Source organism: Oncorhynchus keta, chromosome 22 (assembly GCF_023373465.1).
Source record: "Oncorhynchus keta strain PuntledgeMale-10-30-2019 chromosome 22, Oket_V2, whole genome shotgun sequence".
NCBI lineage: Eukaryota > Metazoa > Chordata > Actinopteri > Salmoniformes > Salmonidae > Oncorhynchus > Oncorhynchus keta.
Window position 1 is genome coordinate 40,556,214 of NC_068442.1, and position 118,932 is coordinate 40,675,145.

At 43.3% G+C, this 118,932-nt stretch overlaps 4 protein-coding genes across 7 annotated transcripts; 2 read left to right on the plus strand and 2 right to left on the minus strand.

Annotated features, from left to right (window-relative positions):
• Nucleotides 1-14,056: 14,056 nt before the first annotated feature.
• Nucleotides 14,057-39,223, minus strand: LOC118400791 (GTP-binding protein Di-Ras1). Of its 2 annotated transcripts, none has more exons than XM_035797791.2 (2): nucleotides 38,707-39,218; nucleotides 14,057-14,908 (listed from the first exon to the last, which is right to left on the minus strand). In XM_035797791.2, the coding sequence occupies exon 2, from the start codon at nucleotides 14,825-14,827 to the stop codon at nucleotides 14,231-14,233; it is 597 nt and encodes a 198-aa protein (XP_035653684.1). In that variant the 5' UTR covers nucleotides 14,828-14,908; nucleotides 38,707-39,218; the 3' UTR covers nucleotides 14,057-14,230. The 2 variants fall into 2 exon arrangements, with proteins under 2 accessions (XP_035653684.1, XP_035653685.1); XM_035797792.2 differs by lacking the exon at nucleotides 14,057-14,908 and adding an exon at nucleotides 26,879-27,641 and having other exon boundaries at nucleotides 38,707-39,223.
• A 5,759-nt stretch (nucleotides 39,224-44,982) lies between these two features.
• On the plus strand, nucleotides 44,983-88,114 carry LOC118401485 (adenomatous polyposis coli protein 2-like). Its single transcript, XM_035799033.2, has 15 exons — nucleotides 44,983-45,146; nucleotides 65,120-65,281; nucleotides 67,034-67,124; nucleotides 67,292-67,583; nucleotides 67,789-67,897; nucleotides 68,783-68,896; nucleotides 69,164-69,250; nucleotides 72,647-72,733; nucleotides 74,749-75,136; nucleotides 76,933-77,031; nucleotides 77,155-77,294; nucleotides 79,446-79,523; nucleotides 79,684-79,800; nucleotides 79,936-80,150; nucleotides 80,271-88,114. Exons 2-15 carry the CDS (start codon nucleotides 65,141-65,143, stop codon nucleotides 85,822-85,824), a joined length of 7,512 nt encoding a protein of 2,503 aa, XP_035654926.1. The 5' UTR covers nucleotides 44,983-45,146; nucleotides 65,120-65,140; the 3' UTR covers nucleotides 85,825-88,114.
• Nucleotides 88,115-90,674: 2,560 nt separating this feature from the next.
• On the minus strand, nucleotides 90,675-104,221 carry LOC118400792 (receptor expression-enhancing protein 6-like). 2 transcript variants are annotated; one of them, XM_035797793.2, is made up of 7 exons: nucleotides 103,923-104,221; nucleotides 101,671-101,764; nucleotides 100,982-101,120; nucleotides 99,818-99,986; nucleotides 93,397-93,476; nucleotides 92,021-92,064; nucleotides 90,675-91,558 (listed from the first exon to the last, which is right to left on the minus strand). In XM_035797793.2, exons 1-6 carry the CDS (start codon nucleotides 104,053-104,055, stop codon nucleotides 92,023-92,025), a joined length of 657 nt encoding a protein of 218 aa, XP_035653686.1. In that variant the 5' UTR covers nucleotides 104,056-104,221; the 3' UTR covers nucleotides 90,675-91,558; nucleotides 92,021-92,022. The 2 variants fall into 2 exon arrangements, with proteins under 2 accessions (XP_035653686.1, XP_035653687.1); XM_035797794.2 differs by lacking the exon at nucleotides 92,021-92,064.
• Nucleotides 104,222-105,284: 1,063 nt separating this feature from the next.
• Nucleotides 105,285-110,670, plus strand: zgc:113223 (uncharacterized protein LOC541424 homolog). 2 transcript variants are annotated; one of them, XM_035799034.2, is made up of 8 exons: nucleotides 105,285-105,459; nucleotides 105,804-105,861; nucleotides 106,098-106,222; nucleotides 106,445-106,519; nucleotides 106,693-106,788; nucleotides 107,386-107,514; nucleotides 108,023-108,184; nucleotides 110,334-110,670. In XM_035799034.2, exons 1-8 carry the CDS (start codon nucleotides 105,391-105,393, stop codon nucleotides 110,487-110,489), a joined length of 870 nt encoding a protein of 289 aa, XP_035654927.1. In that variant the 5' UTR covers nucleotides 105,285-105,390; the 3' UTR covers nucleotides 110,490-110,670. The 2 variants fall into 2 exon arrangements, with proteins under 2 accessions (XP_035654927.1, XP_052331206.1); XM_052475246.1 differs by lacking the exon at nucleotides 110,334-110,670 and adding an exon at nucleotides 108,926-110,327.
• The last annotated feature ends 8,262 nt before the right edge of the window (nucleotides 110,671-118,932 follow it).

The following is a 118,932-nucleotide window of genomic DNA, read 5'->3' on the forward strand; positions in this document are numbered from 1 at the left end:
GTATCAAATACAAACCTAAGAAGTTGGACCATAGAAAAATGCTGCCGTAAAGTAAGTTGCTGTTAGTGTTGAGGAATTGAACCTGCATTGATAGAGCTAACAAGCAGCCAATCTGGCATGTCATTAGAACATATCAGCCTATTTTACCGTATTAGGGTCCTGCATACAACACTAAGATAGTCTAGCTTAGCTCCCATGCATTTAACATGGCCCACAAGTAGCTAGAAAAGATGCAGATGTAATTCCAGCTACTCTGTCTTAAGCAAAGTGATTGATACTAACAATTAGTGCTCCGAGCAAGTCTATCATCAATTACTACTACAAAGGGTCCAGGTAGAATTTAGGAGAGAAACAGTGACCTCATCAACAAGCCTGATGGAAAAACAAAGCTGAACAGAAAAGTATGCCCTGTCGATTCTTTGAAGCCAGAGAGATTCATAGATCAAACTACAGTAGTCCCTTGCCAGTTGTCTATCCCCTCATAAAAATGCACACACTTAAGCAGGACTCGGTTAGTAGCAGGAGCACATCTGGAACTTTGCTATTTTTTTCTGTGATTTCCGCCCAATGGCTATAAATGCAAGAAATCCAACCTTACAAGGAAGAGTTCCTCTGTCCAGTGTCTGTGTTCTTTTGTCCATCTTAGTATTTTATTTTTATTGGCCAGTCTGAGATATGGCTTTTTCTTTGCAACTCTGCCTAGAAGGCCAGCATCCCAGAGTCGCCTCTTCACTGTTGACGTTGAAACTGGTGTTTTGCGGATACTATTTTATGAAGCTGCCAGTTGAAGACTTGTGAGGCATCTGGCATCAAACTAGACATGAATGTACTTGTCCTATTGCTCAGTTGTGCACCAGGGCCTCCCACTCCTCTTTCTATTCTGGTTAGAGACTCTGTTTTTCTCTGTTCTGTGAAGGGAGTAGTACACAGCGTTGTATGAGATCTTCAGTTTCTTGGCAATTTCTTGCATGGAATAGCCTTCATTTCTCAGAACAAGAATAGACTGACGAGTTTCAGAAGAAAGTTCAATATTTCTGGCCATTTTGAGCCTGTAATCGAACCCACAAATGCTGATGCTCCAGATACTCAATTAGTCTAAAGAAGGCCAGTTTTATTACTTCTTTCATCAGAACAACAGTTTTCAGCTGTGCTAACATAATTACAAAAGTGTTTTCTAGTGATCAATTAGCCTTTTAAAATGATTAACTTGGATTAGCTAACACAACGTGCCATTGGAACACAGGAGTGGTGGTTGCTGATAATGGGCCTCTGTACGCCTATGTAGATACTCCATTAAAAATCAGCTACAATAGACATTTATAAAATTAACAATGTCTACACTGTATTTCTGATCAATTTGATGTTAATTTAATGGACAAAAAATGTGATTTTCTTTCAGAAACAAGGACATTTCGAAGTGACCCCAAACTTTTGAACGGTAGTGTATATTATTTTTTTTAAATAAAGATTTCAAGGGCAAACCACACTTGTTGGCGCAGGTAGGCCCACTACATCCCGGACTGGCTTCATCTTCCAAAGCCCCCACCATGTCTCCTTTACCCAAATCCAGTTAGCTGATGTTCTGAAAGAGCTGCAAAATCTGGACCCCTACAAATCAGCCGGGCTAGACAATCTGGACCCTCTCTTTCTAAAATAATCTGCCGAAATTGTTGCAACCTCTATTACTAGCCTGTTCAACCTCTATTTCATATCGTCTGAGATTCCCAAAGATTGGATAGCTGCCGCGGTCATCCCCCTCTTCAAAGGGGGTGACCCTCTAGACCCAAACTGCTACAGACCTATATCTTTCCTACCCTGTCTTTCTAAGGTCTTTGAAAGCCAAGTTAACAAACAGATTACTGACCATTTCGAATCCCACCATACCTTTTCCACTATGCAAACTGGTTTCAGAGCTGGTCATGGGTGCACCTCAGCCAAGCTCAAGGTTCTAAACGACATCATAACCGCCATCGATAAGAGACGTTACTGTGCAGCCGTATTCATCGACCCGGCCAAGGTTTTCGACTCTGTCAATCACCACATTCTTATTGACAGACTCGATAGCCTTGGTCTCTCAAATGATTGCCTCGCCTGGTTTACGTCCGGTCCACTGGCGGTCTCTATGGGTGTGCCACAGGGTTCAATTCTCGGGCCGACCTTCTTTTCTGTATACATCAATGATGTTGCTCTTGCTGCTGGTGATTCTCTGATCCACCTCTACGCAGACGACACCATTCTGTATACTTCTGGCCCCTCCTTGGACACTGTGTTAACTAACCTCCAGACGTGCTTCAATGCCATACAACTCTCCTTCCGTGGCCTCCAACTGCTCTTAAACGCAAGTAAAACTAAATACATGCTATTTAATAGATCACTGCCCGCACCTGCCCGCCTGTCCAGCATCACTGTTCTGGACGGCTCTGACTTGGACAGAATACGTGGACAACTACAAATACCTGGGTGTCTGGTTAGACTGTAAACTATCCTTCTAGACTCACATTAAGCATCTCCAATCCAAAATTAAATCTAGAATCGGCTTCCTATATCGCAACAAAGCATCCTTCACTCATGCTGCCAAACATACCCTCGTAAAACTGACCATCCTACCGATCCACACCTTCGGTGATGTCATCTATAAAATAGCCTCCAACACTCTACTTAACAAACTGGATGCAATCTATCACAGTGCCATCCGTTTTGTCACCAAAGCCCCATACACTACCTACCATTGCGACCTGTACGCTCTCGTTGGTTGGAGCTCGCTTCATACTCGTCGCCACATCCACTGGCTACTGGTTATCTACAAGTCTCTGCTAGGTAATGCCCCGCCTTATCTCAGCTCTCTGGTCACCATAGCAGCACCCACTCGTAGGACGCGCTCCAGCAGGTAAATCTCACTGGTCACCCCCAAAGCCAATTCCCCCTTTGGTCGTCTTTCCTTCCAGTTCTCTGCTGCCCATGACTGGAACAAATTGCAAAAATCTCTGAAGCTGGAGACTTACATCTCCCTCACTAGGTTTAAGCATCAGCTGTCAGAGCAGCTTTTGTCAACAAACCTGAGCAACCATAGCAATGATATATAATCCATTATTTGACGGAGTGTGTGAGCGCGTTCCAGTGGATCACTTTTGTCGAGTCAGTGACCGTTGATCAATGCATTTATAAGTTTGTCACATTTCAAAGAATTGCAGGACTTGCACCTACGTACAGTACCAGTCAAACGTTTGGACATACCTACTCATTCAAAGGTTTTTCTTTTTCTTTTTACTATTTTCTACATTGTACATTATGTTCTACATTGTAGAATAATAGTGAAGATATCAACTATTAAATAACACATATGGAATCATGTAGTAAACAAAAAAGTGTTAAACAAATCAAAATATATTTTATATTTGAGTTTTCATCAAAGTAGCCACCCTTTGCCTTGATAACTGCTTTGCACACTCTTGGCATTCTCTCAACCAGCTTCAGGATGTAATCACCTGGAATGCATGTCAATTTGTTAATGTGTGTGCCTTGTTAAAAGTTTATTTGTGGAATTACTTTCTTTCTTAATTAATGTGTTTGAGCCAATCAGTTGTGTTGTGACAAGGTAGGGGTGGTATACAGAAGATAGCCCTATTTGGTAAAAGACCAAGTCCATATTATGGCAAGAACAGCTCAAATGAGCAAAGAGAAACAACAGTCCATCATTACTTTAAGACATGGAGGTCAAAGGTTTCTTCAAGTGCAGTCACAAAAACCAGCAAGTGCTATGATGAAACTGGCTCTCATGAGGACCGCCACAGGAAAGGAATACCCAGAGTTATCTCTGCTGCAGAGGATAAATTCATTAGAGTTAACTGCACCTCAGATTGCAGCCCCAAAAAATGCTTCACAGAGTTCAAGTAACAGACACATCTCAACATCAACTGTTCAGAGGAGACTGTGTGAATCAGGCCTTCATGGTCAAATTGCTGCAAAGAAAACACTACGATGGAAATAAGAAGAAGAGACTTGTTTGGGCCAAGTAACATGAGCAATGGACATTAGACTGGTGGAAATCTGTCCTTTGGTCTGATGAGTCCAAATTTGAGATTTTTCGTCCCAACCACCGTCTCTTTGTGAGACACAGGGTAGGTGAACGGATGATCTCCGCATGTGTGGTTCCCACCGTGAAGCATGGAGGAGGTGTGATAGTGTAGGGGTGATATGCTGGTAAAATTGTCAATGATTTATTTAGAATTCAAGGCACACTTAAAACTCATAAGGATCCACCCCTTTTTAAAAACATTTTGCCCAAAATGACGTACCCAAATCTGAGCCTGTAGCTCAGGACCTGAAGCAAGGATATGCATATTCTTGATACCATTGGAAAGGAAACACTTTGGAGTTTGTGGAAATGTGAAAGTAGGAGAATATAACACATTAGATCTGGTAAAAGATAGAAAAAGATAATACAAAGATAAATCATCTTTGAAATGCAAGAGAAAGGCCATAATGTATTATTCCAGCTCAGGCGCAATTTAGATTTCGGCCACTAGATGGCAGCAGTGTATGTGCAAAGTTTTAGAATGATCCAATAAACCATTGCATTTCTGTTCAAAATGTTGTATCAAGACTGCCCTAATGTGCCTAATTGGTTTATTAATAACTTTTCAAGTTCAAAACTGTGCACTCTCCTCAAACAATAGCATGGTATTATTTCACTGTAATAGCTACTGTAAATTGGACAGTACAGTTAGATTAACAAGAATTTCTACCAATATCAGATATGTCTATGTCCTGGGAAATGTTCTTGTTACTTACAACCTCTTGCTAATCGCATTAGCCTATGTTAGCTCAACCGTCCCGTGGACAGGACACCGATCCTGAAGATGTTTTTAAGATGAAGGAGGACAATTAATATTTTAATGGGGATGGCCTTAATTTTATTACAGCATATTAGACGACTGTCATTCATTTTCCATTCACCAAGTTCAATGTAACACTAATAGGTTTAGGCTTACATGATAGGTTTAGTTAATACTCACATTTTCTCTACGCCCATCATGAGGTTGCTACAACCTAGCCTATGAATGGAAGTTTACAAAGTAGGTGCAACACAGGTTGAGAGAAAATGTTTAGGTGACAGACAGTGACACATTCAATATCACCTTGGACACTTGCCTGCATCAATCTGATCTAGAGTGGAATCATGTGTCCAACAGTTGCAAACAAGAGTTTCTATTGGACACATTCAGGTATGTTTGCTTCCGTTCTATTTGCTTCAGTTTAAGAAACGTTTTCCAACAGATTCAGCAGAATAAATACACCCCTGATCACATGTAAACACAGTTCACTTTCATAGCAGCATCACTACTCTGGATGGTTTTGACTTAGAATATGTGGACAACTACAAATACCTAGGTGTCTGGTTAGACTGTAAACTCTGCTTCCAGACTCAATCTCCAATCCAAAATTAAATCCAGAATCGGCTTCCTATTTTGCAGCAAAGCCTCCTTCACTCATGCTGCCAAACTTACCTTCGTAAAACTGACTATCCTACCGATCCCTGACTTCGGCGATGTCATTTACAAAATAGCCTCCAACACTATACTCAGCAAACTAGATGTAGTCTATCACAGTGCCTTCCATTTTGTCACCAAGGCTCCATATACTACCCACCACTGCGACCTGTGTGCTCTCGTTGGCTGGCCCTCGCTACATATTTGTTGCCAGACCCACTGGCTCCAGGTCATCTCTAAGTCTTTGCTAGGTAAAGCCCCGCCTTATCTCAGCTCGCTGGTCACCATAGCAACACCCACTCGTAGCATGCGCTCCAGCAGGTATATTTCACTGGTCATCCCCAAAGCCAACACTTCCTTTGGCCGCCTTTCCTTCCAGTTCTCTGCTGCCAATGACTGGAACCAATTGCAAAAATCACTGAAACTGGAGACTTATCTCCCTCTCTAACTTTAAGCATCAGCTGTCAGAGCAGCTTACCGATCACTGTACCTGTACACAGCCAATCTGTAAATAGCACACCCAACTACCTCATCCCCATATTATTATTTATCTTCTTGCTCTTTTGCACCCCAGTATCTCTACTTGCACATCATCATCTGCTCATCTATCCCTCCATTGTTAATGCTATATTGTAATTATTTTGCCTCTATGGCCTATTTATTGCCTTACCTCCCTAATCTTCTACATTTGCACACACTGTATATAGATTTTTCTATTGTGTTATTTACTGTACGTTTGTTTATGTGTAACTCGGTGTTGTTGTTTTTGTCGCACTGCTTTGCTTTATCTTGGCTAGGTTGCAGTTGTAAATGAGAACTTCTCAACTGGCCTACCTGGTTAAATAAAGGTGAAATAAAAAAATCTATGCACTCTCCTCCTCTCACCCTTTCCCTTCGCTTATGGACTTCAAAACACAACACATCAGCTGTAAGTGACCAGGCAAAAAAACTTTAGAGCCAAACCATAACAGAACAACTACACACACTCTACATCGTTGTCACCATATTAGCTAAAGGAACATCATCGTCAAGATAGTTTATAGAACGAAGACGTTAGTAAACCCGCTACAATTATGCGGTTACGTTGCCGTGCACAGTCAGTAAGCAGTTTAGCAGTTACACCAGCGGGCAATACATTTGTAAAACCAAAAGCTTACCTTGAATTGGAAGAGTTCCAGTGTTGTGTTGTATACTCATAGCCAGCAAGCTAGCTGCATTTGATAGCTAAGTAAGTGAAATTGGAAAAAAAAGAAATATCTCGCTTTCTCTCTCTCGCTCTCTTGCTTCTCCTTCATTTTTTAAGAAATTAATTTGTTAAAAACTGTTCAACTATTGTCTTTCTCTTTGAGTCAACTACTCATCACACTTTATGCACTACCGTGCTAGCGAGCTGTAGCTTATGCTTTCAGTTCTAGATTAAATCTCTGCTCCTTTGATTGGAGGGGACAACATTTCAGTGCATCATGCAAGAGCTTTGATAGGTTGGATGACGTCCTCTGGAAGTTGTCATAATTACTGTGTAATTACTGTGTAGTTACCTAGCCTCAGAGCTGTGGGCAGCTGGGAAGAGGTGCTCTTGTTCTCCATGGACTTTACAGTGTCTCAAAACATTTTGGAATGAAAGCTACTGGATGCAAATTTCTGTTTGAAAAAGCTAGCCTTTGCTTTCCTGACTTGACTGCGTGTATTGGTTCCTTACTTCCCTGAACAGTTGCATATTGCAGGGACAATTCGATGCTATTGCAGTCCGCCACAGGATGTTTTTGTGCTGGTCAAGGGCAGCCAGGTCTGGAGTGAACCAAGGGCTATATCTGTTCTTAGTTCTATATATTTTTTTTGAAAGGGGCATACTTATTTAAGATGGTGAGGAAATTACTTTTAAAGAATGACCAGGCATCTTCAACTGATGGGATTGAGGTCAATATCCTTCCAGGATACCCAGGCCAGGTTTATTAGAAAGGCTTGCCCTCAGAAATGTTTTAGGGAGTATTTGAGGGTGATGAGGGGTGGTCGTTTGACCGCGGACCCATACCGGATGCAGGCAATGAGGCAGTGATCGCTGGAGGGCAAGTTGGTCTAGCTTAGCTTGTAGGACTGCCGGGGTGTTAAGCATATCCCAGTTTAGGTCATCTAACAGAATGAACTCTGAAGATAAATGAGGGTCAATCAATTTGCTTAAACCACACCAGGGGATTACTTTTGAGGCCTGGGGATCTTTTGTTTCAAGAAACTTGTTGTCCTTTATTTCAGTAAACATGCCCTGCAGTGTTGTTTGGTTAGAAGTTTTTATGTAGGTCACATGTAAAGGCATGTGATGAGTTTGAAAATCAAAGGCCCACTTGTGATGTCACTGGACAGCTAAAAAATAACAAGTTAACTTTTATTTATTGTAATTTAAATTAGCTTGTAGTAGTTAAGCGTTGAGTTAGATTGCATAGATACCTCAACAGTTATTTCAAATAATTTCAGTGACTTCACAACAATTGCTACCTAGCTAGCTAATGAAATGTAGCAAGCTAGCAGGATCAGCTAAATCCCTTGAGATACAGCCACATCTCATAGCCATGTCATGAGATGTGTATATAAAAGAGGAATACAAAAATAAGAATGGAGGTTCCCATCTCCCCTTTGGAGTATTTCTGGCCCAGCAAAGACATGCCCTTATGCAGACGGTGTGACAAAGGCATTTCCTTACATACCTGCTAACTTGATTTGTTGTTACTTTATGCAGTACCTCCAGCAGGCAGAGGCAAGAACCATTCATCCACCAGCTCAGGAACAAGCTATACTGTTCACACTGTTCATTGTACACAGCCCTGTGTAATAATGTTCAATGTATTTACATTGCTGGACTTTTTTAAACTTAATGTATGTGTATTGTTTAAAAAATGTGAGGAAATGTATGGCTTAAACATGTCTTTAATGTTTATTTGTTTTAACTGTTAGTGATAATTCCCTAAGTATTAATACATTTGTGTTTACATCATTAAGCCTTTAAGTATGTGTTATGGATGACCAAGGATGTGGTAAGTACAGCATCATATGATGCAAGGCATTTATGTACTGTATGTGTTATAAATTACTAAAGGGGCCTGACTTTAAAGTAAGGACATTACATAAAGTGTCAATAAATAGGTTATTAACGTTCTTGTAACATGTGCGCTGAGAGCCGGGAAGCAAGTTCAGGGAGTGATTCAGTTAATAAACAAATGAGAACATAATACAAAACACAAGCAACCCACAGAACTGAAACAGAAACAATGACGCCTGGGCAGGGCAGGTAATCAAGAAGGTGATGGAGTCCAGGTGAGTGTCAAAATGTGCTAATGCGCATAACGATGGTGACAGGTGTGCACCATAACGAGCAGCCTGGTGACCTAGAGGCCGGAGAGGGAGCACACGTGACAGATCTGCTGACATATGAAGGTTCTCTCATGAGCCGAAGGTTACTGTAGAGTGAGAGCTACTTAAATTGGTTGATGGACCTGCAAAGTGTGTGTGTGTGTGTGTGTGTGTGTGTGTGTGTGTGTGTGTGTGTGTGTGTGTGTGTGTGTGTGTGTGTGTGTGTGTGTGTGTGTGTGTGTGCGTGCGTGCGTGCGTGCGTGCGTGCGTGTGTGTGTGCGTGTGACAGTGTGGTGCGGACTGGACACTGTGCCTGTTTTGGCCACCGGCGCAGAGGAAGGCTCCTGCCCTGGAGCTGGACTGGGCGCCTTGCCTGTTTTGGCCACCGGCGCAGAGGCAGGCTTCTGCCCTGGAGCTGGACTGGGTGCCTTGCCTGGACTGGCCACCGGCGCAGAGGAAGGCTCCTGCCCTGGAGCTGGACTGGGCACCTTGCCTGGAAGCTGGAGTTGACCGTCGCTGGAGGTTCCGGACCGTGGACCGTCGCCGGAGATTCCGGACCTTGGACCGTCGCCGGAGGCTCCGGATCGGGGACCGTCGCCGGAAACTCCGGACTGTGAACCGTCGCCGGAAGCTCTGGACTGTGAACCGTTGCCGTAAGCTCTGGACTGTGAATGAGCACTGGAGGCCTAGTGCGTGACTTGCACCGGACTGGTGACATGCACTTCAGGGACAGTGCTGGAAGCGGGCACAGGATGTACCGGACTGGGGAGGTGCACTGGAGGCCTGATGCGTGGATCCGGCACAGGTGGCACTGGACTGGTGACACGCACTTCAGGGAGAGTGCGGGGAGCGGGCAGAAGATGTACCAGACAGGGAAGGCACACTGGAGGCTAGATGTGTGAAACCAGTGCAGATGGCACCGGACTTGTGTCACGCTCTTCAGCACGCCTGTACGGCAGCATTCTCATCGCTACCACCTCTCTCCGGAATCTTTCATCAAATTCCTCCTCCAACTCCCAAACATGCTCTGGCACTCTCCGCTGCTCGACCGCCAGTTCCATGTGCCCCCTCCCCGAAAACATCTTGGGGTTTCTGTGGCCGTGGTCCCCAGTGTCGTCGCTGTCCTTCCATGCTCCTTGGTGACTCCCGCCAAGGAAGGGTCTCGTGTCCTCTCATGTCCTTCCAAGTCCAAAACTTCCTTACCTCATTTTCACGCTGCTTGGTCCTTTGTTGGTGGGATATTCTGTCACGTTCGTGTGGAGACACGGACCAAGGCGCAGCATGATTGGAGTTCCACATCTTTATTCCAAAGTGAAACTTAAGCAAAACAACACATGTGGAACTCCAATCACGCTACACCTGCCCATTACATATCAGTCTATGTAATGGGCAGGTGTTCGACATGTTTTTTACACTCAGTGTATATCAGTAGAAGTCACTGTTCAGGCAGGAATCGTTGGATGGTGGCTTCTAATTTGATTTATTATACCTCTTTATTTAGGTTGATGGCATGACGTCGAAACAATGACGTTGTTTCAAAGATGCCATTTTACTATCAACATTGAAACAAGATCAATTAAAATGTCTAATCAAATATAAAATCCTGTGTAGTGCAGTGACCTGGGTGTGGTTTCATTCTCACCCAGTAAAACAGGTTTAGGGTAATTGAAGTTGACCCTTGACCCTTGACCCTCAAATCAAAACAAATACAGAGTTGTCTACATTTAGGTGTTGTTCATAATTAGATGATATGGAGGTAACATATCTCTGTGTTAATATAAAGTGAAACTTTAAACTGTCATGGGGAACAATTCTTCTGACCCAGTCAGTCAGAGCACATTGGGGTCAGTCATGTGTTGCTAATTATGATATATAACAGCCTTGATTCTGTATCTGTCAGTCAAACAGTGACACTCTGTAACCCTGTATTCTGTAGTGTACATTGGTGCCCTGGCTAGGCTACTACTATGGCCCAGTGACCCTGTGTAATCCCCATATGGCAGTCGGTTGTCCCACTGCAAACAAGTGTACCTCTATCTCTCTCTCCCTGTCCCTCCCTTCTGCCTTCTACTTATTAAGCATCCCGATGGCAGCTCGCGCTCGTTCTAAGCGGTTATCAAACACTGTCGGCCTGCGGCCTGTCCAATCCCACTGAGAAAATCCTGCCATTGATTTTAGCCTGCTCCTTCCAGCCCCCCACGAATTGAATATGAATTCATATAATACTTCCTTCTCATGTATAAACACACCTGAGAACAGGTATTTTTTCTATACATGTATAATACATCTGATTACAATTATCATGCAGCCTACTGCAGCCTACTGCAGCCTACTGCAGCCTACTCCCGCAGGTTCATGCTCACTCAAAATACATTTTGCCACTAAAGACATCGACTCATACTTTAGAAATATGTGAATTAACCAAATAATTATATGCACATTTAGTTGTCTTTATTTAGCAGTTCCTTCACATGATTCAAGTGAAAGTGTTCACGTATAAGATAGGAGAATGTGTGAGGCAACCAGGGAGCATCAAAGGGTTTACCAGAAGATCAAATGTCACTGTGCTCCAAATCCTCAAAGTGCTGTCATGTCGTATTGCTAAAGTAGCAGTATGTGATTTGGGGATTTGAAAAAATATTCAAATGGGGGGCATTGAGAGCATTTGGAGCGTATAAATATATTATTTACAGAGCATACAATATATAAATAACCTTGGATTGTAAAAAATAAAATTAAAAATCCATCAAAGATTTTTATCGAAGGTAAAATCAAGGTTGATATAGACACCTAAATTGATGGTATGAGGGTCCAGACATTTGTGCTAATAGATATTAAATGAATGTATTCAAAAACATTTACATTTCAAACGTGCTTTGTCTGCTTGTTGCTTTTGTTCTGGTTGTGCTTTGTTCAGCTAAAGCTCACATTGATTATGAAATTATGCAAAATGTCAAGTCAACTGGTAGGAAAGGCATTTCAAATGTACAGCAAAATGCAGAGACCACTTGCAGCTATCTTTTGCATATTTTTATTATCTACACTCACAGTCACATGCTACTGTTAATTAGCAATAATTGGCAACCTTTGATAGGCCTAATCTGTACCTGTAATATACTGTATAATGTATTCATAACTTTCAATGAACAACTTTATTGAATGCAATATCTAGTTCTCAAATCCCATCCATTCACCAGGTTACGGGTAGACACGGAGATACTGAAGGCGAAAGCCCAACTTGTGCTTATGGACGTGATGAAAGTCGTGTTTCCATTACTCTAACATTAAACATGATACCTCTCTCATTCTCCGGCAAACCCACCCTATTGCCTATCCAATCATAGGAGTCAAGTGGCTGCCCAGCAAACAGGGGACATCCTGAGGACATTCAGTAACGTTCCTTTAGGTCCCTTAAGGGTTTCAGCTTGACGTTATCCTTGTGACGTTCTGAGAACTTTCTAAGAGCATTGCGTGATGGTCTCAAGGGAACATTCTCTGGGGGACCTTTGTCTAGGTCCCTGTAAATTCCCAGGACGTCACTGAGTTAATCTGAGTATTGTCTCATTTATTTCAATGACCTATTTCAGCAATTTGAGTTTGGATTTTCAGAATAGTTGTCTAATTTTGGTGGGGCATATTTTTTCTGTTTTAATGTTATTCCTGAATCACTATGATAAATATAATCCTTTTCATGAGTGTACACTACCGTTCAAAAGGTTGGGGTCACTTTGAAATGTCCTTGTTTTTGAAAGAAAAGCAAATGTTTTGTCCATTTAAAAAAATATCAAATTGATCAGAAATACAGTGTAGATATTGTTAATGTTGTAAATGTCTATTGTAACTGGAAACGGCTGATTTTGATTGGAATATCTACATAGGAGTACAGAGGCCCATTATCAGCCACCATCACTCCTGTGTTCCAATGGCACGTTGTGTTAGCTAATCCAAGTTAATCATTTTAAAAGACTAATTGATCATTAGAAAACCCCTTTGCAATTATGTTAGCACAGCTGAAAACTGTAGTTCTGTTTAAAGAAGCAATTAAACTGGCCTTCTTTAGACTAGTCAAGTATCTGGAGCATCAGCAATTGTGGGTTCGATTAAAGGCTCAAAATGGCCAGAAACAAATAACTTTCTTCTGAAACTGGTCAGTCTATTCTTGTTCTGAGAAATGAAGGCTATTCAATGCATGAAATTGCCAAGAAACTGAAGATCTGGTACAGAGCTGTGTACTACTCCCTTCACAGAACAGTGCAAACTGTCTCGAACCAGTATAGAAAGAGTAGTGGGAGGCCCTGGTGCACAACTGAGCAAGAGGACAAGTACATTAGAGTGTCTAGTTTGAGAAACAGACACCTCACAAGTCCTCAACTGGCAGCTTCATTAAATGGTACCTGCAAAACACTGTCTCAACATCAACAGTGAAGAGGCAACTCTGGGATGCTGGCCTTCTAGGCAGAGTTCCTCTGTCCAGTGTCTGTGTTCTTTTGTCCATCTTAATCTTTTCTTTTTATTGGCCAGTCTGAGATATGGCTTTTTCTTTGCAACTCTGCCTAGAGGGCCAGGATCCCGGAGTAGCCTCTTCACTGTTGACGTTGAGACTGGTGTTTTGCGTGTACTTAATGAAGCTGTAGATATTCCATAAAAAAATCTGCCGTTTCCAGCTACAATAGTCATTTACAACATTAACAATGTCTACACTGTATTTCTGATCAATTTGATGTTATTTTAATGGACAAAGAATGTGCTTTTATTTCTATGGACATTTCTATGTGACCCTAAACTTTTGAACGGTAGTGTATGTTTCACAGTGCTGAGATTTAATTTTAAGTGCAAAGTCTCCATGGGACTATGGCACAACGTCCCAAGAACATCCTAAAAACATCCTCGGAACAAACCGGGAACAAGACAAAACCTCCGGGGACATTGACACAACATCCTGACGACTTTAGGCAACCATTTTGTGATGTCCTGGGGACGTCTTAACAACTCATTATTGTTTGCAGGGTGTCTCATATTAGCAGGAGAGAGACAGCTATAGGAGAAGAGGGCGAACGTGGGGTGAATAATATTGAAATGGGTTCTGAGTTTGTAATAATGCCCTGAACTTCAGAGGATATCAATTGTCAGGGCTCCATATTCTTTCATTTTTCTCATCAAAGTAGAATTGCATCAAGGCTTGAACTTCTCTTCTCTTTGAACTTGAATAGCCTCTTTGTGGGGGGGGGTCACCTCTGTTGGGATAAAATAACCCCTCTCAGACGAGCCCTGTCCCACCCCTACCTTCCCTCCATTCCTCGAAGTGTCTCTCTTCAAGAACATCTACACTTTGCACCACCACCACCACCCTCCCCAACTCCAGTCTTTCGTTCTAAGGGTCAGGCATCAACTCTCCCTCCCTACATGATGCTGCACTTGCCCTTGAGCTTGTCGGCACGCTTCTGCTTGCCGGAGCGCTTGCCATCGATGCTCAGACTCATGTTCCTCTTCTTCTCCAGGGTGAGCAGCTCCTGGAAGAGCTCTTTGACGTTGTAGTTCATCTTTGCAGAGGTTTCCATGAAGGCACACTTCCATGCTGCAGCCTGCGCCTCACCCTCCGTGGTCTCCACCTCACGCTGGGTTTCGTCACTCTTGTTGCCTACCAGCATGACAGGGATGGCGTCCACGCTGCCCTTGATGGCAAGCACCTGCTGGTAGATGGGCTTGAGCTCCTCCAGGGACTGGCGGCTGGTGACAGAGTAGACCAGGATGAAGGCGTGGCCCTTGGATATGGACAAGCGCTGCATGGCGGGAAACTGGTGGCTGCCCGTGGTGTCGGTGATCTGGAGGGTGCACACGCTCTTGTCACAGCTGATCACCTGACGATAGGTGTCCTCCACAGTGGGGATGTAGGTGTCCCGGAAGGTGCCCTTGACGAAGCGGAGGACCAGGGAGCTCTTGCCCACGCCGCCGGCCCCAAACACCACCACACGGTAGTCGTTGCTCTGCTCCGGCATGATGGGCCTCTTGGGGGGGGGGTTCCTAAAATCTAAGGTTTAGCTAAGACCTAAGTTTTCCTAAGACCTGTTTCCTAAGACCTAAGGAAGAGAGAAGAAAGAGAAGATCAGGTAATCAATGGAGGGGATCAGAAGCAGTAGAAAAACATGAATGCCATTCTTTGTTGATTCAAATCAAATCTAATTTTATTGGTGACGTATACATATTTAGCAGATGATGTTGCGGGTGTAGCGAAATGCTTGTAGGAGGGATTGCGATTTTTCTTGTTGAAGCTACTCCAGTGGTTGAAATGATGTGAAATGATGTCATTTCAACCAGTTTGGCCAGTTGGGACACGGCTACAAAACAACAACAACATAACAATCACGTCTGGGCAGGCTTTATTTAGCCTTTTGGTTGTAGGGCCCCCCACCTTTCGGCAAAACCTTTTAGTAGCCCCCCTCTTGACGGTGGAGAGAACCATTTAAGCTTGAAAGTTAATTTCCTGCAATTCTATTATTTGACCATGGGACGTAGAGAAAATGTTGCTGTTTTAAAACAAGTTTTCTGCAATTACACAACTTTTACCATGGTGCAGAAAGAAAAGATTGCAATTTAATAACACATTTCATGCAAGTCTACAAATTTTGCCATAATTTTTTCGCCATTTTAAAGCAAATTTCCTGAAATTCTACCCACTTTGTCATGGGGTGGAGAGAAATGTTTGCAGGTTTAAAGCAAATGCTATGCCATTCTACACATTTTGTAATGACATGCCATATTAATACCATATCTGAGTGAGAATTCAAATCAATGGGAGCGCCCTGGAGGTTACCTGGATAGACAAAGTACCAACATGAAAATGTTTAGCTGACAATGCTAATTGAGAGAGAAACTGCTGATGCATAACCACATTTCCAAAATTGCACCGGGTGTATTCTAATATAATAAAAATAATATATGCCATTTAGCAGACGCTTTTATCCAAAGCGACTTACAGTCATGTGTGCATACATTCTACGTATGGGTGGTCCCGGGAATCGAACCCAGTAAGTTGAGACCCCAGTTGAGTTGTATATACACAGTACCAGTCAAAAGTTTGGACACACCTACTCATTCAAAGGTTTTTCATTATTTTGACTATTTTCTACATTGTAGAATAATAGTGAAGACATCAAAACTATGAAATAACACATATGGAATCACTTAGTAACCAAAGAAGTGTGAAACAAATAAAAATATATTTTAGATTCTTCAAAGTAGCCACCCTTTGTCTTGATGACAGCTATGTACACTCTCAGCATTCTATCAACCAGCTTCATGAGGAATGCTTTTCCAACAGTCTTGAAGGAGTTCCAACATATGCTGTGAACTTGTTGGATGCTTTTTCTTCAATCTGCAGTCTAACTCATCCCAAACCATCTAAAATGGGTTTGAGGTCAGGTGATTGTGGAGGCCAGGTCATCTGATGCAGCACTCCACTGTCCTTGATCAAATAGCCCTCCACAGCCTGGAGGTGTGTTTTGGGTCATTGTCCTGATAGTCCCACTAAGCCCAAACCAGATGGGATGGCATATTGCTGCAGAATGCTGTGGTAGCCATGCTGGTTCAGTGTACCTTGAATTCTAAATAAATCACAGACAGTGTCATCAACAAAGCACCATCACACCTCCTCCATGCTTCACGGTGGGAACCACACATGCAGAGATCATCCGTTCACCTACTCAGGCCTGTTCTGTAAAGGGAGTAGTACACAACGTTGTACGAGATCTTCAGTTTCTTGGCAATTTCTTGCATGGAATAGCCTTCATTTCTTAGAACAAGAATAGACGGATGAGTTTCAGAAGAAAGTCTTTGTTTCTGGCCATTTTGAGCCTGTAATCGAACGCACAAATTCTGATGCTCCAGATACTCAATTAGTCTAAAGAAGGCCAGTTGTATTGCTTCTTTAATCAGAACTACAGTTTTCAGCTGTGCTAACATAATTGCAAAAGGGTTTCCTAGTGATCAATTAGCCTTTTCAAATGAAAAACTTGGATTAGCTAACACAACGTGCCATTGGAACACAGGAGTGATGGTTGCTGATAATGGGCCTCTGTACGCCTATGTAGATATTCCATTCAAAATCAGTCGTTTCCAGCTACAATAGTCATTTACAACATTAACAATGTCTACACTGTATTTCTGATCAATTTTATGTTATTTTAATTACAAAAAAATAGCTTTTCTTTCAAAAACAATAACATTTCTAAGTGACCCCAAACTTTTGAACGGTAGGTAGTATATATATAAAAACTGGTCCTGGAGACCATACCCAACACAATATCTTAATCATGGCATAAAACTAGTTTTTATCTAAATAGCATCCTCAATTACACAGATCTTGTTGTGCACTTGAACAATATATAAGCGACGCTAAACTGAGATAAACAGTGTGATTGTCACATCCTGACCATAGAGAGTCCTTATTTTCTATGGTGGAGTAGGTCAGGGCGTGACTGGGGGTTAGTCTAGTTTATTATTTCTATGTGGAGTTCTAGTTTTGTTTTCTATGTTGGTGATTTTGTATGATTCCCAATTAGAGGCAGCTGGTAATCGTTGTCTCTAATTGGGGATCATATTTAGGTAGCTTTTTTCCACCTGTTTTGTGGGATATTGTTTATGGGTAGTTAGTTGTATGTCAGCAATCCATTGTCACTGTTGTTATTAGTTAATTTTTTATGCTAAGTTTCACGATTAATAAATTATGTGGAACTCAACATGGTCCGTTTCTACAAACGATTTTGACAGTGATACTTGTTTTTCCCTTTAAAGCCAAGCTTGCCGTCATAGATTATGCAAATCAATGAGTTCTCAGATCTATCCACAGCACAGGGGGCAGAAGACGCCAAGCACATTGTCGTCAAACGTGTGTTTGATCCAAGATCTGTTTGTGCTGTCTTGCCACCTCCTATGGAGATTGCTTGGAATTGTCACGCAAACAGTTTTTGGAATGACAATTACCATAGGAATTGGCAAGACTGCAAAACATATCTCGGACTAGGCAAGTGCTTGTGCGATCCAATGTTACATGGGGGCTGCATTGCAATAATGCCAAAGAATAGAAAGGTATGGAAAACATCAACACAAAATAGTGATAGTACTATTTTTCAAATAGTAATTCAAAAATAATTATATGTACTGTATCATTAATCTTAATGTACATTAGTTGGTAATGGATAAAAAATGTATGTTAAATGCGAAACTGTAGCTCCGTAGTTGGAGTGTCATGTAGGCCTATTGCATTTTCAGGCGCGAGCTCATGTGCATGACAATGAGTGTAAAGGAGGTGGTTCAGTAAGCTATGCTTGCGTTTTAAATAACCTTGCCCAGGCTTTAGCTCAGTGGGCTAACACAATCCTGAGGTGACAGACAACCCAGGTTCAATACCAATCAGTCACACGAGCACAGGTTCAGACATACAAATAAGTACACACGTGGGAGTGTTAAGGTATGTGTCTGTGCGCAGGCATGTGTGTAAAAGATTGTGTGTTTGCTGCCATCAGCACTATAGTCAGGGTGTATTAGGAAGTCATTAATCTTGCTGTGGCTGAGCAGTGGGGTATCAGTCTTTGGGTGTGTAGGTGGAGAAACAAGGTGGAATGGAAGGGGGCCAAGCCTGGGGAGGGCTGACAGATTGCCACTCTGAGTGGGAAGATGACTGAGTGAGAGACTAAGAGGAAGAACAGTCCGGATCTAGTGTCAGAATGTGTCACGCCTTGATCTGTTTCACCTGTCTTTGTTATTGTCTCCACCCCCCTCCAGGTGTCGCCCATCTTCCCCATTAGCCACTGTGTATTTATACATGTGTTCTCTATTTGTCTGTTGCCAGATTGTCTTGTTTGTCACGCTTACCAGTGTTTGTCCTGTCAGCGCTTGGTTTTTTTTTTCTATCCCTCCTGGTTTTTGACCCTTGCCTTCCCTGTCCTGACCCTGAACCCACCCGCCTGACCACTCTGCCTGACCGTAAGCCTGCCTGCCGTCCTTTGCCCCTTTCTGGATTTCAGACCTCTGCCTGACCTGACCCTGAGCCTTCCTGTCGTCCTGTACCTTTGCCTCTGTTGCTGTAATAAACACTGTTACTTCAACACGGTCTGGGTCTTACCTTATCCTGATAAGAATGACTAATTCAAGGTTTTGGTTGGGGGGTTTGCTCAAGCATAGGGACATGGTCAAAAGAGCGTTTTGCCAGCTTTCTGTCTGTTAATCAAGTGATCACTATCAGTTCTATCTATGCACTCCAAGTGACATTAAAAACACTCAAAATATCACTTCAACTATATTACTGCAGTTTGAGTGTCAACCCAGACAATTCCAGGCAATCAAAAGCCATAACCAAGGCCATCCAGGTGACCATCAAAATGGAATATCAAGGTACATAGGACAAGACAACACTCATCTACAAGACCAGGACTTGATTCATGGGTCTCTGAAGGTTGCTGGAGCATTTTTTAAACCGAATGGTATGCCCTTAAACTCAGAGACCATAGGGGAGACAAAACGTAATATTGGATCTGCTATCAGCGAACATCTCTACCTGCTAGTTGTTGACTTTCAAAAAACACAAGATTCCAAGAATTCCTCTAAGATCAAGAATGGAGTTCCTTCAGTAAGTAGAGCAGTAGTGGAAATACCCCAGCCATTAATGTCTACTGCAGGAGAGTGCTTGACTACAGAGACACTGACATGATTGGGATTCGGATAATGGAGGGTCTAGGTATCACAAATCAACAGCTACAAGTCAATCACTGTGAATAGAGATTTAAAGGGCTACATAATAGGTAGCATACTCCACCTCTATGCCTTGCTTGTCTGGTGAGTATTTATCATTACAGCTGAGCAGGTAGAAGCAATATCATCACACCCATGATCGTTTACGTTAAAGGGATAGTCCACTCTAGCTTCACAAGGTGTGGGACATAGACTCATCTCAACATGACACCACATCTGATGTCTGAAAACATCTGAGGAACTTGAATTTTTCAAGCAAACTATCATTCGAATGTACTCTACTAGAAGACTACACCATGTTGCTCCTACCTATTCAGTGCTTTCAGCTCAGCGAACAGTAGGAGACATATTTCCCTGTGTGGGTATCTGAGCCTTGTATGTTACAGCCAAATGATTCCCATGGACCAGACAGATGCTAGATGGACCTCCGCTGTTCGTCTGTGCATGAAGGCTCCTGTGCGGCACCATGCATAGTCTGCATAATCTGTTTGTAGTACTGTTTGTAGTACATCCCACCCATTACAATGAGCCTGTTGTCCTATAGCACCTCCCACCAGTCTCCTCTGGGGTAATTTACATATTTTAGCTGGACTTTGATTAATGCATACAAGGTTGTCCTTATGCTAGTAAACAGTGAAAATAACTGGTTGTTGCTTACAGCACAATGTTAATGTTGTTGCTTATAGCATAGCTGGGTTGGTAATGAAGGTTCTGTGGACCAGTGGAGAGATAGGGTCCCCCGCCAGAGACGTTTCCATACTACCACCCCCATCTATCTGCCTATGATAGCAATGCGTAATGACAGCCTGGACACTGGTGCTCTGGGCTCCCCCTGGCCTGTATGTCTGGTGGCCAGACCATATAGCCCAAGAGGCCATTTCCAGGGAAATTCTCTCCCGGCTACGGTTACATTGTCATTTGTTCCATGATTTACAGTGCCTTCACTGTAAAGGCACTGTTCGTTCACTCCTTGACTTTCTCCTCATTTTGTTGTGTTACAAGTTGGAATTCAAATGGATTTAATTTACATTTTTTGGTCAACGATCTACACAAAATATGTCATTGTAAGAAAAATTCTAACATTTGAAAGAACTAAAATGAAAAAATAAAACACTAATATATCTTGATTACTTACAGTACCAGTCAAAAGTTTGGACACACCTGCTCACTCAAGGGTTTTTCTTAATTTTTTTAAAACTTTATTTTTTTAAAACTATTTTCTACATTGTAGAATAATAGTGAAGACATCAAAACTATGAAATAACACACAAAACTATGAAATAACACATATGGAATCGTGAAGTAACCAAAAAAGTGTTAAACAAATCAAAATATATTTTATTTTATTTTTTATTTTATTTTATTTATTTTTTATTTTTTATATATATTTTTTTATATATATATTTTTTATATTTTCACACTCTTGGCATTCTCTCAACCAGCTTCACCTGGAATGATTTTACAACAGTAAAATGGGGCGGCAGCCTAGTGGTTAGAGCATTGGACTAGGTTGCAAGTTCAAATCCCCGAGCTGACAAGGTACAAAATATGTCGTTCTGCCCTTGAACAGGCAGTTAACCCACTGTTACTAGGCCGTCATTGAAAATAAGAATTTGTTCTTAACTGACTTGCCTAGTAAAATAAAGGTATAAAAAAAGGGAAAAAAAGACAAGTCTTGAAGGAGTTCCCACATATGCTGAGCACTTGTTGGCTGATTTTGCTTCACTCTGTGGTCCAACTCATCCCAAACCCTCTCAATTGGGTTGAGGTCGGGTGATTGTAGAGGCCAGGTCATCTGATGCAGCACTCCATCACTCTCCTTCTTGGTCAAATAGCCCTTACACAGCCTGGAGGTGTGTTGGGTTTATTGTCCTTTTGAAAAACAAATTATAGTCCCACTAAGCGTGGTTTCTTTGCAGCAATTCGACCATGGAGGCCTGATTCACGCAGTCTCCTCTGAACACTTGATGTTGAGATGTATCTGTTACTTGAACTCTGTGAAGTTTGTATTTGGTCTACAATTTCTGAGGCTGGTAACTCTATGAACTTATCCTCTGTAGCAGAGGTAACTCTGGGTCTTCCTTTCATGTGGCAGTCCTCCTGAGAGACAGTTTCATCATAGCGCTTGAGGGTTTTTGTGACTGCACTTGAAGAACCTTTCAAAGTTCTTGACATTTTCCAGATTGACTGACCTTTATGTCTTAAAGTAATGATGGACTGTCGTTTCTCTTTGCTTACTTGAACTCAAATGCAGAAGGAAAGAAGGAAAGAAATTCCACAAATGAACTTTTAACAAGGCACACCTGCTAATTGAAATGCATTCCAGGTGACAACCTCATGAAGCTGGTTGAGAGAATGTCAAGAGTGTGCAAAGCTGTCATCAAGGCAAACAGTGGCTACTTTGAAGAATCTCAAATATATAATATATTTTTATTTGTTTTTGGTTACTACATGATTCCATATGTGTAATTTCAGCATTTTGATGTCTTCACTACTTTATGCAATGTAGAAAATAGTAAAAAATAAAGAAAAACCCTTACATGACAAGGTGTGTCCAAACTTGAGTAATTACATGTTAGAATCACCGTTGGAAATTATTACAGCTGTGAATCTTTCTGAGTAAGCCTCTAAGATTTGCACACCTGGATTGTACAATATTTGAACATTATTATTTTAAAATTCTTCAAGCTCTATCAAGTTGGTTGTGGATCACTGCTAGACAGACATTTCCAAGTCTTGCCATAGATTTTCAAGACGATTTAAGTCAAAACTGTAACTAGGCCACTCGGTAACATTCATTGTCGTCTTGGTAAGCAACTCCAGTGTATATTTGGCCTTGTGTTTTAGGTTATTGCCCTACTGAAAGGTGAATTTGTCTCCCAGTACCTGATGGAAAGCAGACTGAACCAGATTTTCCTCTAGGATTTTTCCTGTGCAGAACTCTATTCCATCTCTTTTTATCCCAAAAAACTCCCTAATCCTTGCAGATGACAAGCATACCCATAACATGATGCAACCACCACCATGCTTAAAACTATGTAGAGTGGTACTCTGTGATGTGTTGTGTTGGATTTGCCCCAAACATAGCGTGTTGTATTCAGGACATAAAGTTAATTTCTTTGCCACATGTTTTGCTGTTTTACTTTAGTGCGTTATTGCAAACAACATGCATGTTTTGGAATATTTGTATTCTGTACAATCTTCCTTCTTTTCACTCTGTCATTTAGGTTAGTATTGTGGAGTGATTACAATGTTGTTGATCTATTCTCAGTTATCCTATCACAAACATTAAACTCTGTAATTGATTTTAAGTCACTACTGGCCTCATGGTGAAATCCCTTAGTAGTTTCCTTCCTCTCCGGCAACTGAGTTAGGAATGACACCTGTATCTTTGTAGTGAATGGGTGTATTGATACACCATCCAAAGTGTAATTAATAAATTCACCATGCTCAAAGGGATATTCAATACCTGTTTGTTTTTTACCCATCCCTGGTCTTTGTGGTTGAATCTCCGTTTGAAATCTCCTCTCAACTGAGGGATCTTACAGATAATTGTATGTGTGGGATATAGAGTTGAGGTAGTCATTCAAAAATCATATTAAACACTACTATTGCACACAGAGAGTCCATGCAACTTATGTGACTTGTTAAGCAAATATTTACGCCTGAACTTTTTAAGATTGCCATAACAAAGGGGTTGAATACTTATTGACTTAAGACATTTCAGCTTTTCATTTTCTATTCATTTGTAAACATTTCTAAAAACACAATTCCACTTTGACATTATGGGGTATTGTGTGTAAGCCAGTGACACAAAATATAAATGTAATCAATTTTACATTCAGGCTGTGACACAACAAAATGTGGAATAGACACCTAATATTGTTTCATCACATGTGCGTCATGTTTTTTAAATAAAATAACTTACAAATAGATCAGTTCAATCTCTCTATATAGTTAATGTTAATGTTATAGTTAATGTTATAGTTAATGTTATATTTTTACTATATGAACAGAGCTTAAAGATGAAAAGATAATAAGTAATTTCACACAAAGTGTCACCTCCAGAAGAAGCTTTTTTTAGTCGCTCATGTTTAACGTCAGCCCTCTACCCACAGTGAGAGACAGATTTAGAAGAATGACTTGAAGGTCTGGTAATCAATCTACTCCCAAGATCTGGTTCATGTATGCTCGCCCTGTGCGTGTGTGTGTGTGTCTGTGCGCGTGTGTGTGTGTGTGTGTGTGTGTGTGTGTGTGTGTGTGTGTGTGTGTGTGTGTGTGTGTGTGTGTGTGTGTGTGTGTGTGTGTGTGTGTGTGTGTGTGTGTGTGTGTGTGTGTGTGTGTGTGTGTGTGTGTGTGTGTGTGTGTGTGTGTGTGTGTGTGTGTGTGTGTGTGTGTGTGTGTGTGTGTGTGTGTGTGTGTGTGTGTTCCCTCCCCCTGCATCTCTGGTATTTCTCTGTTGTGTGTATTGTTTTCTACAGATCTGGGAGATCTCTGGTTACTGTGGTAACAAGGCCCAGAGGAAAATCTATGACAGAGGAAGAGAGGGTGTGTGTGTGTGTGTGTGTGTGTGTGTGTGTGTGTGTGTGTGTGTGTGTGTGCGTGCGTGCGTGCGTGCGTGCGTGCGTGTGTGTGTGTGTGCGTGTGTGTTAAAGGAGATAGACAAAGACAGCAGAGGGGTGATGACTTGTACATTTTGGGACAGGTTAGAAACATGTCATCGCCCCTGTCATCACTCAGTTGCCATGGTTACCTGCCCACACACTTTTATGTCATATCTTTTTTCAGAGAGGTCAACAACACAACAAGAGAATGTCAGAGATTGACGTCAAATTTTCTCAGACTCTCTTTCTGAAATTGACAGTATGGCAATTCTTATCATTGTCAAATGTTTGGACCATTACTGAGAATTGACAACTTGCTAGCCATATAGAGTACCACGGTTTGAACCATAATACCCATAAAACCTAGAGGTCAAATAGGGAAATGGTTCCAATCGTTTTTCTACCATTCATTTTTTCCATGGGGGATTTTAGACACACTTAAAATAAGGGCTGTATCTTGTGTAGGCTTACCCTGGTGTTAGTCAGAGCCTAGAGTCTAGGTCTTTTTTCTATGTTTTTGTCTTTCTTTGTTTTTGGCCGGGTATGGTTCTCAATCAGGGACAGCTGTCTGTCGTTGTCTCTGTGGCTCTCATGTGTCTCTTGCCCACATGGGTTTTGTGGGTAGTTATTCTCTAGCCCTTATTTTCTAGCCCTAGCCCTCGGTTGTTCCTTGTGTTACTTTGTATTTAGTGTTCAGTGCTATTTAATAAAATGACGAACACGTACCACGCTGCACCTTGGTCCTCACCTTCTTCCGCCAACGACCGTTACACATATCCTATCTGTGTAGCGCCTAGCCATCTGCATAGATGCCTACCTACTGTAGTAACCATATTCACACCAGCATATCATATTACAGTAATAACTATCTAAAAACACAAACCACCACATTGTAAGAATGCCAAAGCTACATATCTCATCGCTCCACCACCAACATCAACAACAACAGCCAAGCTGGAGAACTCATCCAGAGAATCGTCCAGTGAACAACATGGCTTCCTCACACACACCTAATGAATGGCATTGTCTGTGGCAGGCATGTAACAGCCCAGATAAAGGGAGTAGTTCTGCCATCTCTCTTAGGCCCAGCTTAGTGCCTCTCTTCCCTGCCTGCCTCCCCCAGTGTAGTCTTGGGCTTTGTGTGGACGACACCCTGGAGAATGCAGCACGCTGTCCTGAGAATGTGTGTTTGAGCGAAACGTGCTGATGCTAACAACAGTCCAAGGTGCCACACGTGATTAAGTATATAGCCTATCCTGGGGATGAGCTATCTACGAACACACACACAAACCACACACACACAGAGAGAGAGCAATCTATAATAGACATTAAGTGCCGTCCAGACCAGTATTGCCAGAATGGTGTGGGGGAGGTAGTTGACAGACCACAACAGTATGTCAAGAGAGAGGGATTTTGATGTTATGACAATTGGGAAATAATGTCAGCCTCCAATATCTTGATTCCTGTGCATTTTGGCGAGGAAAACCATGGCAAACACAACTGCAAAACAATGGCAACACAAACACGTTCGCAGGCACGCACATCCATTTTTCAATGGTTGAAACCTTGGCTGCGATTCCCTTACTACACGTTTATAGTGGCACCCACTATCCACCACCCACCACCCACCACCCACCACCCACCACTAACCACCCACCACTAACCACCCACCACCCACCACCCACCACCCACCACCCACCACTCACCACTCACCACCCACCACCCACCACACACTACTCACCACCCACCACCCAGCACCCACCACTAACCACCCGCCACCCGCCACCCGCCACCCGCCACCCGCCACCCGCCACCCGCCACCCGCCACACACCACCCACCACCCACCACCCACCACCCGCCACACACCACTCACCATTCACCACTAACCACCCACCAATCACCACCCACCACCCACCACACACCACTCACCACTAACCACCCACCAATCACCAATCACCACAAACCACCCACCACTCACCCACTGTGCCACAACCCCATGACACTAATAGACCCATCCACAAACATGAACAACCCCTTGTTCCTCCATACCCCTGAATGTTGAGATTTGAAACGATTGAATATGTTGGAAAATTTCACACATCAACCAAAATGATTGCAGAAAAAAGTCATTGTAATATAGCGTAGGCTAGATTGGAAAATTGTCAATGGTTAAAACGTTAATATATTCTTAACATCTGATACAGGGGTCATTGATGTAGAGTTGGTTCCGGTTCGATTGGTGGTGGTAAAATGATTAATGATTCCCTATAGTGATCAAGATGTGATGATTGCCCCACTACTTTCCTAACACATGCTAAGGTTAGCGGTTATAGAGTCAGGGGTGGCAGGTAGCCTGGCGTTTAGGAGCGTTGGGCCAGTAACAATATAAAAATCTGTTTTGCCCTTAAGCATGGCAATTAACCCTAATTGCTCCAGGGTAGCCGTCAATAATGGCTGATCCCTTGGCTGGGACCCCACTCTCCGAGGGTGTCTCAGGGGGAGTGAGATATTCAAAAAACACATTTCCATTTCACACCTGTAGTGATTACCCACTTGTACATACAGAGAAACAGGACTATATAAGCACCCCCTAATTTTGATGATTATTATTATTATTATCAGGGTCTCACCTCTACAATGCATCTTTCATACATCTGTAAGGACAGACGCTGGGAGACGAGAAGCAAGTACAGCGAGTGAATATTTAATGAATAAACAGACAGGAAACAAAACACGAACAGCGTCTGGACAAGGGACACATTACGACATTAATGCTGACTCGGGAAAGAAGCTGAGGAGGTGACAGATATAAGGGAGGTAATTAATAACGTGATGAGTCCAGGTGAGTCCGATGAAGCACTGATGCGCGTAACGATGGTGACAGGTGTGCGTAATGATAAGCAGCCTGGTGACCATGAGCGTTAGCGAGGGGGAGCGGGAGCGGGAGCAGACGAGACAGTACCCCCCCCTCTAGGGGCGTCACCTGGCGTCCCACCTGGGGAAGCCCGACGGGCCGGTGAGGCATGGGAGCCCGACGAGCCGGCCGAGGTGTGGGAGCCCGACGAGCCGGCCCGAGGCATGGGAGCCCGTGGAGCCGGCTGAGGCATGGCGTGGGAGCCTGACGAGCCAACCGAGGCTTGTGAGCCTCTGGAGCCAGCTGAAGCATGTGAGCCTCTGGATCCAGCTGAGGCATGTGAGCCTCTGGAGCCAGCTGAGGCATGGGAGCCTGACGAGCCAACCGAGGCTTGTGAGCCTCTGGAGCCAGCTGAGGCATGTGAGCCTCTGAAGCCAGCTGAGGCACGGGAGCCTGACGAGCCAGCTGAGGCATGGGTGCCTGACGAGCCAGCTGAGGCATCCCCGGTTGCTTCGACAGCGGCACCCGGACCCAAAGCCACCAACAAAAACAAAAAACTCCATGATGCTTTTAATTGAGGAGTCATCATTCTGCAGGGACAGATGCTGGGAGACGAGAAGGAAATGTTCAAGGAGTGAATATTTCATGAATAAACAGACAGGAAACAAAACACGAACAGTGTCTGGACAAGGGACACATTACGACATTAATGCTGACTCAGAAAATAAACTGAGGAAGTGACAAAGAACCCATTTAGAACCTTGTCTTCTGAATGTTCTCAAATGAAAAAAGGTTCCCAGCTGAACCCTTGAAGATCTCAAGATGTTTTTGTTTGTTCTAAGAGTGTACCTTGTCAACGCTGCAATAACAAGACCTTGTCAACGCTGCAATAACAAGACCTTGTCAACGCTGCAATAACAAGACCTTGTCAGCGCTGCAATAACAAGACCTTGTCAACGCTGCAATAACAAGACCTTGTCAACGCTGCAATAACAAGACCTTGTCAACGCTGCAATAACAAGACCTTGTCAGCGCTGCAATAACAAGACCTTGTCAGCGCTGCAATAACAAGACCTTGTCAACGCTGCAATAACAAGACCTTGCCAGCGCTGCAATAACAAGACCTTGTCAGCGCTGAAATAACAAGACCTTGTCAGCGCTGCAATAACAAGACCTTGTCAACGCTGCAATAACAAGACCGTGTCAACGCTGCAATAACAAGACCTTGTCAGCGCTGCAATAACAAGACCTTGTCAACGCTGCAATAACAAGACCTTGTCAGCGCTGCAATAACAAGACCTTGTCAGCGCTGCAATAACAAGACCTTGTCAACGCTGCAATAACAAGACCTTGTCAACGCTGCAATAACAAGACCTTGTCAGCGCTGCAATAACAAGACCTTGTCAACGCTGCAATAACAAGACCTTGTCAACGCTGCAATAACAAGACCTTGTCAGCGCTGCAATAACAAGACCTTGTCAGCGCTGCAATAACAAGACCTTGTCAACGCTTCAATACTATTAATAAGCAAAGAAAATGACCTACAGTACCTGGGTTAATTACCTACAGTACCTGGGTTAATGACCTACAGTACCTGGGTTAATGACCTACAGTACCTGGGTTAATGACCTACAGTACCTGAGTTAATGACCTACAGTACCTGGGTTAATGACCTACAGTACCTGGGTTAATGACATACAGTACCTGGGTTAATGACCTACATTACCTGGGTTAATTACCTACAGTACCTGGGTTAATTACCTACAGTACCTGGGTTAATGACCTACAGTACCTGGGTTAATGACCTACAGTACCTGGGTTAATTACCTACAGTACCTGGGTTAATTCTTTGAATTAGAACATCCCATTGGGGGACCCTCCTGATGTCCAAGTGGGGGACCCTCCTGTCTGAGGTGTTCAGTGTCCCGTCGTAAAAGACACCTCACGCTCTGCCCTACTATGGCCTCAGTCTATAGCCCCCTCGCCTGTCATCGCAGCAGGGGACCAGCTGAGCTCTCCTGCTGCGGCCTAGCATCACAACCCGGGGCCTTTGTCTGGTCACGCTACTTTGCTCTGGTCTCCTGATGCGAGGCCTTTGCCTGGTTCCTCAGCCTGGGTCTGGCCTGTCCGGTGGCCACCGCCTGTTGCTGCTCCGTGAGGCCAGCCACCCAAGTATCCAGTCTCAGACTCCTTGTTGAGCTCTGTCGCTGCGACCTTGAGGTCTCCAGTCCGACTGTCCTCAGCTGACCCCATGATGTGGGTCAAGATGACTCCTGTTCCTCCGCTGGGGGTCTCACCTGCCCTCACTGCCGAGGTCCTTCTGTTGCCTGTTTCTTGGCAGAGGTTGGCGCTCCTCTTCCACAACTGCTGCACAGCCTGCACTGGTATCGGCCTCATCAAACAGCCAGGTTCGGTGATCTCAAACACCTACTTGCTGGGGCGGCCAGATGCACCAAAAAAACAGTTCCTGCTTGACCAGATGCCTATGCTCTATGATGTTTCTGACGGGGTGGCCAGACACACTCAAGGACTGGACTTTCCCTTGTCTGACTCCTTCACAGCTCTGCCTTCCTGTCCAAGTGAATGAACACACACAAGTGACCTTATGATAGAGCCTTTTGTTTAGAGTTCACATTTACACAGTACATGTGGGGGTGGCTGATAAAAAGGACATTTCTGATTTAGCAGTTTCAGCACCACTTAACTATTAGTTAGTTGCACTTGCCCGACACCCCTTATTTTCTTATTAGTCGTACCTGCAAGTCACCCCACTTGTATTGGCCAATCACATTTCGCCTTTCCCCGTGCACCTCACTCAACCCCACTCCCGCCGTCAGAGTGAGATTCCGGTCAGAAGAGAATGGACTCGTTGGACTGTTTCCTCAAGTGTTTTTGTAATCGCCTGTGTGTTTGATTTTGTCCCTTACGTTATATATCATGTCATAGCAGTATAGAGATTGTATATACTATGTCATGATGTGTATTCTAGATAGCAGCATGTATACTGTCCTTCCACCGGCTACATTATGGGCCTGTATACACTGAGTGTACAAAACATTATGCTCTTTCCATGACATAAACTGACCAGGTGAATCCATGAGAAAGCTAGGGTCCCTTATTTAGGTCACTTGTTAAATCCATTTCAATCAGTGTAGATGAAGGGGAGGAGACAGGTTAAATGTTTAAGCCTTGAGACAATTGAAACATAGGTTGTGTACACTACCGGTCAAAAGTTTTAGAACACCTACTCATTCAAGGCTTATTCTTTATTTTTACTATTTTCTACATTGTATAATAATAGTGAAGAAATAAATCAAAACTATGAAATAACACATATGGAAACATGTAGTAACCAAAATAGTGTTAAACAGATCAAAATATATTTTATATTTGAGATTCTTCAAATAGCCACCCTTTCCCTTGATGACAGCTCCGCACACTTGGCATTCTCTCAACCAGCTTCATGAGGTAGTCACCTGGAATGCATTTCAATTAACAGGTGTGCCTTGTTAAAAGTTCATTTGTGGAATGTCTTTCCTTCTCAATGCGTTTGACCGAATCAGTTGTGTTGTGACAAGGTAGGTGGTATATAGAAGATAGCCCTATTTGGTAAAAGACCAAATCCATATTATGGTAAGAAAAGCTCAAACAGCTCTCCTCTCCTTCCAGACTCACATTAAGCATCTCCAATCCAAAGTTAAATCGCAACAAAGCCTCCTTCACTCATGCTGCCAAACATACCCTCGTAAAACTGACCATCCTACCAATCCTCGACTTCGCCGATGTCATTTACAAAATAGCCTCCAACACTCTACTCAGCAAATTGGATGCAATCTATCACAGTGCATTCCGTTTTGTTACCAAATATACTACCCACCACTGCGACCTGTTTGCTCTTGTTGGCTGGTCCTCGCTACATATTCATCGCCAAACCCACTGGCTCCAGGTCATCTATAAGTCTTTGCTAGGTAAAGCTCCGCCTTATCTCAGCTCAGTCACCATAGCAACACCCACCCATAGCACGCGCTCCAGCAGGTATTTCTCACTGGCTATCCCCAAAGCCAACACCTTCTTTGGCCGCCTATCCTTCCAGTTCTCTGCTGCCAATGACTGGAACGAATTGCAAAAATTGCTGAAGTTGGAGACTTATATCTCCCTCACTAACTTAAAGCGTCAGCTGTCAGAGCAGCTTACCGATCGCTGCAGCTGTGCACAGCCCATCTGAAAATAGCCCATTCAACCAACTACCTACCTCATCCCCATATTGTTTTTGTATTTCTACTTGCACATTCTCATCTGCACATATATCACTCCAGTGTAAATTGCTCAATTGTAATGACTTCTATTGTGTTATTGACTGTATGTTAGTTTATCCCATGTGTAACTCTGTGTTGTTGTTTTTGTTGCACTGCTTTGCTTTATCTTGGCCAGGTTGCAGTTGTAAATGAGAACTTGTTCTCAACTGGCCTAACTGGTTAAATAAAGGTTAAATAAAATAAAATAAAAAATAAGCAAAGAGAAATGACAGTCCATCATTACTTTAAGGCATGAAAGTCAGTAAATACGGAAGACTTCAAGCACTTTGAAAGTTTCTTCAAGTGCAGTCGCAAAAACCATCAAGCAGTATAATGAAACTGGCTCTCATGAGGACAGCCTCATAAATTGCAGCCCAAATAAATGCTTCACAGAGTTCATGCAACAGACACATTTGTGTGAATCAGGCTATCATGGTCGAATTGCTGCAAAGAAACCACTCCTAAAGGACACCAATAAGAAGAAGAGACTTGCTTGGGGCAAGAAACACAAGCAGTGGACATTAGATGGGTGGAAATTTGTCCTTTGGTCTAGAGTCCAAATTCGAGGTTTTTGGTTCCAACCGCTGTGTTTTTTTGAGACGTGGAGTGGGTGAATGGATGATCTCTGCATGTGTATTTCCCACCGTAAAGCATGGAGGAGAAGGTGTTATGGGGTGGGGGTGATTTGCTGGTGACACTGTCTGTGATTTATTTATAATTCTTCAAGGCACACTTAACCAGTATGACTACCACAGTATTCTGCAGCGATACGCCATCCCATCTGGTTTGGGCTTAGTGTGACTATCATTTGTTTTTCAGCAGGACAATAACCGCAAAATCAAACAAGTATTTAAATCAAATCAAACAAGTATTTAAAGAGCAGCAGTAGAAAAACAATAGCGAGACGATATACAGGGGGGTACAGAGTCAATGGGCAGGGGCACCGGTTAGTTGAGGTAATATGTACATGTAGGTAGAGTTATTAAAGTGACTATGCATAGATGGTAACAAAAGAGAGTAGCAGCGGTGTAAAGGGGGGGCAAAGCAAATAGTCTGGGTAGCCATTTGATTAGATGTTCAGGAGTCTTATGGCTTGGGGGGTAGAAGCTGTTTAGAAGCCTCTTGGACCTAAACTATGTGCTCCAGTACCGCTAGCCGTGCAGTAGCAGAGAGAACAGTCTATGACTAGAGTGGCTGGAGTTTTTGACAATTTTTAGAGCCTTCCTCTGACACCTCCTGGTATATAGGTCCTGGATGGCAGGAAGCTTGGCACCAGTGATGTACTGGGACGTTCGCACTACCCTCTGTAGTGCCTGAGGCTGAGCAGTTGCCATACCAGGCAGTGATGCAACCATCAGGATGCTCTCGATGGTGCAGCTGTAGAACCTTTTGAGGATCTGAGGACTGATGCCAGATCTTTTCAGTCTATTGAGGAGGAATAGGTTTTGTCGTGCCCTCTTCACAACTGTCTTGGTGTGCTTGGACCATGTTAGTTTGTTGGTGATGTGGACACCAAGAAACTTGAAGCTCTAAACCTGCTCCACTACAGCCCCGTCAATGAGGGAGAGGTTGTTGTTCTGGCACCACACGGCCAGGTCTCTGACCTCCTCCCTATAGGCAGTCTCGTTGTCTCACTGTTGTGTCATCGGCAAACTTAATGATTGTGTTGGAGTTGTGCCTGGCCGTGCAGTCATGAGTGAACAGGGAGTAGAGGAGGGGACTGAGCACGCACCCCTGAGGGGCCTGTGTTGAGGATCAGCGTGGCAGAAGTGTTGTTATGTTCGCAGTTGCAGAGGGAGGTGTTTGGTCCCAGGGTCCATAGCTGATTGATGAGCTTTGAGGGCACTATGGTGTTGAACGCTGAGCTGTAGTCAATGAATAGCATTCTCACATAGGTGTTCCTTTTGTCCAGGTGGGAAAGGGCAATGTGAAGCGCAATATAGGTTGCATCATCTGTGGATCTGTTGGGGTGGTATGCAAATTGGAGTGGGTCTAGTGTTTCTGAAATAATGATGTTGATGTGAGCTATGACCTCCTTTCAAAGCACTTCATGGCTACAGACGTGAGTGCCAAGGGTCGGTAGTCATTTAGGCTGGTTACCTTAGTGTTCTTGGGCACAAGGACTATGGTGGTCTGCTTAAAACATGTTGGTATTACAGACTCGGACAGGGAGAGGTTGTAAATGTCAGTGAAGACACTTGCCATTTGGTCAGCGCATTCTAGCAGTACACATCCTGGTAATCCGTCTGGCCCCACGGCCTTGTGAATGTTGACCGGTTTAAAGGTCTTACGCACATCGGCTGCGGAGAGCGTGATCACACAGTCATCCAGAACAGCTGGTGCTCTCATGCATGTTTCAGTGTTATTTGCCTCGAAGTGAGCATAGAAGTACGTAGAATGTATGCACACATGACTGTAAGTCGCTTTGGATAAAAGCGTCTGCTAAATGGCATATATTATTATTATTATTAAGTAGTTTAGCTCGTCTGGTAGGCTCGTGTTACTGGGCAACTCTCGGCTGTGCTTCCCTTTGTAGTCTGTAATGATTTGCAAGCACTGCCACATCCGATGAGCGTCAGAGCCGGGGTAGTAGGATTCAAGCTTGGTCCTGTATAGACGCTTTGCCTGTTTGATGGTTCGTCGGAGGGAATAACGGGATTTCTTATAAGCTTCTCGGTTAGAGTGCCGCTCAATGAAAGCGGCAGCTCTACCCTTTAGCTCAGTGTAGATGTTGCCTGTAATCCATGGTTTCTGGTTGTGGTATGTACATACAGTCAATGTAGGGACTACGTCATCGATGCACTTATTGATGAAGCCAATGACTGATGTGATGTACTCCTCAATGCCATCGGAGGAATCCAGGACGTATTCTAGTCTGCGCTAGCAAAACAGTCCTGTAGCTTAGCATCCACTTCATCTGACCACTTTTTTTATTGATCTTGTCACTGATGCTTCCTGCTTGTAAGCAGGAATCAGGACAATAGAATTATGGTCAGATTTGCCAAATGGAGGGTGAGGCGGAGCTTTGTATGCGTCTCTGTGTGTGGAGTAAAGGTGGTCCAGAGTTTTTTCCCTCTGGTTGCACATTTAACATGCTGATATAAATTTGGTAAAACAGATTTAAGTTTCCCTACATTAAAGTCCCCGTCCTCGCCTCTGGGTGAGCGTTTTATTGTTTTCTTATGGAGGAATACAGCCCATTCAATGCTGTCTTAGTGCCAGCCTCAGTCTGTGGTGGTATGTAAACAGCTACGAAAAATACGGATGAAAACTCTCTAGGTAGATAGTGTGGTCTATAGCTTATCATGAGATACTCTACCTCAGGCGAGCAATAGCTTGAGACTTCCTTAAATATCATGCACCAGCTATTATTTACAAAATACATAGTCCGCCACCTCTTGTCTTACCAGACGCCACTGCTCTATCCTGCTGGTACAACGTATAACCAGTCAGCTGTATGTTGACAATGTCGTCGTTCAGCCACAACTCTGTGAAGCATAAGACATTATAGTTTTGAATGTCCCATTGGTAGCTCAGTCTTCTGCAGAGGTCATCTATTTTATCGTTCAAAGATTGCACGTTTGCGAGCAGAATGGAAGGAAGTGGAGGTTTATTGGATCAACTACGAAATCTCAAAAGGCAGCCCGCCCTCTGGTCTCTTTTTCTCTGCCTCCTCTTTATGCAAATCACAGGGATCTGGGCCTGTTCCCGAGAAAGCAGTACATTATTTGCATCGGATTCGTCAGACTCGTTAAAGGAAAAGAACTATTCTTTCAGACCGTGGTGAGTAATCGCAGTCCTGATGTCCAGAAGTTATTTTCGGTCACAAGAGATGGTAGCGGCAGCATTATGTACAAAATAAGTTACAGACAACGCAAATAAACTAACAAAAAACACAATCGGTTGGGGACATTTAAAACGTCATCCTTATTCTCAACACACCTCCAGGCTGTGTTGTCACGCCCTGGTCGAAGTATTTTGTGTTTATCTTCATGTTTGGTTCAGGCCAGGGTGTGGCATGGGGTTTTTGTATTGTGGTGTGTTTTGTCTTGGGGTTTTGGTATGAATTGGGATTGTAGCTAGTGGGGTGATCTAGCAAAGTCTATGGCTGTCTGGAGTGGTTCTCAATCAGAGGCAGGTGTTTATCATTGTCTCTGATTGGGAACCATATTTAGGCAGCCATATTCTTTGGTTGTTTTGTGGGTGATTCTGTAACGGTTTTCTAGGTGTGGTGAAGGAGAGTCGGACCAAACTGCAGCGTGTAGATTGCGATCCATGTTTAATGAACAAAAAACGTAACACGAATCTAAAACACAAACACTACAAAACAAAGAACGTAACGAAAACCGAAACAGCCTATACTAGTGAAAACTAACACAGACAGGAACAAGGACACTAAGGACAATCACCCACAAAACAACCAAAGAATATGGCTGCCTAAATATGGTTCCCAATCAGAGACAACGATAAACACTTGCCTCTGATTGAGAACCACTCCAGACAGCCATAAACTTTGCTAGATCACCCCACTAGCTACAATCCCAATACATACCAAAACCCCAAGACAAAACACACCACAATACAAAAACCCCATTCCACACCCTGGCCTGAACCAAACATGAAGATAAACACAAAATACTGCGACCAGGGCGTGACATGTGTAAAGGCTATTTTACCAAGAAGGAGAGTGATGGAGTACTGCAGCAGATGACCTGGCCTCCACAAACCCCCCGACCTCAGCCAAATTGAGATGTTTTGGGATGAGTCGGACCGCAGAGTGAAGGAAAAGCAGCCAACGAGTGCTCAGCATATGTGGGAACTCCTTCAAGACTGTTGGAAAAGCATTCCAGGTGATGCTGGTTGCGAGAATGCCAAGAGTGTGCAAAGCTATCATCAAGGGAAAGGGTGGCTATTTGAAGAACCTCAAATATAAAATATATTTTGATTTGTTTAACACTTTTTTGGTTACTACATGACTCCATATGTGTTATTTCATAGTTTTGATGTCTTCACTATTATTATACAATGTAGAAAATAGTAAAAATAAAGAATAACCCTTGAATGAGTAGGTGTTCTAAAACTCTTGACCGGTACTGTATGTGTGCCATTCAGAGGGTGAATGGGCGAAACAAAAAATGTAAGTGCCTTTGAACAGGGTAAGGTAGTAGGTGCCTGGCACACCGGTTTTGTGTCAAGATCTACAATGCTGCTGAGTTTTTCATCCTCAACAATTTCCCATGTGTATCAAGAGCGGTCCATCACCCAAAGGAAATCCAGCCAACTGGACAGAACTGTGGGAAGCAATGGAGTCAACATCGGCGAGCATCCGTGTGGAACACTTTCGACACCTTCTAGAGTCCATGCCTTGAAAAAAATGAGGCTGTTCTGAGGGCAAAAGGGGGTGCAACTCAATATTAGGAAGGTGTTCTTAATGTTTGGTATACTCAGTGTGTATTGAATGTAAGTCAGTACTCATGTTTATCTTTCTATTCTTTCTACATGGAACCTCTTCTTATAGACTTTCACGTCGGTGAGCTGTCAAAACAGAGGACTGTGTGGTGTGGTTGAACCCAATATCTAATAAACCTGTTCGGACAGACCTGTTCGGACAGACCTGTGGTGACTGAAATCTATCCATTGGCACCTAATAGCTATCTACTAGTTAGTGCCCATTCTACATGGTCCCCCCCCAGATTGGACCTTTAGTATTTTTCTGTTACATTCCTCAGTCTCCCTGCTGTTTTTCTTTCCCCTGTGTTATGTGCATGGATTTGCTCAGGTAAACTAAACCAGGGGTGTCAAACTCAATCAGGGCACGGGACAAACAGCTTATTATGTTTGTTTTTCAACAACAGAAAATAAGGGAATAAAACTGGCCCAAACTGCCAATTGTTTTATTAGAAAAGATTGGGACCTTTATAATATCCTCTTATGTACATAGGATGCTGTATTGAAACAAAATAAGATATTTGTCCAGCCTTTGCTGCTATGCTTGCAGATGTGCATAATATGCTGTGACCCTAATCAAAAAAAGTATTGAATTACTCCAAATAACAAAAACGTACCTATAGGTTGTTGTGACATTTAAAAGTAAAAGTTTTTCATTTTTTCACTCTCCCTCCACTGAGTGCTGTCGGGACACATGAAAGCAGCGCAATTGAAGTTAAATTCACGAATGCGAGCACATTAGGCTGTAATTTCATAAATTAGAATACTCAACTGTTGACTCATTTATGCTCGCTTGTTTGTCCTATTGCCCAGGAGTAGTAATTTATACCCGCGTGTGAATCCTTTATCTTGTAACTTTTTGACAACCAAGATGACATTTTATGTAGGCTACAGCAATGACCGGTTGGAACTGCAACTTGGCATGGCCATTTCTTCTACAACTTTAGTTCGGGTAAAAGACTGATGATTTGATACAGAGCGCAGGCTGGCTCGTGTGTTGGTGGGTGTGAGGCAATGCCGTTTGGCTTGCAGCACTTTGACAGTGCTTGCTGTGACTTGTAGTGCAGCGCGTTGCGGACTGCATGGAAGTGGGCCAAAATGAATTGACAACCCAAATAATTGCGCAGGCCAGATAGGAATGTGTCACTGGCTGGATTCGGCCCGCGGGCCTTGTGTTTGACGCGTGACCTGAACCCCGTAGAAAATGTATGACATAATTGCAACCACGCGTCTTGGATAATCATCTAGGTATTTGACTTAACGGGCCAAACTACTGATTTAACGACACTAAATCCAAGCATCAATCACTCATTCATGGCATAATGTTTGGCGGCTACCTCCCCATTGTGGGTTGAATGTACGACACGTTGATGGCCCTGCATCACACGCTGTTATGCTACACAAACACACACTCCGCATTGTAGCACATTCCATATGCATGTCCATATGATATTATAGCAGCTACGATAGCCCTATAAAACAGTGAATCCTATGGTAAACTATGGGAAGTCAGAAATGAGATATAAATCCTAATCACATTAAGCTTATATTTGCAAAGTTTATTGTGGGGTTAACTTTGATAGAGAAATGTAGGCTTTCGAGCCCTGCATAACACAAACTTATTTGAACACAACGGTGGTTGTCGGTCCGTCAGACGCATCTGATTTCATTCATAAACTTGTCTTGAAAAACGCCGCGACAGTGTCTCGTCCTATGACCAGGTATCATTATCACACGGCAAAACAAAGGATTGGCCTCATGATACCGCTGTAACATGTAGCCAAACGCAAATTAAAAATGTCCACCAGATACTGAACAATGGAAATTAGAATGTTGAATGAGTCAGTAGGCTAGATTAGTGGGCGAATGGAGAGTGAGTGAATGAATGGATGGACGTACGTGTTGAGTTGAAATTAATCGAACTTACCTTAAGCTAACTTCCCCAGATCCGTTGTGATTTTGCGGATTTACATATGCCTGCATGTAACACTTGTAAAAAAATACATTGATGCTAGAGTCCTTGTATAGTGGGCTAATAGCATTTTACAGTATGCGTGATGTGCTGTTTAGCCACGTCCTCCTCTTTTTACTGCATCTCTCTCTCGCTCTTTCTGATTTAAACCCCCTGATGCCAAAGATAGGAGGTGCTTTACTTTCTATTTCGTCTCTCATCGAATACTGACGCAAGCGAATGGGCAGATCAATTCCAGCAATCTTGCGCTCTTGACACTGCTTCCTGCTTTTGCTGAAGATGTAAACTCCATCTTTCAGCTCAGCGTCTGAGATCTGTCTCTCATTCCACTCTGTCTTTGTCTTTCTTCTTTTCAATACCTAATATGGTTGCCTGATTCAATCTTTGTAATTATTTTTAGGTTATAGACTATTATTGGTGAAACCTCAATCGGTTTATTGTTTAGATCTGACATCAATATACACTACATGTTCCAAAAGTATGTGGACACCTGCTCGTCGAACATCTCATTCCAAAATCATGGGCATTAATATGGAGTTGGTCCCTTTGCTGTTATAACAGTCTCCACCCACTCTTCTGGGAAGGCTTTCCATTAGATGCTGGAACATTGCTGCAGGAACTTGCTTCCATTCAGCCACAAGAGCATTAGTGAGGTTGGGCAGTCAGTGTTCATTCATCCCAACGGTGTTCAATGGGGTTGAGGTCAGGGATCTGTGCAGGCCAGTCAAGTTCTTCCTCGCCGATCTCAACAAACCATTTCTGTATGGACCTTGCTTTGTGCACGGGCCTTCCCCAAACTGCACAGAATCGTCTAGAATGTCATTGTATGCTGAAGTGTTAAGATTATCCCCTCAAATCAAATGTTATTGGTCACATACACATGGTTAGCAGATGTTAATGTGAGTGTAGCTGTGGCGAAATGCTTGTGCTTCTAGTTCCAACAGTGCAGTAATATATAACAAGTAACCTAACAATCCCACAATAACTACCTAATACACACAAATCTAAGTGAAGGGATGGAATAAGAATATGTACATATAAATATATGGATGGGTGATGACCGAGCAGCATAGGCAAGATGCAATAGATGGTATAGAACACAATATATACATATGAGATCATGGTGGCGCCGGAGGAGATGGCCGCCGTTTTACAGTCTCCTAACCAATTGTGCTATTATGGTTTTTCTCACGATATTTGTAAATGATTTTGTACATAATGTTTCTGCAACCGTATCTTTCGGCAGGAAAGAGCTTCTGGATATCAGGACAGCGATCACTCACCTCGGATTAGACAAAGATTTCTTCAACAACAACAACAACAGCAGCAAGCAGGACTCACACGATATTCTCCAAAGAACTCACAGGGCAGACATCCCAATTATTCACAAAAGGAAGCGACGCAGAGGACAAAGAGCCGAATGCCTCGTCCAGACCCGCAGAAGACAACTAGGAAAGCTGCCGTTACCGTCAATATTACTTGCCAATGTGCAATCATTTGACAATAAACTAGATGAGGTAAGATCACGAATATCCTACCAACGGGACATAAAAAACTGTAATATCCTATGCATCACGGAATCGTGGCTGAATGACGGCATGGATATCCAGCTAGCGGGATACACGCGGCACCGGCAGGATAGAACAGCACACTCCAGTAAGACGAGAGGGGGTGGTCTGTGAATATTTGTAAACAAGTATATTGGGACCACCGAAAAGCGGAGTATATTGTGATAAACTGGAGGCCACACTACTTGCTTAGAGAGTTCTCAGCTATACTTTTCGTGGCTGTTTATTTACCACCACAGACAGATGCTGGCACTAAGACTGCACTCAATCAGCTGTATAAGGAAATAAGGAAACAGGAAACCACTCACCCAGAGTTGGCGCTCCTAGTGGCCGGAGACTTTAATGCAGGGAAACTTAAATCAGTTCTACCAAATCTCTATCAACATGTTAAATGTGCAACCAGAGGAAAATAATTCTAGATCACCTGTACTCCACACACAGAGATGCATACAAAGCTCTCCCTCGCCCTCCATTTGGTACATCCGACTACAACTCTATCCTCCTGATTCCTGCTTACAAGCAAAAATTAAAGCAGGAAGCACCAGTGACTCAGTCTATAAAAAAAATTATCAGATGAAGCAGATGTTAATCTACAGGACTGTTTTGCTATCACAGACTGGAACATGTTCCGGGATTCTTCCTATGACATTGAGGAGTACACCACATCAGTCACTGGCTTTATCAATAAGTGCATTGAGGACGTCCCCCCCCACAGTGACTGTACGTACATACCCCAACCAGAAGCCATGGATTACAGGCAACATTCGCACTGAGCTAAAGGGTAGAGCTGCCGCTTTCAAGGTGCGGGACCCGAAAGCTTATAAGAAATCCCGCTATGCCCTGTGATGAACCATCAAACAGGCAAAGCATCAATACAGGGCTAAGATTGAATCATACTACACCAGCTCCAGGGTCCGCCAGTCTGCAAGGAGCTGCCAGAGCCGCCCGTCTGCAAGGAGCCGCCAGAGCCGCCAGTCTGCAAGGAGCCGCCAGAGCCGCCAGTCTGCAAGGAGCCGCCAGAGCCGCCAGTCTGCAAGGAGCCGCCAGAGCCGCCAGTCAGCCAGGATCCGCCAGAGTCGCCAGTCAGCCAGGATCCGCCAGAGCCGCCAGTCAGCCAGGATCCGCCAGAGCCGCCAGTCAGCCAGGATCTGCCAGAGCCGCCATTCAGCTAGGATCTGCCAGAGCCGTCATTCAGCCAGGATCTGCCAGAGCCTGAGCTATCTCTCAGTCCTGATCTACCTCTCGGTTCTGAGCTACCCCTCAGTCCTGAGCTACCCCTCGGTCCTGAGCTACCCCTCGGTCCTGAGCTGCCCCTCGGTCCTGAGCTGCCCCTCAGTCCTGAGCTGCCCCTCAGTCCAGAGCTGCCCCTCAGTCCGGAGGAGTTTGTTTAGTCCAGTGGGGCCCTTTAGTAGGGTTGCCAGTCCAAGGTCGGTGGCGAGGGTCGCCGTTCCTAGGAGGACACTAAAGCGGACAAAGACTATGGTGGAGTTGGGTCCACGTCCTGCGCCAGAGCCGCCACCGCGGACAGATGCCCATCCAGACCCTACCCTATAGGTTCAGGTTTTGTGGCCGGAGTCCGCACCTTGTGGGGGGGATACTGTCACGTTCTGACCATAGTTCTTTTGTGTTTACTTTGTTTTAGCGTTGGTCAGGACGTGAGCTGAGTGGGCATTCTATGTTTTGTGTTTCTATGTTGGGTTTGTTGTTTGGCCTGATATGGTTCAACGGAAGAAAACCGTTACACCCAGTCCATTATTCCTCCTCCACCAAACGTTACAGTTGGCACTATGCATTGGGGCACGTAGCGTTCTCCTGGCATCCGCCAAACCCAGAGTCCAATGGCGATGACCTTTACACCACTCCAGCCGATGCTTGGCTTTGCGCATGGTGATCTTAGGCTTGTGTGCGGCTGCTCGGGCATGGAAACCCTGTTGTGGAAATTCACCACTAAGGACTCAAAGTCAAACTAAATTAAGTAATGTTTATTAACGTACAAACTCAATAGAAGACTGATGAAACTCTGAAAAGGGGCGTTCCCTTTCAGTCCCTTTATACTGCTACACAAACAAGTCATATAACCTTGAAACTGAGAAATGTTATAACTCTTCTAGTCCCAAGATAATGTTTTACAAATACTGCCAAATTGCTTATTAGTGATAGTGTGGTTTACTTCTTTGTGCAGTCAATCTGTCACTCGCATGAACCCAACCAAGACAGGTTATTACAAAACAGCATTGTGCTAAACATACGATCTGATACACACAGAGACTATTTCCATTACACACCATTCCATGAAGCTCCTGACAAACAGTTCTTGTTCTGACGCTGCTTCCAGAAGCAGTTTGGAACTCAGTATTGAGCGTTGAAACTGAGGAGAGATTCGTTTTAGGCACTACTCGCTTCAGCACTCGGTGGTCCCATTCTGTGAGCTTGTGTTTCCACTTCAAAACAGAACTTACTTTTGAAGCTCTAGCAGGGCAGAAATTTGACAAACGGACTTGTTGAAAAGGTGGCATCCTATGACGGTGCCACATTGAAAATCACTGAGCTCTTCAGTAAGGCCATTCTACTGCCAATGTTTGTCTAAGGACAATGCATGGCTGTGTGCTCAATTTTATACACCTGTCAGCAACAGGTGTGGCTGAAATAGCCATATCCACTAATTTGAAGGGGTGTCCACATACTTTTGTGTATCTAGTGTATGATTATCTTTGATTAGATGGGGTTCTTTAAGTCAGTCAGTTTAATGTAGTGTAGCCCAACATGCGGTGCTTTAGGCTGCCACATCATTTGTGTCAGTGAGTGGATGCCGTTTGCTGCCTGTTAAATAGCATAGTGGCTCCAGAGTGGCATGGTGCAGAAGGAACAGCTCCCAGGTTTCTCTCTCTCTCGCTGTCTCTCGCTCGCTCGCTCTCTCTCTCTCTTTCTCTCTCTATTGGTGGGAGTGGACATGAAGCTAGGCTTCAGGCCTCAACCCTAACAATACAATGAACGATTAATTTGCCCCTCCCCCACTAAATGGCATAAAGGTAGGCCTCACTGACCTAGAATTAATGTGCTTTTGAGTGACATCGGCAGATGGAATCACGCATGGGATCGTTCAACAGACGCTCCCGATGAACGCAATCCAGCATCTGACCATGTGTAATGAACTCTTCACAGTGTAAACTTGGTCCCACAGAGAGTGGGAGGAGAGAAGGAGTCATTAGACAGACAGAGGTGTGAAAGAGGAGAGTGAGAGAGTAGGGAGAGGGGGAGAGAGAGATGAGGGGAAGGCAGAGAGAGATAGAAGGAGAGAGAATGGAGGGGCGAAAGGGAGAGAGAAAAGGGGAAGAGAGAGGGAGAGGGTGAAGGAGGGATGGGAGAGAGAGGAGAGAGAGATTAGAGAAGGGGGAGGAGGGAGAGAGAATGGATTAGGAGGGTGCAAGAGAGAGGGAGGGGGTGAAGGAGGGAGGGAGGGAGGGGGAGAAAGAGGAGGGAGGGGAGAGAGAGAGTCAGTCAACAGACAGACAGAGGTAGGAGAGAGGAGGGCGAGAGACGATGGAGAGGGAGAGAGAGACGAGAGGAGGGGGAGGCAGGGAAAGAAGGAGGGAGAGAGAATGGAGGGGGAGGAGGGAGAGAGAAAGGGGAGATTGAGGGAAGGGGAGAGAGAGAGGGAGAGGGTGAAGGAGGGATGGGAGAGAGAGGAAGGAGAGAGAATGGAAAGAGGAGGGAGAGAGAGAAAAGGGGGGAGTGAGGGAGGGGTAGAGAGGGGAGAGAGAGACAGAGAAGGTGGGGTGAAAGAAGGGGGAGGAGAGAGAAGAAAAGTAGTGGGAATAAAAAGGTGGAGAGAGAGAGAGACAGACATGAGATGAACAACAAAAACGTTAACCCTGTGACACTCATATTTTCCCATTGACTGCGATATACTGAGAAAACATCGCTGATGTGAGGGGGATGGCGCCACTGTCTGTACATTTCCCAGACAGCCTTTCTTGGTGCAGCTGACACGAAAGATTAGCTGTTGTCTCCCTCCAGTGGTAAATTGAGAAATTGCAAGAATAGGAGGCAACGCCCACCTCCAAAACAATGACGCATGGTTAACCAATTATGAACGGGGTCATGTGCCTTTCTTCATTATTTATCAACGAGTTGGGTCAGGTGACTGAATAACTAAATAATACCTGGATAGGCAAAGTACTCAGGGGATCTGTCCGTTCAGCACCCCACTGCCCTGGTCAGGAACCTCTGTCAAGGCAGCGGCACCATTCACCTGTTCAGCACCATGAACAGCAACCCCTGGCAAGGCAGCGGCGCCATTCACCTGTTCATAACCATGGACAGCAACCCTTGGCAAGGCAGCGTCGCCATTCACCTGTTCAGCACCATGGACAGCAACCCCTGGCAAGCTTTGAGCAGAACATGTCAAAACTAAGCCTTGATACGACCAAAATGTGCACAGTATTATCATTCACAGATGCACACATTATAGGTGGGAACCAAATCTGACATCTGTGTGCTTTCCCGCACTTCCATATACACGTTTACAGTTAAAGTTAAAAGTTTAGGCTTAGATTTAGCTAACCAGTCTTTACGCCGAACGTATGAAGCACATTATAATACTTCCTATATTCAAAATTGCCTACCAAGAAAAATAAATAGCGGTTTTAGTGAAATTGAGAGACAACGAGAGAGAGCGCGAGAGAGAGGGAGAGAGGTTGTGGTGTGTGACAGACTAGCATCACAACAGTAACACGCATCTGCTAGTGGCGAATTCAGTATCACTCCAGCAGAATCCCGAGGTCTCATTCCACACCTTATTGAAATCAACACAGCTCGGGAAATGAGGTAAGAATAAAGCACAATTGTATGTCTTATAATTATTTTACATGCCAGCAACGAATGCATCATCGTAGATTTTGCATCATCATAGATTTTAAAGCTACGAATTGTTTGTTTTATCGGTTTCTTACGATGCTGCATGAAAATGGAGGTCGGGTTGGTTACGTTGCGAGCTGAGTAGAGGGAGAATAGTCCTGATGCGAATAGAATGTTAAACAGGCGGATGCATGGAAGTGTTTGTTTTTTCAAGATACACATGACGCTTTTAGCCTTGAATGCATTTTATGTTCAATCATCACTGCAAAAATGTATTTGTAGCCCAGATTGTCCAATGTATAGGCAGGTACTGAAAATGTATTGCAAGGTCGATTGAAATAGGTGGCTTGTCCAGGTGACCTAATGTGATGGTTTCGAAACGGTACATGTGCAGGCTATTTCTCTAACTGATCATCTCTCCACTCGACGTCAATAAATCATGGACATATTTTGCATTGACATCAATTAGTGTATTTTCATAGCTACGCGGTGGCCTATTTGACGACGCCAATGGAAGAAAACAGTAGACCATCGCTGTTGTGTGATTGATGGACTCCTAATTGCAGTTGTTTTTATTAAGTTGTTTGGCTGAGCAATGTAAGGCCAAATGGATATGCACAATGTTTAACAACAATGCATGCTGTTTTAAGCAGTTACATTTTTATTAGGCCTCCATGGTAAATTCCAGAGATATAAGGCCTACACTTGATTATTGAGAATGGTGGATAGACATTTAGAGCTGTACTGGCTGATGCGCAGGAGGCTCCGTGTGTGTCTGTCCTTATTTTGTAGCCTGTGGATTACAAAATGTATCGAATTTACATTAGAATGCATGCACACACAAAAAGTTAATACAATTAGGTTATTTTTGTCAGTTTGAATCAATCACGGGAACCTCATCAGTGTAAAATATATTTTTTTGTGACATTTGTGTCAAATTACATCACACTTCATTAGAAAAATAGATATTGTATGCAAAGGAAATTAGTAGCCACATACAGCACAATACTACATGAATAATAATGTGTAAACCCAGAAGTAGAGAAGACATTTTAATACCTTTTTTTTTTTAAATCAATCCTCTCACTGTAGACACAATGGTAATCAGTACAGATCCTACACAAATGAGTCTCTTAGGGACTGGCCACCCACTGTGGCCATGGCTTTGATTATCCTGTGAGTGGCTTCTATCATACAACTAGGGTGTGGCTGTGCCCTATTTGTTCTGTTGCCATCTGTGTATGTGTAACAGTATTGCTTCCGTCCCTGTCCTTGCCCCAACCCGGGCTTCAACCAAGGACCCTCTGCACATATCAACAACTGCCTCCCATGAATGGTTGTTACCTATCGCTCTACAAAGGGAAACAACTACTTCAAGGTCTCAGAGCGAGTGACGTCACCGATTGAAATGCCACTAGTGTGCACCGCTAACTAGCCAGCCATTTCAGACCGGTTATATATGTCTCATATCAAGCATTCACAACAACATCCAGGAATCCAATGCTATTTTCTCAGTTTTCACTTCCCCACTGCAGTTGGTTAACTAGCGGCAAAACTGTATGTCATGATGTTCTGAGCTGTCTGGACACTGTCTGGACAAAACTGCCCAATGGAACTGAACTTGACCACCGAGAGAACTGCCAGGTTAAACAGACCATCGGTTCATAGCCCCTTTAGGCCTGGAAACTAAGCATCGCCAGGCTTTAAAAGGCCTCAACATGGAAGGCGCTTACATAATGTTATATAGTGTGATGATTATTTAGGGAAGGGATGGGCTACTACACTACATGACCACTTGCTCGTCTCATTCCACCATTATGAGCATTAATATGGAGTTTTTTTTGAACACTCGAACAAAAACAATAAACGATGACGTGAAAATATACAAAACCGAAACAGTACAGTCACACGGAAACAAACACCCACAAACCAACAGTGAAACCCAGGCTACCTAAGTATGATTCTCAATCAGAGACAACTAACGACACCTGCCTCTGATTGAGAACCATACTAGGCCAAACACAAAAACCAACATAGAAAAACAAACAGACTGCCCACCCCAACTCACGCCCTGACCATACTAAAACAAAGAATAAAATAACAGAACTATGGTCAGAACATGACATTAGCACTATGCATTGGAGCAGATCGTGTTTTCCTGGCATCCACTAAACCTAGATTTGTCTGTCGGACTGCCAGATGATGAAGAGTGATTCATTACTCCAGAGACCGTGTTTCCACTGCTTCAGAGTCCAATGGATGTGAGCTTTACACCACTCCAGCCAATGTTTGGCATTGCGCATGGTGATCTTAGGCTTGTGTGCGGCTGCTCGGCCATGGAAACCCATTTCATTAAGCTCCTGATGAACAGTTTTTGTGCTGACGTTGCTTCCGGAGGCAGTTTGGAGTGTTGCAACCTAGAAAAGGTGATTTTTACGCTCTTAAGGACTCGGCGGTCCCTTTTTGTGAGCTTGTATGGCCTACCACTTTGCGGCTGAGCATTAGTTGCTCCTAGAGTTTTCCACTTCATGATAACAGCACTTACAGTTGACCAGGGCAGCTCGAGCAGGGCAGAAATTTGACGAACTGACTTGGAAAGGTAGCATCCTATGACGGGGCCACATTGAAAGTCACTGAGCTCTTCAGTAAGGGCATTCTACTACCAATGTTTGTCAATGAAGATTGCATGGCTGTGTGCTCGATTTTATATTCCTGACAGCAATGGGTATGGCTGAAATAGCCTAATCCACTCATTTGGTGGTGTGTCCACATACTTTTGTATATACAGTGCCTTCGAAAAAGTATTCAAACCCCTTGGCCTTTTCCACATTTTGTTACGTTACGGCCTTATTCTAAAATTGATTACATAATTTTCTTTCCTCATCAATCTACACACAATAACCCATAATGACAAAGCAAAAATAGGTTTTTAAATGTTTTTGTAAATCTATTAAAAATAGAAAAACCCTTTGCTATGAGACTCGAAATTGAACTCAGGTGCATCCTGTTTCCATTGATCATCCAGGAGATGTTTCTACAACTTGATTGGAGCACCTGTGCTAATTTCAATTGATTGGACATGATTTGGAAAAGCACACACCTGTCTATATAAGGTTGATAGTCCATGTCAGAGCAAAAACCAAGCCATGAGGTCGAAGAAATTGTCCGTAGAGCTCCACAGGATTGTGTCGAGGCACAGATCTGGGGAAGGGTACCACATTTTTTTTGCAGCATTGAAGGTCCCCAAGAACACAGTGGGAACCACCAAGACTCTTCCTAGAGCTGGCCGCCCGGCCTTATTGAACAATCTGGGAAGAAAGGCCTTGGTCAGGGAGGTGACAAAGAACCCGATGGTCACACTGACAGAGCTCCAGAGTTCCTCTGTGGAGATGGGAGAACCTTCCAGAGAGACAACCATCTCTGCAGCACTCCACCAATCAGACGGAAGCCACTCCTCAGTAAAAGGCATGACAGCTCGCTTGGAGTTCACCAAAAGGCACCTAAAGACTTTCAGACCATGTGAAACAAGATTCTCTGGTCTGATGAAACCAAGATTGAACTCTGGCCTGAATGCCAAGCATCACGTCTAGAGGAAACCTGGCACTATCCCTACAGTGAAGCATGGTGGTGGCAGCATCATGCTCTGATTGAGGGAGTGATGAATGGAGCAAAGTACAGAGAGAGATCCTTGATGAAAACCTCCTCCAGAGCGCTCAGGACCTCAGACTGGGGGTGCGAAGATTCACCTTCACCCCAGTCAACAATCCTAAGCAGACAGCCAAGACAATGCAGGAGTGGCTTCTGAATGTCCTTGAGTGACCCAAACAGAGCCCGGGCTTGACCCTGATCGAACATCTCTGGAGAGACCTGAAAATAGCTGTGCAGCAATGCTCCCCATCCATCCTGACATAGCTTGAGAGGATCTGCAGAGAAGAATGGGAGAAACTCCCCAATTACAGGTGTGCCAAGCTTGTACCGTCATATCCAAGACTGGAGCAGGTTGAGAGCTTCAAGTTCCTCGGCATCACCAACAAACTAACATGGTCCAAACACACGAAGACAGTCGTGAAGAGGGTACGACAAAACCTATTCCCCTTCAGGAGACTGAAAAGATTTGGTGTAGGTCCTCAGATCCTCAAAAGGTTTTACAGCTGCACCATCGAGAGCATCCTGACGGGTTGCATCACTGCCTGGTATGGCAACTGCTTGGCCTCCGACTGCAAGGCACTACAAAGGGTAGTGCGTACGGCCCAGTACATCAGCGGGGCCAAGCTTCCTGCCTTCCAGGACCTCTATACCAGGAGGTGTCCGAGGAAGGCCCTAAAAATTGTTCAAGACTCCAGCCACCCTAGTCATAGACTGTTCTCTCTGCTACCGCACGAAAAGCGGTACCGAAGCACCAAGTCTAGGTCCAAGAGGATTCTAAACAGCTTCTACCCCCAAGCTTTAAAACTCCTGAACATCTAATCAACTGGCTATCCCCCTTTTATATGCTGCTGCTACTCTCTGTTATTATCTATGCATAGTCACATTAATTACTCTACCTGCATGTACATATTACACCAGTGCCCCCTGCAAATTGACTCTGTATCGGTACCCCCTGTATATAGCCCTGCTATTGTTATTTACTGCTGCTCTTTAACTAATTATTTGTTTTTCTTGTCTCTTATTTTCTTAAAACTGCATTGTTGGTTAAAATTAACCTCTTATGGCTGAGACCCCGCTAACGGGATTGATATGACAACAGCCAGTGAAAGTGCAGGGTGCCAAATTCAAACAACAGAAATATCATAAATTAAAAGTCCTCAAACATACAAGTATTTTACACAATTTTAAAGATACACTTCTTGTTAATCCCACCACAGTGTCCGATTTCAAATAGGCTTTACGGCGAAAGCACCACAAACAATTAGGTGAGTGTCTATTCACAGAAAAACAGCCATTTTTCCAGCCAAAGAGAGGAGTCACAAAAATCAGAAATAGAGAAATGAATCACTAACCTTTGATGATCTTCATCAGATGACACTAATAGGACTTCATGTTACACAATACATGTATGTTTTGTTCGATAAAGTTCATATTTATATTTAAAAATCTCAGTATACATTGACGCGTTATGTTCAGTAGTTCCAAAAACATCCAGTGATTTTGCAGAGAGCCACATCAATTTACAGAAATACACATCATAAATGTTGATGAAAATACAAGTGTTATAAATGGAACTTTAGATAAACTTCTCCTTAATGCAACCGCTGTGTCAGATTTCAAATAAGCTTTACCGAAAAAGCAAACCATGCAATAATCTGAGTACAGCGCTTAGAGACCAAAACAAGCCAAACAGATATCCGCCATGTTGTGTAGTCAACAGAGGTCAGAAATAGCATTTAAATATTCACTTACTTAATGCAACCGCTGTGTCAGATTTCAAATAAGCTTTACCGAAAAAGCAAACCATGCAATAATCTGAGTACAGCGCTTAGAGACCAAAACAAGCCAAACAGATATCCGCCATGTTGTGTAGTCAACAGAGGTCAGAAATAGCATTTAAATATTCACTTACTTAATGCAACCGCTGTGTCAGATTTCAAATAAGCTTTACCGAAAAAGCAAACCATGCAATAATCTGAGTACAGCGCTTAGAGACCAAAACAAGCCAAACAGATATCCGCCATGTTGTGTAGTCAACAGTTGTGTAGTCAACAGATCTTCATCAGAATACACTCCCAGGAATACCAGTTCCACAATAAATGTTTGATTTGTTCGATAAAGTTCATTATTTATGTCCAAATACCTCCTTTTGTTAGCCTGTTTGGTAAACAAATCCAAACTCACAACGCGCGTGCAAGTCCAGCGGAAAGTACGGACAGAAAGTCCAAAAAGTTATATAACAGGTCGTAGAAACATGTCAAACGAAGTATTGAATCAATCTTTAGGATGTTTTTAACATAAATCTTCAATAATTTTCCAACTGCAGAATTCCTTTGTCTGTAGAAATGCAATGGAACAGAGCTCGCTCTCACATGAGCGCGCGAGACTATGCTTGCGGCTCTCTGCCAGACCTCTGACTCATTCCCCTCTCATTCACCCCCACTTCACAGTAGAAGCATCAAACAAGGTTCTAAAGGCTGTTGACATTTAGTGGAAGCCTTAGGAAGTGCAATATAACCAATATCCCACTGTATCTTCAATAGGGAATGAGTTGAAAAACTACAAACCTCAGATTTCCCACTTCCTGGTTGGATTTTTTTCTCAGGTGTTTGCCTGCCATGTGAGTTCTGTTATACTCACAGACATCATTCAAACAGTTTTAGAAACTTCAGAGTGTTTTCTATCCAAATATACTAATAATATGCATATCTTAGCTTCTGGGACTGAGTAGAAGGCAGCAGTTTACTCTGGGCACCTCTGGGCACCTTATTCATCCAAGCTACTCAATACTGCCCCCAGCCATAAGAAGTTGTAGTAAGTATTCGAATACAAATTCCTGTTGTATTCGGCGAGTGTGACAAATAACATTTGATGTGATTTGATCATATGTCTGTCATTGGGACCCATTTTATGGTTTTAGAATCTGTAGAGACAGCTATAGCTAGCAAAAGCCTTTCCCTTCTTGTTGTAGGCTTGTATAAACAAAAGGCCCAGGGCGTGTCACTAAGATTATGCGATCTTCTTTAGTGGTTTTTGCCATGCGCATATCTCCCTTTACATCTGACATGTAATACATCCATGTAATTGATGAAAACAAAATGTTGCGGTCACTTTTGAAGGACCTGTCCCCAGAGAGATAGATCGTTTTGTGTCTGGGTCTTTTAAGAACTTGTGCACAGAGTCAAAGGTCGCTGAGAGGCTTTTTGGCAAGTGAATTCCAGTCAACTCTGATGATAACACCGTATTGATTCTTCACATAGTGAGCATGTACAGAATAGTCAATTCCAGCTGTGACAAACTGATAGAATCAGACTAGCTTTTACAGTCCATTCCCTAAGCTGGGATGGTGGGATGGCCAGTCAGTTCCAGGCTAGCAAAGATCTGTGCTGTTAGCATTAGCTGTTACGTTAGCAATGTTCTAGCTAAGAAGGCCTACTAAATATGTTGTGCTAGCTATTGTATGTGCTGACGATGCTGTGTAAGCTATGTGCTAGCTATTGTATGTGCTGACAATGCTGTGTAAGCTATGTGCTAGCTCAATAAAAAAACCCACTGCTCTATGATATTTCCCCATCCGAGGACAATCCTTCTGTAAGCTTAGCATGTGTCCACTTGTCATGACAGTCACCATTTTGAAAGAAGAAAAACATCTGTGTCTGGAAACCACACATAACTTTACCATTAGAGAATAAGCATTTGATCAGTGCACGACTTCTTCCCCGGTTTACAATATCTGAATAATTCATCTTCTGGGTTTCATTTTGGATGAAATTGTAAATGCTCCTCCTACTTGGGTCAATCAAAGTGTTTTGGAATGACAGTATATTACCTGGCCTTTTACCTGTCAGTATGGGCTGGTCTGACCCCATGCTCAATCCATGGAAGTGGGTTCCTCCATTATTGGAAAATGGGGCTGTGGTGATGCATTTCATGTAAGATGGAAAATGTCCCTTATACTGCTTCATACGTATAGGAACTAGTTTTCATTAAACACCTGTGTTTGACTATATGTTTTGGACCAAATTGACCATAATAATAGTTCCAACAACCTGAGCAAGGCCTCATTGTTAATCCGTAGCCTATGGCTATTATTCTATTGCATTTTATACTAGCAAAATACTTAATAGCGGTTTAGACATACATCCACACCTTGAACGCGCCCATGGTACTGCCCTACTGTAAGAGCAATGTTGATTCTTAACCTACACCTACAGTATGTTAAGATTGATTCTATTCAATTGTGCACAAGGACAAGACAGCCTGGTTGAGGAGAGAGATTCTCAGGCTCGACATCTTCACTGGCAGGTGCCGTTGTCGTGGTAACCAGATAGTCTTGGAGTGACAGGGTGATGTAGGAAGAAATGCAGCAGTGGTGGGCGGGCGTGTTGGTTGGGGGAGAATCCTATTATGTATACTACTCCTTTTCTTTGTTCCGGCTCACATTCATGGCCTTCGTTTACTGTATCGATGACTCACACTGTAAAAAATGTAATAATAATAGTGATAGCGTAATAAATGTAAACCTATAGCTATGATAATCATGATAATGCAAATCTACTACTAATCTTTTTTTAAGACTGAAACACATGCAGAAGTTCAGTATTTGTATTATAAATAATTACGAGTTTTTATTAATCATTACTAATAACAATATTGTTACTAAAGTTTAAGTTGTGGTAAGAATGTTTTTACGGATTCGACTAGGGAATGAATTATTTTGTACCAAGCTTCCATTGACAGACAACAAACCTGCTATTAGTAGCTAATTACTTAAACAAATTACCATAATTAGGAAAAACAAGATGGGAGAGGCAACAAACAGCCTGTTTGGCTCCGACTAACACTCATGGACCCCTGGACTTGAGCCCTTGACTGCTTAACCACAACAGACAATACTGAGAAACCAAGTCTGCTTGTTCTTTCAAACTCAGATCCCCATTTATGTCCATGTAGTGTTTAAGTCATCGTCTGTCAGGAGAAAGTGCTCTTGATTAGCCTCTGTTTCACCTGACTTGGTTCGCTGGCTATACAAGCGGCAGTTGCATCCAGTGGATGTGGCTCAGAACTTTGGCTCCTATTGTGTTTGCATGACTGAAGATAGAAAGACCCGGCTGTACAGAGCTTACTAGCTAATCACAGCACTGCTCGGCCCTAGCCCACTGCTGCTGTGGGGCATCTATGCTCTAGCATGGTTGATGTTCAACCTGACCTTATAGGCGTGGAATGAGGCTTGGTTTTACCCTTTGTTTGTTTAGATTGTCTGAACATGGTTTTTACAAAATCCTAAACTGGCCATAAATCCATTTGGGTTAATCTTGCCACACTGCTCCATAGAGAGTTGCTTTGTACTGTGTTACTCACAGTAGGTGAGATAGTAGTGCCAGCTGAAGGCTGACTTCTTCCAGGTCATGGTTTGTGTAAGCTCTGGCTACTGCATATATTAGTCACTCACTGATCAAAATAAACAGTCATTTCATGTCAGATTGCGCTTCTGAATGGAAACTGCACAGACCAGTTGTGAAGTAGGCAGCACATCATGTCAGTGGCATTCGTTTAGCTTGTATCAATAGCCTTACACTATATGAGATGCCCACTTAACCACATACAGCAGGGGTGTGATGTCCAACATGGTTGCAGGACAGAGTATATGAGTATATGATATGGCGTTGTTTTGCTCTATGACATCGATTACCCTCCTAAAACCTCTTCTGCTTAGTTTGCCTTTATTCATCTCATCCTCTCTTTTACCACCTTTTCTGAGCGTTGCCATAGAAACTGTCTCGAACTGTAGCACACCATTGACAGGCTCGCTAACACTCGCACGGCTCCGTCTGAATTATATTCCTCTTGGGGACGATTTCCTCCTCCAGATTACCCGGCATGCATTGCGGCCCCACCAGCAGCAAATAGGACACAACATAAAGAGCCATGTTGGGGGGAAGAAAGAGAAAGGGAGGGAAAAAAACGCCAGAGAAATAGACATCACCTGACAAATGTCACTGCAATTAATGCTTTTGCCACCGGGGCAATTAAGATGGAAGAAGGTCGCGATAACATTGGCCCGCAAGCCAGCTCATGAATATATTGCTTTGATGGAAGATACCTAATGGGCAAAATCAACCGACTGTATTGAATTCCCTTAGGACCACCATTCAGCACGCCCCCTCTCTGTCTCTACTCACTATCAGTGGCTGGCCTTCAGTAACACACTGCCACACTGCCTTCAAAGCTGTCCAGCAGAATAATAAATGTGTTTCATGTCTCCCACTTAGAAATGATAAAGAGAATGGTGTGTTCAAGGCATGGCCAATGATGTCTCTCCATATGTCCACAGCCATTAGTTAGACGTGCTGAGGCTGCTTTGTGCAGGCCGGATGCATACATTATCTTGCACCTGCCTATTTTCAGTACATATTGCCTTGCTTATCTCTATATGTGGATACAGATAAATGTGTAAAGAAATGCGACTCACTGATGGAAAAAAAGTAGGAAAAATACCACCTCTTTCATTGTTCCAACCCTCTGGGTTTATGGTAGAATGGCCAGACGGAAGCCACTTCTCAGTAAAGGCTCATGACAGACCGCTTGAAGTTTGTCAAAAGGCTCCTAAAGGAATCTCAGACCATAAGAAACCAGATGGCCTGAATGCCAAGGGTCACGTCTGGTGGAAACCTTGCACCATCCCTACGGTGAAGCTTGGCCATATACCACAACCCCCTCGAGCCTTATTGCTTAAATATAAAACATTTAAACATGTACAATACTACATCAGCCTGATCTCTATTTTGTTCCACTGTGAATTCCCTAAGTGGTGACAGACACACGGTAATGAAATGCAACGCTATTCCAGGGGAGGGTTTTCCGCACTGACATTGCCTGCCTGCCCGAAAGCAGTGGTCCATAGCCTGACCTATGTGACCCGCCAAAGGCGTAGATGCCCTCCCCAGTAATATAGAAGTGGCCTGAATTGTGCTGGTGTGTGCAGAAATACCTCTCATGTCTGGAAAGCACCTCCCCCCTCATCAACACTGCCGCTGCGGGGAGGAATCTCATCACTCAGGCTGACAAAGAACTGGCCGAGGTCCTTTAGCAATTCAGATGGCTACACTGTGCAGGAATGAACGTCTCTTCAAATGAAATGTGTCAAAATCCATTGAATAAGACCCCTTTTTTGTGTATCTGTGTGTACTCATAGGAGTAATTGTTAAACAAATTCTCCAGATAATATTTACAAAAATAAATGCTGCGTTAACTATAATTTCTTTGTTAAAAATAGCAATCATTATAATTCCATAATTAAAGAAAATGACTAGGGTGGACTATAAGGAGGCTAGGTAAGGAGTGATGTTGCCACTATGGTGCATCATTGTTGGAGACAATGGTTTGGTTTTCCAGTTCAGGGTATTTATTAACTAACAATTAAGCCCAGCACAAGGACACAAGAAGTAGGATGGAGATTTGATGGCTTCTGAAGCAGGTAGGTTAGTTTGTGATACAAGTTATGGGCTTGTGGTAGTGGCTGGAGCGGAATTAGTGGAATGGTATCAAAATACATTCCAGCCATTATTTTGAGCCGTCCTCCCCTCAGTAGCCTCCACTGAGAGGTAGATACAACACATTAACATAGAAGACAAAGTGCCATAACTAAGGAGAAATGTAAAAGTATAACAAACATGCTAACCAAACAAAGTTGGCAGGAGAGGGGGCATGTCCAGGGGGTAATTAGGGAATAGGTGGGCTGGCATGATCCTTCAGAACAATAGTAGGGCAGACGGTTGCGCTTGCTCTCCCTGAAAAGCCAGCTATGTTTACATTTTCAAACTACTTGCCATGCAAGCTTTATGCTTGAAAATGATGTGTGAAATTACAGGCCCAGGAGAATCACTGTCGCAGGTGCTGTTATCACCAGTCATGAAGAGCAGGAAGGCGTTAATAATGCACACCTGTCACTGTCGTCTGAGTCTCCATAAAATGCAGAGTGATTGACTGCTTCAGGCATTATGCACAAATGCGTACTGGCTTCATTTGTTTTCATTGATGTCAAGGTGACTAGGGGATGAATTTGATTTGTTTCTATATAATTGCATTAAAGCCACCAGAAGTGAGTCATATTCAATTTTTTTTGCATGCGTCATATATTTATGATACACTTTCAAATCCTTTAAATCTCATTAGCAAAGCAGCAATGGCTCCCTGCACACAGTCATTTATCAAAATGGCTGCGCTGTATTCCCTCACTGACAGCATTTCTGATGTTGTAAAAAGAGATCCAAATCATCAAAGAACATAGCCCAGACAAAATCTATGAATTTGATGCATACATAATTGATGGACACAGAGGTTTTAAAATCATGAGTAACTATAATAAGTATGCTGTAATGTCAATTTGATATGGTTTGGTATTCAACTTTTAACCAGCAAGGCTCCCGGGTGCCACAGCGGTCTAAGGCACTGCATCTCAGTGCAAGAGGTGTCACTATAGTACCTGGTTCGAATCCAGGCTGTATCACATCTGGCTGTGATTGGGAGTCCCATTGGGCGGTGCACAAATGGCCCAGCGTTGTCTGGTTTTGGCTGGAGTAGGCTGTCATTGTAAATAAGAATTTCTTCTTAACTGACTTGCCTAGTTAAATAAAAAATCTTATACCATAATAACATCCAATATCTGTACCAATAACAGTTTCTTAACCAGATTAACAAGATGCTCAAACAAAACACAGAGCATCTGTGTTACCATGTCATGAGGCTTGAAAACGGGATAGACGCTCGCTGCCTTTTAGTCCTGTGTCTGTGTGTTTTGTAGCATATTGAATGGCCACACACAGAGTGAATACAGGCTCGGCCAAGCGCAAACATTGATCAAAACGGAGCTAAACTTGATTTGACAGATGATACGTTTCTCTGTGTACCATCTGCTACCAACCATACACTGCAGAGAGGACAGATGTGGCCGTTGTTTATATGTATGGAAAAGCCCCAAGCATTGCTCTTTCTATGTATGTTGTTTATACAGTGCTTTTAGAAAGTATTCACACCCCTTGACCTTTTCCACATTTTGTTGTGTTACAGCCTGAATTGAAAATGGATTCAAAGTGGAATTATGTACACAAAATATTCAATGACGTCAAAGTGGAAATTTGTGTATTAAAAATGTATTAAAAACTAAAAACTGAAATGTCTTGAGTCAATAAGTATTCAACCCCTTTGTTATGGCAAGCCTAAATAAGTTCAGGAATAAAAATGTGTTTAACAAGTCATATAATTTGCATAGACTCACTCTATGTGCAATAATAGTGCTTAACATTATTTTTGAATGACTACCTCATCTCTGTATCCAACACAATTACCTGTAAGGTCCCTCAGTCGAGCAGTGAATTTCAAACACAGATTCAACCACAAATTCCAGGGAGGTATTCCAATGCCTCACAAAGAAGGACACCTATTGGTAGATGGGTACACATTTTAAAAAGCAGGCATTGAGTAATCCCTTTGAGCAGGGTGAAGTTATTCATTACACTTTGGATGGTGTATCAATACACCCAGTCACTACAAAGATACAGGCGCCCTTCCTAACCCAGTTGCCGGAGAGGAAGGAAACCGTTCAGGGATTTCACCATGAGGCCAATGATGACTTTGATGGCGTAGCAATGCAGACGTTTGTCGTTCTCCCTTGTACATTTTGTCTTTTTCGTCTTTTTGTATATAATTCAATACATTTTCAATCTCTTTTTCCATTTTTTAAATTAAATATACCTTCCGGCAACCCACCTCACCCAATGTGATACGGATCTGCTATTTTTAGACCTTATAGCCAGAACCTCCATCAGAAGCTAACCAGCTAATTAGCTACTAGTCATTGTTAGCCACTGCTAGTGGCCTTTACCTTTAGCACAGACACCAGCCGCTTTTAGCCTGGATAATACTTGCCAGCCTGCCAGTCTGCCAGACAGTTTTTCTCCACTTCAACACCGGATTCCTACCATAAGAATTTCGCTACACTCGCATTAACATCTGCTAACCATGTGTATGTGACAAATAAAATTGGATTTGATTTGATAAGCCCTGGACCATTACTCCAGATCATCGCAGCTAGCTAGTTGTCACCGAGTGGCCCAGCCCCGATGCTAGCCTTGAGCCAGGCCCATCTCCCAGCATGCTCAGGGGACCCTATAATAAGTCGGCTACATAGCTGATGCCTCCCGAACTCTTCACTAACACGACTAGAATCCACTACACTACCGGATTCCTGCCGTAAGCTCTGGACCTTTGCAGCAGATCATTGCTGCTAGCTAGCTGCTACCGAGTGGCTATAGTGGCTAACACTATAACACTATAACACTCGAAGCTAGCATTAGTTAGCATTAGTTAGCCAGGCGCATCTCCTGGCTAGAAAACAAAATTACTCCAGCTACAATACCTCTTTTGCCAACTGGCCTGGACCCTTTGTCGACACGGAGCCCCGCCGCTCCATCACGACTTGTCTGCCGACATAATTCCATCCATTGTGCCCCCAACCGGCCTTTGCCGGACATCGGAGCAGACGCTTCTACTAGCCCCGGAATGGTAACTTTTTTTGAACGCCGTGTCTCGCTTGCTAGTGTAGTAACGACTACCTGGCGGCTTCCCTGTTTCATCTATTGCTGGACCCTATGATCACTTGGCTATATAGCTGATGCCTGCTGGACTGTTCATTAATCATGGTACTCCATTTTGTTTATTTTGTTTATCTGTCGGCCCCAGCCTCAAACTCAGGCCTTGTGTAGTTAACTGACCCTCTCTGCCCAATCATCGCCATTTTACCTGTTGTTGTTGTCTTAGTTGATTAGCTGTTGTTGTCTTAGCTAGCTCTCCCAATCAACACCTGTGATTGCTTTATGTCTCACTTTATGACTCTCACTAATGTCAAAAATGCCTTGTATACTTTTGTTTAGGATTGTTATCATTGTTTTGGTTCACTGTGGAGCCCCTAGTCCCACTCAACATGCCTCAGATACCTCCTTTGTCCCACCTCCCACACATGCGGTGACCTCACCCAGCATAACTAGTGTGTCCAGAGATGCAACCTCTCTTACCGTCACTCAATGCCTAGGTTTACCTCCGCTGTACCCGCACCCAACCATACCCCTGTCTGTACATTATGCCCTGAATCTATCCTACCACGCCTAGAAATCTGCTCCTTTTATTCTCTGTCCCAAATGCACTAGACGACCAGTTTTGATAGCCTTTAGCCGTACCCTCATCCTAATCCTCCTCTGTTCCTCGGGATGTGGAGGTTATCAGAGGCCATGCATGTCCCCAGGCGTTCTCATTTGTTGACTTCTGTAACCGTAAAAGCCTTGGTTTCATGCACGTTAACATTAGAAGCCTCCTCCCTAAGTTTGTTTTACTCACTGCTTTAGCACACTCCGCCAACCCTTGATGTCCTTGCCGTGTCTGAATCCTGGCTTAGGAAGGCCACCAAAAATTCTGAGATTTCCATCCCCAACTACAACATTTTCCGTCAAGATAGAACTGCCAAAAGGGGAGGCTTTGCAATCTACTGTAAAGATAGCCTGCAAAGTTCTGTCATACTTTCCAGGTCTATGCCCAAACAGTTCGAGCTTCTAATTTAAAAAATGTATCTCTCCAGAAATAAGTCTCTCACTGTTGCCGCCTGACATAGACCCCCCTCAGCTCCAAGCTGTGCCCTGGACACCATATGTGAATTGACTGCCCCCATCTATCTTCAGAGGTCGTTCTGTTAGGTGAACTAAATTGGGATATGCTTAACACCCCGACAGTCCTACAATCTAAGCTAGATTCCCTCAATCTCACACAAATTATCAAGGAACCCACCAGGTACAACCCCAAATCCATAAACATGGGCACCCTCATAGATATTGTCCTGACCAACTTGCCCTCCAAATACACCTCTGCTGTTTTCAATCAGGATCTCAGCGATCATTGCCTCATTGCCTGCATCCGCTATGGATTTGCGGTCAAACGACCATCCCTCATCACTGTCAAATGCTCCCGAAAACACTTCTGCGAGCAGGCCTTTCTAATCGACCTGGAAGGATATTGACCTCATCCAGTCAGTAGAGGATGCCTGGTCGTTCTTTAAAAGTAATTTCCTCACCATCTTAAATAAGCATGCCCCTTTTGTAGAACTAAGAACAGATATAGCCCTTGGGTCACTCCAGACCTGACTACCCTCGACCAGCACAAAAACATCCTGTGGCATATTGCACTAGCATCGAATAGTCCCCGCGATATGCAACTGTTCAGGGAAGTCAGGAACCAATAGACACAGTCAGTTAGGAAAGCAAACAGAAATTTGCATCCTGTAGCTTTAACTCCAAAAAGTTCTAGGACACTGTAAAGTCCATGGAGAATAAGAGCACATCCTCCCAGCTGCCCACTGCACTGAGGCTAGGAAACACTGTCACCACCAATAAATTCACTATAATTGAGAATTTCAATAAGCATTTTTCTACGGCTGGCCATGCTTTCCTCTTGGCTACCCCAACCCTGGCCAACAGCTCTGCACCCCCCGCAGCTACTTGCCACAGCCTCCACAGCTTCTCCAACCCTCTAAAACTATCCACCGCCATTGTTGCAACCCCTATTACCAGTCTGGTCAACCTTTCTTTCGTATCGAGATCCCTAAAGATTGGAAAGCTGCCGCGGTCATTCCCCTCTTCAAAGGGGATAACACTCTAGACCCAAACTGTTATAGACCTATATCCATCCTGCCCTGCCTTTCTAAAGTCTCCGAAAGCCAAGTTCACAAACAGATCACTGACCATTTCGAATCCCACCGTACCTTCTCCTCTGTGCAATCCGGTTGCCACTCCTAAGGTACTAAACGATATCATAACTGCCATCAATAAAAGACAGTACTGTGCAGCCGTCTTCATCAACCTGGCCAAGGCTTTTGACTCTGTCAATCACCGTATTCTTATCGGCAGACTCAACAGCCTTAGTTTCTAAAATGACTGCCTCGCCTGGTTCACCAACTACTTCTCAGATAGAGTTCAGTGTGTCAAATCGGAGGGCTTGTTGTCCCGAACCTCTGGCAGTCTCTATGGGGGTACCACAGGGTTCAATTCTCGGGCCGACTCTTTTCTCTGTATATATCAACGATGTCGCTCTTGGTGATTTCCTGATCCACCTCTACGCAGACGACACCATTCTGTATACATCTGGCCCTTTTTAGACAGTGTTAACAAACCTCCAAATGAGCTTCAATGCCATACAACACTCATTCCGTGGCCTCCAACTGCTCTTAAACGCTTGTAAAATTAAATGCATGCTTTTCAGTCGATTGCTGCTCTCACCCGCCCGCCCAACTAGCATCACTACTCTGGACGGTTCTGACTTAGAATATGTGGACAAATACAAATACCTAGGTGTCTGGCAAGACTATAAATTCTCCTTCCAGACTCAAATTAAACATCTCCAATCCAAAATTAAATCTAGAATCGGCTTCCTATTTCCCAAACAAAGCCTCCTTCACTCATGCTGCCAAACATACTGTTGTAAAACTGACTATCCTACCGATCCTTGACTTCGGCGATGTAATTTACAAAATAGCCTCCAACACTCTACTCAGCAAACTGGATGCAGTCTATCACAGTGCCATCCGTTTTGTCACCTAAGTCCCATATACCACCCAATACTGTGACCTGTATTCTCTCATCGACTGGCCCTCGCTACATATTCGTCGCCAGACCCACTGGCTCCAGGTCATCTGTAAGTCTTTGCTAGGTAAAGCTCCGCCTTATCTCAGCTCACTGGTCACCATAACAACACCCACCCGTAGCAGGCGCTCCAGCAGGTATTTCTCACTGGTCATCCCCAAAGCCAACACCTCCTTTGGCCACCTTTCCTTCCAGTTCTGCCAATGACTGGAACGAATTGCAAAAAAATGCTGAAGTTGGAGACTTATATTTCCCTCACTAACTTTAAGCACCCGCAATCTGAGCAGCTTACCAATCGCTGCATCTGTACACAGCCCATCTGTAAATAGCCCATCCAATCTACCTACCTCATCCCCAAATTGTTTTTATTTACTTTTTTGCTATTTTGCACACCAGTATTTCTACTTGCACATCATCATCTGCACATATATCACTCCAGTGTTAATTTGCTAAATTGTAATTACTTCGCTACTATGGCCTATTTATTGCCTTACCTCCTCCCGCCATTTGCACACACTGTATATAGACTTTTTTCTATTGTGTTATTGACTGTACATTTGTTTATTCCATGTGAAATTCTGTGTTGTTGTTTGTGTCGCACTGCTTTGCTTTATCTTGACCAGGTCGCAGTTGTAAATGAGAACTTGTTTTTAACTGGCCTACCTGGTTAAATAAATGTTCAATTTAAAAAAATGTATAAAATAAAATTCAGTCTACTTTCCACCAGACACTGTGAGATGCAGGACAACAACTAAAACACCAAATCTACACTGGGGTTGCTTACCAAGAAAGCAGTGAATGTTCCTGAGTGGCCGAGTTACAGTTTTTACGTAAATCTACTTGATAATCTATGGCAAGACCTGAAAATGTTTTTCTAGATGTAATGAACATGATGGGAGATAGAGAGCTGGTTTCCTGTGCAGCGCACAGCAGGTGTTTATTTGTGAAGGACCACAGGTGGAGGCAGGTAGCTGGGTCCAGGGGCAGGAAGGTCATACACAGGGTTCCAAAAGGCAACAGTACAGGCAGCGAAAAGGCTAGAAACTTCATCTGGGAGATCAGGCAATAGGTTGATAACAGGAAATCCGATGAGGCTGAGGTTCAGGCAGGGAATAGGCAAAAGGCTTCGTTAGTGAGGCAGGCAAAAACTAACATACACGGGAGGAGAAAATCACGGGAAAAAACAGCGCTCCAAATAGAAGTGTGTCACAAACAAACAATATCTCACAGTAATGGGGAGCAATGAACTGAACCAAATAGTGTGTGATAATGACATACCGGTGTGTGAACAGGTGATCAGAATTCAGGTGATTGGGATCTGGAGAATGAGCTGCGTTCAGGGGGATCTATGTGTTTGAGAGTGTGAGCTGGAAAGTGGGCTGGAAAGTGAGCTGCATTCAGGGGATCTAGGTGTTTGAGAATGTGAGTTTTGACAAATTTGACAGAGCTTGAAGAATTTCTAAAAGAATAATGGGCAAAAGTTGCTTGAATCATTTTGAAAATGATGATGTTGCACAATCCATGAGTGGAAAGTTCTTAGAGACTTACCTAGAAAGACTCACAGCTGTAAGCACTGCCAAATGTGCTTCTACAAAGTATTGACTCAGGGGTGTGAATACTATTGCATATATTTATTTATTTTATTTTCACTAAATGTGAAAAAAAATTATAGAAACATGTTTTCACTTTGTCATTATGGGGTAATGTTTTTAGATGGGTGAGCTATTTTGTATATAGGGACTGGGAGATTAGTCAGGATCGAGGGAAAATGCACAGAGCAAAGTACAGAGAGAACCTTGAAAAAAACCTGCTCCAGGGCACTCAGGACCTCAGACAGGGTCGAAGGTTCACCTTCCAACAGGACAACAACCCTAAGCATACAGCCAAGACAACGCAGGAGTGGCTTCAGGACAAGTCTCTGAATGTCCTTGATTTTTATTTTATTTTATTTGGATCTTTTAGTCCCCATTTGGACTAATCTTCCAAGAGTCCTTAAACATTAAAATACCATTTAAAATACAAACACATTTTCACATATAACACACTATTACAAAAATACATAAGTGACTTGGGCCTTGAGTTGCTGGACCTTGAGTGGCCCAGCCAGAGCCCGGACTTGAACCCGATCTAACATCTCTGGAGAAACCTGAAAATAGCTGTGCAGCAATGCTCCCCATCCAACCTGACAGACCTTGAGAGGATCTGCAGAGAAGAATGGGAGAAACTCCCCAAATACAGGTGTGTCAAGCTTGTAGCTTCATACCCAAGAAGACTTCAAGGCTGTAATTTCTGGGGGTCTGAATACTAATGTAAATGCTATATATATATATTTTTTAACAACAACAACAAAAACAACAACAACATTACAATCTGTTTTTGCTTTGTCATTACGGGGTATTGTGTGTAGATTGATGAGGACCATTTTAGAATAAGGCTGTAATTTAACAAAATGTGTAAACAGTCTGTATACTTCCCGAATGCACTGTATTGGGAAATAAACTGCCTGTTCTCCTATAACTGTTGCTACAAAGACACAATGGATTTATAATAAGCAATGCGTAATGTGCTGGAGTTAGCCATGAAACTCATCTCCAACGCTCTTCTGCCTTGCAGGAACCACAACATTGTCTGAAGATGGCAAACACCACGGCTTCCTATGACCAGCTGGTCTACCAGGTGGAAGCTCTCCGCCAGGAGAATTCCCATCTGCGGAGAGAGCTGGAGGACAACTCCAACCACCTGTCCAAGCTGGAGAACGAGACCACCGACATGAAGGTGAGAGAGGTTAGAGGGACGACCCCAGGGCTAAGGGAGAAATAAGAATAGGAGGCTAACATTGGGCTGTTGATTTGATGATTGGTTAGAAAAGTGGATTTTCAACCATTTCCAGATTTCCTTGACCTCTTCATTTGTTGTTTGTTATTTCTATGCATCTGGTATTAAGATGTTTTTTAAATATGAAGACACAGATGAGAATATGTTGCTTTGATGATAGCTCATAATAATTACAGCAATTGTCATTTGTTTTTTAAAAGGACACATTTTTCATTTGGGATTTTCTCTATGCCTACATTCCCTCCATTTTGTCAAGCCATGGCTAATAGTATGATTTAGATAGAGATAGGATATTTCCCCATTCAAAATCCACTCAGTTCTGCCTCAGATGGATAGAGTTCATCCCCAATTCTGAAGGATGCTGTAGACTTAATGTAACTCCTTCGCTAGAGACCCGGTTTCTCTCCTGAGTGACTGAAGACACTAATGCTTGATGGCTAGAATTCCTGGCCTGGATAGACGAGGCACTGAGCGACCCTTAAAATCATTCCTCTTTCTGCACTGATCTAACCAGTTGTCCTCGTTACAGTAATGATACCACCAGGGATTGAGACAAGCTGCAGAGGAAGAAGGAAACCATTAGACCACATAGCCCGCTAAGACATTTTCTCATTATCGATTATTTTGCTGCTTGAAATTCCAGCTTGTCTGACAGGATATTTCTTCTTTGATATAGTCATTTTTTTCTCTGTGGCTAAACGTGCTACAAATTGCTGTACACTCCTCCCTGTCACACCATGTGCAATTAGGGTTTACTGTTAGGTCTGTTTGTCAACAAAAAAAATGTTTTTTATGGACATGCTGCCAGACTGTCATAATAGGATATCTGTGTCAGAGTCTGTGGTATTATAGCCTAGGTCACATATTTGTGCCAGGCTAGCATTAAACGTTGCCAGACTCCCAGTTTGTGGGGAGTTTGGATTATTGGCAGAATTAGGGACCATCCCAAGAGGGGTGGAATCAGGGTTTCCAATGTGCTTTAGTGTGGCTTTAGCCTAAATGCTGTGTACTGTGGACTACCACTGAAACACTGGTTACCTGATTCTGAGGCATGAGCAGAAAGGTCAAAACATATATCATAATCTGGTTATTGAAAATGTCCCACTCATCCTTCTTTCATAACAAATTATTTCAATCTAAATTGATGAAGTGAACAACAAAACATACCAAAACAATTTCTCCATTCCAGCCAGCAACATCAATCATATAATAGTCTGGATAGGTCACCATTTTAAGATTTAATTGTAGGTGCCATCCCCAGGTCATGCTGGTACGCCCTATCACTCCTCTGGCACACAGCTGGATTATCCCCAGCTAAAGACTTTATATTCCTGAGGGAAGCTTGAGCTATCAGCAGACAACCAGGACGCTCTGTAGGGAGCTCACAAAGCCAGACACTGGTGGTAAATAGACCTAACCTTCCAACCTCAAAACAACCCCTTGGATAATATTGATTTGAGGAAAAGGCTTGGATTTTACATTGACTTGGCTGTGATTTCAGGCGGCCTACTGAGGAAAAAGAAATGGCAGGAATAGGAGGCATACAGTAGTTGCTTTGCTTTTTTCATCTCTAGGAGGACATTGTAATTCCAAAAGGTTGTGACTCATTTTTGGATTCACTGTGGCCACAACAATTTCATTTGACTGGGATTCTGGTTGGACACAGATAGTGAATTGCTTTCTCTTCCCTAGGGGGTTCTGAAGGGGCTGCAAAGCAAACTGGAGCTGGAAGCTGGCACTTTGGCCTCTTCTGGGAGGACTGATGTGCTGGACCAGCTCAAAGGTATGTGTGCCTTAACCCTGTGCTTTTCTGTCTATTTTCCCACTATTTAATGTCTGTTTAGACTGATATTGTACAGAACTCATTAATTAATTCAATATCAGCTATTCCAATCATTAATTTTTAGAAAATAAAATCATATTCAAATATTAATGACATTTCTCTCTCAGAGTTGCACATGGACTTGACCAACTACTATGAGCTGAAGTACCAGCCGCAAAACTTGCGTGTTCTCCCAGACTGTCTAGGCAGTCTGGCAGCTCAGTCGGGTGACATGGACGATTGTCTGGCCTGCTTGCCTCCCTCCTCCTCCAGAGCCAGGAGCCCCCTGCGGCCTTCATCCCGCCAGAGCTCCTCTCTGTCTGGGGAGGGCACGGCTGTGAACCCTGGAGCCCTGACCAAAGTCATGCTGGGAGACAGGCGCATCACGGCCCAGCATCTGGAAGACCTCTACAAAGAGAGGTTAGCACTTTACCGTAGTTCAATCAGATGTATGTATTACTAGTAATACTAAATCAAACATCTTTAAAATAATACCTTAAAAATAATAATTCACTATAAATCAGTAGTCCCTTCAACAACAACAAAAAAGTGAGCTACTATGAATCCCCAGTGATGTTGTGGTGGATGGTAGTCAAAGTGTTAAATGTAGCTGGGTGTGTTCCAGAACGATGTTGCTAAGTGAGATAGACAAGGAGGAGCGGGAGCGTCACTGGTACTACAGCCAGCTCCAGGGACTGTCTCAGCGGCTGAACCAACTGCCACGCATCGACACGGTGAGAGCACTTTAACACCACTGAGTCTCCAGAATATTCTCTCCTGCACAGTGCTCAGACACAGTGGACCATAACGTACAGTACAAAGTATACTTGTACTCAGCACTCAGTTGCAGGAAATGTAAACTGTCGCCCCCTCGTATTTCATTGTGTGCTTGTTGTTTGAAAATGACTCTTTGGAAACAGTTTCATAGACAGACACAACATGTCTTATTGCTCATTTCTTTCTTGCATGTTCATTGTCATGAAATCAACTCATTATTGTTTTAACAGGCGCACAGGCGAGAGTTAAACCATCAAGTAGATCAAAGAGCCAGATATTTCACAGGATGTATAAATGTGAAGCATCCACTTGATGTTTTCACTCACTACCAAATATGGTGATGAGAGGAAGCCCAGCGACCGGCAGTGTGAGAAAATGGAGCGTGATGGATTTTGGCCGACATTCTGCAGATTTTTTTGTCATTGAAGCATTTGGTCTCCATGCAGTTCTCTTTCCAAAACTATAATCTGTAACAAACAGAGTGGACTGCTTCTTAAAGACTTTACCCTTTGCCAAAGTTTCACATTTTTTGTTGTTGTTTAGAAGGAGTGCAAGGGCGAATTCAGTTATTACACACGCGCACTTCACAGAGTAGATCGTTCCATAACAGAAATATGCAAATAAATGCTAGATTGCACCAGTAGGATCTCTCTAGCTCATGCTTGGTTCTGCCCACTATGATTCATTTGGTCCCATTGGAAACAACAGGCTCTGGTCTATCTTGGGTTGAATCTTTGTTTAAACTCTTTGGCAGAGAAGCTAGCGTCCATTTTGTTTCAGAATGCCCCAAAATGGAGGCTTGTGTTGTGCGGAAACAAATCTCTTTTCCCTTATCTTAACAGTTCTCCATACAGATTGACCTCATTCGCCAGCAGCTGGAGTTCGAGGCACATCAGTTGCGTTCTGTCATGGAGGAACGCTTCGGAACCAGCGATGAAATGGTCCAGAGGACACAGGTAAGGAGAGGCACTCTCTGCCATGTCTGTCTGTGTCATGGCAACACACACAGTAACATTTGGCAACTGTTCTCAATATCTTCACTTACATTATTGCGTGTGGAACTTCTTTCTGAAACATGTTTTGGATGCAACACACACATTTTCCATGAAAAACTAAGAAATTAAAACTGCTCTCAGAGGTTGTTGTACAATGTTTGGACAATGTTTGTCGTGCCACAAAATGACTGTGGCGACTAAAGACTCCCTCTCTGTCTCCCCTCACAGATCCGTGTGGCTCGTCTGGAACAGCTGGAGAAAGAACTACAGGAGGCCCAGGAGTCCAGAGGCACCCAGGAGAAGAGCCTGTGTGAGGTGAGAACACAGTTCGGACATATAAAGTTTGTATTTGAAAACTATTTCTAGATGCATATTTTCAGTTTTTCACGATCCCACTTCAGTCGTGCAAAAGAAGTAAGCTTGCGCTGCTCTTGCTGGCACATGTGCAGATCAAATACAACACAGTAAGTATGATTAAGAAGTTTACATGAAAGATCGCTCATAAAACCAGGTGTTTTAATCGGCGTATGCTTACTTCGATTATGACCTAACGGCGATTTAAGATAAGCAGAGTAAGGTTTTTACATGACTAATGCCATACTTGGCTTACTGCCATACTCCGTTTAATATCAAATTATTAGTCTGCATGTGAACATACTGTCTTCAGAGATTGAGACAAGCAAGTGACAGTGACAGATAATCCTGTGTTCAGTTTTCACAAAATGATTTTGTACTGTAAAAATGAAAGATGACAAGGATTATTTTCTGTATATAGCCACGCTACTGTTGTTTTTATTTCTTTACATACCTATTGTTCACTTTTCTTTTTTTTTGCACTATTGGTTAGAGCCTGTAAGTGCCTCCTTGCAGCATGCCTAAGGCATGTTCTCGCAGATGAGCAGGGACCCTGGGCATCTTTCTTTTGGTGTTTTTCAAAGTCAGTAGAAAGGCCTCTTTAGTGTCCTAAGTCTTCATAACTGTGACCTTAATTGCCTACCGTCTATAAGCTGTTAGTGTCTTAACGACCGTTCCACAGGTGCATGTTAATGAATTGTGTATGGTTCATTGAACAAGCATGGGAAACAGTGTTTAAACCCTTTACAATGAAGTTATTTGAATTTTTACGAATTATCTTTGAAAGACAGGGTCCTGAAAAATGGACGTTTCTTTTTTGCTGAGTTTATAATACTGTAGATTGTGGAGTGTTGTGTTATCCTGTAATATACAGTTAATCCACCTCTCTCTCTCTCTCTCTCTCTATATATATATATATATATATATATATATATATATATATATATATATATATATATATATATGTATATATATATATATCCCCCTCTATCTCTTTCTCTCTAACCCCTCCCTCTCTTGCTCTCTCTCTCCGTCTCTCTCTGTCCCCCTCCGTATCTCTCTCTCGCTTTCTCTATCCCCCTCCATCGCCCCACTATCTCTCTCTCCATCCCACTTACCTTGCTCTCTATCGGTGCCGTGCCACTATGCAGAACACAGGCTTTGCCCCTCTTTAGCTTGGCTCCAATTGGTAGCTCCTCCCAAAGACTATAGTGTTGCTTGGGCACTGCAAGCTTGGCACAGCAGGAGTGGGTGTTTCGGGTTGAGTGGGTCTCAGACCGGCCCGTTTAGGTGTCTGTGTATCTATCCTCTGGGGCTCTGTAGGAGAATAGCAATGAGTTCTCTAGTACCAGGATGCAGGAAGAATGTGAATTGAAAGGGACAACAATAGACACATTGTTCCATGTTTTTCTGGGCTATTGTCAACCATCTTGCATCACACAGCAGGTTCCTATGCAATCCATTGTAAGCGTTTGATTATTTATTTGAACTGCGTGGCTACGACAATTAAAGGGGTAAAATCCACGGCAAATTCAATCCATCAAAACACAGACACATTTAGCATTTTTATCTTGTTATCGGCGAGATCACACTTTATTACTTACAACATGGTGGAGCTATTCAGACTAGCATATGTCTAATAGCCCTTCCCCTTTGTCTGAAAGCTTGTCTTCGGCGTGATCAGGCACAAGCCTGGTTACCATGGTGATCGACTGGGGGAATGAAAGAGTTGATAGATGACTCTCTGAAGATTTGTGATGGAGCCAATCGGATTGGTGAATCCAAATGGAGTGTGTCTGTATGCTGGGAGTGTGCAACTCATACCTTATGAGAAAAGACATGAATGTCTGTCTGCACGGCCAATATTAAGATGCAGGAGGTGAAATTAAATGTATTGATATCAGTTAGTTGTCTACTGACAATAACATCTCACTCTGGTGTTCACTTCAGGAGATACTGATGCTGATTACTAAATAGTTTTTTAAATGTTTGGACAGCAAATTTAGGTAATTTATTTTTTTCCTATTATCTACTAATGCCAGAGGCTGGATACATTTGTTATTTATTCTGGCCTATTTATCGGGTATAATTATATTTGCACGATAATTTTAATGGGATATTAACAAACATTATTTTGAATTAGATGTTCATAATCTTTCTATTCAGATGTAATTATTTCAAAATAAGTTTGTTAAACCCAATATACTTAACCAACTCCAATTGTGTACATTCAGTATTGAATATAATTATAGCATATAATTTATCTACAAAGATATTAGTCTATTTTAGATAATCTATTATATTTTAAATAATCAATAAGATTGTAATTTAGACTGAAATTAATAACCAAATACATTTTTTTAAGGGAACTTGAAGGCCAGTCTTGATTTGTTTTGGATGATATTATATCAGTACTTTGACTCCAAGTATCGATTTTGAACAATTTTTGAAATATATACAGTAAATCAAATCAAATGTATTTATATAGCCCTTCATACATCAGCTGATATGTCAAAGTGCTGTACAGAAACCCAGCCTAAAACCCCAAACAGGAAGCAATGCAGGTGTAGAAGCACAGTCAAAGGTATGGACACACCTAGTCATTCCAGTTTTTTTTATTTTTACTATTTTCTACATTGTAGAATAATAGTGAAGACATCAAAACTATGAAATAACACATATGGAATCATGTAGTAACCAAAAAAAGTGTTAAACAAATACAAATATATTTTAGATTCTTAAAAATAGCCACCCTTTGCCTTGATGACAGCTTTGCACACTCTTGGCACTCTCTCTGTGATGTCTTCACTTTTATTCTACAATGTAGAAAATAGTCAAAATGAAGAAAAACTCTGGAATGCGGCACTTTTGACTGGTACTGTATATATATATATTTATTATTATTTTTTTCTAGGTAGTATTAGCTAGCGCTGGTCGGCTGTAACTCCACAAAACTCTGCTATTTTTCATCCTGTTCTTCTTTTGTTTTTCTCATCTTCTATTTAAGTTTTTTCAGCTATTTTATTTCCATGACTGATCAACATTTTTCTCATGCTCTCTCGTCTCTCTGCAGCCAACATATAGTGAGCAATATGCTGAGGAAATTGCAATAGAATCACAGTATAGAATCGCAATACATATACAGTACAATCGTGATAATCGCAATACATATACAGTACAATCGTGATAATCGCAATACATACCGTATCAGCAGCGATGTATTGTGATAATATCGTATTGTGAGGCAATTCCCAGCCCGAATAGAAAGTTCAAAGCAAACCGCCTGCAATTGACTTTAATTCTACAAAATTAGAAATTTGAAACCATGTCATTTACGATCCCTCTCTTTCTTTGCAGATCTCAAGCTGTGAAAAGCAGCCTATTCCCGAAACTGAACATGCGTTGACTGCTTCTGCTCTGGATGCACAAGGAGATGGAAGCAAAGTAAGGCCATCATCACATCTTTAGTAATAATGAATGGAGTTTGCATTTGTGGCTCTGCATTTTTTAGATGACTATTTGTGTGTGGACAATAATCAGATCCCATCGAGCCATGTGTAGTGAAAGTAGATCTTACATGCTTATGATAATATTCAACCACCATTTTCCGACGGGGTATTTCGATGGTTTTACAGATGTAACCCTCTCACCAGGCTCGAATTTGACTCTTACAATATTACCTTACTTAGATTTCTGAACGAGATGGGATATTAGGTGAGAAGGACATAAGAATCCCTATTGTAAACTCGCCAGGGTGATTACAAACTAGGGTAATAACTTCAGATAAAATTTAAAATTGTAGGTTTCTTCCTAGGTTCTGGCCTTTCTAGGGAGTTTTTCCTAGCCACCGGTGCTTCTATATTTGCATTGCTTGCTGTTTGGGGTTTTAGGCTGGGTTTCTGTACAGCACTTTGTGACATCGGCTGATGTAAAAAGGGCTTTACAAACGAATCACCGGGGAGTGCTGGCGTTCCGGTTGGTGGTGACGTCGGGTCCGGGGGCCGCCACCGATAGAACCGGGGGTGTCTAAGCCAGCTCGTCAGGCTGTCACGCCCTAGCTGGCTCTAGAGATTTTTTTCCCCGGTTGGCTCGGAAGGCGGCCATCCCACGTCAAGCCTCAGCCAGATCGTCAGGTTTTTACGCCCAGCCGTCTCGTCAGGCTGCTACGCCTCCGACGGATCATCTGACTACCACACCTCAGCGGGATTAACAGGCCTTCATGCCTCAGCCGGATCGTCAGACTCCTATGCCTCAGCCGGCTCACCAGGCTCTCACACCTCTGCCGGTTCGTCGGGGGTACTGTCACGCCTGCTCCCACTCTTTCCTCCTGGTGCTCGAGGGCGCCAGGCTCCCCAGCATTACGCACTCCTGCCACCATCATTACGCCCACCTTCCTTCCTCCGTCACGCGCATCAGCGATTATTGGACTCACCTGGACTCAATCACCTCTGTCATTACCTCCCCTATATCTGTCTGTTCCCCCGCTCTGTTCCCCGCTTCAGCATTGATTGTCATATGTCCTTGTATTCCCGTGTGCTGACTCTGTTCCTGTCTTGTTTCATGTCTGTTCCTAATTAAATGTTTGACTCACCATACCTGTTTCTCTACTCTAGCGTTGGTCCTTACAGTTTCTGACTACTCGTAGATATTTCCTCAGCACCGTATAGCAGTTTGGTGCAGGTGAGGTGTCCTCACAAGATCCACAGCAAACACAGTTTTCAATGCAGCCAGTACTGTGTAGCAGCAACCGATATCCCGTGAAAACCATAATTCGCCGATCGTCCACAAGTAATTCTCTCCAGACCTTGCAAGATGCTAGGCTAGCCTTGAGGATGTTGAATGTATCCACAATGCGAAGGCAGCTCCAGTCTCCAATAGGTCTTTCTTAACAATATAATAATACTCTCTTGGAAAAAATAAAATAAGTATTTCCCTTCAAAACTCTGTAGGTATGTCTTTGTTCCCTCCTTATAGTCTTCTTTAGTCGTTTTTCTTCACCAACACTGATAACGTCTCTCCTCTCTCTTTTTTCAACGTCCCCCTCTCTCTTTTTTTCAACCCAGGCCTCCTGTTAACCAGGTCAACTCTCCCATTGACCACATCATAACAAGCTACTTCATTAGTCACAACTTAACCTTACATGGGAAACTTAAACTTAACAGTAAACCAACCTATTCACTTGTACATTAAAGAAACATTGCTTCAAAAGAAATGCATTAACGACATAACAAATCAGGAGCAATTCAATCACCTTTTAAATATAATATGAATGAATTATAACAAATAAACTCTATGCTTGGTTTTAACAAAGGTATTAGACATAATATGCAAGTTATGCTTATAACCATTGCTATAAAATATTGAGGCATCTCTCAGTCGACTTATCTGCCAAAATAAAGGTAAATAAATTAATGAATAAAATATGTACTCTCCACGGCCATGTATTTCACCTGGATTAGGTGGAGATGGTGTTCTGGCTGCTCTCCATGCTGGCCAACCGGGACAAGGAGGAGATGTCCCGCACTCTGCTGGCCTTGTCCAGCTCCCAAGACAGCTGCATCGCCATGCGCAAGTCCGGCTGCGTTCCCCTGCTGGTGCAGATCCTGCACGACGGCCCAGGGGGCGCCGGAGAGTCGGCCAGGAGTGTAGCATGCAGCCGGGAGGCCCAGTCCAGAGCCAGCACTGCCCTGCATAACATAGTGTACTCCCAGCCCGACGAGGGCCAGGCCCGGCGGGAGATGAGGGTGCTGCACGTGCTGGAGCAGATCCGCTCGCACTGTGACAGCGGCTGGGACTGGATTGAGAGCCATGTGCGTACTCCCTCTCCTGGAGGTACTACAACCACAGGTTAGTAGAATAGGATTATTTTAGGAGATTAATGTGATCTCTATAGCAGACTGTGGATTACAGTGCCTTGCGAAAGTATTCGGCCCCCTTGAACTTTGCGACCTTTTGCCACATTTTAGGCTTCAAACATAAAGATATAAAAGTGTATTTTTTTGTGAAGAATCAACAACAAGTGGGACACAATCATGAAGTGGAACAACATTTATTGGATATTTCAAACTTTTTTAACAAATCAAAAACTGAAAAATTGGGCGTGCAAAATTATTCAGCCCCCTTACGTTAATACTTTGTAGCGCCACCTTTTCCTGCGATTACAGCTGTAAGTCGCTTGGGGTATGTCTCTATTAGTTTTGCACATCGAGAGACTGAAATTCTTTCCCATTCCTCCTTGCAAAACAGCTCGAGCTCAGTGAGGTTGGATGGAGAGCATTTGTGAACAGCAGTTTTTAGTTCTTTCCACAGATTCTCGATTGGATTCAGGTCTGGACTTTGACTTGGCCATTCTGTATTTGGCTCCATCCACCTTCCCATCAATTTTAACCATCTTCCCTGTCCCTGCTGAAGAAAAGCAGGCCCAAACCATGATGCTGCCACCACCATGTTTGACAGTGGGGATGGTGTGTTCAGGGTGATGAGCTGTGTTGCTTTTACGCCAAACATAACGTTTTGCATTGTTGCCAAAAAGTTCAATTTTGGTTTCATCTGACCAGAGCACCTTCTTCCACATGTTTGGTGTGTCTCCCAGGTGGCTTGTGGCAAATTTTAAACAACACTTTTTATGGATATCTTTAAGAAATGGCTTTCTTCTTGCCACTCTTCCATAAAGGCCAGATTTGTGCAATATACGACTGATTGTTGTCCTATGGACAGAGTCTCCCACCTCAGCTGTAGATCTCTGCAGTTCATCCAGGGTGATCATGGGCCTCTTGGCTGCATCTCTGATCAGTCTTCTCCTTGTATGAGCTGAAAGTTTAGAGGGACGGCCAGGTCTTGGTAGATTTGCAGTGGTCTGATACTCCTTCCATTTCAATATTATCGCTTGCACAGTGCTCCTTGGGATGTTTAAAGCTTGGGAAATCTTTTTGTATCCAAATCAGGCTTTAAAATTCTTCACTACAGTGTCTTGGACCTGCCTGGTGTGTTCTTTTTTTTTTATTTCACCTTTATTTAACCAGGTAGGCTAGTTGAGAACAAGTTCTCATTTGCAACTGCGACCTGGCCAAGATAAAGCATAGCAGTGTGAACAGACAACACAGAGTTACACATGGAGTAAACAATTAGCAAGTCAATAACACAGTAGAAAAAATGGGCAGTCTATATACAATGTGTGCAAAATGTGTCCTTGTTCTTCATGATGCTCTCTGCGCTTTTAACGAACCTCTGAGACTATCACAGTGCAGGTGCATTTATACGGAGACTTGATTACACACAGGTGGATTGTATTTATCATCATTAGTCATTTAGGTCAACATTGGATCATTCAGAGATCCTCACTGAACTTCTGGAGAGAGTTTGCTGCACTGAAAGTAAAGGGGCTGAATAATTTTGCACACCCAATTTTTCAGTTTTTGATTTGTTAAAAAAGTTTGAAATATCCAATAAATGTCGTTCCACTTCATGATTGTGTCCCACTTGTTGTTGATTCTTCACAAATAAATACAGTTTTATATCTTTATGTTTGAAGCCTGAAATGTGGCAAAAGGTCGCAAAGTTCAAGGGGGCCGAATACTTTCGCAAGGCACTGTATATGGTGATGTGAGAGTACTTCAAGATGTACTTGTCCGTTTTCCGTTCAGACATCCCTGAGCCAGTGGAGCCCCAGATCTGCCAGGCCATGTGTGCTGTCATGAAGCTTTCCTTCGAGGAGGAGTACCGAAGAGCCATGAATGAACTAGGTTAGTGAACAACACGTCAACGGGAAATATACAGACGATAAAGCATAACCAGAAAGAAAAATATGATATGTGAATTAATCTATTATTCAGTTTGTGATGTGCTTGGCGGGTGTATCTGTTTAGGAGGGTTGCAGGTGGTTGCAGAGGTGATGCACTTGGACCAGGAGCTGTACGGCATGCAGAACGATCCCATCAATATGGCACTTCGACGCTACGCGGGAATGGCACTGACAAACCTTACTTTCGGAGATGTCGTCAACAAGGTATCATCCGAAAAGCCTCGAACCACTGAAAGGGATACATATTTATCTGATTTGTAAAGGCATTTTTCAATAAAGACATACACCTTAGCCAAATACATTTACTGTAAACTCAGTTTTTCACAATTCCTGACATTTAATCTTAGTAAAAATTCCCTGTCTTAGGTCAGTTAGGATCACCACTTTATTTTAAGAATGTGAAATGTCAGAATAATTGTAACGGTTTTCTAGGTGTGGTGAAGGAGAGTCGGACCAAACTGCAGCGTGTAGATTGCAATCCATGTTTAATGAAAAAACTAACGTAAATACAAATAAACACAAAACACTACAAAACAATAAACATAATGAAAACCGAAACAGCCTATACTTGTCAACTAAATAAAGCAACAGGGACAAAGACACTAAGGACAATCACCCACGACAAACTCAAAGAATATGGCTGCCTAAATATGGTTCCCAATCAGAGACAACGATAAGCACCTGCCTCTGATTGAGAACCACTCCAGACAGCCATAGACTTTGCTAGATAACCCCACTAGCTACAATCCCAAATACATACACACCAAAACCCCAAGACAAAACACACCACAATACAAAAACTCCATGCCACACCCTGGCCTGACCCAATACATGAAGAAAAACACAAAATACTTAGACCAGGGCGTGACAATAATAGTAGAGACCCATTCCCAGTGGGTCAGAAGTTTACATACACTCAATTAGTATTTGGTAGCATTGCCTTTAAATGGTTTAACTTGGGTCAAATGTTTTGGGTAGTCGTTCACAAGCTTCCCACAATATGTTGGGTGAACTTTGTGCAGTTTCTCCTGACAGAGCTGGTGTAACTGAGTCAGGTTTGTAAGGCCTCCTTGCTCGCACATACTTTTTCAGTTCTGCCCACAACTTTTCTCTAGGATTGAGGTCAGGGCTTTGTGATGGTCACTCCAATACCTTGACTGTGTTGTCCTTAATCCATTTTTGCAACAACTTTGGAAGGATGCTTGGGGTCATTGTCCATTTCAAAGACCCATTTGCAACAAAGCTTTCACTTCCTGACTGATGTCTTGAGATGTTCCTTCAATATATCCACATAATTTTCCTACCTCATGATGCCATCTATTTTGTGAAGTGCATAGTCCGTCCTGCAGCAAAGCACCCCCACAACATGATGCTGCCACCCCCATGCTTCACGGTTGGGATGATGTCTTCGGCTTGCAAGTCTCCCACTTTTCCCCCCAACCAACGATGGTCATTATGGCCAACAGTTCTTTTTTTGTTTCATCAGACCAGAGGCCATTTCTCCAAAAAAGTACGATCTTTGTCCCCATGTGCAGTTGCAAACCGTAGTCTGGCTTTTTTATGGCAGTTTTGGTGAAGAAGCAGTGGCTTCTTCCTTAGTGAGCGGCCTTTCAGGTTATGTCGAAATAGGACTTATTTTACTGTGCATATCGATAATTTTGTACCTGTTTCCTTCAGCATCTTCACAAGGTCCTTTGCTGTTGTTCTGGGATTGATTTGCAATTTTCGAACCAAAGTCCGTTAATCTCTAGGAGACAGAACACGTCTCCTTCCTGAGCTGTATGATGGCTGCGTGGCCCTATGGTGTTTGTACTTGCGTGCTATTGTTTGTACAGATGATGTGGTACCTTCAGGCATTTGGAAATTGCTCCCAAGGATTAACCAGACTTGTGGAGGTCTACAATTTTTTTTCTGAGGTCTTGGCTGATTTCTTTTGATTTTCCCATTATGTCAAGCAAAGAGGCACTGAGTTTGAAGGTAGGCCTTGAAATACATCCACAGGCACACCTCCAATTGACTCAAATGATGTCAATTAGCCTACTAGATGTTTCTAAAGCCATGACATAGTTTTCTGGAATTTTGCAAGCTGTTTAAAGGCACAGTCAACTGTATGTCAACTTCTGAGCCACTGGAATTGTGATACAGTGAATTATTAGTGAAATAATCTGTCTGTAAACAATTGTTGGAAAAATTACTTGTGTCATGCACAAAGTAGATGTCCTAACCGACTTGCCAAAACTATAGTTTGTTAACAAGATATTTGTGGAGTGGTTGAAAAACAAGTTTTAATGACTCCAACTTAAGTGTATGTAAACTTCCGACTTCAACTATATGTCTGACCTTTATTTTACACAGGCCACTCTCTGCACAAAGAAAAGCTGCCTGCAGGCCATTGTCACCCAACTTGCATCTGATAGTGAGGAACTACATCAGGTTCGATGTTGTTACTACTATACTAAAGCTTTTTCCAGAGTGTATTAATTCTGTCACCCTTTCAGGATCACTAGGCATTACTCTTTTTAGTTTCAGTGCTTCAAATAAATGTTTACAATACCACATGGCTGAAGAGGTTATGTCTATTGTTCCCTCACAGGTAGTGTCAAGTATTCTTAGAAATCTGTCATGGCGTGCAGACATCAACAGCAAGAGGGTCCTTAGAGACGTGGGGAGTGTAACAGGATTGATAACCTGTGCTCTTCAAGCTACAAAGGTAAAATCACACCTAGATTATGTGATTAATTCATGTTGGCAATTGTAAGCAAAGCAATTATCAAAGGAAATCATTGCAAAATATAATATATTTTTTAAATCTCTAATGCAATGTTAATGCAAAATCCCATTTTAGGAATCCACCTTGAAGAGCCTCCTCAGCGCTCTGTGGAATCTGTCAGCACACAGTCCTGAGAACAAGGTGGCCATTTGCTCAGTAGATGGGGCTCTGGGCTTCTTGGTCAGCACCCTCACCTACAGATGTCAGACCAACTCACTGGCAATCATTGAGAGTGGAGGTGGCATCCTGCGTAATGTGTCCAGTCTTGTGGCCACCAGGGACGATTACAGGTATTTCCTTGAATGGAATTCTACATCAGTGCAACTGTTCAATGATTATTGTCATCAATTTCTGCACATTTCATTCTGACATGCTTGTATACTTAGTATGTTCTCATTCTTTCAACACAGGCAAATCCTCAGAGACCACAACTGCCTCCAAACGCTGCTACAGCACCTGCGCTCCCACAGCCTGACAATTGTGAGCAACGCTTGTGGGACCCTCTGGAATCTCTCTGCCCGCAGTCCCAAGGACCAGGAACTGCTGTGGGACCTGGGAGCGGTCAGCATGCTGCGCAACCTCATACACTCCAAGCACAAAATGATAGCCATGGGAAGTGCCGCAGCTCTACAGAACCTGCTCACGAACCGGCCCTTCAAGTATAAGGATGCCGCGGTCATATCCCCTGGTTCCTGCATGCCCTCACTCTACATGAGGAAGCAGAAAGCACTAGAGGCTGAGCTAGATGCAAAGCACCTTGCGGAGACATTTGATTCTATTGAAAAAAAACCCTGTGCCAAGCATCCAAGCATCAACAAGCCACTGTGGCACATCGAAAGCCTGGCAAAAGATTATGCATCTGACTCGGGCTGCTTTGACGATGATGAGGCCCCTAATGTCTCCAGTAGTCTGGACACAGGGAGTTTCTCCGTGCTCTCCATGTTCCTGACCAACTCCAACTTTCTTCAAAACCAGCCTCGCAAGAAGGACAGTGAACCGGAGAGAGATGTGGAGCCACCACAGACAGAGGAAAAGAAGCCAGTGCCTCCAGAAGATGAGGTGTCTGTTGCAGCAGAAAAATTAGCAAAAAAGATCACCAACACTGTGGCTAAGATTGATAAGCTTGTGGAGAACATTACCATGCATACATCTTCGGAGGACAGCTTTAGCCTTAGCTCAGAGGACCGTTTTGCAGACCTGCCCTATGGATCAGATGAACTCCATGAGGCCCGGGCCAAGTCATGCTCCCCCTGCCGCCTCTCTGATACCAGCAGCTATGCACACAGAGAACGTCTAAACAGAGCCCATGCTATCATACGTCTCAAAACTACCCATGCAAGTTTGTCCACTGACAGTCTGAACAGTGGCAGCACCAGTGATGGCTATTGTGGTAGCAAGGACCAGATTAGGCCCTCAGCGAGACGGCCTAACAAGCTTGATCTTAAGGTGGCCCATCAAGAATACCTTAACGTCGGAGCTCATGTCCTCAATGAGGCAAGTCAGATCGACGTACCAGAGAGAGATTCTGTGGACAGCAAAAATGTGAAATTGCCTGATCTTAATAGCACAAAAACAGAGAAGAGCCAAGCGGTGCCCCCTCAAACACCAGCTAGCCTATCAACTAAATTATCTTCTGATGTCAGCATGACTTCCATAAAGCTGTCCCCTTCCTATCAACATGTCCCTCTAATTCAAAGTGTCGCTAAGTTTGGTGTTGCAAAGACTGCCATCAATGTACATGCAGCTCAAGCAATGAGGAGACAAGCCTGGGTCCCAACTGTGATGACTGGGGGGAGTTTAACCAAGTTTTCTCCAATGAGCTCTGCTAGAAGTCCTACCATTGGACCAATGGAGACACTGCAGAAGTATTCAGTGGAGAACACACCAATCTGTTTCTCCCGTTGCAGTTCCCTGTCCTCCCTCTCCTCTGGTGATGAAGCTCTTGACGGGCAGAGTCAAAGTGAAAATGAGTTAGAGAGTGACTCATCACTTGAGATCATTGAAGTGGAAGATGAGGATCTGGTAAAGAGGGAAGAGGAGAATGAGACCTTGGAGGATCTTAGTGATAGCCAACTGCTAGTCACTGATTCAAAAACCTGTCAAAGCCTTGGGACTGATCCAATTGAAATTCCCTGCCCAACCAAACATGAAAAGGTGTTCCTGAGGGGTGTCTCACCAGGCATACTTGAGGACAGATCACCTTCAAGTTCGTCAGAGAACTACATCCATGAGACCCCACTTGTGATGAGTCGTTGTAGCTCTGTCAGCTCACTGGGTAGCTTTGAATCTCACTCAATTGCCAGCTCCATACTAAGTGATCCATGCAGCGAAATGATCAGTGGGACCATAAGTCCAAGTGATCTTCCTGACAGTCCAGGGCAAACCATGCCTCCCAGTCGAAGCAAAACTCCATGCTTTGCTGAATCAAATGGTACAGAAAGCCAAAACGATGGGACAGCAGGGCAGTGGGAAAGCAGCTTGCGCAAGTTCATGGATATTGCAGACTTTAAGGAAAGGTTCAACCTGCCTCCAGATTTAGACACCATGATCTACTTTACAGTGGAAAAGCCGACAGAGAACTTTTCATGCGCCTCTAGCTTGAGTGCTCTACCTCTTCATGAGCACTTCATTCAGAAGGATGTTGAACTGAAATTGACCCCCATACTCCAGCAAAAGGACAACAATCCAACATTCCCACAGGCTCAGGGAGAGCCAGATGACAATGAGCATCCTTCCTTTATGGACCAAGGGGAAAGATATAGTGAGGGCAATTCAGATGATGATATAGAAATTCTCAAAGAATGCATCAATTCAGCAATGCCCTCCAAGTTCAGGAAAGTAAGGCCCTCCCTGATCTCCACCTTACCCACCCATGTTCTAAAATCACAAACCCGAAAACCTATACCTGTTTATATGATGGTTCCTAACAATGCCAATCAAATGTGCTCAGGGAGAAGGATTGTAATGCAACAAAAGGACTTATATCTGGATGATTCCTCATATACTGATTCTGCAGAGGGCACCCCTGTCAACATTTCCAGCACGACATCGTTAAGTGACGAAACACTTCAGTACCCAGTGAGGGACAAGGGGGCAAAAGATTGGAGGGTAAGAAATATGAACAAACAGGAATTGTTGGATCAAGAGGCAAAGAGAATTGAAGACCTTCGGGTTTTTTCGCACTTCCACAAGAACACTAAAATGACCAGTCAGCCTGACATACCAGTCAATCAAATGAACAGGTCAATCAAACATGTCATTCCCACTCAAAGAGTACTGATGCAGAGCAAAGAGGTGGCTGATAGAGTGGCTAACCAGAGAAAGCATGATCAATCACCCATTCAACAAAGACAAAAGCAGGGACAGGTCCTAACAAGGACACTGGATCTGCCTATCATAAAGCCAAACACAGAGGGGAACCAAAATCAGAGATCACTCCAGGGGAACAAGGCTTTTCAGTCCATCCGCTGTCCCACAGAGGAAGCCATTTACTGCTTATACAATGAACAGACAGACAAAGAGGAGGGAGTGATTAAAAGGGCAGGGAAAAAACAGATGAGAGAGTCCAGCAAGAACACTCTTTCCCAAAGTATGACTAATATTGGTCGGATTGACAATTCCCAGACAAGACCCAAAGGTTTTAATAGGATCAAGCACAAACTAATAATGGACGAAACACCCCCATGTTATTCTCTTAGTGGATCTCTTAGCTCTTTGATTGATGCAGAATTTGAGGAACACCAATCAAAAGCCCAGCAAATATGGGTGAAAAACAAACACAACAAGATATCTAACCAGGCCCAACAAAAAAGACCAATGCACATCCACAATCAGTATGAGGAACAAAGCTCACCAAGCTCAGTCAGTATGGATTCAGAGGATGATCTTCTGCAAAAATGCATAACATCTGCAATGCCCAAGCAGAGGAAGAAGCTTTCTGCAAGAAAGAAAGCAGAGAAGAAGCAGAAACAAAGAAACGTCATGCAGAATGTGGCCAGTGGATGGAACAAAGAACAAGAATTTGACAGTGAGGATATGGCTTCGGATAAAGACTCAGACCTCAACAGTGTTGAATGGAGAGAAATACAAGAAGGCGCTAATTCTGTTGTCACACGCTTACAAGCATCAAAGTCTCAAGAACCGTCCTCTGAAGAGACCGAATCTGTCCTCTCTTTTATGTCTGGATCTAGTTTTACTCCTAAAGAAAAGAAGATCTTTAAAGACAAAAAAGCTAACAAACCTCTGGACTTTAACCAACGTAAGCCAGTTCCAAATCTGCCAGTGGTCTTCAGAGGTAGAACAGTGACATACACCCCTAAGAAAGAGATAAATCTCTCACAAATACCTCCTCCTAACAAAATGTCACCCAAGACAGATGATCCAAAGAATCCAAACCTTGCTCAACAGAGGTCAAGGAGTCTCCACCGTTTGGGACAACCCCTGGACTCCACACAGTGGTGTTTGCCGAAAAGAAGCTCAACCCCACCTCCGAGGATACCAAAGAGCTCATCATCTGGATCATCTCAAAGCTCTACTCCATCGAGACAGTCACCGAAGAAAATAACCTTCCCCTCACAAACTAGTCAATCTGTTTCCAAAAAAGATACCACACCAGCAAGTAGTCCACCTGAAAGGAATGGACGTTCCACTGTTCCTTCAAATCCGACCCAAAAATCTCCAGCACACAAAACACAGAAGTCACCCGTCCGAATACCCTTCATGCAGAATGCAGCAAGACAGTCCAGAACTCTATCACCATTGGTAACCAACCAACCCACAAGTATCAGCAGGCAAAACAGTCAGGTGGCAGGAAAAAGAATACCTCCAGCCACTCGCATGACATCTGTCCATTCAAGCTGCAGCGAATCTGACCGCAATGGGTTCCTGAGGCAATTGACCTTCATCAAGGAATCAAAGACTATGATGAGACGTGACGGTCCGTCCTCACGCTCTGTTCCTACCTCGCAACATGCATCGCCCAGAAAAGCAATCCCAGGTGCTCCTGCAGTCTTCCTCTGCTCATCTCGATGCCAAGAGCTAAAGGAAGTTGCTCAGGGACCAAGAAGGATGCAAGAAAGGGGGCCAGGGCAAAGGCAAGAGTCAAGGCAGGGGCTACAAAGGCAGACTGTGACTCTGTCCAGAGCCTGCTCTAGTAACCGAGACCTCTCAACCAGGCATCCAGCCAGGAGAACCAGCTCAGAGAGTCCCTGCAGGTTGCCTCAGAGGAACATCTCTGCAACCAAGCAGCAGGAAAGAGACACAATCAAGCGCCATTCCTCATCGCCCAGCATTAACATACTGAGCAGAGTAACCAGCCGTTCCTCCCTCCGCTCCTCGTCCTCTGACTCAAGTGGGCGAGCCAAGAGTGAGGATGATACAAATAAGAAGCAGCAGAGAACTGGATCACGTCTCAATGACAGAGTCACTTGGAGGAGAATTCGGGATGAGGATGTTCCTCAAATCTTGAAGAGCACTCTGCCATCTACTGCACTGCCTCTGTTGCCTGTTCCTGAAGGGCCAAAACCTAAACCACCGGCACTGCCAGGGAAACTGCCGACCATTTTACTTAATTCAAGAAAGACGAGCGACGCCACAGTCCAAACAGAGGATTTCTCGTCCAACAAGACCAACTCAAGCACCTCTCCAACTGTTGAGACAGCTCCAGTCATCTCAGAGGAGGCAGCGAGACTAGCCCTCCTTAGAAAGATCAGCATTGGCTCCGGCCAAGATAGAGGCTCTGATGGATCCCTAAAGAGCTACAGCACAGCCTCTACTGGAAATTCACACTCTGTGGAAACTCACACAGGTGGCGTCGGTCATTTCCGTCAGAGCTCCCCCAGCATGGCGGTTAGGGTTACCCCATTCAACTACATACCCAGCCCCATGGCTTGCTGCCTGCAAGACACACAGAGCCAAGAAACAACAATCAATGAGAAGTCATGTGATAAATCTGAAGCGCAGTAGCTACTACGTAGTACCGTATGTACTTCTGTACATTTGAGATGAATAAAATCCTACTGTGTTCCTGATTGATACTAACACTCAGATGGCTTAGTTGTGAATATCAATCATTTTACCTCGGGTATTGAACCTTTTTTTCCCTCACTGCTTCAGAAATATGTCTTCAAAAAAGAACACTTGTCATGTCAAATCATCTGATCCCACATGTCATTCATACAAGTTGGATGTATGCATAAGACAAGACTTCAATGGATAGACTAACACTATCCTTTAGAGAGGAGTTACGGGGAATAGCCTATTCTCTTACAAAATAACATTTTTGTACTTTTTGTATTTGTATATAAATCATTGCCTGTTAGAAAAGTAGTGTAGACATGACAACATACAAAAAAATAAAATTGTATGTGGATTCCAAGACATACAGTACCATCATCAAAATGAAGGAAGTACCATTAATGAAAAACAATATGCAAATTATTGAGTGAAAACCCGGCTGGAAGATTTTGTGTTTTTGGAAAGGTACTACTGTGTCTCCAAACTAATTTGAGAAAGACCATTGAAATACATCAAAATAAGGACATAATCTCATGTACAGTATTTCTTATGTACTCACATGTCACTGCTTCGCCTTCACCACTCTACTCACTACTGAGGATACAACACTGTTAGCATTCACTTTTGAACCACTGCAGGAATTATTATAGCTAATAGTTAACCTTAAACAATCAGCACTGCTGGAACTCTGTGTTATCTGTATTCTGTCTTTAAAGTAGTATTTAATTGCGTGCAGGCATACGGTATAACTATAAGCTTCCCAGTGAGCAAAAACAACTCTGTGTTGCTCCTTACAGCATGTTAAATACACCTGTATTACACCTCTTAATATTGTGGATGTTGGACTAAAATCTACTTCTCAGTGGTATTCTTCATTATTTAAAAAGTTCAACAAAAAAGAACCAGTAAACATGCATTTCTAGTCCATCTGCAATCTGGATCAAGTGGCAATGAAGTAACGTCATGCTCATTGATGCTTGTTGTACATGAACAGGCTAAATGACTTGACTGTATTTCAACTTAATAGCTGTAAATGCCTTTGTCTATTGAATGCTATAACATATTTGTGTTTGCTTCTAGAATCAGTTATACTTAAAGTAATCACAGGCAGGTAAAAGATGGTGTTAAGGTGGCTGATGGTCACTAAGAGAGAAACAACTGTTGGGTTTTACAGACGTGTACTCTTACAGAAATGATTCTGTATAACTATCTACAGAAATGTGTTAATATTTGCTTAAACGTCTTGCTGCCAGTAGTGATAGGTCAAAGAACTCAAGTATAAGAAATGAAAATAATGAATATTCTCTGTAGTTGTAACATCACCTGGTCATATGTTCTCCGGTCATATGTTCTCCGGTCATATGTTCTCCGGTCATATGTTCTCCGGTCATATGTTCTCTGAGAGATGTAACCAAGACAAAAGTGCTTGACAAAAAGTAAACTAATCTGGCTTGATCTCAATGACATTTAAGGGCTGTTTATTCTCATTAAATGTGCAGTGTTGATGTCCATGTTTTACTCGTGTTTTCAGTAATGCAATGAACCAAGTCTCTTTGTCACACAAACATTGTCACATAATGGCCATTGATAATGTATAAACAGCCCTTAAAGACAAATAGTGAGTGTGCAGTATGTAGGAAAGTTTTGTCAAAGACGAAGACATTATCTTTGAAAGTTTTGTCAAGATCCTTACAACTGAAGTGTTGTATATGCTATGTTACGATTAAAATGTCCAAGGTCGTCCACCATGAATGTCAAATGCTTTGTTTACACCTGGCATTACGTTACTTCCAGTAATATTCAGTGCTTGGAAGCGCCAGAATGATTTGCAAACTGGTTGTGAACGAGCAATGAAATCACCTCCAAAGTTGGAACATAAAAGCTGATTTGCATCAGCCATGACTTGGAACTGGACTACTGTAGCAGTTTCCTGTGAAGATAACTGTCATTTTGATATTATCCACTTTGCTACAGCTAGAATAAATGAAGTTGGACAACTGGGTGAAGGGAAGGAGGATTATAACAGATCAGATATGGGGGACAAGAAATCTCATGCCAGGTGTGAACAGAGCCATAGGCAGCAAATGGTACAATGTGATATAGGCCAAGGAATGAAAGTCATCCTAATAAATGTTCTCATCAAATAAATTGTGGACACATTTCATTAACCTGGCTGACTAAAACCTTCATTTGAATTTTTCTTGAATTTGTCAAAACAATAAAATGGGCTTTCAATTATATTGACTTAGCATGCACTCATGCCAATGAAATGTGGACATACTGACAGTTTTATGAGCTAATCGGGATATCAACAAATGCACTTCTCCACTGACATTTCATCCTGGCATTAATTTCATAATGACCTTTAAGTTTAAAAAAAATATCACATGGCTAGATATTATCACATGGCTAGATGTTATCACATGGCTAGATGTTATCACATGGCTAGGTGTTATCACATGGCTAGATGTTATCACATGGCTAGATGTTATCACATGGCTACCATTTGTGAAAAGTCACACCAATTTATGGAGACAATGTTAATGCCAACAATTATTTGGAACAACAATCAACTGACAATGTACAATCAATCTGTTGAGTCCCATTTCCATTTCTGAGACCATCCTGTGTGAGATTGAGGTGGTGTAACTCGAGGAACGCCAAGTTTTCTTGTGATGAATCTGTTCAAGCTAAGGTAAGGTTCTCACCCACCCCTGAGGTTAGATGCTCCCCCAGCCCTGGGGTTAGGTGCTCCCCCAGCCCTGAGGTTAGGTGCTCCCCCACCCCTGAGGTTAGGTGCTCCCCAAGCCCTGAGTTAAGGTGCTCCCCCTGCCCTGAGGTTAGGTGCTCCCCCAGCCCTGAGGTTAGGTTCTCCCCCACCCCTGAGGTAAGGTGCTCCCCCAGCCCTGGGGTTAGGTGCTCCCCCAGCCCTGAGGTTAGGTGCTCCCCCACCCCTGAGGTTAGGTGCTCCCCCAGCCCTGAGGTTAGGTGGTCCCCCAGCCCTGAGGTTAGGTTCTCCCCCACCCCTGAGGTAAGGTGCTCCCCCAGCCCTGAGGTTAGGTGCTCCCCCAGCCCTGAGGTTAGGTGCTCCCCCACCCCTGAGGTTAGGTGCTCCCCAAGCCCTGAGTTAAGGTGCTCCCCAAGCCCTGAGTTAAGGTGCTCCCCCTGCCCTGAGGTTAGGTGCTCCCCCAGCCCTGAGGTTAGGTTCTCCCCCACCCCTGAGGTAAGGTGCTCCACCAGCCCTGAGGTTAGGTGCTCCCCAAGCCCTGAGGTTAGGTGCTCCCCAAGCCCTGAGGTTATAGCTCCCTCAGCCATGAGGTAAGGTGCTCCCCAAGCCCTGAGGTTAGGTGCTCCCCAATCCCTGAGGTTATAGCTCCCTCAGCCCTGAGGTAAGGTGCTCCCCAAGCCCTGAGGTAAGGTGCTCCCCAGCCCTGAGGTAAGGTGTTCCCCAAGCCCTGAGGTAAGGTGCTCCCCAGCCCTGAAGTAAGGTGCTCCCCAAGCCCTGAGATAAGGTGCTCCCCAAGCCCCGAGGTAAGGTGCTCCCCAAGCCCCGAGGTAAGGTGCTCCCCAAGCCCTGAGGTTATAGCTCGTTCAGCCCTGAGGTGTGATGCCTCAAAGACTGGTTCGAGGGCTCTCCCTTTGACCTTGGCCACGCTGATCCCCAACTGCTCTCCAGCTGTCCTCAGTTCCTCCCTCTGCTGTTCACCTCTGACCTCTTGAAGCCGCTTGTTCATCTCCAAGTACCTGCAGCTCTGAAGATACTTTGTCTCCACTTCATTGTCTGATGACCCCCTCTTGGCATCTGTGGAAGGGTGAAATCCAGTTTAGTTCAATAGGTTTCCTAAAACACAGGCCACCAAATCGAGTAGACAATTTGCTGAAAGCTCAACATTAGATGATCTCCCTCATAACATTACATGTGAAATAAAGTGAAGGGTGTCTGCTTGAATTCACTTAGTAATAGTGTCATCTATTTGACAGATGTACAGTAGCTAGGTGCATACCTTGGATGGCATCCTCCAAGACGCTGAAGACTGGATCTTTCGGAAAGGCTCTGATGTCCATCAAGAATGGGATCCACAGTGGGCGGATCTGGTCGACTATGAAGCACCACTTACTTCTTATTTTAGCACCCATGCTGATATTCATTCTGCAGAACCAAAATGCGGATTATCTGGAATAATGGCACCGTAGAGAAGCATGTCTTAAGATAGCCAGCTAATTTATATATCCAATTATCTATTATAGCTAAGAATCCTATCTTGCTACTGGTGTCTGTCTACACATGTCAAATGTCCTAAGTTAGACAGTCATGGTTTTACGGGGTCTCCTAAACTTGCCACTTCTCTGTTGGTAGCTAGTTGAAGACTTTCTACGGTGCAATTTTACCAAGCTGTCTTACAAACGTTTAGAACTGTGCATACAACATAACTTAAACAATATCAATATGTAACAAAAAAAAAAGATTATTGTGCGCATGCGTGGACCTGAAGTTGAGACGCCATTTGTGTGAGACAGACACGTCATTCCGCACATATTTGTTATATTCTTTGATAACCTTGTTCATGATGTTTTTAATGTTATGTTTTTTTATATCTGTTGAATAATACATCAAATTGTATGCTTTTATTGCCAACACGCAATTTATAAGCAGTTTTTCATCCCTGTTGAGACAATGATGATGACAACCAATAGAGGGTACTCTCCTCTAAAATGCTTTGTCTCCATTGCTCCCTGCCAAAGAATCTGTGATCATCTTGATAAGCAACATGTCCAGTAAAAAACACACTAAATAAGAGGACACTTTTATTCATACACAATTGGTACAAATGTATGTGCTTTTGAGAGTACAACATCTGTACATGTAAAATAATAATAATAATAGTAATAATAATGGAATGTTATTGAAATATCTTATTGCATTGCTAACTCACAACTACAATAAGAAGCACTTACTCAGTTTCTCATTCCATTTCATTTATTGGTTAAATAAATAGTAGCAGTATTTACCATTGGAAAATGATCTCACCAGGATTCCAAGACCCACTGCATTAAAATCTAACTTACAGTATGTGGCGATTTCATTTTAATACAGCCTAGATCTGACTATAATACAATTTTACAAGACAAAAAGAGAAAAAAAACATGTTCAAATAAAAAAAAAGAAACAAAAGACAATGATGAATAAATATTTCATTCAGCACAATGAAGTATGTGAAAACAAAAACAAAGAGGTCTAAGACTAAAACACTGTGCCTATTGTTGAAGCATTGAGCCCACACACTCCCTTATCGGAAGAGAAGGACATTGACTGTAAAGCAAAGACATATCAGACAAATTCAGTTACTCTAATCAGGTGATGAGAAGGTCAAAATATCAGACATTGCATAGCATTCAACTGACCAGACACACGACCACGCGGCTGTGAAGTGATTTTCAACTGCAGTGGTTTTGGTCGATATGAAGCTTGGCTATGTGTTTTTCCTGTCCCATTATCTGTCTGTGTAATGGTGTCCCATCTCTGTCAGATTTGTTTCATCGTTTTCCCACCATAGGGCATCAAGTATAAGTGGTTCAGCAGTTTGCAAGTCAACATGGAAACCAAAGTCCTTCCGGTGAATCTGGCATGGTTTGTTTTGCTGTCTTCAGTACCATCACTGAGACGATGCCTCTACCTGTGGATCTGTAAATATAATGAAAGACACTTGCTCACAGTTCACTCAAAGTTGCTCATTGTTCTCTCAAAGTTGCTCATAGTTCACTCAAAGTTGCTCATTGTTCACTCAAAGTTGCTCATAGTTCACAAAATCTAATTTTGTAAAAAATACTTTCAAATCCCAAAGGTAGTCTTATGTTGAAAGTAGACCATGTCTATATCTCTATTATTGATTTGCGATTGAGGCATAGCTGGGTCTACACAATGATGTCATGGAACATGAACTCATATCGACATGAGACAACTTTGGAAGTCTGAAAACATCTGACAAACTTTTGGAGTGAACGATGCTTTTAAGAGGTTAGGTATTTTGCTTAATGCAATTAGTAATCTATCTATGCCACCAGATCCAGCCACTGCCCTTGTGGTTGACCAGGTGAATACAGTGAGTACTCCTGTGTACACACAGTATCACTGCGTGTCACTTACCATTAGTCTACTTTGGGTTCAGTGTAGGTCAACTCATGAATCATCTTATGAACAGACATGGAATAGGACCAAACAAGACAATGAGGAGGAATTACTTTCAAATGAGCTTCACAACCATGTTATGAAAGGGAAACATACGTTGAGCATCCTTGAAATATAGGCTAATTGGCCGATAGTCGACTACCTCTTCTCACAGCTCAGGTAATGGTTGTTGTAGTGGTTCTAGATAAGACCCTGAGGAGGGAAGCCTGGGAGAAGCTTTAGTCCCGACATGTGTTCTTCTCACATGCGGGATTTGCTGATTTATGTCCTTGTTTTCTTTCTTCATAAAACAGCCCTCAAGTCCAGACCTCACCATGTGGTTGCTGTGATAAAGTCTCTGACCAACCATATTTGAAAGCTTATTTTGTGTTAAGGCTGCACTTCCTACTACATTTCCTTCACAAGGCACTCACAAAACTGAATGTACAATAGACCCACAGTCAAGCTTGCAGAAAGAGAAAAATAGCTTTGCTACTCATGGCAGCATTATCAGTATCCATTGTCCACAGAGGAGAGGGATTGGTTTGTTAGCACCCCCATTAACTTCAGCCTGACTCTACAGAGGAATCGCTCAGGACACACCAACAACATTTACCAGCCGAAGGGGAGAAAATAGTGGTCCACCGTGTGACTGGGGGGCTGGACACTTGCACCATACAATGACAAGCACTTTCAATAGTGTTTTGACTTTCAATCCCACTGAGTGTTTTCATCTTCTGTTGTTGATTTTCTATTGTTGATTTTCTATGGCTATGTTCATTAAGGGACTGACAAGCGACTAGAATGAAGGAGTGGTTTGCATAAGGTTACAACAAAATGACAAAAATCATGAAAAGGGGGCTTGCCAAGAAAGACTTATTAAAGGACTAAGGGCCTATTCTCATTGAAGAGACTTGGAGTGGAGATATCGGGATGATGACTTAAATGTAAATGTTAAATGTAAATGATTTTTCAATTTACATAATATGTAGATAAGTTTATCAATTCACATTATGGGAGTGTCATAAGCCAAGAAAGGGAACTAATTGTTCAAGATGAGATCAGTCACCTGTACACTCATTCTGAACAATGGCGTAAAGTGAGCTAATAATAAATGAATCTCTTGTTGAGTGCTGCAACTCCTTTCTGCCACAAATTCGTCCTTTTGGAAGTTTTTGTTTGGTAAGCCCTTTTCATGATCTAAGGGAAACAACTCGCAGACACAGCTAACGTGCAAGTTAACTAATAGTGGGACTATGTTAGCTGAGCTGGAGGGTTGTTAGGGAGTAACTATGGACCAAGGAAATAAAGTAATAAGGAGTTTTTTATGAAAATAAACAGTTTGTTTTACATACAGGTGAATCTGATGTGCTGGGTAAGCCTTTTGTCTCTGATGCTTGTTGTATGGTCTTGTTTTTCACCAGTGTTTGAAGGACTGAGGCCAGACAGGAAAGAGAGAAAGAGACATGCAAACAAAGAGACAAAAGACAAAAATTGCAAAAGTAATTGGAAAAATTGTATACAAATAATCAAGGCTGAAACACACACACATATGCACACGCATGCACACACAACAGAATAGCTGTTTTTACTGAAAATTTAACGGATCTAAATATTTAGGCTAATTAGATTGTTCCGTATACTTTCCATTATTCTTAAAGCAAGTATGCATTCTTTCAACAGGTTGCCTCTTTCAACAGATCTATTTATATCAGCTGAACTGGTTCCTGCCATCCTTTCGTCTACCTGCCGTAAGCTGCCTATGACCTCAGCCGACAATGTTAATCCCTGCTAGACCATTTGCCAGTTTATGAACTCCACCACTGGTGTGACCTCATACAGTAGTCTACAGCACATTGATCCTATCCTCATTGTTTACACGCAGGTGTCTAATAGGATTTATACTGTGAAATACCAAGTAATTTAGGGACAGCCATCTGGTGGCAGCCCTCCGCACCAGGCTTCCTGTGCGTGTCCAGAGCCCAGTACTCCCTGTTTCTCCTCCCCGCACTCGCCCTGAGGTGTGTGTCCTCGGCCCAGTACCACCAGTGCCGGCACCACGCACCAGGCATACAGTGCGCCTCGTCTGTCCAGCACTGCCAGAGCCTTCTTCCTGCCCAGCGCTGCCAGAGTCTCCCGTCTGCCCGGAGCCGCCAGAGTCTCCCGTCTGCCCGGAGCCGCCAGAGTCTCCCGTCTGCCCGGAGCCGCCAGAGTCTCCAGTCTGCCCGGAGCCGCCAGAGTCTCCCGCCTGCCCGGAGCCGCCAGAGTCTCCCGTCTGCCCGGAACCGCCAGAGTCTCCCAGTCTGCAAGGAGCCGCCGGAGCCGCCAGTCTGCAAGGAGCCGCCAGAGCCTGTCAGTCTGCAAGGAGCCGCCAGAGCCGCCAGTCTGCAAGGAGTGGCCAGAGCCGCCAGTCTGCAAGGAGCCTCCAGTCTGCAAGGAGCCGCCAGAGCCGCCAGTCTGCAAGGAGCCTCCAGTCTGCAAGGAGCCACCAGAGTCGCCAGGATCGGCCAGAGCCGCCATTCAGCCAGGATCAGCCAGAGCCGCCATTCAGCCAGGATCGGCCAGAGCCGCCATTCAGCCAGGATCGGCCAGAGCCGGCAGTCAGCCAGGGTCAGCCAGGAGCGGCCAGAGCCGCCAGTCAGCCAGGATCTGCCAGAGTCGTCAGCTAGTCCGGAGCTTCCCCTCAGTCCGGAGCTGCCCCTCAGTCCAGAGCTACCCCTCAGTCCTGAGCTGCCCAGTGGGGCCATTTAGTAGGGTTGCCAATACTAGGTTGCCACAAAAGCGGACAAAGACTATGGTGGAGTGGGGTCCACGTCCCGCACCAGAGCCCTCACCGTGGACAGACGCCCACCCAGACCCTCCCCTATGGATTTAGGTTGGGGGGGGGGGGTACTGTCACGCCCTGGCTTTAGTTATCTTTGTTTGCTTTATTAGTTTGGTTAGGCCAGGGTGTGACATGGGTGATGTATGGTTTTTGTCTCATCTAGGGTGTTTGTCTTGTCTAGTGGTTTTGTAAGTTTATGGGGCTGTTTCCTTTCTAGGTAATTGTATGTCTATGGGTGCCTAGATTGGTTCTCAATTAGAGGCAGCTGTCTATCGTTGTCTCTGATTGGGAACCATATTTAGGCAGCCATATTCTTTGGGTATTTTGTGGGTGATTGTTTCCTGTGTCAGTGTTTGTGCCACACGGGACTGTTTCGTTGCCAGTTCACTTTATTATTTTGTATTTGTGTTCATGTTTAGTTTTTCTTATTAAAAACCATGAACACCTACCACGCTGCGTATTGGTCCGATCCTTGTTTCACCTCTTCAGAGGAAGAGGAGGAAATCTGCCTTGACAGCTACATTCTCCAAACATGCATAATTGAAACAATGGAAGCTCATCAGATAAGGAAGGGGAGGACCATCCTCCTCAGTGAATTTCAGAAGAAAAGAAAAATAGTGAAACATTCAAAAAGTTAACCTTTTTAGATAAATATATTCACATCACCAAATAATTTATTAAAAAACACTGTTTTGCCATGAAGGTCTACAGAAGCAATAGCAGCACTCTGCAGGGTAGCACCATGGTTTAGCTGGAGGATAGCTAGCTTCTGTCCTCCTCTGGGAACATTGACTTCAATACAAAACCCAGGAGGTTTATGGTTTTCACCCACTTCCACAGACTTACACAGTAAAACACTTCCGGAGGACTTCCTTCAGAGCTCTTGCAGCATGAACTGGCATATTGTCCACCCAATCAATGCATCAGATAATTAATATAGTACTGAAAGCATAAACTATAGCTAACTAGCACTGCAGTGCATAAAATATTTAATTTACATTTTTTAAATTTTACCTTTATTTAACCAGGCAAGTCAGTTAAGAACACATTCTTATTTTCAATGACGGCCTGGGAACAGTGGGTTAACTGCCTGTTCAGGGGCAGAACGACAGATTTGTACCTTGTCAGCTCAGGGGTTTAAACTCGCAACCTTCCGGTTACTAGTCCAACGCTCTAACCACTAGGCTACCCTGCCACCCCAAATAATGAGTAGTTGACTCAAAGAGATAGAAAGACAATAGTTTTAACAGTTTTGAACAAATTAACGTCTTCCTAAATTAAGGAGAAGCGTCAGAGAGAGAGCGCTAGCTACAGTATATTTGGTTTTATGTTTTTTAACTTTCACTTAGCTAGAAAATGCAGCTAGCTAGTTTAGTCTTTTCAAACACCTGGCTCAAACAGAGAGGGATGCTATGTTAGCTAGCTGGCTATGGCTATCCAACACTGGAACTCTTCCAAGTCAAGCTAAGTGTTTGGTTTTATTAATTTATTGTCATCGGGGCCCGCCGGTGTAACTGCTAAACTGTTTTCTGACTGTACACCGTACTGCGTGATTGTAGCGGGTTTACTAACGCGTTAGTTCTAGTAGTTCTAGTTGACAATGAAGTGACAACTATGTAGGCTGTGTGTAGGGGTTTTTCACCTGGCCACAGACAGCTGATGTGTTGTGCACTGAAGTCCACAAGCGAGGGAAAAGATGAGAGGAGGAGAGCACGTAGATAATTGGAGGAGGAATTGTTTATACAACGAGCAAAGTGATCATGATGTTTTTATGTGGCTGCTATGAAAGTGAACTGATGGCGAGTGATCAAGGATGTATTCATTCCGCCGATTCTGTTGAAAAACGTTTCTTAAACGGGACGAAACGGAACGAAACAGGGATAAACATACCTGAATTTGTCCAATAGAAACTGTCATTTGCAACTGTTGGACTAATGATTATACCCTAGTTCAGCTAGATGCAGGAAGAGTGTGCAAGGGGGTATTGAATGTGTCACTGTCTGGCATCTTGATTACTCAATATTCTCTCGACCTGTGCACCTACTTTGTAAACTTTAATTCCTAGACTAGGTTGTAGCGACCTCATGATGGGTATGGGGAAAATGTGGGTATCATGTAGTAGCCTAAACCTATTGATGTTTCATTGAACTGGGTGAAAGGAATAAAAATGACAGTCATCCAACATGCTGTAATAGGAATAAGGCCATGCTCATAAAAAAAAAATTGTCCTCCCTCATCTTAAACAGCACCAGCTGCCACTGAATTTTGGTGGGGGTAGGAACTCAATGTACAGTGCCTTCAGAAGGTAGTCAGACCCCTTGATTTTTTCCACATTTTGTTACGTTACAGCCTTATTCTATAAAATGGATTACATTGTCTTTATATTCCTCGGCAATCTATACACAATACCACATAATGACAAAGTGAAACAGGCTTTTAGAAGTTTTTGCAAATTTATAATAAATGAAAAACATAAATACTTTATTTTCAAAAGTATTCAGACCCTTTGCTATTCAGACTCGAAATTGAGTTCAGGTACATCCTGTTTCCGTAGATCATCCTTGAGATGTTTCTACAACTTGATTTTAGTCCCCCTGTGGTAAATTCAATTGATTGGACATGATTTGGAAAGGCATACACCTGTCTATATAAGGCCCCACAGTTGACAATGCATGTCAGCGCAAAAACCAAGCCATGAGGTCAAAGGAATTGTCCATAGAGCTCAGAGACAGGATTGTGTCGTGTAACAGATCTGAGGAAGGGTACCAAAACATTGTTACAGCATTGAAGGTCCCCAAGGACACCGTCAAATCAAATCAAATCCAATCACATTTAATTTGTCACATGCGCTGAATAAAACAGGTGTAGTAGACCTTACAGTGAAACGCTTACTTACAAGCCCTTAACCAACAATGCCGTTTTAAGAAAAAAAAGTTTTGAGTAAAAAAATATTAATAAAAATAACAAATAATTAATGATCAGCAGTAAAATAACAGTAGCGAGGCTATACACAGGGGGTTCTGGTACAGAGTCAATGTGCGGAGGCACCGGTTAGTCGAGGTAATTGAGGTAATATGTACATGTAGGTGGAGTTAAAGTGACTATGCATAGATAATAACCAGAGAGCAGCATCAGCGTAATGGGTGGGCAATGCAAATAGTCTGTGTAGCCATTTGATTAGCTGTTCAGGAGTCTTATGGCTTGGGGGAAGAAGCTTTTAAGAAGCCATTTGGACCTAGACTTGGCGCTCCAGTACCGCTTGCTGTGCGGTAGCAGCGAGAACAGTCTATGACTAGGGTGGCTGGAGTCTTTGACAATTTTTAGGACCTTCCTCTGACAACGCCTGGTACAGAGGTCCTGGATGGCAGGAGGCTTAGCCCCAGTGATGTACTGGGCCGTACATACTACCCTCTGTAGTGACTTGCGGTCAGAGGCCAAGCATTTGCCATACCAGGCTGTGATGCAACCAGTCAGGATGCTCTCGATGGTGTAGCTGTAGAACTGTTTGAGGATCTGAGGACCCATGCCAAATCTGTTCTGTCTCCTGAGGGGGAATAGGCTTTGTCGTGCCCTCTTCAAGACTGTCTTGGTGTGTTTGGACCACGATAGTTTGTTGGTGATGTGGACACCAAAGAACTTGAAGCTCTCAACCTGCTCTACCACAGCCACGTTGATGAGAAATGGGTGTGCTCGGTCCTCCTTTTCCTGTAGTCCACAATCATCTCCTTTGTCTTAATCATGTTGAGAGAGAGGTTGTTATCCTGGCACCACACGGCCAGGTCTCTGACCTCCTCCCTATAGGCTGTCTCATCATTGTCGGTGATCAGGCCTACCACTGTTGTGTCGTCGGCAATCTTAATGATGGTGTTGGAGCTGTGTCTGGCCATGCAGTCATACGTGAACAGGGAGTACAGGAGGGGACAGAGCACGCACCGCTGAAGGGCCCCCGTGTTGAGGATCAGTGTGGCAGATGTGAGTGCTACGGGTTGGTAGTCATTTAGGCAGGCTACCTTAGTGTTCTTGGGCACAGGGACTATGGTGGTCTGCTTGAAACATGTTGGTATTACAGACACAGTCAGGAACAGGTTGAATATGTCAGTAAAGACACTGGCCAGTTGGTCAGCGCATGCTCAGAGTGCACGTCCTAGTAATCCATCTGGCCCTGCGGCCTTGTGAATGTTGACCTGTTTAAAGGTTTTACTCACATCGGCTACGGAAAGCATGATAACACAGTCATCCGGAACAGCTGATGCTCTCATGCATGCTTCAGTGTTGCTTGTCTCGAAGCAAGCATAGAAGTAAAATACCTGGTAGGCTCGTATGACTTGGCAGCTCGCGCTGTGCTTCCCTTTGTAGTCTGTAATAGTTTGCAACCCTGCCACATCCGACGGGTGTTGGAGACGGTGTAGTACGATTCAATGGCCTCCATTATTCTTAAATGGAAGAAGTTTGGAACCACCAAGACTCTTCCTAGAGCTGGCCGCCCGGCCAAACTGAGCCATCGAGAGAGAAGGGCCTTGGTCATTGAGGTGACCAAAAACCTGATAGTCACTCTAACAGAGCTCCAGAGTTACTCCATGGAGATGGGGGAACCTTCCAGAAGGACAACCATCTCTGCAGAACTCCACCAATCAGGCCTTTATGGCCAGATGGAAGCCACTCCTCCGTAAAAGGCACATCACAGCCAGCTTGGAATTTGCCAAAAGGCTCCTATAGACTCTCAGAAGAATGGGAGACACTCCCCAAGTACAGGTGTGCCAAGCTTGTAGCGTCATAACCAAGAAGGCTCAAAGCTGTAATCACTGCCAAAGGTGCTTCAACAAAGTACTAAATTAGTTTGAAACCCCTGCCCTAGGGAGGTTGAAAATAAGCTAATACATCAACAGAGTGAACTATCACTTTGAGATGTACATTAAATGCAATGGGGCTTGGAGCTAGCAGTTTCTCTGTACCTTCTCTGGTGACGGACTCGGCTGCGTTCATGGCTTTCCCGCTGAGGTCATTGACCATGCTGTCCACAGTGGCCTCATGCTTGAGGAAGAAGGGTCGCACCACCCGGTTGTACAGGATCTGAGAGCCGTTCCATGCAACAGGGGCCATGCACCACAACAAGAACAAGCACTGGGAAAGAGGGAGGGAAAAAACAGGAACATTTTGACACGTTGAAGGGCAGCACATACTAAAGGAACAACATAAGCAAAGCATGACTCCTCCATGAGCATAATAAACCATAAATACATGTGTTTGACAACAGGTATTTCACAGCATACCCAGAATTTATTGACAGGAATGTATGAACTGTATGTATAACTAGCTCATAATAGCTTGTAAATTGTTTATTAATGTGTTATATACCATATTCCATAGCCTATAGTGATTTTGAATTAGAGTGTAATTGTAAGGTCAGTAGTTGGTCACAATTTGTTTTACCTTTATTTAACTAGGCAAGTAAGTTAAGAACAAATTCTTATTTTCAATGACGGCCTAGGAACAGTGGGTTAACTGCCTGTTCAGGGGCAGAACGACAGATTTGTACCTCGTCAGCTCGGGGATATGAACTTGCAACCTTTCGGATCTGAGGACCCATGCCAAATCTTTTCTGTCTCCTGAGGGGGAATAGGCTTTGTCGTGCCCTCTTCACGACTGTCTTGGTGTGTTTGGACCATGATAGTTTGTTGGTGTTGTGGACACCAAAGAACTTGAACCTCTCAACCTGCTCTACTCCAGCCACGTTGATGAGAATGGGGGCGTGCTCGGTCCTCCTTTTCCTGTAGTCCACAATCATCTCCTTTGTCTTAATCATGTTGAGAGAGAGGTTGTTATCCTGGCACCACACGGCTGTCTCATCGTTGTCGGTGATCAGGCCTACCACTGTTTTGTCGTCGGCAATCTTAATGATGGTGTTGGAGCTGTGTCTGGCCATGCAGTCATAAGTGAACAGGGAGTACAGGAGGGGACTGAGCACGCACCGCTGAAGGGCCCCCGTGTTGAGGATCAGTGTGGCAGATGTGAGTGTGTTGATGAGTGAGTTGAGTGAGTTGAATCAGTTTTGGCTTAGAACATAAAGCACACAGATAGTGTCTTTCTGTGTGAAACACATCGAATGCTCTCCTTACCTTGAAAGCATAGTAGAAAGGAAACCAATAAAGGAAGATGTCGGAGAAGAATTCCCCCACACTGAAGATTCCGTAGACCACCCAATAAGTCAGCCATTTTGTGTCATCATCTTTGTTTTTACCCTCGAGGGCTTTGATTCTACATAGAAGAGTGGACAAAGTAACCAACATTACATAAACCTACTTGAGGCAAGGTACTACATAACATAAAATGGCAATACATACACAGTCTGGCTAATAAATAATACTATCAGGTCTCTACGATCAGGAATCTGTCATGGGCCCAGATTCACAAAACCTTCTTAAGAAGACATTTCTTCTTAACTGCCATTTTTTCTTTAACTATAGACTTAAGTAGAAAGTTAAGTAAAGTTGTTATTTCTCCAAAGGGTTCTTGTAAATTTCTTACGCAATTTCTCATGTTTCTCCTTAAGCAAAAAGTTAAGAAGAAATTAGAGTCTTGAAAATACATTTATTGGAAATGTTCTTAATTCCAAGATTGCTAAACCCTTGTCTTAAACTCAGGGCATTGAGAGAAAAAGCTCATGAAAGTAATTGAACATGTTCCTTTATAATCAGGTATTTGCTGGAGTGTACATTAGAAGTAGATATACAGTACATAAATATATACAGTTTTAAGTTAATGCTAAATACATGTAACTTTAAACCTAGTTTGCTACTGTACTTACGAATAATATGCAGGATACACAAAACCAATCATGTTACAGAGGAGGGAGGCGCCATAGCCGTATACCAAATACAGTCCTGTCAGAGACACTGCACCTGTCGATAACAGAAAGGACACGACGAGAGGTCAGACTTTATACTGCACAAATATCTTAATCAAGCATTGCACTGCTTCTTCATGAGAATGTAAGTAGTCTTACGGAAATTAGGAAAAGAGTCTCAAACGCTGTTATTGACTTAGGTAAATGATTTACAGAACGGTAGAATGCCATGCAAAATGCATAACTGTCTTCATAATTATGGATGAGCGAGAGAGAGAGCGAGAGAGAGAGAGAGAGAGAGAGAGAGAGAGAGAGAGAGAGAGAGAGAGAGAGAGAGAGAGAGAGAGAGAGAGAGAGACCAAGCCATGAGGTTGAAGGAATTGTCTCTAAAGCTTTGAGACAGGATTGTGTCGAGGCACAGATCTGGGGAAGGGTACCAAAACATTTCTGCAGCTTTGAAGGTCCCCAACAACAAAAGTGTCCTGCATCATTCTTAAATGGAAGAAGTTTGGAACCACCATGACTCTTCCTAGTGTTGTCCGCTTGGCCAAACTGAGCAACCAGGGTAGAAGGGAGGGGAGGTGACCAAGAACCCGATGGTCACTGACAGAGCACCATAGTTCCTCTGTGGAGCTCTGTGGAGATAGGAGAACCTTCCAGAAGGATAACCATAACTCTCAAACCATGAGAAACAAGATCCTCTGGTCTGATGAAACCAAGACTGAACTCTTTGGCCTGAATCCCAAGCGTCACGTCTGGAGGAAACCAGGCACCGCTCATCACATGGCCCATACTATCCCTACGGTGAAGCATGGTGGTTGCAGCATCATGCTGTGGAGATGTTTTTTAGTGGGGGATTGGGAGACTAGTCAGGATCGAGGGAAAGATGGCCAAAGCAAAGTACAGAGAGATCTTTGATGAAAACCAGCTTCAGATTGCTCATGACCTCAGACTGTGGTTGAAAGTTCACCTCCCAACGGGACAATGACCCTAAGCACACAGCCAAGACAAAGCAGGAGTAGCTTCGAGACAAGTCTCTGAATGTCCTTGAGTGGCCCAGCCAGAGCCCGGGCTTGAACCTGATTGACGATCTCTGGAGTGACCTGAAAATACTTTACGTTTTTTATTTTTAATACATTTGTTAAAATTTCTAAAAGCCAAACGTAACATATCATACTCAATGGAGTGTCTCTATGGAGTATGGTGGCGCTGTCCAGGGCTAATACCAACATGTAACATGGATCAGTATCAGTGGAGGCTGGTGGGAGGAGCTATAGGAGGACCGGCTCAATGGCTGGAATGGTATTAATGGAACGGTATCAAACACATCAAAGACGTGAAAAACACATTATACTCCGTTCCATCAACTCCATTCCAGCCATTACAATGAGCCCATCCTCCTATAGCTCCTCCTCTCCTCCAGACTCCAGTGATCAGTACCACCCACTGGCATGAATACACCTGTCCCATGCCTTGCCTTGTCCTGTGGAGGCTGACAATGATGCATTAGACATAACTACAAAGATATTTTTTAAATTTAACTAGGCAAGTCAGTTAAGAATAAATTATTATTTACAATGAAGGCCTACCCTGGCCAAAACCTAACCCAGACGAGGCTGGGCCAATTGTGCACCGCCCTATGGGACTCCCAATCACGGCCGGTTATGATACAGCCTGGAATCGAACCAGGGTCTGTAGTGACCCCTCTAGCACTGAGCCTATAAATGGCATTGGCATGGTATGGTATGGTATTGACACTGTGGTTGGATTTCTGACAGTGAAATCTTTGAATGAAGTTGCGTTGTTTTTTTTACATAGTACAGCAGTAGCATTTTATATTATAATAATGCACTATTAAAATATTCCTATTCCCAAACATAAAAACATATTATTAAGTAGTTCGATTTATTTCAAGTTACATTGATAGAGTTTCCCCTGATGAGAGTGTGTAAATTGGTCAATACCAAACTGTTTGCGACAGCCTAATTTACTTATAGGTCTACCATTTGGCTGGCTGTAGTTCGTGTTCACAGCCAGGATTAACCGAAACCTGTTGTGTATTCAACGGAACATAGGTTTACAATGCATTATTGCCTTCACAGGTTGCCATCATAGACATAATTAGACATCATATTTCGATGTAGGTATCCAGTTATCATCTTTTCATGCACATAAACTGTGTCATCATAATAGGCTACAAGGAAATGACATACCTCCGGCAAAACATTTTTTCTTGATCCCCGTTTTCTCCTCCAGTTTCCCAAGGAAATCTGTCACTATGTTTTTCTCATTTAGAAATGTATCTGCGCGATCTCGAAGTTTGTCAAGTAGTTCTGAGATTCCCATGGTGAACTATTACACGTTTCGGAGTTTCTTAAGGGTAAATTATAATATTAAACATGTAAATAATATAATTTTTAAAAATCCCTGTGGAGATCTAAGTACCGTGCAGTTCAAATCCGCTGACGGGACATGTTTCGGCTCCTCAATCGGCTTTGCTGGAGAATCCCTGGGTGCGTCATTTTGCGGTGGAGAGGGAATCGTCAATGATCACGTCTGGCTAAAAGGAATAGGCTACAGGTTATAATTCTCTGAAGTTGTACAGTGCCAAATTCCAACAGGTGTATCCGCTACACTGTTCATTTCAGCAGGTTAACAACCTGTAATTATATGGGTATGTGCCTATAATTTGTCTCTATTTCCAACGGGAATAATATTTGTTGCTGTGTGCAATGTATTATGTTACCCAGCAGGTGTCAGTTTATGCATTCATAGTGAGCCCTCTGCTGGCTGGCCCGCCAGGACTGGAATGAAGCCCTGGCCTAGACAATGACCTCAGGTCAGTTTTGCGTTTTTACACTAATGTTGAAGTTTAGCCCTTTGGAAAGGTAAGCTGATCCTGCATATGTGCCATGGGGCAACTTCAACTTTAAAGCTAGAATCCTTAGTTCAGGGGAGTCAAACTCAATCCACGGAGGGCTCAGTGTCTGCAGTTTTTTTTTCTCCTTTCAATTAAGATCTAGACAACCAGGTGAGGGGAGTTCAAGGGTGGAACACAGACACTGGCCCTCCATGGCGAGTTTGACACCTGTTCCTTAGTTGATACATCCATTTTTTATTTATTATAAATTAATGCATTGATTCTTGAAGTGTATTATAAGTGCCTAAAGAGCTTAGTTCAACTGTCATACTCTATCAGAACCCTACATATTGTAATACAATTACATTCTGTACATTGTTATACTCCAATGTTGGTAAACAAAATAAATGTAAACAAACACCATATAGCCTCATAACATGGTTAAAACGATACTTTTGACATCATGGATGGTGAGTCCTGCATACGTAGGTCTCTCTTTGAATTTGACAGCGGTTACAGCTTTTGACCAAAACACAGGCGTGGTGACCGCCTTGTTATTGTTTCAATTAAAGGATTCCAGTTTTAAGTGAACTTGACCATTATAAATAATGAGGAATGTATTTGGGGTCAACGTCAGGTAGTTCTCTATCAGGTGTAAAGAATGCGTCTTGTAGTGTTGCAACCAGTCCCTAGACAAGCTGAGACACATCTTGAGAGTATAAGCAGGAGAGGGGAAAGGGGAAGACAACTCTTTGCTGTAGTCTGGCGATTTCAAACTACCACACCCGACTTCTCAAGAACTCACATAATACACAAGGAGAATGGTGAAAGGAATTAAAAAATATATAACCATTAAATACACTTTATTCGTCTGCTGTTACATTTTTTGGGTAAGTTGGCAAAAACTATATCATTAGCAGAGACATGCCTTGTGTAGCCCGTATATATTTTCTTTTAATATTGTCAAAGGATGCTCTGCTAATCTATTGTCTCATCAGAAAGATAAGACTGCCGATAGAAGTGGATGTCCTGGGTGTATGTCGTTAACAGTCACAATTTCACAAAAAGCCTGCTGTGTTTACTTTAAAGTTCAGTGATTGACTATTCCTTGTAGCTAATGACAGCCTGCCTACACAGAATATTCCAAGTGAAAGGCTACTATGAAATACAAATGACAAGTTTGTAAATCCGACTGCATGCTATATTACAATTAGTTCAACATTCCTTTCTCCAGGTAGCAAGTGCTGTTCTTATAGCAGTAGGAATCTACGCCAAAGTTTCCAAAGAGAAAGGTCAGTCTAAATGTCATAAACACACATTTTCAATGACAAGTTCTTGTCTAGACTCAACTGACACATATAGCCTATTTAGTGCGATACATGCCACTGATGAGACTGTGTGTGTGTGTGTGTGTGTGTGTGTGTGTGTGTGTGTGTGTGTGTGTGTGTGTGTGTGTGTGTGTGTGTGTGTGTGTGTGTGTGTGTGTGTGTGTGTGTGTGTGTGTGTGTGTGTGTGTGTGTGTCCACAGATGCTGTGGACACTTTGATGACTGACCCAGCTCTCTTGCTGATCGTCATTGGCTCCCTAATGTTTATGATCACCTTTTTTGGGTGCTTCGGTGCATTGCGCAATGGAACCTGCTTACTGAAGACAGTGAGTCGCTCCTTGCTTGAGACAATAGTTTACATTATCACTGTGATGAGCTAGCCACACATAACATATTGATTTAAGTACATTGGAAAGCCATAGATAGATGGTGGTGAATAGTAGACATGTAATTATCTAAACATTGTTTATCATTATAATGATTACAGAGAGTAATTAATGCAACTATCCTGGCCTACTACAAGGTTGAAATGTCCCTTCTGTTTCTAGTTTTCAGGGATATTGGTGGTAATCCTTCTCCTACAGATTACAGCTGCAGTGCTTGGATTCCTGTTCACTGACAAGGTAATGTGAGAACCTTGAAAGTCGGTTTTATCCTGAGAATTGCATCCCCTTTATAGCCAAGCAGGATGCAATTCTCAGCATGCCAACATTTAGAATACAAGTTAACACCATCAATCAAATTATGTTGTATTAGATACTTTTGACTCATGAGATGCTTTCTGATGTTCTTTCAGGTTTTGGAGAGGACTGAGAAGTTAATGAGAAAGGCAATTGTTAGCTATCGGGAGGATTTGGACTTGGAAAATGTTATTGACTTTGTTCAAAAAAAGGTGAATTACACTGATAATCACAGTCAAAGTGGTTCCGATGGTTCAGTTGGACGAAGCATAGTACCGGCCCTAAAGTAGAATTACTAGAATTGAGGGTTTTATTTCTTTATAGATCACATATACCAAGTATTTGTGTATTGGTGTCTTTGTGTAACTGCTGTAGAGTCAGGTGCAGGACAGCAGATATGAGGAATCAAACGTACATTCAAAAAACGAATGTATACAAAGTAACAGAATACACGCACACCATCTCAGACCAAAATACAAATAAACAATCACTCACAAAAACCATGGGGGGAACAGAGGGTTAAATAATGAACAGGTGATTGTGGGATTGAAAACAGGTGTGTGAAACAAAGACAAAACAAATGGAAAATTAAAAGTGGATCGGCGGTAGCTAGAAAGCAGGTGACGTCGACCGCCGAACGCCACCAGAACAAGGAGAGGGACCGACTTCGGCGGAAGTCGTGACACTTTGGATAAAATAATCTGATAAATTAAAATATTATTACTATATTATCTATTTAAGTACAGCACTGTTCACTTTGCTGTACAAGGGTTTATTGATACTAATGCACTTGTCGGTTCTGATTGCAGTTCCAGTGCTGTGGTGTTCACACCTATGAGGACTGGTCCGATAACGTCTACTTCCACTGCTCTGCGGAAAACCCCAGTCTGGAAGCCTGTGGAGTGCCTTTCTCTTGCTGCCTACGACTGCACAATGAGGTCAGACAAACAAATAACCTCAAAACAACACATTCATAATTCATGAAATATTTCCTTCACTCAGCTTTATTAAAACACTACAGTATATAAATGACCGCTGGGAACAACCTTTGCTATGATTAGGACATGAGAAGAAGTAGACCACAACACTATGCACTGCATACAGACGGAACAATGGACAGCAGGCTGCTGACTCAACTGAAATACTTCCTGTGTTAGCAGAATCCATGCAAGAGCAATGAAACACAACCTACTATCCTAGAATAGAATGATGCAACTGCAGTGAAGCAACTCAATCTAAACCTCAGGGGAGAACAATTGAATCAAGTTTATTCACTATAGTCAATCAGTTTGCCTGGTGTCAGAAGATTCAGGTGTTTTATAGCAGTGCCGCAACAAAAGCCTGCACACCCAGTAGCTCTCCAGGAGGAGCGTTGGCCATTCCTGGACTTCAGTGTCTGTCCCAAAACTCATGCTTACTAATGTTATATCCACTGTATTCTCCCAGACAGTTTTCAACACCATGTGTGGCTATGAGGTCCAGAGTATGGAGCCCAGTTCAGCAGGGAGGAGTGTGTACACCAACGGCTGCCTGGATAAGGTTCTGTGGTGGGGGAAGCAGAACCTCTTCCTAGTGGGGGGGATTACTGTGGGTCTGCTCTGCCTAGAGGTAAGACATGGCTCAGTATTAGAAGATTGCAAACATTCGTAGATTCTGGAAAAGTACAAACCCCTTTCCAATGTAGTGCAGTTCAGCAGTTACAATTTAAATACATTTGTTACTTGCTCTGGAAATCTACCTGGCAACAAAAATCCATTTCAAATCATTAAGAATCAAATGTATGATGAACCAGTAAGAAGATGGCATGAACAAATATACAATGTATACACACTAGCGTTCAAAAGTTTCCTTGTTTTCCTTGTTTTTGAAAGAAAAGCACATTTTTTTGTCCATAAAATGAACATCAAATTGATCAGAAATACAGTGTAGACATTGTTAATGTTGTAAATTACTTTGTAGCTGGAAACGGCTGATTTTTTAAATGGAATATCTACATAGGCGTACAGAGGCCCATTATCAGCAACCATCACTCCTGTGTTCCAATGGCACGTTGTGTTAGCTAATCCAAGTTTAGCATTTGAAAAGGCTAATTGATCATTGGAATACCCTTTTGCAATTATGTTAGCACAGCTGAAAACTGTTCTGATTAAAGAAGCAATAAAACTGGCCTTCTTTAGACTAGTTGAGTATGTGGAGCATCAGCATTTGTAGGTTCGATTACAGGCTCAAAATGGTCAGAAACAAAGAACTTTCTTCTGAAACTCGTCAGTCTATTTTTGTCTATTCCATGCAAGAAATTGCCAAGAAACTTAAGATCTCGTACAATGCTGTGTACTACTCCCTTCACAGAACAGTGCAAACTGGCTCTTACCAGAATAGAAAGAGGAGTGGGAGGCCCCGGTGCACAACTGATCAAGACAACAAGTACATTAGAGTGTCTAGTTTGAGAAACAGACGCCTCACAAGTCCTCCCCCCACTAGAAGGCCAGCATCCTGGAGTCGCCTCTTCACTGTTGACATTGGGACTGGTGTTTTGCGGGTACTGTTTAATGAAGCTGCCAGCTGAGGACTTGCTAGGTGTATGTAACAGCTTACAGACTGTAGGCAAATAAAGCAACAACGTCACCTATGGGCACAAACCCACCGTCGCTGGACCAGACAGGACTGGCAAAAACTGCTCTTCACTGACAAGTCGTGGTTTTGTCTCACCAGGGGTGATGGTCGGATTCGCGTTTATCATCGAAAGAATGAGCGTTACACTGAGGCCTGTACTCTGGAGCAGGATCGATTTGGAGGTGGAGGGTCCGTCATGGTCTGTGGCGGTGTGTCACAGCATCATCTGACTGAGCTTGTTGTCATTGCAGGCAATTTCAACCCTGTGCTTTACAGGGAAGACATCCGCCTCCCTCATGTGGTACCCTTCCTGCAGGCTCATCCTGACATGACCCTCCAGCATGACAATGCCACCAACCATACTGCTTGTTCTGTGAGGGATTTCCTGCAAGTCAGGAATGTCAGTGTTCTGCCTCTCAATCCCCATTGAGCACGTCTGGGACCTGTTTGATCGGAGGGTGAGGGCTAGAGCCATTCCCCCCAGAAATGTCCGGGAACTTGCAGGTGCCTTGGTGGAAGAGTGGGGTAACATCTCACAGCAAGAACTGGCAAATCTGGTGCAGTCCACGAGGAGATGCACTGCAGTACTTAATGCAGCTGGTGGCCACACCAGATACTGACTGTTACTTTTGATTTTGACCCCCCCCTTTGTTCAGGGACACATTATTCCATTTCTGTTAGTCACATGTCTGTGGAACTTGTTCACTTTATGTCTCAGTTGTTGAATCTTATGTTCATACAAATATTTACATGTTAAGTTTGCTGAAAATAGACGCAGTTGACAGTGAGAGAACATTTCTTTTTTTGCTGAGTTTATATTATTAGGGAATTCTCAGCTGCAAAAAGGCCACAAAACCAGTCCAATAACATGTTTAATCACATTTGAAGATATACTGTGCCAGTTTAGTTGAAAACAAGCAGAAACACATAAAGCTACACAATTCACAGATAGAGAAAGAAAAATACAGTGATTTCTAAATCAACACAAAGACAGTGATTTATAAATCAACGCAAAGACAGTGATTTCTAAATCAACACAAAGACAGTGCATCGAAAAGGACTTGAGAAAATATGTGTGATTGTAGGCATGTTTGTTGTGGCCATTCTTTTTTCATCATGTACCAACTTTTTGTTTTTTTTGCAGCTGTGTATGATTACTTTGGCATCTTGTCAGGTGTCTCGTATAAAGACGGTTCAACAGAGGACAAAACGAGATGGTGGAAAACATCCTTCCTTGACTAGAGAAAGACTAGACAGCAATGTTTGGTACCCTGCTTCCTGGGACTTCAATAAGGAATGAAAGGGCCCTCTTGGTCCATTAGAGTTGTACATGAGCAACAGCTTTGAACAGAAGTTGTGTGTACGCACTGTGAATCTATGTACTTTCATGTTAAAAGGTTGTTCAAGAAAGCACTGTGTGGTCCACTGTGCACAGATGTGACCTTGATGTTTGTATGTTATTAAAACTGTGATTCTGATCATCGCCGGGTTTTTCATTGCAAGCCAGAAAGCAAAGGCATTAACGATCAAATACATGATTTCCAACCACAGGAAAAGTCTCAGATTATTTGATCAACATAAGAAACTTTATTTTGAAACGGATGTTCTATCTTAGTTTGAACAGTTTCTCACATCAGGAAAATAATCCTGTAGCAACAGGAAATGTGAATGAAAATTACAAACTTTAGAAGCCGTTTTAATCCTTGAATACACTAGAAAATATTTGCATTATAGTGAAGACATCAAAACTCTGAAATAACACATATGGAATCAAGTAAGTAACCAAAAAAGTGTTAAACAAATCTAAATATATTTTAGATTCTTCAATGTAGCCACCCTTTGCTTTGGTGACAGCTTAGCACACTCTTGGCATTCTCTCAACCAGCTTTATGAGGAATGCTTTTCCAACAATCTTGAAGGAGGTCCACATATGCTGAGCACTTGTTGGAAGCTTTTCCTTCACTCTGTGATCCAACTCATCCCAAACCATCTCAATTGGGTTGTGGTCAGGTGATTGTGGAAGCCAGGTCATCTGATGCAGCACTCCATCACACTCCTTGGTCAAATAGCCCTTACTCAGCTTGGAGGTGTGTTGGGTCATTGTCCTGTTGAAAAACAAATGATATTCCCACTAAGCACAAATCAGATGGGATGGCTGCAGAATAAGTGTGCCTTGAATTCTAAATAAATCAGACAGTGTCACCAGCAAAGCATCATCACACCTGCTCCTCCATCCTTCACGGTGGGAACCACACATAGATAATCCATTCACCTACTCTGTGTCTCACAAAGACACGACCAAACAATCTCCAATTTGGACTCATCGGAGAAAAGGACAGATTTCTACCGGTCTAATGTCTCTTGCTCGTGTTTCTCGGCCCAACCAAGTCTCTTCTTCTTATTGGTGTCCTTTAGTAGTGAAGCATTTATTTGGGCTGCAAACTGAGGTGCAGTTAACTCTAATGAACTTATCCTCAGCAGCAGAGGTAACTCTGGGTCTTCCTTTCCTGTGGCGGTCCTTATGATTTTCATCATAGCGCTTGATGGTTTTTGCGACTGCACTTGAAGAACCTTTCAAAGATGTTGAAATGTTCCGTATTGACTGACCTTCATGTCTTAAAATAATGATGGACTGTCATTTCCAAATAATAGAAAAATAATAACACAACGAATAAATGGACTTCGACATGTTTCAGTAATCTGTACCTAATAGAGAACGCCCTTCTTGGATGCTATAAGTAGTCTGCCATGTTTTGCAGTGAAAGGTTAGTTGTAAGGGTTAAACTATGTGAAGAGTTTTCCAAACGGGTCTGCACTGTCTTGGCCTCGGCGGAAGATGTGCTGCGTCTGAGAGGGAGACGACCATTCTGTTCAATACTCCAAGAATTATGGAGATACCGGTATCTTTGACTTGGAAGAGTATGTCTGCTGTGTTAAGATGCCATACTTTCACCTACAGGTAAAGCAAAAGTGTTAAAGGGCTGATGATATTAATTTGGGGAGTCCCTACTGTACGTATCAAAAAAAGCTAGAAACAGAATGATTGAAAAGGTGCATTTGAAGGAAAATTCATCATCAAAAAAATGTATTTGATATAAGACAATTAACTCCTTCACATCCATGTCATACATGGCCTCCTGAGTGGGTAAAGACGAGGGCCCACTCCTCAGACACGTGGATGTGTGAGGTGGAAGGCGAGGGGTTACTAGACACCGCCTCCAGCGTACAGTACAGCTGCCGGCCACTAAACAGGCTCCACCTCCTCAGAGTCCCATCAGAAGCCAATCGCCGCTGTCAATTGCTCTCACTGATAGCACTTTAGCTGTAGAGCACAAACAAGTAGACACACACACACACATGTAAACACACAGAAATAATAAGCAGAATTTGGATATGCCTCACAGCGATTCTGGCAAGGAGATTATTACACAATCAAATACCTTTCCTAAGAAATGCATGCACGCACACACACAAACAGAGAGAGAAAGACTAAGCAAGAATAAGCAGAATTTGAATATGACTGACAGCAATTCTGGCAAGGAGATTATTACACAATCGAATACCTTTCCTATGAAATGCATGCACGCACACACACACACACAGAGAGAGAAAGAATGAGCAAGAATAAACAAAATGTGAATATGCCTGACAGCGTACCCATACTAAATCCTAACCTTAACGATTAGAGAGGTGAAATAGCGACTGAACTTGGATCATCCTATACTCCTGGGCTCATTCGCATTAAATAAGCGAATCCTACAGTACTGTGTAGCAACCTTCCTGGAAACCAGCAAGCGTTGTCTTTATAGCGCTCCTCCTGGAAACTGGAGGAAGGTGCACTTGGGGGTGAGGATGGGGTCGGGACAGCACAAGAGCCAGTCGTGACAGAGGTTACAGAGTCGTCCTATCAGTGAAGGGTACATCTCAGCGAAAGTGTGGAGCCTGGCCAAGACCTCCATGTAGAAAAGGGAGGGGACTTTGGAAAGGAAACATAGTATTAGAATGGAGTGAGATGGTTGGTGAGACAGTGTGAAGAGCAGGCTCTCCTGATATCATCCATCTAGCCCATCCATCCATCTACCCAGCTCATCCATCCTAAGTATAATGTCAATGTTTCTGGTTCCAAGCCATAGAGGAATGTATTAGGGACTCATATCCATCAATAACCAAATAATCTACCCTGCAGCATGGCTTCTAAATATGTGGAATTGTGATCTACTTTATCAGAAACAGGACAGATTTAAAAGCAACAGAACATGCGTCAAATCAAACATGTGACACTTGACTAAGATGCCATCCCCTGACCCAATAGAGACCACCCCATCTGTCCATCTAGGAAGTCCAGGGTGGGCTTGAGGAGAATGAACGTGTCTCGGATCAGTTGAGTTTCGGGACAGTCCATGAGTTCAGTGCAGAGGGGCAGGTTCTCAATGACACTGGCCACCCCACAGGTCAGAGACTTACAGTACAGCCACTCACTACAGCCTGTGGGGCAAAAGAGTCTCCGCTTCAAGGTAGATTTTGTAATATGACATCATCATACACAGTAAGGGCATCAACAATTCAAATTGACTTTCTTGACATTAGCCACTCCTTTAGCGAAACACGGGGGCTGGGTGATTCAACACCACACAAATGTCCCATGGGAACATTTTCACAATGGAAACACGGCCGGTTAGCTTCATGCTAGTTTCAGTCCTTATTTACTGTGAGTTTCTGGCTGTAGGTGGCGTGAGATAATTGGTCGAACTGAACTGAAATACCATCATTCTGTTACCTTGAGGTCAGCATCCATTGTGGTATTCAATGGAGGTCAAAGGACAGCTATAAATTGGCCTTGGCTCCAGCTAGCCAGGAAGTACTCTGCCAGGACCCTGTGTCTCTCAGCCCGCTGCTCTGACCTCATCTACCTCCCTCACACTGTTTCAAATTGTTAAAGTGGGCTGTCCAGACCATTTTCATTCAGATCTAGATTTCACATGCATTGTCCTCAACACTCATATTACCATATCAAATTATACAAACACTGTACACTGTACAATTGTACAATGCTGTACAATTGATCGAGGGCGTCTATTAAGATCAAATAAAAGTGTGTGTCCTCGCTCCGACACCCCAGCTAGAAGGATATGGAAGAACCTCATCAGGTCCTCATGCATGTTTGCTGTTAGCGGGTGGGCGGCGGCAAACTGAACGCAGTGCAGATCCGGCGGACGCAGTCCACGTCGGAGCTCTTGGCCGACATCCCCAGAAACCTTAACACCACCACGGCCCTGGGATCCAGGAGGCCACGCACTTCCTGAGCCAGCTTACAGAGCAGCACTGTCTTACCCACGCCCGGAAACCTGTGCACCATCAGGGGTGCATGGCAGAAGTTGGTGTGCTCCCACATGGCCAGGCAGATCTTCCCCAGGAGGCCCTCCATGCCGCAGAACACACCCAAACCCTTCCTGGTGCTCAGAGCCATGTGGTGGCTCAGCTCCTGGAGCAGCCACCTTTGGTCTTCTTCCTCTTTCCCCTCCCCCTGCCCTTCATCTCCTCCTGCCACCTTCATCCTCACCGAACCAGCCGCTAATGGGGAAGCAGCATCAAAATCAAATCAAATATATTTATATAGCCGTTCTTACATCAGCTGATATCTCAAAGTGCTGTACAGAAACCCAGCCTAAAACCCCAAACAGGAAGCAATGCAGGTGTAGAAGCACGGTGGCTAGGAAAAACTCCCTAGAAAGGCCAAAACCTAGGAAGAAACCTAGAGAGGAAGCAGGCTATAAGGGGTAGCCAGTTCTCTTCTGGCTGTGCCGGGTTGAGATTATAACAGAACATGGCCAAGATGTTCAAATGTTCATAAATGACCAGCATGGTCAAATAATAATAATCACAGTAGTTGTCGAGGGTGCAACAGGTCAGCACCTCATGAGATAAATGTCAGTTGGCTTTTCATAGCCGATCATTAAGAGTATCTCTACCGCTCCTGCTGTCTTTAGAGAGTTTAAAACAGCAGGTCTAGGACAGGTAGCACATCCGGGGAACAGGTCAGGGTTCCATAGCCACAGGCAGAACAGTTGAAACTGGAGCAGCAGCCTTGGTTTGGGACACGAACTGAACGCAGAGGCTCTCCTGGTACTGTGCGTGCTTGCAGCACAGTACCTTGCAGCTGGGCTTGATGTCTCCCTTGCTCAACTCCACACAGTACAGGTTGGGGATGCCAGATGTGGAGGTGTAGACACGCAACTCTGTATCCAGCAGACCATCAGCCATCACGTCCATGTACTGGGCCAGCTGCCGTCCTTCTTGTGCAGTTGGGCCAACTCCCACACAAAGAGGACGGTGGAGGGCTTGATCTTGTCCCCATTCGATGTTTGCAGAAACTCTTCGATCTCATGCTCCATCACTACGGAGGGAGAACACCAGAAAATGGGTTGATCCATTCTACAATGTGGATTTTTCTACAATAAGTTACAGCTGGTAAGCAAATAAGCTACCAAGTCATTGTGAATTCATAGTAGTTTAAGTGGAAATTTAACTAGAAAGTCACCATGAGAACATACCTTGATCTAGCAACACTTGTCTACACACCACAAGGCAAACATAACAACTGTTTTTTAGCTCGCTCCTATTCTAACATAACTGATCCAAGATATTTCTAAACTCTGACCATATTTGAAGAACTGGTGTTTTTGTTCAGCAGTGATATCCCCGTCTTCCTCAACCTGCTCGGCCCGCAGAGCGTGGGAGCTGCAATAGTCGAGCCTCTGTGTAGCGTAAGGAAATTACATTGTCGTCCTGCAGCAGCCCACTGTCAGGGCAAAGGTCATTGTAGTGAGGCAACAGAGTTGTGATTGTCTGAAGTATGTATACACGGGCGGGACTGCATTGCTGTCTTTCCTGAAACATTTATGATGAAGCCCCACCTGGTCCTGTAGTAGCTTGGACAGCAGCAACTCAAATTGTTTCCCAAAGAGTAAACAGGGCAGTGTCCATACTGGTCCCCTAGCAGAGCCTTGAGAGCCAGAGGACAAATTTAATCAAATTAAATTAAATCAAACTACACAAAATACTGTTGGGATTATAGATTTAAAAATCCACTTAATTCAAGGAAAAGAAAAGCCAATGAACATTTGTGCAGGGTTCTCCAACATTTGTGCAGGGTTCTCCAGTCCTGGAAAGCTGCTGAATAATCAACGAATCAGTCTTCAATCTAAAGCACAGTTAATTACAGTAAATCAGGTGTGTTAATGTTGGTCTGGAACAAAGCCTGCATATTCAGTAGCTATCCAGTCTGGGGTCGGACTCCTGTGCTAGAGGAACAGCACATCTACACAGTAAATCTACAAGGAAACTTGGTCCCACAGACACTCTCTTGCAAGCCTGTATTTCCTGAGGACACAGTTCTGTGGTTATTTGGTCCACGGCGATGGCATCCTGGAGGCCCCATCACATATCCACAACCTTTGGCGACAAGGAACTTAAAGTCAATACTAAACACTTCCCCAAACACTTCCCAATCATGAACTTCGAAATCACAATTCTGAATTTCTAATAATGATTTGTAATGAGAACTCTATGACGTGTTTTATGTCTGATTGTGGCCCGTACTGTTGTGGCCAAAAGTGTCCAAAAGTTTTGAGAATGACACAAATATTGATTTTCAAAGTCTGCTGCCTCAGTTTGTATTATGGCAATTTACATATACTCCAGAATGTTATGAAGAGTGATCAGATGAAATGCAATTAATTGCAAAGTCCCTCTTTGCCATGCAAATTAACTGAATCCCCCAAAAACATGTCCACTGCATTTCAGCTCTGCCACAAAAGGACCAGCTGACATCATGTCAGTGATTCTCTCGTTAACACAGATGTGAGTGTTGACGGGGACACGGCTGGAGATCACTCTGTCATGCTGATTGAGTTCGAATAACAGACTGAAAGCTTCAAAAGTAGGGTGGTGCTTGGAATCATTGTTCTTGCTCTGTCAACCATGGTTACCTGCAAGGAAACACGAGCCATCATCATTGCTTTGCGCAAAAAGGGCTTTACAGGCAAGAATATTGCTGCCAAGTAAGATTGCACTTAAATCAACCATTTATCAGATCATCAAGAACTTCAAGGAGAGCAGTTCAATTGTTGTGAAGAAGGCTTCAGGGCGCCCAAGAAAGTCCAGCAAGCGCCAGGACCGTCTCCTAAAGTTGATTCAGCTGTGGGATCGGGGCACCACCAGTACAGAGCTTGCTCAGGAATGGCAGCAGGCAGGTGTGAGTGCATCTGCACGCACAGTGAGGCGAAGACTTTTGGAGGATGGCCTGGTGTCAAGAAGGGCAGCAAAGAAGCCACTTCTCTCCAGGAAAAACATCAGGGACAGACTGATATTCTGCACAAGGTACTGGGATTGGACTGCTGAGTACTGGGGTAAAGTCATTTTCTCTGATGAATCCCCTTTCCGCTTGTTTGGGGCGCTTGTTTGGGGCATCCAGAAAAAAGCTTGTCCGGAGAAGACAAGGTGAGAGCTACCATCAGTCCTGTGTCATGCCAACAGTAAAGCATCCTGAGACCATTAATGTGTGGGGTTGCTTCTCAGCCAAGCAACAACAAAAATAATTGCACACCTCTTCAAGGAACCCCCACTGGTGGTCTAAAAGCGTGGTCACAATATTGGAGATAGTTTGGTGAGATCTGACATACCTCCTGAGCCCACTCAGACACTCTTGACACCTATCCCAAATGGGAACTACAAATGTGGCTCATGGGCAGTGCAATAGAACTTTAAATATGTCTTTCTTCAGACACCCACATAAAAGTCGAAAGATCCCTGTTAGGGGTATCATCTCATGCAAGACCAAGGGAGTAATTTATCTCATCACCTGTTCATGTGGAAAAGCCTACGTACAACAAACGAAAAGCCAATTAAAACAAAGTATAGCTGAACACTGCAGCTCAATCAGGTGTAAGAACATTGATTATTCAGTAGCAGCTCATTTTGTTGAAGCTACCCATTCAATCTCCTCTTTCAAATAAACAGGCATTGAGCATGTTGCTCTACCAAGGAGAGGAGGTAACGTCAAGATCCCTCTACTACAAAGGGAGGCTTACTGGATGTCCTATCTAAAAACATTGACCCCACGTGGTCTGAATATTGACTTTGATCTCAGGCCCTTCTCATGAACAAATGTTTCCTTTATGAACAAGTCTTATAAATGTATATATTATTTTAATAGCTTATTAGTGTACACCTAATATGTTCCCCCTGTTGATGATGCTCAATATATATTAAAGTTGAACCAAAAGATTAAATGTAACAAATATGAAATGAAATACAAGATTAGTATGCGAAATTGAATGAAACAATAATGTATGTTGATGCTAATATGTACAATAATCCATTATGTTTCTATATGATAACAATAGCATAATATATTTAATATGCCATATACTCTTTTTTAACAGTTTCACTAATTAATTTGAATTAACTTAATCATTATGACACACCCCTCACTATTATCATTGGTTACACAAATTGCACTGTTCGTCTACATAACCTGGCACACAATGCAAATAGTCCAGGTAGCCATTTGATTAACTGCTCAGGAGTCTTATGGCTTGGGGGTAGAAGCTGTTGAGAAGCCTTTCGGTCCTAAGCTTGGCGCTCCGGTACCGCTTGCCATGCGGTAGTAGAGAGAATAATCTATGACTGGGGTGGGTGGGGTCTTTGACAGTTTTTAGGGCCTTCCTCTGACACTGCTTGGT

Excerpts from the sequence above, each read along its gene's own strand:
- LOC118400791 (XM_035797791.2), bottom strand. The coding sequence starts at position 14,827 with ATGCCGGAGCAGAGCAACGACTACCGTGTGGTGGTGTTTGGGGCCGGC.
- LOC118401485 (XM_035799033.2), top strand. The coding sequence starts at position 65,141 with ATGGCAAACACCACGGCTTCCTATGACCAGCTGGTCTACCAGGTGGAA. Across the intron at positions 67,898-68,782 it reads AACTGCCACGCATCGACACG|TTCTCCATACAGATTGACCT; the intron begins GTGAGAGCACTT and ends TTATCTTAACAG. Across the intron at positions 75,137-76,932 it reads TGGAGGTACTACAACCACAG|ACATCCCTGAGCCAGTGGAG; the intron begins GTTAGTAGAATA and ends TTTTCCGTTCAG.
- LOC118400792 (XM_035797793.2), bottom strand. The coding sequence starts at position 104,055 with ATGGGAATCTCAGAACTACTTGACAAACTTCGAGATCGCGCAGATACA. Across the intron at positions 101,765-103,922 it reads GAAAAAATGTTTTGCCGGAG|GTGCAGTGTCTCTGACAGGA; the intron begins GTATGTCATTTC and ends TGTTATCGACAG. Across the intron at positions 101,121-101,670 it reads GTGTATCCTGCATATTATTC|AATCAAAGCCCTCGAGGGTA; the intron begins GTAAGTACAGTA and ends TCTTCTATGTAG.
- zgc:113223 (XM_035799034.2), top strand. The coding sequence starts at position 105,391 with ATGGTGAAAGGAATTAAAAAATATATAACCATTAAATACACTTTATTC. Across the intron at positions 105,862-106,097 it reads CAAAGTTTCCAAAGAGAAAG|ATGCTGTGGACACTTTGATG; the intron begins GTCAGTCTAAAT and ends GTGTGTCCACAG. Across the intron at positions 106,789-107,385 it reads TTGACTTTGTTCAAAAAAAG|TTCCAGTGCTGTGGTGTTCA; the intron begins GTGAATTACACT and ends TTCTGATTGCAG.